Genomic DNA, 138,394 nt, shown 5'->3' on the forward strand with positions numbered 1-138,394 from the left:
GAAGCAACCTAGGTTAATTAGGCACGACGATCTTGCATTCATACCAGATCCAAGGGTCTATGGAAAATGTAGACCAGCGGCACTAAAGGACTTTGTCGCTTATAAACACCTACCAAGAGCTAAACCGCGTATTTTAGGAAAAAAGACACCTAGCATGGGGGCGCAAGGAAGAACAGAAAAAAAATCGACAACAAGTCCGAGAAAGCCACCACCAAAATCCACTCAAGAAATACTACAACAAACGCTGAATTGACGAGCTCTAGGCCCACAAAAACTGTTATCAACATTTACATCAAAAAAACCAGAAGAATGCCCGGGACAGGAGCAAACCAAACACGCAACGCCTCCCGGCAAAATCAGTACCACAGAGAACAATCAGCCCCAAGAAAAAAGCCAAAGCCGACCCCGCAACGATCGAATTCGACTGTGACACATCGATTTCACTCTCATCGGATACCGAGCTCGACCATAAAACCCCATCTCCAAGTAAACAACCCGCAGCCAAAAGAATTGATCTAAAGGCCACACCGGAAACAAACTCGCCGGAAATTCGGCGATCAACAAGATCAAGGACAAGCACTCTAGCCGGAAAATTCGGGAACGCCATCGCAATTGGACACATCTCTACCAACACAGAAACATCAGGCACGGTAGCAACCATCGAGTACACAAATACGGAGGATATTACACCAAAGGAATCTAACACATCCAATCTGATTGACAAATGCGACAAATAAACCACGATAAACGAAGAGGTCACGGCATACCTATCACCATCATTGGCAACATCAGAAGAAATAGTATGTACAGAAGTCCACATGAGTAGCGATACGCCTGAAAACGCCCGAGAAACAACCACAACCGTTACACCACCAAGAACCACAAGCTCGCGTTACATCCTAGACAAGCCGAAGATCACAGAGGACTCCTTCAGTAAAGACTTTGAGGACGCTATGAATTTCCTGCAATCGATCAGTCCAATTAGAGGAAATTCAATGACCTTTCAGAGAGAGAAAGAAGGAGAAACACAGAAGTCCACAAAATAGGCGGAGGATCTAGAAAAACCTTAAATTGCAAACTCAATTTCTCACAAGGAGGGAAATGTTATCCATACGGATATCGTAGTAAAACATCCCTTTATAAAAAATGTACAATTAGGTGCTAAAACTACCAGTTGGTAATGTTTACATATTATAAACCTAACTGATTACATAATACATATAGAAGTCTGAGGATTAAATAAGTATCTATCTATACCTAACAACATATGTATTAGTTATTATGAAACGCTGTATCTCAAATGCTTCGAGGTCAGCGTCAACCAGACTTAAACATAGACCGATGAATTTAAGTTGTGATCTTAATCTTTCTATTTCTTATTTCTCAGTCAGCGCTCAGCATAGACTTTGAACAACTATCTTATACCTCACCTAACGGCTGAGGGTATAACATGGCGCAGCCAGCACTCACAAAGAATCCATTGGGGATTACACCATTTTGGCAGAAAGCGTCCGCGGAACCGCCAATAGAGTGGGACAAATGGAACCAGCAGCTGTTTCTTGGCATCATCGCCAAAGATGGTATGAATTTGAACAAACTTCTACGTAACCCCCCAGCTGTTCGGAAACCCCAAGAACCAGGCTATGAGCTCAATATAGAAGGGGAAACAGACAAACAAATACGCGATCGAAACTTACGTAACCAAGAAAAACGTGTAGCATGGGAGAACCAATGTCAACATCTGGATAATCTCGGTCCCACCGTCGACGGCATACCATGGGAGGAAGCCGATATCAAATGCAGAAGTTACATATACTTGTGTTTGGGGACGGAGGGCCAAAGACGACTAACACAATATTATCCAAATCTTAAAATTCAAGATACCTCCACCAGAGAGTTTTGGACACTCCTTACACGACTGTTTGTTAAAGAACGCAACGTAACATTCGATCGGTACGAAGCTTTTACACGCAAACAGCGGAAAACAGAATCCCTGAAAGAATTCCACTGCGGACTTACGGAACTTGTGGTAAAAGGACATTTTAAATGCACGGCTTGCAACGATGGAGGTCTCGAGTCCGATATAGTCAGAGATCTATTTACGGCAAACATGTCAAACGACGAAGTTCAAAAAGACCTTCTCGCCGAAACAAAAACGCCCGCACAAGCATTGGACTACGCAATGAAACGCGAAAAAGGCCTCGAGAACCAAGTTTACATAAGAAAACAGGGAACTTCAAATAGTCATACCGGATTGCCAAATATAAAATCGAACCGGTAAACTTCGTCCAAAAGCGGGGTGGATCTAGATCTCAACAGCGAGGTGGACGCGGTAGAGGAGGACAAACGTCAAGAAACTATCCGGAAAAGGCTGGACAAAGGAAAGATTGTTTCAAATGCGGGAATGCATTTTCAGCAACTCATTTAGCACAATGTCCGGCGCGTGACAAAGTTTGCAACAAGTGCACCAAGAGGGGTCATTTCGCAAGACTTTGTAAATCTAGCAATGTAAACGCAATCCAAGAAGATAATCAACAACAACAAGACCTTCAAAACACCGATATGACAGCCTACGTCAATTATCTACAAGCGGGTGACGTTATCCCGGGGTGGAAACTAATCCATCCGGACGATACATCCACAAACTGGATAAATTTTGAACCAAGACGGGCAGAAGAACTATTTGACACAGATCTCAAAGGACATCTTATACGGGTGCGCTCGGAGAAAAACAACATCGTTTTTATTGCCGACACAGGATCACCAACATCGTTCGTAAACGAAAAAACAGCCAACCTTCTGGCTACAACAGTCAAGTCAGCAGTAAGAACAAGAATGAGGGATGACGACGAAGCTAACAAAATGGTCTGCAAAAATGGCTACAAAATCCCATCCCTTGGCAGACTGACTGCCCCAATCGAATCGGGAGGTTGGACAATTCAAACAGCGTCTTTCATTGTGGTGGACGACAGGCGCGCGAACATCTTGGGGCGAAATCTTCTCCCGCTAATTGGCATCCAGCTACACCAAGAAAAAAACCAGCTGGTAAGTCAGTACTACAAGTTAACAGTGTCGAAAATTCAGACACACAAATTGCAACGTGGGTCAGAACCACGTACCCGGGACTGTGTACACGAATCGGACGTTCAAAAAACCATATGGCCCATACACAATTTTTATCTGAATTCAAGGCCTTACAACAACGGGGGCGCCGAATTCCCATTCATATACAAGAGAAGGTGGAACATGAAATTAGATCATTAATTGACCAAGGCCACATCACTCGACTTGAAAAATGCAATGACAACCAATTCATAAGCCCTATTGTGATCACTGTTAAAAAAGATGGATCCAATAAATTAGCCATGGACTCTAAACAAATAAATAAGTCGATCCATAAAAATAAGTACCAGATGCCAAATATTGACGTTCTGTTAGACAATATAGCACAATCGGCACAGGAGGGTACAAATAAGCCAGGTACGACTTATTTCTCAACAATAGATCTACGCTACGCGTACAGTCAACTGCCATTGGACGAAACAACTCGTACGCAGTGTAACTTCAGCATAATTGGGGGAAAGGCCACGGGAACATATCAGTTCCAAACTGGCTTCTACGGGATAACGGATATGCCCGCAGAATTTCAGAAAGCCATCGATCTAACCCTCAACAATGAGAAAGACACTTTCGCATTTCTAGATGATATTTTAATAATATCACATGGCACAAAAGAGCAACATATTGAAAAATTGACCAAAGTTTTGAACAAATTAAATACGGAAAACATGGCTATTTCAATCGATAAGTGTAAATTCGGTTGTAGGGAAGTAGAATAGTTGGGATTTATCGTAAACGAACACGGCACCACACCTATGCATAAGAAGACGGATGCGATAATAAATCTACCTTATCCAAAAACATTCAAACGATTGAAAAGTTTCATGGGCTCTGTTCATCATCTAAACAAGTTCATTCCAAATTTAGCTCAATTATGCAACCCCCTAAGACCACTATTGTCTACAGCAAACAAATTTAATTTCCATTGGAGTGAAGAAAACGGAAAAGCATTCAAAAATATCCTAAATGCCGTAAAGAATATTACGGAAAACAGACACTTCGTAAGTGACAGAGACACTCGTATTGTTTGTGACGCCAGCCGCGAAGGAATAGGCGCGGCCCTTGAACAAAACACACCGGATGGTTGGGTCACCATAGCATATGCATCAAGGTTTCTGAATTCATGCGAACAGAAATACTCGGTAAACGAACTCGAACTTTTGGCCGCAGTATGGGCCATTGAGCACTTCAAGTATTATCTTTACGGTAGACGCTTTACCTTAATAACAGACCATCAAGCACTAGTTGGTGCCTTAAAGAGTAATAGGGGCAATAAAACCTACCAGAGTAGGTTAACTAGATGGATTGATCGACTCATTCCATTCGATTTCGATATACACCACCTGGCTGGTAGTAAAATGGGTCTTATTGACTACATCTCGCGACACCCGGTCGGAAAACCACAACCTCCGGTGTACTGGGACGAAAACTTCGTAGTAGCACTAATCGATGATTTCGTGAAATGCGTAGAATTCCAAGATAGCAGTAGTATTAACTCCGTTTGGAATAATGTCAAAACGATTAATTATCTAGGCACCAAAAAGCTCGACCGGAACGAAAATTTCACACGTTCAAATTCGGTTCAAACACAAACTGCGTTCACTCTTCGTAGTCAATTGCTTAAATTATGTCGCTCTCCATTTAACTCTATTTCAATTGATCCAAATTTCAAAAAAAAAAACATGAACAGACAACTGCAACAAGGCATGTCATTACCTCCTTTTCGTCGTATAACAAGAAAGTCCCACAATTCAGCTCAAACTCAACTCACTTTTTCTCCCATCAATTACGCATCTTTTAATGCCCTTCTATCGAAACCACCACCGCCAGAACTAACATTCAGGGACGTATCACACCAGGTCATACACTCGAAAGAAAGCTTTACCTTTAACAGAATTGAAAACGAAAAAACCGATTCAATTTGCCAGACGCTGGAATTAAAACAATCGCAGGACACAGAATGCCAAACCGGAAACACCCAATCAACACAACAGGACACGGAATGCCAAACAATTGCCACCATAGAAGAAGAAGACACCCCAATGTTCCGGAAAAACTTACGGAAAGTAATGGACGTCAACTTCCTAGCAGCCACTACCAAACGAGATAGAAATATATCACCGCTCTTAACTATGGTTAAACAGCAGAAATGGGACTCGATCAAGAGCTGCTACGGCCCTTACTTCTATAATGTAAGACATCGCCTATCAGTCAGGGAAAATATTCTGCTCTACGACGACCGCGTCGTCATACCAAAACAGCTAAGACCCACACTGATGGATGCATTACACCTCACACACCCAGGACAAGGAGGAATGCTAGAAGCGGCAAAACATGTGTGGTACCCGTACCTACATCGAGACATTGTGGCAACTGCCCAGAACTGCAAAAACTGCCGGGAAAAGGGTAAGAACTTTAAAGTTATCTCGGGTAAACAACACTACACAACATTGGACGCGGTGGTAGAACCAAATGAAGAAATCCAATTGGATTTTGCAGGACCCTTACCGGATGAAAACGATAAGGAAGTTTACATATTGGTGGGTGTCGACCGTTTCTCACGTTTCCCGTACGCAAAAGTTGTTACCAATAACAAAGCGGATACAATCATCCGTTTTATGCAAAACCACATAGTCAACCAAGGCGTACCCCGTGCAATCAGATGTGACCAAGCACAAAGTTTCAGGGCCAAAAAGTTCCTCATATATTGTAAAACTCATAATATAAAACTGATTTTCGCACCGGTGGACGACCATAGAGCTATAGGTATGGTCGAAAGGCTCAGACGAACATTAAAATCGCGATTAGCAATTATGAAAATTGATAAATCAAATCGTCCGTATAAATTGGCATCAGACGTGGCTGAATTAATAAAAACACTCCGTATTACACCTAACACTTCTACAAAAGTTACACCGTTTGAATCTCACTATGGTAGAAAAGCTAATACACCCCTAAGTAATCTCAGCACGTTGTCTAAATTGTCAAATCTTTCGTGGGAAAATACGAAACTGTCATGTTTAGACGAAAAAGTACTATCAAAACCAGCGCTGACGGCGGAAACAATGTGGAACAGAGAGGTAAACAGTGAAGACGAATTGGACCTAAAATACAAGCCGAAGCCCACACCAGATCCTCAATACGTGCCCGAACCGACTTTCAACCCGGCTCCACCAGCACAAATCAACGCGGAACGAAACGCGACCGCGGCTAATCAAAGCATAAACACAACCTCAGGAAAATGGCGAGCACACCACCAACCGGATGTAATCACACACACGGATGCAGTAACACTAGACAGTAGCAATGAGGAGTTCGACAGGAGACTACTCCAAAAATTCCCAATAGGTGCGCATCTATCTTTATCAAACAAACCTTATGAAGCCAGATCACTCCAGGAATCTTTTCTAAAAGAAAAATCTAACGATTTTGAAAATTTAAGGACACGTAACCCCATAAGACTCTTAACAAGACAAGAAAAAGAAAATTTACGAAGAGCCCCGTTAATATTCCTGAAGGATCGTTTTAAAGGTCCAGCACATACAATAAATCCTAAAACAGGACTACGTCTTGAACAAGTCGCTAGGAAAACGGGAACAATTGCCAGGAAAACTAAAAATCCGGGAACATTTGGGGCACAATTCAAAATTATTGAAAATGGCGCAATAATGAATTACTCCCCACATACTGCGTGGATAAGGGAAGACGGGAAGCAACCTAGGTTAATTAGGCACGACAATCTTGCATTCATACCAGATCCAAGGGTCTATGGAAAATGTAGACCAGCGGCACTAAAGGACTTTGTCGCTTATAAACACCTACCAAGAGCTAAACCGCGTATTTTAGGAAAAAAGACACCTAGCATGGGGGCGCAAGGAAGAACAGAAGAAAAATCGACAACAAGTCCGAGAAAGCCACCACCAAAATCCACTCAAGAAATACTACAACAAACGCTGAATCGACGAGCTCTAGGCCCACAAAAACTGTTATCAACATTTACATCAAAAAACCAGAAGAATGCCCGGGACAGGAGCAAACCAAACACGCAACGCCTCCCGGCAAAATCAGTACCACAGAGAACAATCAGCCCCAAGAAAAAAGCCAAAGCCGACCCCGCAACGATCGAATTCGACTGTGACACATCGATTTCACTCTCATCGGATACCGAGCTCGACCATAAAACCCCATCTCCAAGTAAACAACCCGCAGCCAAAAGAATTGATCTAAAGGCCATACCGGAAACAAACTCGCCGGAAATTCGGCGATCAACAAGATCAAGGACAAGCACTCTAGCCGGAAATTTCGGGAACGCCATCCCAATTGGACACATCTCTACCAACACAGAAACATCAGGCACGGTAGCAACCATCGAGTACACAAATACGGAGGATACTACACCAAAGGAATCTAACACCTCCAATCTGATTGACAAATGCGACAAACAAACCACGATAAACGAAGAGGTCACGGCATACCTATCACCATCATTGGCAACATCAGAAGAAATAGTATGTACAGAAGTCCACATGAGTAGCGATACGCCTGAAAACGCCCGAGAAACAACCACAACCGTTACACCACCAAGAACCACAAGCTCGCGTTACATCCTAGACAAGCCGAAGATCACAGAAGACTCCTTCAGTAAAGACTTTGAGGACGCTATGAATTTCTTGCAATCGATCAGTCCAATTAGAGGAAATTCAATGACCTTTCAGAGAGAGAGAAGGAGAAACACAGAAGTCCACAAAACAGGCGGAGGATCTAGAAAAACCTTAAATTGCAAACTCAATTTCTCACAAGGAGGGAAATGTTATCCATACGGATATCGTAGTAAAACATCCCTTTATAAACAATGTACAATTAGGTGCTAAAACTACCAGTTGGTAATGTTTACATATTATAAACCTAACTGATTACATAATACATATAGAAGTCTGAGGATTAAATAAGTATCTATCTATACCTAACAACATATGTATTAGTTATTATGAAACGCTGTATCTCAAATGCTTCGAGGTCAGCGTCAACCAGACTTAAACATAGACCGATGAATTTAAGTTGTGATCTTAATCTTTCCATTTTTTATTTCTCAGTCAGCGCTCAGCATAGACTTTGAACAACTATCTTATACCTCACCTAACGGCTGAGGGTATAACAGGTTCTTTAAAAACTGCGCAGGTAGAACACACTTTCATGAACCGTTGCGACCTATACAGATGAAAGAGAAACCCTGTACATGTATTACCTAAGGTCCAAGATACGACTAATGGCCTATTGGAAGGAAGAGATATTTTAAAACTAGGTAAATGTACAGTACATTGTTTCATTTTACCTAGAGACTTGCGTTGGCTATTAGTGGCAACACGTCAGATCCAATATGGTTTTCGAAAATCGACCTTTTTATTGATGCCACAGATGCCACTTAGCGACGAAACTAGCCGGCAAGATAAGTTCAGCGTAGTGGTGGAAAAGGGCCTAGGCGCTGTTTTTAGAACAATTACATCCCAAAGGCTGGAAAGCCATTTGCGTCCCGGTTTTTGAACGAAGCAGAGCAAAAATTCAGTATTAATGAGTTAGAATTGTTAGCGGTCGTATGGGCTTTGACTCATTATCCGAACCCGGGTCGAGATCCCGCTCAAAAGATTACGGGTTCGAATCCCTCTGAGGTCGACCTTTTATTATTAAATCTTGCGCGGTTTTTTTAGATAAACCGCTCAAAACCGTTCAAATCTTGCGCGGTTTTTGAGCGGTTTTTTTAGATAAACCGTTCAAAAACCGCTCAAACCGCTCATTTTGAAGCAAGATTTTGAGCGTAATTGTCTAAAAAAACCGCTCAAACCGCTCAAATCTTGCTTCAAATTAGGTGAAAAATCTCGACTCGGGAAGTTATTGCTTGAATCTCCATTCAAGATAATTAAAAATCACAAGGTTTTCTTAGCCTGCCTGTCGGAGGAATAAGATTAAGTTACGTGCGATACCAAGAAGGAATAGAACAGACCAGGGCTAGCATTTGTAGCAAACTCTATGAGCAAACTCTGTAAGCAAAGTAGCATCAATTTGATATTTGAATTGGTGGGAAATCATCAAGTCACAGATTTAGTGGAACGGTGCGTTCAAATGATCAGAGAAATGTTAACGGCTTTTTCCTTTTAAATGCTCGAATCAACGTTCAAATCAGTACTAAATGAAAATATGTAATATCAGGCGATGGGCTGTTCACTGTTCGAAGCGGGTTTCACTAGAAAGCCAAGCACCACTTGGCAAACGATAACTTGTGATGCGTCAGCTAAAACTTGTCATGCAAAATGTACTGTTTTCATTAGATCGGAACAAGAAGATGTTAACTACAAAAATATTGAAGGACTACGCGCTGCCAAATGAAAAAGCCCACAATGCGCGAAATTGAAAGAATTGAGCATCCCGTGGCCCCAAATAGAACGAACAACCCATTAAAAACTGATCAACCGCGGCACAGAGCACCGGTGTTGAATGCTCAGAAAAAAGATTACAGAAAAAAGGATTCTGTACCAACATTCTTGGAACCTGATCTAAACTACATTTTATGATTGGATAAATTAGATATATTACCAATGTAAAGTATTTAATATTAACCAATCATGATCCATCTAACTAACAACCCACTTATTTGTAAGTGCTGAAATTACTTGTAATTTCAGCACCAGAGAGATTTGAATTTAACTTAGAAATTAGTTGACTCTCCAAGAGAACTTCAGCAGCCGCAATAAACCAGTATACCCTAGATCTATTGAGCCTAGCAGAGACTAGTTAAACAACCTGAGACTAGACAGTATAAGAGTAAGATTAGGATCGGTATTAGACTAAGAAGTTGCACGAACCTATCCGGCCGAAAATAAGATAGCGTGACGAGCAGACGGTGTACCCTATCCGAAATTACTCTATGAGTTATACCCATCGGTCCTAACTCATCTGGTGCGACCATAAGTCTCGAACAAGACCTTAATAGCTTAGAATTAACCAATAATAGATTAGAATTTAGACAAAACATTTACAAAATGTTATACGACAATAATTTAATCGAAATGTCTCTACGACTCAATAGATCAGAGCCAATATTCCGAACGATAACAGAACTACCCGGAATTGGAAGAAGACCTCGAACCAGAGACGACATACGACAAAGCAGAAACTTACCATATAGTTATATGATAGTTCGGCAAAAGCCAGAACAAACTTTTGTATTTAGAATACTACTAGCAATGAATTTAGATTTTCATTTGCAAACATAAAATTTTGAAGTCAATCTTCAAAATCATTTCAGGCGCTAAACAAAATTATTAATATACAATAACGATTGATAAAAAGATCTCAGATCGTTTTCCTAAATTCTGCAGTAATATACAAAACATGTTTGAAAAATATTTATTGAAAAATCAAAATAAAAATTAGTAGCATGACAATAAACGGTTAGTAATTATAAATCATCCTGTTGTTCCAGCTTCATCGCCTAAACATAACAGCATTCATAAGCTCACTAATATCATAAAAATACTAAATCTATTCTTTACACAAATTTAAAACATTTTAAACTTAAAATCACTTAATTTTAAAATCAGATCATCAAGGCTTATCCTTGGATCTTAAATCATTTTCTATTTAATTAAATTTAAAACTTGATCATCAAGGCCTATCCTTGGATCAAAAAGAACAACTTTGTTCTCCCCCACCCACTTAACTAGTGTCTAACGACCTCAAACGTCGATTCACTATCCAACCCTTTCTAAAAACCCAGGACTAATAGAAATTTTTGAACAAAACTAATCATTCAAATTAGGATAAACAGTGAAGAACTTCGGTTATTCATCCTTCACTTGATCCCCCCTCTTACCAGACCCAGGATAAATCTTAAACTTAGTAAGTTTAAAATAGTATCTAACGAACTACTCGCGTTCTAATTATACCTGAACCTTGTGGATCGATTTACTATTCTCCAACCCTGAACACAATCACTACCCTTAAGTAAGATTAAGTAAGTTAACAACTTAGCTTATACTATCCACGAGAAAGTATAAAATCATTCTTCGGAATCGATATACTTTTCTCCCCAACCCTGAACAAATAGACCCAGGTTAGGCTAACAAAAAAATCGTAAGGACTAACAGTTTAAGCAAATAGAAATCATTTAACAACCTTTTGCATCCGTCATCCTAAACCTTATGTCATTTAAAAACCTAGGAAATAAACAAACAATCGTTTTACACAATTGTGAAATAGATAATAAAAAATACGACCTTGTAATCACACCTCATACACAAACAGTTGGATACATTAGAACAAAACGACAAACATTAAAGAGAAAAATAATAACTAAACAAAGACAAATAACACGAAAAAGATTTTCAAAAAATCGAAACGCATTTTCAGAATCAGAAACCAACAGTTTAGACGAACTTTATCAACTAAAAGAATCAATAGATAAAAATTGCCCAATTCACGATCAATTATATTTCTCTGACTCAGAAACAACTTCAAATTCATCAAAAAGAGGAAAAAGAAGAATAAAAAAGCAGTATAAACACAAACCAGTACATTTATACAATTGGAATCAACCAATTAGACACATTGATAATTACATATTAACAGTCATCGAACGAAAAAATGAGCTCAACGCACACCCCAGGTGAAGAAAGTCCAGATGATGATGATATTTTCCCCTTTATCGTAGATGCAACCACTGATAGAGGACAGCATATATTCTGCAAAAATTTACTCTTAAATTTGTTTGAACCCGGAATCAGTCCATGTAAAACAGAGTTCCCAGATGTAAAAATCAAAAGACAAATTATCGATCACTATCTAAAAGATATATGTAACCTAACACAACAATACGGAATCTACACAATAGAATTCAGCTCACCAAACCCGAATCACCGCAAATATGTAATTCAAACAGACGACCTTGATTTAGAATTTTCAAAAGTATTCTCAGAATATATAAAAAGCATACAATATCATAACTCACAAAGAGCAAACTCCATATTTACTAATGAAGTTTTTGCGATAATATATAGTTATATCTCGATATTAGAAAACGAAATCCAGATACCAAATGTCTCACCGACAGAAACATCTAAACATATAAGAGTACGACATGAAATCACACTACTCTCTAGTTTTCTAAATATAATTAAAGAAAATTTCACGAAAGATGAAGTTTCACAACATACAAAACACGACTTACAAAAAATCTTGGCATGGTTCATAATAGATTATTTCACACATAATATTGATTTAATTTCACAAGCAAGAAAAAATTTTAGACCCCAAAACTCAAACGATGATACTGCCATCACAGAACAATCAGACTATGTTTGGGACCCCGAATGGTCTCATCCCGCATCCATAAACTTCCCACAATCAATCTCAAGTCAAGCAATAAGTACGATATCTTATGTAAGAGATTATGTACGAGTAATACCATTAACCATTGATGCAACACCATTAAACTATAATACATTTTTACCCGATATGCAAAATAATAGTTTAAACTCTACAGTCATACACAATGAAAACCTCAATGGAACTAGGAATCTTACTCAACAAGATATCCAGACACCATCACACTTCATAAATGAAGAAATCGTACACACAACAACTACACAACAAAGTATTTCACCAATACGTCCAAACTTAACAACACCAAGAAATACAAATCCTTCACAAACACAGGTAACATTACAATCAACCGTTAAACCTTCGGTTGCCCCAAAATATTCACACATGGATTACCAAACATACAGACCCATTACAATACCGCCAAAAACACGCAAAACGTTCACTAGAAACAACTTTGCAGACCATAATTATAATTACACACATCCATCAAAAACAAATTATCAACCACGAAAAAATTTTATTAATTATACAAGATCTCGAAACTGGGATAACCCAATGGCACCACCTAATTCAGTAAATTTCCAAACAAATTTACATCCTCCACAGGATCGTAGTGAAAACTATCCATTTTTTCAACAAAATAAAAATAAAAAACAAACATCTTATCAAATGGATTACTTATCCTCAGATGATGATTTCTTACAACCAGATATATTTACACCCTATAATCAAGAATATCGTGGACAAGGAATACAGAAACCACATACATATAATAGAATTTTTTCTCCACAACCAATAGATACACAAAACCAACAACCAATTCAACAACAAAACCCAATTAATACACAATCTTTTCAACCAATTCAGCAACAAAACCCAATGATTGCAAACTCGTACCAACCAGCACAAATGCAAAATGAAATACCACTCCCATATTATCTTCAACAACACGAAATAACAAGAAATCAACTTTCAAATTTTTCTCAAATGCCAAATGCAGTAGAATCATTACAAATGACGATGAATCCATACCTTATGGGTGGATCATCAATAACATCAAATAAACCCTTAATGGTATTCACAGGAACAGACCCTGAATATTCTGTAGAAGACTATTTAAATGCAGTCACAGCAAATTTGATTTTAAATATAGGACATGAACCAATTAATACGCCACTACATCAAAACTGGATACATCGACGCACAGCGTTAATACAAACAACTCTAGATGGCGCAGCCCAAAAATGGTTTTCAGTATTGCCTATAGAAATAAAATCAAATTGGAAAAGGTTTACACAAGAATTTTCAAAAATGTTTGACTCCGAAAGAAACAAACAACAACAAAGAGTTTTATGTAATGAAATTCGGAGATTACCAAACGAAACCATCAAGCAATTAGCAGTACGAATCGAAACACTAGTTCGAAAAGCATATTCATTAAATACACATGACTATAAAAACACAAAGATGACAGAAATCTTAATGATGACCTTAACACCACAATTAAGGAAAATAGCAATAAAAAAGAGAGCATCCCATCCTTCGTCAATTCGAGAACCCGATTTAGATTTTCGAAAACTAGTAGACAAACTAGAACAAGCAGAAATCACAATGAAACTCGAAGAAACGGAAAATCTGAAATTACAATACGTTAACAGAATTTAAACAGCTTCCACAAATATAAACAATATACAGGAATCAGATACAGACCTCGTTGAAAAAATCACTGAAATACTCAATATTTACGAAAAACACCCAAACTTTAAAGGCAAACCATCTTTCAAAAAATGGTGTAATTATTGCCGACGATACGGACATAGTATTTCTGAATGTAGACAAAAACAGCAAGACAATCAAAATAAACCTCAAAAATATAAAGAACCAAATAAATCATTCTACCAATACATGAAAAAAGATCGAAATCTACCGAACAAAACAGTCTACAGCAACAACAGTTCAGGAAAACCACTCCCGAACAATACAAATTATACAAGAAATCAATCACCATATAACTCAAGTTATAGAGGAAGATCACCAGAACGAAGAAACACGCAAAATTCATCACAAAATCACTACAATAGACCAAATAGTCGAAATAACTATTCCAGATCAAATTCAAACACACAACGATTTGTTTCTAGATCTAATTCCCAATCAAGAAATAATTACTACCCAAACAATCAATCACGAAATTCATCATACAATAGGAATAGAAACTACTCCAATAATCGGAATAGAAGTTATTCAAACAACCGAAACCAGAATTACCCGAACAATCAATCAAGGAATAACTCATATAATAGATCAAACTATAACAGACCAAACAATAATTACCAAAACAGATCGCGAAATAATTCACAAAATCGACATTCAAGTTATAATAATCGTTATAGAAATTATTCCCAATCACCACACCGGAATAATAATAACTATAATAATTCTAATAATCGCCACAGAAGTAGTACACCTAAACATCAAAGACATATTAATCAAGTACAATCTAATCCAGAAACAACATCAGACCCTCCAGGTATTGATGACACAGTAACTGATACGTTACAACTCAATCAAATAAACTGTGGATCATCAGATTCAGAAAGCGATGCAGAAAACACTCTCTCCATCAATATGATAAAAGTCGAAAATGACTATGAACCCGTTATATATGAACAACCTTTTTCATCACACATATATGAGAATCAATCAGAACTCCTTCACAATTATTATATTGAACCCGTCCATTCCACACCGACGACACAAAAAACTAATGAAATTAACACTACAAATCAACCCAATGAGAACGAAAAAACAAAATGCTTGAATACAAATCACATCTATCAAAACAGACAAAAAGAACAACCCAAAGAAAAAATTTGGACAATACCATTTCTTTTAGAAAGTCCAAGAAGCAAAGAATTTCAACCACCAGATCTTGAAATTGATTTTTTAATTGATTCAGGAGCAGAATCAAATATAATAAACATTCCCACATGGAATGGAATAAAAACCTTACACCCAAAGCTAACACCTCTTGAAACCTCCAGCAAACTAGCAACAGCAAAAGGATCAACATTAATAAACTACGGAAAAATTCAATTATTTCTTCTCCCCACAAGAACAATGGAGCAAAACAAAATTTTAACCAAACCATTTAAACAAATATTCCATATCACTGATATTAAACACAATATCATTGGAATACCATTTATCTCTAAATATATACCAACAATCAACATCTTGAATTGTAAAATATTAATCAAAGATAAATATACAAAAACAAAAGACACATCCCTAACATTTTTTCAAAGATTAAAAAAACAACCACCATTCTTTTCAAAATTCTATCCAATATATAACCAACAAAGAAAACACTTGAAACCACTATCAGGAAACATATACAATTTTTCAATAAAGCAAGTTCACCAATATGATAAAAAACAAAACAAACAAAAATTTTATATGTCAGATTTTGAATTCAAACCTATTCATAAATTTTTCAAAATCACAATCTCATCAATAAAATATTTGAAAAACTCGAATTCAGATAATATTTCCTTACATGTATACAACAATACACCTTACCAAGTAACATTACCTTTAGGACTTTTAGGCTATTGCGAAACCAACGCTACAATATCACCAATACACGAAAAAGCATATCGTGTAAATAATATACTCCAATTACTAGATATTTGCCAATCCACAATTCTTAATGAAGAATTATCTATAAATAATATAATAAGTAACGAAAACAGAAATACGGATTATTTCACAAAAACCCCATATTTCAAACCTACATTCAACATAAGTAACTACACAGAGAGTCAACAGAAATTTTTAACAATGTTTAATTTCCAACATTCACAAATAACACAAGACGAATTTGAAAAACTAGCAAAACAGCTAATTAAATATTCATCAGTCTATGCAACATCCAAATTTGATGTTGGCAAAATCAGCTCATCACTACATCTCCCATTAAAACCAGACGCAGTTTTCAAAAAACAAAGAGCAAGTAAAGTACCAATTCACTTACACGATAAAGTGAACAGATTACTCGACATTTTAGAACAATACAACATTATATCACCAGTAAACAAAGAGGAACAACCAAAAGGCAACACATTTATCAACCCTGTTATCATTCTAGCCAAAGGAGAATCATTAAAAATTGTTCTCGATGCTAGATACCTCAACTCACTAATAGATGAATCAAAGTGTAATTGGCCCATTGAACCAATACAAGTTATTTTAACAAAAATAAACGGCAAATACTTTACAACCGCCGATATGAATAGTGCATACAATCAAATGCCACTAGATGAACAATCACGACGTTTAACACAATTTGTTATCGGAAACCAACAATATGAATTCAACCGCTTATTCTATGGAATATCCATAGGACCAGCAGCATTTTCAGCTTTTATGAGCAAAATTTTTCGACCACTAATACTCAAGAAAAATGCAATCACCTATTTAGACGATGTTTTTATGCAATCACAGACAAAAGAGGAAATGTTCAATGTTTTAGACCAATATCACCAAATACTTCAGAACGAAAATCTGAAGGCCGCCCCCGATAAATCACACTTCTTTTTGACAAAAGTTAAATTCTTAGGACATAATATAGAAAGAAAAACAATCACTCCATTGAAATCACGTATAGACGCTATTCAAAAACTCCAACCACCAACAAATAAAAAGAAAATCCAAGAATTCCTTGGAATGTTAAACTTTTTAAGCAAATATGTTTATAAAATGCAATTATATCTACGACCATTCTATAACATACTTAGACAACAAAATAATTTTGAATGGAATACAGAACATCAAGCACGATTTGAAGAAATTAAAAAACTTCTAACTGAACAAATTTCAAACACAATTCCAGATCCAAATCAACCATTTTATGCAATGTGCGATGCTTCGAACTTTGGCATCGGCGCAGCATTATTACAATCACATAATAGTACAAATAAAATGAACCTTATATCAGCAAATTCTCGATTATTCACTCAAGCAGAGCTACGACTCTCAACTCTAATGAGAGAATGTACAGCCATAATATATACACTAACAGAATATGAATTTCTGATACTTGGATCAAAACATCCCACAGTTCTATTCACAGACCATAAACCAATCATCTTTCTTTTTACACAAAAGTCTAATCCAAACCACCGAGTTTATAGATTTCAACTCATTTTAATGAAATTCCCAAACTTACATATAGTTTGGACCGCAGGAAAAAATCTTGCATTACCAGACACCTTAAGTCGAAATACGCCACCTGAATTACTTACACGTAAAACCACAGTCGAAATACCCAAAAACATAAAATTCTACCTTGCAGAAAATGAAACATCACCCCGATTGGAATGCAAATATGCAGTAAAAACTGACGTTGAACAATCACAAATAAATAATTAACAACATTTCCCACTTTATTTAGATTGTCAAAATAATCACTATGAAGTTGATCTACTTGGAACATCAACTTTTAAACCAATCCCATATTCACAATGGATAAAAAATAACACCCAACAAAAAAGAATAAAACAACACCCGCCTAAAAAAGACCATTTTCCACTAATTGAAAAAGAAAATTTAACTGATAAAATAAACTTATCAGGACCACAAACAAACGATTCAAAATACACAATAAATCAAGTTTTTGACCTCCATGACCCACTTGACACAATACCCTTATCTAAATTAGAAATTGAAAACATTTTTCTCCCCCCAACAGAAACAATTACAATTTCAACACTGAAACAATATCAAAACCTTGACCCAGTAATTCGACAACTGAAATCATGGCACAAATATAAAACTAAACCTATCAAAGCAGATTCAACTATTCTAGGAAACAAAACACTCCTCCGATATTTTCGAAAATTCAATAATACAACAATTAACGAAAACACAGACCTTCTAGAATACAAACTAAATGAATCTACAGTTCCCTGTCTCCCTTTAAGTATGATTCTTATAGCTTTTAATATTTCACATACACAAAATATTAAAGGACACTCTGGATCAGAAAAAACATATTCAAATTTTGTACAAAACTTTTATTTCCCAAATGCACCAATTTGGATAAAAGTACTATGCAATGACTGTATAGTATGTCAACTAAATAAACCTTACCCAAATCAAAAACAAATAGCACAAAAACAAGATTTTAAAGGACAAAGTTTGTACTTTAATCATCGTATCTCATTTGATACCAAAGGACCAATTTCACCCTCATCCGAAGGAAACTCCTGCATTATGGTAATTGTTGACGCATTTACACATTATGTAGCACTTAACCCAGTACCACATTGTAACGCTTATTACGCTTACACAACACTCTATGAACACTGGATAGCAAAATTCGGACTACCAGAAATTTTAGTTACAGACAACGGTACAGAATTCATAAATAATGAAATCATCACACTATGTCATTTATATAACATTAAACACAAACCACGTACATCTCACGCACCTTGGACAAACGGCTTAGTCGAAGGTATGAACCGTTCATTACAAGAATATCTCAGATGTATCATCAATGGAAATGATACAAGATATACCGAATGGTCAGCAGATGTAAAACTATTTCCCTTGGCATATAATTCACAAATCACGACAACTTTAGGAATGTCACCATGTGAAATGGTTTTTAACCAAAAGCCACGCAAACCAATAATGTTTACAGCAAACTCTCATAAAAACGCACAAGGTTATTGTCAACCAAATAAAGACTCAATTTGCTATAACCTACCATTACATACACACGATGAAGATCATTTTCATCACCCACAAATTCTTAAATTAGGCTCCGGTACACACACCGAATGGATTTTAAACAGAGATAAAAAACACAATGAAATTTACCAAAAGGTAACAAAAAAGTTGTTACCAAGGCAAAATATTAATGAACAAATAAATTCACGCTTTACACCAGCCTCCGATTTAAAAATTGGAACATTTGTTTTAATACCCAATTTTAATACTCAAAAAGGAATTTCAAAAAAGTTACAACCCCTTCGTAAAGGACCATACCAAATAATTGCAAAACCCACTGATGTCACATATAAAATCACTGACTCAGATAAAAAAGAAATCGTTCAACACCGAAATAACCTATTACCTTATTATCCAAAAGAATACGCACTCCGCGAACTAACTCAATTATATTCTTTTACAGGTTTAAAAGTTATTCAAAATGACCCACATACGGACAACATAACAAAGGAACAAAATGATATTCACCTCGGAAATCAAAATACAAAATCAAACACCACAAAAAACAATACAAAAAATCTCGATCAAAATACATCTCAAAAAGAAAGAAAAAATAGAAAAATGACAGAACAAATAATACCCCAAGAACAAATCGACAAATCAGAACATAGAGAGTCTTCACGACTTAGAAATCAACCACGTAAAAATTATAAAGTATTCACCCCACAATCTAAAATATTAAAGAAAGTTGAATTTCAAAAACAACCTTAATTCTACATTTAATAATCTTTGCACCTCTGAAACATTTTACACTTTCAATTTTCAAGATAACATGCTGACAAACACGCAGCGATTCTAGTTCAAAATTAGCCAATAGGATTCATCCAATCCGTCACCTTCTATAACTTTAACACAAAACAACTAGACGAAAAATATTAAACTCCAGGCATATCTATAACTATAACTCTACGACCTCCAGGTCAAAAATAAGCAAACCACTCCAACTTGACAACTAAAATAAATATCACCATAATATCATAACCCTCCCTTATCTAATAAACCAAAGATCAACAATATTTCCCCAACTCAGACCTGAAATATCCCCCAAACAAATATGTTAAATTAGCCTAAAGTAAAAGAACGACCATTTTATTTAGCCTAAAGTATAAAAATCTCAAAAATACCCCAGATCATTTGACAAATGAAAATAAAGACAAAGAAGACCTTCCGATCACCATAAAAGTTGCCCCCAACAATTGTTTACAAAACTCAACCCACTTGTCAAAAAACTAATAAATAATCCGACCACACTTGAAAATTGCCCCAAAAAACAAAAAATATTCGATCACGAAGCCATTTCTTAAATGCTCTTCTATCAAACAGTCACTAAAATTATCACAAACCTCAAACAATTTTTTACGATACTTGAAACTTTCATAATATTTCTTTTTGATATCCTTGAATCTTTTCTAATACTCTTAATCATTTTTTGTAATATTTTTTTAATTTTCTACACTATATTCGAACTATTTCTCCAACTTTCAAAAACCCTTGATTATATCCACAGGTACGATTTATAAAACTTATCTAAATGATACGAACTATTTTCAGTAGAACTGATATTTTTCTACTATTTGTAATTTTCATAACATTTCTATCATCCCTCATTTTGACCATATGCAAATGTATAAAGAAAGCAATCATCACATTCGCTCTAGCAACAATCCTCCTAATTCTTTTCTTAGAAGAATACTATAATAAACATTAACTTTTTCACTAAAAGAATAGACCAAAAAGCTATCAAAAATTGCTACCCAAAAGTCACAAAGTCAGTCTTCACCGACATCATCCCAAGATAACCCAACAACACCTTCAACTACCCATAATCCTCAAACATCTACACGAATATCCTTTCAAGATAACCCATACACTTTTGAAGAACGACACGCTCGTTTATCAGAACCACTAGAACCAGTTCAACGACAAGCACCTCTAAGCGAACCAACATATAACTTATACCCAACACTACCACAAGAATTAAGTAGAATAAGAAATCCTAGTCAAAACCAAAATACAGTCGAAATAAATAGACAAATTATACATCCTCGACGAAACAGAAATTTTCAAACTCCCCGAGTTCATTTTGACATACCTCAATCCCCATCACAAAACACTCCAGAAAACCCCATTGGTACATTACCAGAAACCCCTACGCTTCTTTCACAACGTAGCACCTCAAGCCTACCATCAGATTACTTAGGTTCAACACCAACATCTGAACAAATACGTGAAAATCCCTTTAACCCCCCAAACCAGGCATCACGACTACCATATTGGACAACACATTCATTTACACAAGGTGAATTAAATTTAGTCAATGATCCAATAGATATTTCTACGGATACAACAACATCCTCATCACTACCAGAAACATTATCACTACCATCAACACCATCAATAAGCCAGATTTCACCACCACCTTTTAACTTAAATTTTCCAAATAATCTCGACGCCAGATATCGAGAACAATCATCAACAAATATCCCTTTAAGACTAGATTGGAATACATTTACAGCCCCTCCGCCATTATTTGGACAACATCTAGAAAGTAATCGCCTTCACAACTGGGCACTTAATAGATTACAATACCGACAAGACATTCACGACGATATCCGTGATCACAATATCCAAATACTCCAACAAAACAGTTTACAATTAAAGTTTGAAATCACAGTTAAATTAAACAACATTACTCAACATCCCTACCCATTAAACCCACCAAACATAACAGCCCAATCACTACCACCACCATTTATAACCACTGAAGTAATATATAAATACGACAGATATACCAAAAAGACAATTGGTTACATCACATTTTATAACCCATACTCAGGATTATCATACACATGTATATTCTAAAATTATTAATTTTTCTCCAACTCCTTTTTCTAGTAATCTCAAATCAAAACATAAACCCTTCTCTCCGCACAGGACCCCAAGATTTATTAGTAACACATTACGATTGTGAAGAAAACGAACAAAAAACACTACACAAGTATGCAATAAATCAAGTATCACAGTGCGAAACAGAACCCCAAGCCATAGAAACTACAAATGTAATAGCAACACTTTATTCAAAAGCCCGAGCAACTACAGTTATAGGATATAAATTCACAGCAACATTTTCTGAAAAAAAAGTACATTGTTCACAAGTCTCAAACGGAAATAAAAACCGACTTGACCATGAATCATTCTACCAGAGTAATATAGAACGACTTTTACATCTCAATCCCGAAGATTGTAAAAACGAGTTACTCCGACTAAACATCACAAAAAATAAAAACACAGATAGAAATTTAGTATATTTCCAAGTTTTTTCAGATTCTGTACATCAAGCAGAACTTGAAAGATATCAAGGACATATAAAATTAGATGAAAAATACCCATACAACGGCGCACACGGACGATTAACCTATGATATGCACGATAAACACTGGATACCACACATTGGTATAAATGACCCATCAAACTGCAAAGCAGACACAAAAAATAAAGGATACCAAGAAATAATGTTTTTCGATTGGAAAATACAACTCGAAAAAATACAACTCACACGAGATTTATCAGACAACACAATGATTTATCAAGGAATTAGATTACCTTGTAAAAACGACCAAGGTTATTGCGACCCTACAACCAGAACACAAGCAACAATTGTTTGGTTCCCCGAAGACACATGTACAACATTTCAAGTAGCAAAAATACACGCTCGTATGATAAAATTTCACGAAAAATATTTTATACAATCAATACCATATGAACAAGTAAATCCATTACGAAAAATAAGTTCTAATTTTCGAAACATTCATAATATAGAAAATAAATTAACACGTTTTCAAATATATCAAGAAACAGAACTTGCATGTAACTACAGAAACCCACTTCACAAAACACAATACTCTGAAATATTAGTTGAATACGAAAATGGATTCGACATGACCACTGGAAAAATAAAAGTCGACCCATACGCCACAAGTCATCCCCTAAACGAAGGAACATCATATATACCAGTTAATTTTCAAAAGAATACAGGTCAACCTGGTGGACATTTAAAGCCCCAAGACGATCAAAGCACACGTTTACAAGAACTATCACTAATGAATAGTACATATTTTGGTAATATCCACTATGATATTCACTTAGATATGAAACTAGACTACACGATTAGCCGAATTTTTCAAGAAATGTCACTCTCCGATTTAGAAACATTACACCAACTATGCGAATTAGAAAGAACACAAATATTACAATCACTTGCACTAGCAGTATTAAAAATACCCTACGCAGGATATTTACTATCAGGAAATAGATCAAATTTTTTGGACTATGAAGGAAACATCTTATGGTTTTATACTTGTACTAAAAAAGTATCACCACTATACTTTTTTGAAGATAAACGATGCTATAAAAGAATCCCTATCTTTTATAAGAATAAAGTACATTTCGTTGACACACTTTCACGAAGAACCTATTTCTGGGATACCGCAGTTCCATGTGGATCAGAAAATAGCCACAACGTAGTACAACTAAACCCTGATGAAGATAAATATTACCTTCTCACCCCATATCCCACATTAATGCAATCACTCAAAAAATTTTCACCAGAAAGCATTCGCGCTATCGCTCGAAACCCAAATATAGACTTACAATCAATAGGAATATACTCAAAATCAGATATTCAACATCACATTAGAACACAACAATTCCAGGAATTATTAACACAAATGGACACAATACAAAGACAATCAATTGACCAAAACTTACGCAAACTTGCCGAAACCGCAGGATTTGCAGACATCTATACGCAAGACTATAGCGGATATTTTAAGGACATTAAAGATTATATATATCTAAACGGTGAAAAATACCGTCCCCAAGATATATCACCTATCAATATTTTTAGCTTTGTTACACTTAAGAATGAAATTCTTGATTTTCTAGGATGGCCCTACTACATCTTAGAAAAACTGACTATTTTATACGCAATGTTTAACTTTATTGGATTTCTTTTTTCACTCTTAAAAGGAATCTATAACACATGTGCTATACACACACAAGTCAATAGACAAGCAAGTGTAGCACGCATACTATTTGCAGGATTTTTTGGAATATTTTCTACATCTATAAACAAAATTCTTTTAGACGCACAAATAAAAGAATATAACACAAAAATAGCAACAAGACAGAACACATACGACGAAGAACATAACAATGCAGACACAACACCAACAGCACCACAGTTACCACCCCTACCACATAACCATCCATTATCCCTAGTCCCACGTAATTTTCGAAATTTAGCCATAACACATAATAATTTTAGACCAACCATATCACAAAGTCCCATCCAACATATAATGCCACACCACTCACAAGATGAAAATACTTATGAACAAATTATAGAACAACCCCATACCACCGATTTTCAGTCTCAAAATAATAATTTTTTTAGCCCACGATGAGCCGACAACTTGGATCCCTACACCGATCAAATTCCCACCCAACCAACCTCACCACTCCAATCCCAATAATACCACTTTTTGCTTTTCCGCCACCCGATTTCCCATCCAGTAATGTAACATCCGGCATGAATTCCGATACTAATTCACACATCTCAGTTTTATACTCCATCTCACAACTCAATAACCCGAATATTGAAACCCCCGATGAATTTGCCGACTCTGAACTATCTCCATCAAATAATTTTCACACCAATTCCTTAAATTTTTCCCAACCCCCTTTTCAACCCATACTACCAAATAACCCTGACCCAACCAACTCTACACCCTCTTATGCTTCCCAAGTCACTCCAACCTACTCCTCACTTCACTCAGAGCAATCATCTCATTCTCCAGACACCCCCCGAATCTCCCCAGAACTAGATAATTTCATTACCCTACAACAACAACCCTATCACCTTGACACCCCAACCATAAACCAAATCTCATCCACAATAGATTCATCCAACCCTCCTACCCCTACACCCTCTTCAATTTATACTGAATCATTAGCACCATCATCCACAACTACTGAATCTTCACTCAGCACTAATAGAGCTTACCGCACTTTTAAAAGGAAGTTCCCCAACCATCCTTTCCCAGCGAAACCAGGAACAGCCCGTGAATATATCAACCATCCACAACACACTAACACAAAAGAATTTTTAGCTATCACCTTACCCTCATTTCCACAATACACCTTAAACACCCCTCATGACACTAACGAGACAGGTAACTTTGTAGACGAATACGTTTTAATGCCTACCCTTCCTTGGACCTCATATTATCATTTTACAAATCCCCTTTGCTTACCTTTATCTAACACTCATATCGATATAGAACGAAATAAGGACATGCTATATCGACTCACTACAACACTAACACCTAGACAATTTACTTACATTGGATATAAAAAATCACTAAAAACACACACTGCACCCCGAGCTAATGAATATACACTAGAATATTACGATCATAACATCATCAGAACTAACCAAGATCAATTCTTAGACGACGATCGCTTCGCTAACCCACAAATCACCGAGAAATTTTCCATTAAAACACCATATGTATTTACACTAAATATCTTCGATCGCAAGTTTGACCACATTATTTCAGAAGCACTAACAGACACGCAAGCCTACGAAAGTTTTAAAGAACGCTTCCAAATATTTTCACTAACCTTTCATTTCCTTGCACCACATGAAAGAGATTTGCACTGCTCACACGATATTATGTTGCGCACTAAACAAACACACACATATACTTATTATCGTTTCATCCAAAATCACTTTGACCTACACACTCCCTCCAGACAACCACACCATCGTTTTCAATTCATCAATTCCAAATACACCTCACCATTCTTTCTTAACTTCACATATTGCATTAAAGATACTAACCTTCATGGTATTCTTCGAAATTATGATCCCATAACCCAAATGTATATCTTTTGTCCCATCACCAAGACCTTCAACGCAGAAGAATCCCGACCCTTCCTCATCCCACACGAGTTTGTACAACCTATAGAAATCCCCATTTTAGAATTCATCCATAACACTAAATTCAACCACAAATTATATAATCTAATCCAAAACACACCTTATGAATTTGCAGTTGGCACTGAAGAACTAACCACCATTAAGGCACTTCAATTGCTTTGGCCACTGCTTCAAACTAAAAATATCATCCGCATCTTAGCCAAATTACTAACAACTTCAGATCTCATCCACGACATCTTCCCGCACGGTTTCTTCCCCGACGACTAACAAGTAAGTATGAATTATACATATTACTAACTAATTTAAATATTAGAAACTCACCATTCTTTATCCATGTTTTCTTTAGAATTTTAGCCTTCATCCTAGATCATCTGAAAAATTCATAAAAGAAAAATAAAAAATAGCAAACTTCTTCAAAACTGTTTAAAACCCTATTAAATTTTTGCACCAACAATTAAATAAATATAATACCAATGCAGTAAATTAATTTATAAATTTTTCCCCCACAAGCAGTAAATCTAATAATGATGAAAATTTGTAACTTAATTTTCCCCAACAACTAGCAGTAAAGATAAAATTCTATGTAGTAAATTAATAAGAAGCAAATACAGTACTAACCTTTTGCTATTTTCATTCACTCGCACAAGAATTCTATCCAAACTCGCACAGCTCGCCCACGAAGAATTGTTTAAAATAATGAATTTCAGTTTCAAGCTTTCACACTCGATAACTCTAACACAAGATAACACGTTTCAAACTTTCCTTTAACCCGGTTGGAAAGGAATTATATACTAAACAAAACTAACCAATGCAGCTTACTAAACACCACAACACATAGCATAACAGCATGACTAAGAAAGGAAACCAACGGTACCCAAACCGGATTAATCCAGTTTAAAACTGGATAATTTATTCTTTTGAAGACTATTATAAAGTCTAAGAAAGAAATAATAAAACACAAAAAAGTCGAAAGACAAACCCATACCACAAACAATTTGATTTTTGAAAAAAGGACACAACCAACAAAACATAAGAAAAACCACAACAAACCCAACATAAAACGTTGTCACATAACAGGACCTCTCACAAAAACCGCATGCAATCATACTCCCACTCCTGGCCTAACCCACCAGGAAGGACGTCCTGAGCATGCTCTATAGCCGGCCTAACCCACCGCGCTACATCCACGCTTTGTGACCATACTCCTATTTTTAATAAGAGCTACTCAAGGGTGAGTAACTCTTCAAAATAACTGAACTAAAACAAAAAGCTTTTGTGAAAACAACTAACTAAAATCATAATTAAAAAATATTAAACTAATAAAAGTTTTATAAAATGTAAATTACATTATGCAATACATAGATCAGAATACCACACTAAGGACGAACATCCAAAGACAAAACGACCCTACTACACTCGAGAAAGAATGGCCAACTACAATCAATATGCCGCCCACAATCACAACTCAAAGGATTTAGAGTACGACTTGACTTCGCAGAAAAGGACTTCATTGAACTAGACCAATGACCACCTCGATGTTCAAGTATACGTACAGATCCGAGTAACCAGGCATCCCCTCCACGCACAATCTCCACGCCATTCCCAGACAAGGTCAAACACAAAGAAGTTCTCACCAATGAAACAGAAAAACCTGACATAGCCAACCATTCTGAAATCAGATTTGAGTTTGTTGCGAAAACCCAGTCGTTGTCTTGAGAAGACACAACGATTGAATCTGGGACTTCTCTAATAAGAAAATCCAGAAGAAATAAGATGTTCGCCAAATACCAACGTCCATCATCCATCTTTTGAATTGCAGAAAGACTATTCTAAAAAACTCTGTAAAACCCGGATGGGTGGAACCTGATCTAAACTACATTTTATGATTGGATAAATTAGATATTTTACCAATGTAAAGTATTTAATATTAACCAATCATGATCCATCTAACTAACAATCCACTTATTTGTAAGTGCTGAAATTACTTGTAATTTCAGCACCAGAGAGATTTGAATTTAACTTAGAAATTAGTTGAACTCTCCCGAGTACTTCAGCAGCCGCAATAAACCAGTATACCCTAGATCTATTGAGCCTAGCAGAGACTAGTTAAACAACCTGAGACTAGACAGTATAAGAGTAAGATTAGGATCGGTATTAGACTAAGAAGTTGCACGAACCTATCCGGCCGAAAATAAGATAGCGTGACGAGCAGACGGTGTACCCTATCCGAAATTACTCTATGAGTTATACCCATCGGTCCTAACTCATTCTGGTTAACATTCGGAAAATCAGGAACCGGTAAATTCAGAACCTTACTTTGAAGATCTCAAGGAAAAGTAGTCCGGAAAGCTGATCATACGGTTACCTTATTCTCGAGAAAGGTAATACATGAAACTGACCTATCGATAACTTAATATACACGGGAATCTAGAAGTTTTAGCTCATAAAAATGAATGGGAAGACAGGCGGAAAACAAAATTAGACCTTCAGAATTTAGCCGCGTTGAAAACAACAGCGGAATTGTCGCCACAGATAGTGAGCCAACAGAACATACGGTGATTTTGTACCCAAGGCACTGCAAAAAACCCAATCAATATCGACAGTTTGTCGGAGAGACTGATCTCCAGGGGCAACCCGACGGTGATCAGACCGATGACGGAAGTGGTATTGAAGGAGACCGGAGAAAGCGAGCGAAGAGCGTCGCAGCCAATTGCGGACCGGTCAACTGAAGTCGGTAGAACGATCGGACTAGACGCAGAACATAAGTTGGTGCAATCAAATACGGGTAAAATAATGCCTTATTCGAGTTCGGAAGACGGGAGTGTAGTGCGGATGGAGACTTTTACTGAGAACCACAAACACCTGAAGCAGAGGTGTTATTACCAAGGTCTGAGCAAATGAAAATAAAATTGAGTGCCAAGGTACAAAGTTCAGAGCAGTCAACAGGACAGGTCAAGTGAGAATACATCTAAAACTTTAGTAGCGAGACACAACACGCGACCACTAAGAGAAAGGAGGCCATAAAAAATTGTGGGGGAGGGAGATTTTTCATCAAGCGATATAAACGATATCAACGGAGAAAAACCAAGTAAATGAATTCACTCATCAGAGTTTGTCAGATGAGCGACGAATTGGTCTGAACAAAGCAGTAACAAACGGGGGTTTGCAGACGGATAGCAGACCAAGAGGGAAAGCAAGTGTTATTGCGGGGTACAGATTCGCAACGAAACCAATGACCAGTAGCCTGCCGATGAAATTACTCGGCCCGAAAAAGCAAAGTGACGTAGACACTTATTTTATCAGGGAAATGTGTCGGTTCTTTTGGTGCAACGTTTATCTACAGGATGATATTCAGGAGTTGGACGAAAAAGTATCTGCACAGTTTTTGGAGGTATTAGAAAAAATCATTCGTTTAGTTGAACATACGGAAAGATTGTCTTCCTTTAATGAATCTCACTAATGACAGCTTCAAAACACAAACCCTCTACCAAGGGCTAGAGGCTTAGATTCGATTTTTTTGCTTAAATGTATATATAGTTAAGTTTCTCCTGTAATAATTACGCAAATTTTGGTCAACCAATACATTTTTTTTCAAAAATCGAAGTACATGGAGTTCTGTTTTGATGGTGGTAATTTTGTTTTTCTAGTTTTACCGCAAAAAGTTTATGGTAGGGAGTACAGGCATTCGTTTTGTTTTCAGTTTTGTATTCGTTTTTAGATAAATTTCAAAATTTTTTTGTTCATTTACAAAACTCATAGATTTTCAAAAGTTAAAGCAACTCATAAAAAGTTTTTGAATACCAACTAGAACAATTCAATCAAAAGTCGGTTGACTTGGTGCAGTACGGAAATCTTGGAACAACTAATTCTTCAAACTATTTCATTTTATTTTATAGTATTTTATAAAAGCGCGACCTTCTCAAAAATTGTTTTTTTTTTCACATTTAAAACAAGATTATTTGCATTTTGATTTCCCCTTACTAGATTTATCGGTACATAAACAATTTTATTACTCGAAATACAAATATTTTGTATGTTCATATTTACACTTATATGTGTTAATACAGCTATAAATATATATTGAACATCATTTTTTGTCAGATTGTTACCCTTGCGACCTTGCTAACGGTTACAAGATTCTTTTGTAGTTTGTTCACCGGACGATTCAAATCGATGGTCTCCTCTAAATATGGGTTTTTGTTAACTATCAGCCAAATGTTGAGCCAGTCTGCATGTAATATGCCTGCTCTGCTCGAATTGTTTTCTATGTTAGTCGTTACCTAACCACTCCGATTTCAGAATATCCTTTTTTTTTAGCTTTTTCATACTTTATCCTGTGAATAAGTTTCTTTGCTTATTTTGTATCGGCTGAGCCGCCTCTTGTTGAGTCGTTGGATGAGCAAAAAAAGAGTTTTATCAGGAGATTTTGATATTTTAAAATGTTTTATCAAAACATTTTTTTTCGGCTCAGCGTTGGTATGCTCAGGTATTGTCGGCTTTGTTACGACTATTAAGTTTTAAATCGATGCTCAGGCATCAATCAGTTGTGTTAATTTGCATGTTTTCTCTGAAGTTACTTTCTTTTAGACAAAATCAAATAAATGACATGACAATTTTTTGTAGATCATCTTTTTGGACAGTTTTTAAGAAGTTTTCAGGAAGAAAATAACACGTTTTCTCTGATGCCTTTGTCTCATTTTCCGTTGGTTAAACTGCCATAGATTAGGTTTGTGTTGTATCACTAGTGATTCGAAGCTTGGCTTAGCCTCTGTGAATGGAAAAGTTTGTCAAAAGGTGGCTAGTTAAATGTCGAAATATACCTGAAGACAAAAGGCATACCACACCCATCACAAATGATCTACAAAAGTCGGAACACAAGTTTTTTTCTGGCTAAAAGGACTTGTAGTCAGAATTTTTGGTGCTAGAAAATTTTTGATTCAAACACAGATTTAAATCTCTTACTGATTTAGGACTGAAATTAATAGATCTTTGGTGCGAAAAAGTTTCAGTTACACGGCTGAAGTTTTGAGGGGCATTTGTTTGGAAGTTAGTTGTCTTTGATCTTCAAAATAGACCAACTTCAAACATATTGGATTCTACAATAGCATAAATAACTTCACTTTAGTTGGTATAACAACAGTTTAGTTATTATTCACAGCGTTGCGTTTTGTCACCAACAAACCATGTAACAGATTATCTTTTATACCAGTTTTCAGTTTGTTCAACTTTTGAATTATTCAACATTTTGCTGCTATTGACTTAACGTTTCATAAGTCTAATCCAAATAAAACATTTTTTTCTAAGATTATATTATAAAAATGACAAATATCTACAGTTTTCCTAGTTTTGTTATTCAAAAAATCTGTCAATTTTTGATTTTGAGTTCAAAAAACGAGGAGATTGAAAAAGTTTTGTTTTGGAAAACTTTCGGAACTATTTTAAGTTTTCGATCAACTTGTTGTTATTTCCAGGAAATTATTGATAAATGTAATCTGCGCTTTGCTATAGAAGTTCCATTATCTTATGACTTCGACCAAAATACAGCCTTGAAGAATATTCTAGAGTTTTTTTGCGACCATACCTTCTGGAAATTCGAAGCACTGACTCTAAACTTGTCAGAGCCTCCAAAACATGGTTTGAATTATTTGCCCGCCCATGGCGAAAATCTTTTCGGAGTGCATTTGAAAAAACTGATTTTGAAAAACTGGCTTGTTTCTGATCCTGGACAAATCATTTGGGTCGACAATTTTGCGAGAGAATTCGGAAATGAAAACACTGAAATTGAACTCGAAATTTCAGTCACGTTGGAACCACGTGAAACAATTCAATTGTACTGTGGAAAAAACGTGAAAAAATTAGTTCTAAGGGACATCAGTTTTGACAGGAGTCGAACGATATGTCTGAATTATTTGAAGTTGTTTTCGAAAATCCAGGTACTGGAATTGACCCATGGATTAGATTTGACTTTACTTAATTTCATTGCAAAGTCTTTGGCTCAAATTCGCGTCTTAAAAGTGTGGAGTTTTTGTCTTGAACTGGACCCTGATTGCAAAACATATTTGCCTTCGCTATGTACAGTCTCAGCTTTGAGTTTATACCCCAAAATGAGATCGAATAACGTCATTAGCGCTTCAAAACTTCTCAAATACACCTTTCGCCATTTAAAATCATTTACGTTTGTTACCTATGGTGAAAATAGCTCCTCCGATTTTGAGCCGGGCGTTGATTTTGACCAGATTTTACCTGCTGGGTGTCAGAAGTTGGAACTCAGCTATCCAGCTCTGACCAAGTTGTCTTTCTCCAAATGCGCTCAAATCGAACATCTGAAAATCCATTTCTTCACCAAAAACAATTATTCTTTATTGCCTGAAAAAGTTATTAAACAATTTGGATTTAACTTGAAATCTTTAAACCTTCAGTTTTGCGTCTATTTTCCCGAACAAGATTTATTGGATGCGATTTTGAGATTATTGAAAAAGCAACCAAACTTAGAAGAAGTGTCATTGCAACAAACGCGTGGTCCGAAATTGCCACATCAAGATAAATCCAGTGGACTAGACACGTGGCTGAAAGACAACTCTAAATTCATCTCAGAACACCGACTACACGAACTAAAGTTTTTTGATAGAGATGTTACTTTATAGCAAATATTATAATCAATCAAATTTAAAATAAATAGTACAAAAACTGCAGTCACTCTTGAGCTTATTGTAATTTTTCCCAAAACCACTAGTGTTTGTTATTTTTTCGAACATGGCGGACCATTTTGCGATATACCTAATGGGGCTAGATGCATTAATTTTTTGTTTCTTTTTCTGCCTTCGCAATCAAGCCAAAAATCTCGTTCGTTTTATATTTTTATCTACTACACAAAGACGGAAAAAATGGCTCGGCCTGTTTTTTTTTCGTAATTTGGACTCTATGCAAAAAACCTGCAATAACAATTTTTATATAGATGTGTATTTAATGAATTAGGGCGGATACGGCTACAGACTGAAAACAGATTTGTCGGGGGAATCCGCAACATTGGTATTTTTTGATCTTCTTTGCTGTTTTGGATTATCGAGTAGCTACAACACTGTATCGCTCAAATTGGCTCCAAAAACATCCGATTCTAAAGAATCCGCAACAATATTTGTGGAATCCGAAATTACTTTTGAAATCCACAAACAAAATTGTACTCATTTTTCTAAACATTACAGGATTACAATTTTCTGGAATCTGATTAAAATTGTGAAAGCCATCCGCAATTTGCGAAATCCGATCACATTTGTGGAATCTGAACTAGTTATATTCGCTCGTCGAGGATTCCGCGACGAATCAAAAACTTATCGTCGAGGATTCCGCGATTCACCAACTCAATTATCTCGACATACAACTGTACGACAAGAAATACATGGAATCCAATTAAATGCAATACGTGAAGATCTAACTAGTAATGACATAACACAACATGTTAAACACGATTTACAAAAAATCTTAGCATGGTTCATAATCGATTATTTTAGTCATAATATTCATCTTATTGCACAAACAAGAAAAAAATTTAGACCACAAAATGCAGATGACGAAACCGTATTAGCAGAACAAACAGATTATGTTTGGGACCCTGAATGGTCTCATGAATCATTTATTATTATACCAACAGATATATCAAATCAAGCAATTAGCACAATCTCTATTCACAAAGATTATGTTAGAGTATACCCACTTACAATTGACGCAACACCTTTGAACTATCATTTATTCTTGCCTGAAAGAACAGGAAATAATAGTTTAAATTCTACATTTATAAATCATGACAACATATATGGAACAAGAAATCTTACAACACAAGATATACAAACTCCATCACAATTCGTAAGCGAAGAATCTCATAATAATCATCTAATTGAACAAGCAAGAAAAATATTTCGACCACAAAGTACAGTTGACTAAACCGTACTAGCAGAACAATCAGACTTTGTATGGGACCCTGAATGGTCTTTTGAATTTTTTATCAATATACCAACAGATATATCAAGACACACAATTAGCACTATTTTTTTAATAAAGATTATGTTAGAGTATATCCACTTACAGTTGGCGCAACACCTTTAAACTACAACTGATTCTTCTCTGAAAGACCAGGAAATAACAGTTTAAATTCTACATTCATAAATAATGTTAATTTAAACGGAACAAGAAACCTTACACAACAAGATATACAAACTCTAACACATTTTGTACACGAAGAATCTAATTATACTCATCTAATTGAACAAGCAAGAAAAAATTTTCGACCACAAAATACGAAACTATACTAGCAGAACAATCAAACTATGTATGGGACCCTGAATGGTCTTTTGAATTATTTATCAATATACCAACAGATATATCACGTCAGGCAATTAGCACTATTTCTATTAAAAAATATTATGATACAGTGTATCCACTTACAGTTGACGCAACACCTTTAAACTATAATTCAACCTTGCCTGAAAGAACAGGAAATAATTGTTTAAATTCTACAATTATAAATCATGACAACTTAAATGGAACAAGAAATCTTACACAACAAGGTATACAAACTCATCACCTTTCGTAAGTGAAGAAATAGTTGAAGCAATAACAACAACAGAAGCACAACGAAGCATATCACCTATTCAACCCAATTTTACAACTCCAAAACCAAAAAACTCAACGCTACAACAAACAATTATACAATCCACAGTAAAATCCTAAAATTGCAACTATTTGTGAGCTGATTCCACTGAGCTTTTTGTAAGTGTAGGTCACTTTAAATTTTGATCATGTATAAATATTTGTCTCCGGGTTTTAGTGACCTACAAACACCATATTGCGCACCTATTTTATGAAAAGCTGTTTTTGTTTCATAGCTTAGATGTGTTTTTGAATCACACAGCACTTATGAAAAGGCTTCAAACATTTTGACATATCAAACAAAATTTCAGGGAGCCAGAGAATCTGGTAAAACAGCTTGAATTAATCAAATTTCGTACATCTTTAACCAGTCTGAAATAATTCCAAAAAAATGGAGCCAAACTAATTGATCCCATTAATCTTTTTTTTGACATGAATTAGACAAAAACATATCCAAAATTGACATAATTTTTCGAACTGATCCAGATCGAAAATTTATTTACGCGCAACTTGCTCAAGTTTTGATTGATATTTTGGGCCGGGCCGTTACGTAGTTAGCAGCATTTTAATCTCTTGCCGCTCCAATAGCTTAGAAGTGCGTCTTATAGATAACAAAGTAGTTGCATAAAACTTAAAAAATTGATCAATTGGTCGAGTTCAACTAAGCCGACTCATGTGTTTTATTAAGTTCAACTAAGCCAACTCATTCTTACAATGTTTGATTTGAGTATTTATGGCAGTAAAGGTCTAATCAGAACAGCTCAAGTATTTTTGGTTTTTTATGCAACTGAAATTTCTGTATAAGAGCAAATTCAATCTGTTAATCAAATTAGCGACTTTTGAAAGCTCTTTAAACAATCACAAGTAAAACAGATTACTGACTGTATTCACAAAACAAAACAAAAAAAAATCAATTATAGGATAGAAGTAAGTTCAACCAGAAACAAATGTCCCCTGTACTGGGGTTCAATCGGAAGAATATTCAAACCACAGTTATTTAGCTGTAACTATGTAACAAAAATTAAAGGAAAATATCATTGTTTTCTAGTTTTGCGGTGTGCGTTGGTTTATTGGGAGAAGCAAGCCAAGAATATTCACTATTTTGGTGATAATGAATGAGGACAACAATTTATCGCTTTTACCATCTGATAATGAAAAGTTAAAAAGTAATTAATCGTAATTTTCTCTAATTTTCTCTGACACTCAAAATTGTAAAGTTAATTGTTCTCGAAACCCAGACGGTTTTTCTGATTTCCTTCATTTAAAAAAAGGTAATATATTTTAAGTTATTGGAACACTGCACTCCATCTAACACTTTTTTATAAAAGTTGTTTTTACTTGAGAGTACAAATATGTGGAAAAACCACCTGAAGACAAATATAAACAAAACTTCTCTTGATGGGAACAACAAAAATTCGATTTGATTTGAATATCGCAAGATGTTACTTAGAACCAGCCAAGCATTTTTTGAACTGGATTTGAAAACTATTAAGCTGAAAGCAATTTTTTATATAGTTGTAGCAGTAACTCACCCAATAGTTGTTGCGTAGTTTTGATTGACTGGAAATGTCAAAAGTAACCCAACCCATTTTTGGGGCAAAAGTTTGTCTCCATTGTTTGTTTCCTGAATTTGCGAAAAACGCGTTTTGTCAGCATAACTCAAATCAGCACTACATCAGGCCCATGATTCTAGTTAAACACAAAAACTATATCTGCGGGAGTATTAGTTAAAATAAAAAGCGCATACCTCTGATTTTTTTTGTTTTTTTTTTCCATTTTCTCAGAAATAGTTAGTTAACTACCAAAAATAGTTTTTTAACTAACATCTCGGCCTGCTTATGGCAAATTTATAACCGTTCAAGTAGAAAATTTTTTGAATTCTAATTTTTTCTTTTTATCTATACCATTCTTGATATTTATAAATGTTGATAATTATTTATAATTAAAAATTTATTTATTTTTGAAGGTTGAATAGGAATTTTCAGCTTTTGATTTTGTATGCGTCAGAATGCGACCATTTGACATATTTTCATTCAAAAGCTTTTTATGAACATGTTTTTCGAATTATTTTGTGTCTTCATTTTTTACAGCCTGAATGATTGAAACTTAACTTAGACTTCCAATATATTGATTTTCATGAGGTCTGTTTTCAAAATTAATTCATATTTGATCGTTCATTATAGTTTTAACTAATATAGCATCACATCCAACTTAAACGAACAGCCTCCCTACAATCTGGTTTCACTATTAAGAGAAGAGTATGGGCACCAAAAAAGCTCAAAAAATTACGGGATAAAAAAAATGCTCAAAAAAAATAAAAAAAAATTAATTATTTTTAAATTCCCATTTTATTTTTTCACAGCTCAAAAAATGACATTTGTGTCATTTTACAAAAATTCTACGCGTTCAAATAGTTCACAATTGACACCACGCATCAAAATCGATACTAGTTTGAAGAAAAAAAACGTGTTTATGCAAATTTATGTTCGTAACTTTCACAGTAACTGGCTATCTTTGCTTATGTAAACATATGGTTATACAAAAATTATGTGGTTAAACCATTGCCATCGTTCCTTATGATGCTGTAAACACTCAGCTAGATAATTTTCAACAATTTTGCAGCTTTCAAAAAATTTTGGCCTTGGTTGTAAGATTTTTTTACTTTTGCGATCGCTACCCAATTTGTCCTTGTTTCTTTGCGACTTTTTGGCAACTTTTTTATGTTCACAAGCTGTTCATTTTGTTCAAATGTATCGTACTTTTGATCAAGAAAACTTTTTATTCGAAAAACCTAGCAAGAAGCACAGACGTTCCGACCATAGTCTCGAAAACACAAAAAAAAAAATTCAAATTGACGTCGTTTTTTTTCTGCGTGGTGTGATAAAAGAATTAAAAAAAAACTAGAACTTAAACCTCGTTTTTTCTTCGTGGTGTGATAAAAGAATCAAAACAAAATATAGAACTTATATCGATAACCATGGTAAAATAGATTAAAAAAATGACTAGAAAAACAAAAAAAAACATCCCAATTTGGTTAAAACTAATTTGTTCATAAATAAGCTATTTGTAAATGGCTTAAATTAAGCATAAAATAGACTGCTTGCTCGCTTTATTCGCTCGAAATTTAGAAAAAAAAATCAAACATTTTTACACTTATTTTTCAAAATACTGGGAAATTTTATATGATAATCGAATACCAAATATCAAAGTATTCATATATTATATTATCAATGACCTTTGTTTGTTTCATAAAAATACGCGATAGGTTTGGATTGCAGAAATATGCAGAAAAAAATTAAAAATTTCTAGTTTATTGTAGAAACTGCGGTAGAATTAGATTGGGGTGAGGTCTTATCCAACAAATTTTGTGTTTTAGCTTGAAAAAAAAGATGACTTGATTTTCAGAAAAACAATTTTACAGAATTAAAAACAATCAAATTTGCGTTAAAAAGATGCCAAATTTGACGAAGGGTTGTTAAAATCTAATTGGCTGCTCTCCCGTAGATAGCTGTTCCATTGTCAATCAAAACTTTTGTAACAATATCAAAATGCAATCGATGTACAATTTGAGAATTTGGTTTCAACGATCTCTCAAGTTAATCATCTGGATGCTCTGCGAATACTTCTTCGAAAATGATTTTAATATCTTATAAGCCCGAGTTTTCGCTCTGTAATGCCACAGCAACGGAATTGAATTTACAAGACACTCATTTAGAAATTGCATTTCAGTCTCGAGGTTAATTTATTGACACGTTTGCATTTCCAGAAATCTTCTGCGTTCGTTGTTGCAAATTATTTCAAGGCAAAAAGTTCATTTTTGATAGGCATGTCATGATTTAATTTGATAAAACCAACAGGCCAAGCGATGAGAGGTATAACAATGAAAAACGGTTTAATTATTGAGCAACAACCAATAGGAGCGATATAACATAGCGCAGGCCAGGCAGAGTCAGTTCTGATTATTTTTTTTGTGTGTTCTACGACAGGTATGTTTCCATGATACATTTATTTTATACGTTTATAGCATGACGTCACCCTCGTTTTCAGTTATATCATGTATGTTTTCATAACTTGCTTTTATAGCGTATATAATTTATTTGCTTTCATTCTCATCAGCAGTACCCAATTAACTGAAATTAATTGCAATTATAAAAATGGGAAAGCGGTCGGAATTGGTATCGATCCTTAGACATATTTGTTAAGGTTTAATATTAAACTAGCAGATGGCATCTTCTCTTTGTGTTAGTCTTCCGATTTCCGAAGAAAGCGAGTAATATATATACTCGAGGTGGTTTTTTTTTCAGATCTTTTTTTACAAATTTCTAGTCCCTCGGAGGTTTAATCTATCTTTTTATCTGGTTGCAGCCAGACGAGTGTGCACACTACTACAGTGACGTACCATGGTATGTCTTTCTTTTATAATCCCGCACTACAAAATCGTTTCAAACTGATTTGAGGCACCAATTGGTTTTAATAACTCCATACACGACTCTAAATGCAATACTGATTTTTATATATAGTTAGCATAAGTACATATTTTTTCCCAATATATAATATACCAAAAACTATCCTAGGCCAAACAAAGCGTAGTCGGAAAATCAAGGTTTTGCCCTGACGCGAGAAGTCTTGTCAGTTTTTTCGAACTAAAACATTTTCATTGTTCTGAATGGAACTCGAGATGACAACGAAATGTTTGAGAGAGTTCGAAGCTGCAACTACTGTCTGTATTCTGTTTTATAAACTTGGAAACACTTTTGTTTTGAGCTAATTATGAGAATTACAAAGTGATAAAAATCAATCTATAAGTACGTAACTTTTTGAAATAAATATTTACGAATCTATAAGTACCCAGTTTATTTGATACCTGGGTTGAGCTGTTTGACTCATGATTCGACTGAAACGGTCAATTAAATGTCATAATTTTGTCGCTAGTTAAGACATTTGAACTAAAGCTATACTTGAACAAAATCGAATCATAGGTCGAACAGGGTCGAATCATGAGTCGAACAGGGTCGAATTTGTTCGAATGATGAGTCGAGCAGGGTCGAATGCTGGGTCGAAGAGGGTCCAATCATCACTCGAACAGGGTCGAATGGTAAGTCGAACATGATCAAATCATGAGTCAAACAGGTTCGAATCATGAATCGCATAGGGTCGAATGATGATCAGAATTATATAAAAATTGAGTCATTGACTGTAAAAACCTGCAATTTGCAAAATTCATTCAAGTAATGTGTAATTTTAGTTCGCAGTAAGCTAGGCCAGCAAATTTGGACCGCCATGAGAAGGCCTACTTATTATGCCCAATCAAATATAAACTTTTTTGAGGCTGCAAGAAGTTGCAACCAAAAAATGCTAGGAAAAAATCAAACCGTACTATTCAGAACAGCAGTCATCAGTCAAAGGAACCTAGCAGTTACCTTGAAGCAAAAAACCGTATTTATTTTAAGTTAACTTTGCTCAGATTTTTGACCGCAAAACTTTGAAACAACATCGAACAAAATTTAACTGGGTTCTCATTCCTCCCCCAACCGCAAACTTTTACACTTTGCGGTGTAAAACATATTTGATCTTCATACTTAACTTTGCAAAACCACCCGTTACACCATAAAAAAACATGTTCATGCGAGGTGGGGGAAAGAAAGACAGCTAAAGACTGCTCATATTAGTGCAAAGCCCTGAATGTTTCGACTGCCACTAAATTAGTATATTAAGTTTGAAACAAAACGTATTTTATTAATTATTAAAAAGTTTGAGTGAAATTTTTTTGACTAAATATGATTTTGAGGCTTTTGTAAGTGCTAACAATAGAAGCGTTTAGTTGCCTCAATTCGTTTTGTAACGATTTTGAACTGTGGGAGAATTTTTTCTGAACACGCGGCATTAAACTTTCAGCATCAAATAAAATAACTAGCAATTTAATTTGACTAGTGCAAGTTTAACACCGTAGTGTGCGCACTAGTAGGGGTCCACAAGGATCCAGCGAGCAATCCGCCTTGTGAGCAAAAAATGGATAAAAAATTTGAATTTGGTCTGAACAAAAACTGACTAAATCGAGCATATATATTCCTCACTTTCTTCGAAAGTCAAAATTAACAAGACTGTTCCTTTCAAGGAGAAGCCTTGATTGTCTCTATATGATTGTTTAATTCAATATTTGTCTCGTTACCGACGATTATGAATAATCGGTTGTCTACTTACAGCTACGTAAAAATTTTTGAGGCAATAAAGAAAATATGACAACCTCCAACAACATATTCATTTCAATGGAAAGTTAATAGTCGATCAAACACACAAGCATTAGGTCATCCGCAGGGCCTAGCAGCTCGCGTGTGCATATTTGTTCTGAAAAAAATTTGATGACGCCACTAAAAAACTCAACTGACGCAAATTTCACTCAAACTGTTTCGATTTTGCGTTTTGACTTCTTTATGTACAGAAAAAACTTACACAAAACAGCTTTTCAATGACTATACAGTCAAAACATATGATTTATAGTAACCTTGGTTGGATTTTAAAAACTTCTTTGATATTTGATAACTGTTTTGACTTCCAACGGAAATAATGAAAAAATAGTGCTGTTTGATTTTTTCTTTTCCCCTGAAAAACTGCAATTTGATAGCAGTTGTTTAAAAATTTTTTCATATAAAATATAAACTGAATACAAAATTTTGAAAAAAAATATCCCCTTGCGATCCTTCGCAGAATTACTAGAATTAAATTTTTGTACAATTGTGATTTTCCGAGGTTGCAGTTTGGCGCAATAGGGACAAGCAGTGATTTTTTTCTTTTTATTTTAAAGAGTACAAACTTGAAATAGCTGTTTTCAATTGAACTTTTGTAAATTCCTGGATAAAAGTCATAAAAAAGTTTTTAAATGTTTTAAAAGTTTCATAGCAATTCACTTTTTAATGCAATTGATGAAAATCTGCTTTCAACCAGTTATTTTTATATCTATTTTAAGATGAGTTTGTGGACACAAATTAAACAGTTATATTTGCGTCTCCGCCTCCTAGTCGATGCTGCAAATAAACATCCTCACACAAACCGGTAAAAGAGAGAGCGAGTAAAAATTAAATATACTCTTTCTTGCAACATGCTTTTTTCTTTATGTGGCAGTCCCATTTACAGTCTCGAGCTAAAAATAAAATATTTTTTCTATGGTTCTTTTTGAAGACGCCCATTTGTTTTTCAAGTCAACTTCATATAGTTTAACATTAAAAAAAGAAAAGTCTTGCTCAATAAAATCCAAAAAAAAACTTCTCAAAAAATCTACTCACTCTACGTTTTCCGAGATAAAAGTGAAATTGAAAGTGAACAGCATATATCCCCATTACAAATACTTCATTACATATTTCCTTTTGAATATGATGCGGTGTTCTTTTCACATATTTTACTAAATTGTTTTCCTTCAGGAGTGAAAAATGTAAACAGCAACGTTGTTGCGCCTTTTTTGCCAAGGAATGAAAAAATTATATGAACACAAACATGCGCATGAATTCAGAGCGCGTATATAAATTATAATCATCCATAATTCACACACCTAAGTTGGTGGATGAAACAAACCAAGCATAGTTGCTACTTTGAGCTTACTTGACGTTTACTTTCCCCTATCAATTTTTTAGCAGGCAGATTTTTGCTGCATTTTGAATTAGGTTGCGGATATTACGTTTATGACGTGTTTCGGTTGTGCTCTATTTCATTTAATATTCCTAAACTGCCCCGAAGCAAACTTTGTTGTGATGTGCACTTGATTGTCCACGTGTTTACTCGTAATCGACTTACCATCTGACAGCCAAGCCGAATCAAAACAAAAGTGGAAAACAACTCCTTAGAATATTAAGCACTGAATTTCCTTCACATTGGGGCCAAAATTGATCTATCCTGCACAAATTTATAGAATATTTATTTTTTTTCTAAATTATGAGAACCTCTTGAATGAATACTACAAGAAAAAATAATTTTCTATGAGGAAAAAAAATTCTTTATTTCGAAAAAAATTAAAAACGTTATTGTTATTTAACTGTGTTGAAATCAAACATGAACAAGATGTGCTGCTCAAATAGGCGGTTCCAAATCATTTTTTCCTACTGCTGCTATGATTTTTTATGGGTAAGACGGCGGATTGTCATTTTTGATTCCCGCATAGATGAGTGAAGCTATTATTATCTTCAGAGCAAGGCGGATATTATTTCCACCATACAGCCTCGCCATCAGAGCAATTCTCCTAAAATACAAACAGTAGTTAGTTGCACAGTTAACATATTTGCTAAAAAGGATTCGCTTTGAGCTCTGAGTGAACTTAACTTTCAGTCAATTTCAAGCCATCACTTTCAGCTTTTAACTTACGTTCTTTAATTATTCCCAATTTTGCTCCAGTTTTTTTTCTAACGTATTTGTGAAACTGTTCTTCTTATTTTTCCATGCGTACTTGATTTTTCCCCGGGAACTTAACTCAGTTATATTTAACTACATTGTCTGCATTTTCATAAATTACTTTTTTCTAATTTGTTTGATATTAAGGTCTCCTTTTATCTGATTGGTATTGTTTTTAATAAAAACTTAATAAAACTCAGTGTGTCAGCCAGTTGTGAGCCGAAAGGTGGAGGGTAATAGAACCAAAAATTTACCTTCAAACAAACCCATACCTACACATCAAACAATCTGCCCCTCCCCCGTCAAACATTTCCTGTGCACGTTACTTATTTTAGGCGATTGATCGAACTTTATTGAAATTTTAATCTATATCTCAACATGTCAAAAAAACTGTTTTTTTTTGCAGTTTTGCAAGATTTGATTTTTTTCTTGCATTCTCAATGTTCAAATTTGTTATAGATAGGGCAGCAATTAAATAATGTATTGGGAAAAATATAAAGCACACCAGATACTATGATGATGTCCTTCTTTCAAAGAGGTCGCTTAAAATTTTTAGCATCAACAATTTCTCCAAGGACTTTCCGAAAAAATACAATACTTTTTTTAAATATTGAAGTCCCTTCAAATAACTCTATGATACTTAACAGCATCTTGCATTGTTATTTTTTTTTCATACTAGCTCTTTATGCAGTTGCTTGGTTTCTTTTTTTATTTCTAAAAACATAAAGTATCATTGAGTTTGAAATTTTCTCAGCACCTCTATGATACCTCCCAGATTGACTCCGTAGAGCAAATCGATTATGCTCTAGTATTAGTGCAGCAATGTTTAAAAAACAGAAAAGGCACATAGATTAATTATAGACAACGATGAGTCGGCTATGATCGTAGGCTCATAACTTAACTTATTGTTCCGACTTTTGTAGCGAAAGTAACGGAATATTTGTACTCGGGTAGTCTTTTTTTCCTTCAGACAAACTTGAAATTTTAAAATCGATTAGAAAATATCTAAAAGAATATTGGTCAAATGAAATCAAAAGTTCATTATTTTAGTCGATCTTAAAATTTTTTTCTCAAATCATATTTTCTTGAATTTTCAAAGCAAAACGATATGCAGCTACTCGTTAACCTAACAAATTTCCTGCAATAATGAATGAATTAGTGTTTGTTCAATGAAAAACAACTGGTTTATAAGACAGAAAAGCAATGCCAATCAACGGAGTACAGTTATTGAAGCCAATCAACAATTCAAAAATGGAACAAACAAACTTGAAGCCCGTTATATTATACACCTTTATTAATTTCTGTCACTGCAGTTTCCTCTAGATAACTTTTATTTATTTATTTTTAAGCAATTATTTCTTCGGCATTATTCGTTGCAAACACAGCTGGAAATGTTTGCATATTCATCCGCCATCGGTGAGTGAAGCTCTGATTATTTTTGATCTTAACTTATCGAGATAAGTTTTTAAATAAGAAAATCAATCATTAAGAATTAAGCGTAGAGTCCAAATTTGATTTAGACTGTGGAGGAAATTATGAGTAATCGCACCAGAACTAAACGGATAGCCAGTTTTTTACATCAATGTTGAATTCTAATTATAATAGAGCAGATGTGGATCTACCCTGGTTGACCAAAATGTGCAACCATACGTCGCACCATGCATGGTTCCATGGAAGCCATGAAAAATTGCCGACGTAATTTTTTGTTAAAACAACACGTTTTCCATGCATGGCGCGACGTATGGTTTCCCCTTTTTTTTGTATTATGGGGACTCCAAATTAAACAATTTTGATAATTTTATCAGGGCTGTTATCGGAAGTGATCTGTCACCATTGATGCTTGCAATGTATGGCTACTGTGGCATCATGCATGGAGCGACGTATGATTGACATGGAAAATATATATGGCGCGACGTATGGTTAACAGGGAACCATATATGGTCATTCTTGTGGGCTTCCCATAGCTGCTCTGAACGACCTCAAAAATATGAAAACTGAAAATTTTTTATCCGTCATTCAGAGCAAAAAATTGGATCCCAAGCAGAACAAACAACTACCTGATAAAGAAAAACAAAACTTTGTTAAAACTGTCTCAAAAAAAAAAACATTTCAAAAATACAAAAAAAAATAATTTAAGTAACAACAATATGATCAGTATATCAAACATGATGTCTGATTTGCACCGTAAAAAATTTTCATATCCTACCAATAGCTTGCATTTTGATGAAAAATTGTTTTATTACTAATTTAATCTGTCAAACAGCTATTTTGAATGTTTTTGAAACAAATCTATGTGCTACGCATGACTAGCCATTTTCCTTGCAAATCATGCATGGATGTGCATGGTTGCGCAATATCTGCTATGGGCAAGCAGGGTAGATTTTTTTCTGTGGCCTTACGAGAGCACAGTTCGACCTCTTAATGCAGATTTTTTTGAGCAAATTTTAAAATTTCCTCCACATTTTTGTAAGATCGACCAATTTAGTTTTCTCCCCGCAGTGACAAATATAGGCAAATATGTAGAGTCAAAAACATAAAAAATCAATTCAAATTAGATCAAATGTGCGGGGTGATGAAAACTTATTATCAAAAAGTTTACTTGAGCAACTAAGAAAATTGAAAAGAAATAGTTTTTAATGGGTTTTTGAGGTCTAAAATTTTATCAATATAATCGATTCCCATGTTGCTCTCAGACATCAAAATTAATTAAAAAATTGATTGTTTTCATCAAATTTAAGATCAATTACAACTCATTTAAAATCAGTTAAAATGGGTTTTTTTATCACTCTATTTTTGTTTCGGTTCGTGCAAAATTGTGCAAGAGTTTCTGCATTTATCATTAGAATTAAATCAAAATTTGCTTTTGAAATGTACATTGTTTGAATGTCACAAAAATTTTCATTTGTTTCGTCAGTGCATTTTTGGATTACTTTTTTTTCTCCGGGCAAAGTAATATGTGTTCTGAAGTGTACACCAGCTAATAATGTGACTAGTACAAGTTTTTCAGGTAACACCTTAACACTGCCTCATAGTTTTTATTCTATTTTTCAATACAAGTAATGAATCGATATCAAAATTGATTTGTTCGTAGTTTTCTTTCAAAGTTTTGTATAGTTTCTTGTCTAATTAAGCTGCATTTGCAATTAGCCCAAAATTTGATAGAAAAAGCTTGTATATTGTTAGAACTGACGTAAGTAATAAATTGGCAAACACATATGTTTTCATTCTCCTATTAAAATTAAGTCGGAAAACAGAATTTGCAAATTAATTTTCTCCAAAACAGTTTTTTTTAATTGTTTGAAATTCAACTCTCTTATCGAAAATATTCAATCAACCCTCAAACATATCTGTTGTTAACTTGTGTTATTTTGAAATTTCATTAAAAAAAACTCAAATAACAAAATTTCGTGGGAACAAAGAAGCTGATATAACCTTTAAACGGCAATTTTTTCATAAGAAACCACATTTTAACAAGAATAGCCGGTTATTGTGCAAGTAACACAGAAAGTTCCAAACCTTAACTAAAAGAGTACATTTTTTTTTCAAATTAGTGTCGTTTTTCTGTGTGATGTGATAAAATGATCTGAACCAAACACTTAACTTACGCATTTTGAAAAGCCATAGCAAAATGGGCAAATTGGACAATAGTTTTCACAGACAAAGAATTAAAAAAAAATAAAACCTGAAAAAAACTTCAACTTTTTAAGGTGTTTTTGCAAATTTTTTTTTGGTATTTTGAAGCATTTGATTCACAAAATGGCACTTAAAATTCCAAACACTATTTTATAAGAATTAAATTAAGTTTTCACGGCTTAAATTAAGCGAAACTAAGCTATTGCAAATCTGCTTGCTCGCTTTATTTGCTCAAAATGAAACCAAAAAACCAAAATATATAGTTACCTGTTTTCTCTATGCTGGAATAGATTTTAAATTTTTTTATTAAGTTCTTGGTTTATCTATTAAGTTGCTTTTCACAGAAAAAAAATCGAAAATCTTTTTTACATTGTGAGGCCAAACTCTGGCTTTTGGGAAATGTAAGCTGATTGAGCAACAAGACACTCCCTTTGTTCTTATTTTGTAATTTCAATTTCTTTGATCTTTCCTACAAAACATGATTAAAGACTTGTCTCTGGAATCCAGGAACGTACAGACACAAAAATCCAGTGCACAGTTTGGCCTCGTAATGTATAAAAAAGATTTTTTCCAAGCAATTAATGATTTTGCATGACTTCAGCTATGCTTACATTTCCTGCAGCTCAATTTTTTTCCGTTTCCTGCAACTCCCGTTTGCTAAAAAAGACGACGTAATTTTTTCAACAAGATCTTGTTTGACATATGTACTATGTATTGTTTTCAAAACAGTATTCTAGTCGAAACGCTCCCTGCTCTGTTATTTGCAGAGCCGCCTGGTTTTTCAGTTCATAGTTAGAATTGATACGTACAAAAGAAAGCAAAAAGTATTTTTGCTTTTGGAGTTTTTTTTGTGTACCATTTGTTTGGTTTCAGTGACAAAAAGAGGCACTCATAGTTTCCAAAAAATGCATTCAAAATGTTTTCCTGTTACTGCTCAAAAGACACAGAGTGCTTCGACCATTATACTACTATGAGTTATGCAAGAATCTCAAAAAGAAACAGAAAAAAAGCGATTTTTTTCGAGTTTCCAGTTGTTTTTTCTAAGTCAAGGACAATCGGTTTGGTTGAAACGGTAAGATTGAAATGTAATTGCATCCTAAAAAACATACAAATTGAACTAGATTTCAAATTGGGCTCAGTTTTAATTTCAGCAAGATCAGTCTCAACCATTTTTTCCTCGACACTGTAACTTTTTTTCTAGAATCTGAACTATGACTGATAGGGTTTAAAAATTATACCATGTTTCGCCTACTGCGACATTTCACTGAGGTAGTCACACTGCTCTACCCGCACTGGAGTTTCATGGATAATCATCGATTATATTGTCATTTTCTAGTCAGTATCCATAAAATTACAAAAATAATCGATTATAATCCATTAGAAATGGATTATAAACATAATGTTTTTTCGATTATAGTAATCGTTTATAATCCATCAAAAATGGATTCTATTTTTATATCATTATAGTATATTATAAACGATTATAATCGAATATAATGGATTTTTTTAAGAGGTTATTGGTGAAAGTTGCAAATTTTGCAAGCTATCTCATTTCCTGTTTATTGCATTGTGCAGGTAGGGTAGGTCGTCGGGGTAGGGGAGATGGTGGAGTTAAAATGTGGAGGGTTAAATTAGGGGGGTTTGCCTAAAAAATCGATTATATTGTCAAAATAATCAATTAAAATGGATTTTTAAATACTGAAAATAATCGATTATAATCCCCTAAAAATCCATTTTCATGATTGGATGGGATGGGTCATGAAAACCGTTTGTATGGGTTAAGTTTTTTTGCCGCTACAATTTATTATAATCAGGGGCGGATCTAGGATTTTTTCGAGGGGGGGGGGGCGGCGGATTTTCTGAGCTCTCTTCAAATTGATTTTCTGAGCTCTCTGTTTTCTGAGCTCTCTGTTTCTCAAAAACACTAAAAAAGACTCTGTTTTGGCCAGAATTTTGGCGCCGCAGCCAAGTTTTAAAAAAAAACAGGTCAAAAAGCCGTTTTTGGGCGCTTTTTGGAAAATTTTGACAAAAAAACGCGTTTTTTTTGGCGCGTGCTCCCCCTCAAAGTTAGTATATATTGGCGCCTTTAAAAAAATTTTGGGTTCGGTCGGCCAAAAATGGATTTCTTAAAAAGTACCAATGGGGGGACCCTTTGGGTCGGCAGGGGATCGAATTCCTGAGAGGGGGGCATCCGCCCCCCCTCCCTAAATCCGCCCCTGATTATAATCGATTATTTCCCATGAAATTCCAGTGCGGTAGAAAAAACTCACAATTCGTGAACATGAACAAATATACCTCAAGCCAAAGAGCCAAATATTCGATTTTTTTTTCAAGTTGGATTTAAAGGATTCAAGTCTATAGTGATCTCGTGATCTCTTATGGAGTTTTTTTGCAAGTATTTTTGTTTTATGGAACCCAATCGAATCAGAAGCATTATGTTTTGTGTTAGGTCGCAACAACAACACTGCCCTGTATGAGGGCGCCTTGGAGTTCTCTCCGGTTGTGAGAGGGGGCGTGCAGTCCTACTTGGGAAGTGGACTGACCTTTGACCTCTCTAGGGTCAGCGAGAGGGTGAAGATCAACATATGTGGGCAGATATTCGAGACCAGCTTCAACAACATCAAGTGAGTCAACGAAAAAAATGTTTCATGCATTTCTCAACTCGCATGGAAAAGAAAAATACTAAGCAGTGCGTCATAATAATGTAAGACGAATCTAAATAACAAGTTTCGTACAAATTCCACTGTTAGTATATACTGTAATAAATTTGAAAACTTATTCTTTTAGTGTTAATTATTTTGTTTATTTTGTCCGCCCGGCCTTCTTGGATTTATAAATATAAAAGTTGAAACAACGCGTTTTAAAAAAAATTTTTCTTATATGTTTTCTTGTTTTCTGATTGGTTGTCATCTTTTTGTAAGACAAGGATCCAGTTTTTTTGCAAGCCGTACCTGCTCAATGGTCTTTGATGTCGAGTCGTAATTCCAAAATTAAATGTTACTAAAATTTGAACTTGAAAGTCTTTTTTTGTGGTTTAGGAAGTACCCCAACACTCTTCTGGGTGATTTTGACAAGTGCAAGTACTACTTTGACTGGAATAGGAACGAGTTCTTCTTCGACCGGAACAGAGAGGCGTTCGACTGCATCTTCTTCTTCTACCAGAGTGGGGGCAGACTGCTCAAGCCTCAGAACATGGCACCAGAGGAGTTCCTCGACGAACTCAGGTTGTTGTTCGCATCATTGAAAATGGAGGAGAGTTTTGTATTTGGATGTGTTTTAGTTTTTTCCACACGATATCAGGTACCACAAATAATTATCGGACTGGGTCTAGTGATGTATCGCATTTGAAGCCTTTTCAGTCGTGATGCAAACGACTTTAGAAAAAATTTCAAAAATTCCAACAAAAACCCATGACTTATTATCATAACGCGATTTAAATTATGAAAAATTGAAATTTAGAGAGAGAACAAAAGTAAATTATTATGAACGAACGGAAGTAGCATACAAAAAGATTTTAAAATTGATTATATTGGAGTAAAGCGATCAAGTAACGTTCGTTCGTTTTTGAAAATTCGTCTTTCTGGCTAAAAACTTAATTTTACTCAGCGAAGCTTCTCTGGTTTTAAAAGTTTTCTACAAAACTTTATTAAAATTTATTGTGTTTTTGGTCGTGCTTCTTTTTTTGAAGATGATTTTTCTCGATTATGCTTAACTTATTAACTTTCTACGCATATGTATAGTTTTCTCATTACACTACATACAAAAAAAAACAATCCTATATTGAAGAAAATTCAAAACCCTATTTTTTTAGGTTTTATAAATGAGATCGGAACATTATGTGCTACATGTATAGCAACCGGCAATACCTGCCCTTGTTTTTATTAGCAATATTTTAAAATTAATTTCCCTTCTCATGAAACAAGCGGGAGGGAATAGTTCGTTACTAGAAACTAAACAAGCGACAATTGATATGCCAAATGAAATTCCAATACAATAAAAAAGTTTATATAGTTCTAATAAAATAAAAAAAGTTTATCTAATGAAGCTGAAAAGTTTCAATTTATGTGCTGTGTGTTGGGTAGATTCTACGAGATGGGGGAGGACGTGATCAACAAGTACATAGACACCCACTGTCCCCAGAGGAGACAAAAGGCGGAGGAGGAGCAGACAGCTGCAGCCGAGGAAGAGGAGATGAGAAGGAGGAGGGGGAGGGGGAGGGGTGAAGGGGGAGAGATTAGTGTGAGAGAGAGGGTGTGGAAGGTGTTCGACAAGCCAGACGAGAACACTCTCCCGTCCAGAATAGTCGCAGGTCCCCCCACTCACTCATTTTGCTCAATGATATCGTGAAATACTAGTTTTATGCTAGTTTTTTGTAAGATTGTAATTCGATATGCTATACTTTTGTGTTTCCGAAATTGATTTTGCCGCTCAGGTCGACTTGGTTTTGGTTGCCGCTGAAATTGCTAAATTCATTTCGATTTCAGTCCTGAGCAAAAATGAACTTTTGCAGCCCTAAAAACAGTTGTTCAGTTGATTCTATTTCTGTTCCTGTTTCTGTTTTAGGAGTGTCAGTGATCATGATAGTTCTGTCCATATTTGTACTGTGCATAGAGAGCCATTACTACTTCGTCCTGGTGCCCATAAACCAAACTGCCCTGGATCTGGCATACGCTAACTACCCTGGAAGCAGCACCTATTCCAAGAACTTCACAATCACCGACCAGGGTTGGCAAAAAATGTTTAAAAAAACATAGATAATCTATTAGATAGAATGCCACGATGACCCCAAAAATGATGCTCAGGAGCAAAAACAGTTTAGTATTAAAATAATGCGATCGTTATGCTCGCATTTTTCTTAAACTTTTATCGAAGGTGTTTTTTTTTCAATTTTTGTGATATTATAACAATTGAGCTCGGCAGCAAAAGGATTCGTAAAATGAACTGAGATAGAAAAAATGAATGGTTATTGTAAAATATACAAAACACACACACACACACACACACACACACATATATATATATATATATATATATATATATATATATATATATATATATATATATATATATATATTTTTTTTTTTTTGCACTATTTTGTCAACCCTGCAACTGGTATATTACGTGCACATGATGAAGTAGATTTAGGTGAGGATGGGCTGGATGCAATGTACCAGGATAAGGAGATCATCCCCGGAAAGCGGAGGAGGACAGATGCCAACCATCAGAGTCTACTAGTGGCAGAGAGTCTGGCCATGACCTGGTTCACAATCGAGTTCATAGTCAGGTACAAAGTCACGTCATTGTTCTTTTTTGATAACATTGAGTTCGTAAATTATAATGGCTCTTTTTCCAGTCCCCCATTTTGAAGGGCTCTTTGAATCCTTTGAAGGACTCTTTCAATATAAATCACTATACACTAGTGAACAAAATTAAGCGCAAATTCAAGATTTTACTCTGTGAAATGCCTGTTTTCAATGTACATTTTGGACATTTTCAATTCTTATTCAAGAAGGATTTCACAACGATGCAAAAATTAGTGCAGATGAGGAAAAATGGCATTTTCAGACCCGGATTACATTGGTAAGTCATTGAAACCAAACATTGATACTTTCATAGATGGCAGCTCTGATCATTTGGTCTCGGTCAATGTAAAAATTTTACTGAATTTCGAAGGAAATTTTGTCCAAAATGTACACTGAAAACAGGCATTTTACAAAGTAAAATATTAAAATTACGCTTAATTTTGTCCACTAGTGTATAAAAGTCTATTTAAAATGAACTTTTATGAGAAAAACTGCATGTGAAATAGGGTTATTGTTCCGACTTTCGATACGAAAGTAACGGAATGTTTGTGCTCGGGGTGGGTTTTTTTTTCTTTGGACAAATTTTGACTTTTTAACTAGCCATTTTTGACGGAATTTTTTTTATATCATTCGAAAAATATTGTTGTCCTGAGCTTAAATTTGAAAAGATATTTCACCTGTGATCATTTTTCTTAAAGTTACGGGGGTTTAAAGATTTAAAGAATATATTTCGCGCTATTAACGCGTAAGCGGAGATTTAATCCGTCTTTGAAATCGTTCCAAAATGGTTGAAAGAAACATATTTGCCATAATTGATATGTTACAATGAGCGAAATCTATTCTTTTGTGCTTTATATTGCGTGTGAGGGATGATTTCATAAAAAAAATTCAAATTTTAGAATTTTTTTTTCAATTTTATTTTATTACATTTAGCTTTTTTTGTTACTACTGCTCCATAAACCTTAAAAGGCAGTCGGAAAATTCAGGGCTTTGCCCTGATATGAGCTGTCTTGTTATTATTATTATCTAAACGTGGCAGCATGGACAAGTGAACAAATGTTTACATTATTTCCTTACATGCAATATACCATGTGAACAATTTTTTGAACAGTTTTACAATTTTGCAATTTTGCAACTTTGCAGTTTTACTAGCGGGGTAGGAGGCTGGAAAAAGCCTTTATAGCTTTGCCTAGTAATTGTTGAATTATGCCTCGTAGTTAAAAACGGAAAAATACAACATAACCCTCAGATATTGACCCTTCTTGTGATTCTTCTTAAACGTTGACAGTGAATCAACCCAATAATTTTACTTTTGGCGAACTGGTGTAGCAAGTGCTTATAATAGAACATCGACTAAAACAGTCACAAACGGAAGTCGTTCGACCGTTTCGGTTGAATTGCGACTCGAGCATCCCGCTGAAACACCTCAATCATGCTCGAGCACTTAAATAAGGCCGAGCACAATATTTATGGGCGAGACAATCGGAAAATATCTTGCTTGCATCGAGCAACGTCAAGCACGGTAACACAGTTTCGTTTGAGGACGGTCGAAACATAAAGTGAGAACCTCAACCCGGTTTTTGATATAGTAGATCGAAATGCGACTAAAGCAAAATCAACCCGGTTTTTGATATAGTAGATCGAAATGCGACTAAAGCAAAATCACAGTAATTTCTAAACCATAGGTGGCTCCCTTCTTTTATAATTTTTGGGTGGATTTTGACGGACTCTTTTTCTATCAGGAGTTTGATGCCCTGGCCAATTAAATGTCCCTCTGTTTGGTGAAAATATCGCGTCCGGACAATTCGGCCAAAGAATATTCAGCCGATTCAGCCAGAAGTAGGCAGATAATTCAACCAGAGACAATTCAGACAATAATAGTGACCGCCGCAGTCGCGCCAGCGTGTTGCGAGCTTGTCAGGAGGGTAGGATTCTATACGAAACTTAGAGCATACTAGCGACCTTAAACCGAGAAATATATCCAAGTCCAATTTTTTCTTTCGAATCTAGCGTTTTGTAAAATTGGCTGATTTGTCTCAGGCTGCATTTTCTGTATACTTTTGGCTGAATTGTCTGAATTTCAAATTGGCTGAGTTCTCTTCGGCCGTATTGTCTTTGCGCCGAAATTATGCAACAAATCCAAACTTTCACAGGCATCAAATTTCTCTATACGCGCATTTAGCGCCAACTTGTCCAAATTTTGGGCTCAACCTCTCTTGAGAATCCGAGATCAACCGGATTTTAGACTTCCATGCGTAGATTGGAGACACATGCTAAGAACTGCTTGTTTTGGATTCCGTAGACAAATACGTTTTTTCAGTTAGAGCAAATTGAAGCGAACTGTTGCTGGATTCCACTGTTTGTCAGTGAATTCCTCAACTAATGGTTTTTTTTTGACGAACTGGTTTTTAAAATGTTTCAGCATTTGTTATTTTATTCGTCGAGTTTGTTTCAAATCCAGCGACAAAAAACTGACTGCGTTTGTATCCGGAATCCAATGACAATAAATGATTCAGTTATAAAACCGAGCTTGGCGCCGTTATGTGACCCCTCATCTTTCGTGGACACTGTTTTGTGGTTCGTCATTGCCTTATAATCCATGAGCTGTTTTCGCTTAGGTGGCTTCAATGTTGAGCATAATTTTCATCTTTTTCAATTCAAAGTCGTGTACTTTTTTTTCATGATGTTTTTTTTAGATAACAAAATGAAAGAGATACGAGGAGCCTGTTTCAAGTTAAATGCAAATCTAGGGGCCATCTTTTAATGGTTTTGTAGCAAGAATCCTAGTCAGACAATTTGTTTGAATTTGAAAAATAGCTGTAAATATCGTTGATAATGTCTGCTGGATGACTTTAATCTAATTAATATAATTGAAACCAAACCAGGAATATTCAGTACTTCAGATACTTTGCCTCTCTTCAGGTTCCTGACTTGTCCCAACAAAGTGAAGTTCCTAAGGAGTGTGTTGAACATCTTCGACCTGTTGGCAGTGGTGCCCTTCTACCTCTTCCTCCTCATGGAGTATGGAGTAGTGGACAAAGTGGACAACAGTGTCAAGGCCAGACCCCTCTCCATGCTCAGAATATCCAGACTGGTCCGCATATTCCCCATCCTCAAACTGTCCAGACATTCCAAGGTATTTCACAACCAGCCACAGTATATACAAACAACCACAGTTTCGCGTGTATAATCAGGGGGAGTTTTTTAAAAAAGTAAATCTTTTAGACGACTCTTTTTAGGTGTTGGTTGGCATCAAAGACATAAGATGTCATAAAATAATACCAAATGGGGCGAGTGAAGCCGAATCCCTGATAGGAAGCGTACCCCTACCCGACTTAAATTCCAATACTGTATACGCATTACCTTTTGCAAAAAATGGTCTTAACTTCTGTCTAAAACAATAGCTGCTCGCTATTGTTTTAAACAGAAACTAAAACGAACTTTTGGAAAGTGAATCCGCTTGAAAACTAATACTATGTAGTCTCGAAATCATTTTTAAAAATTAACTTTTTAGTTCTGTTATTGTTGTTGTTTTTGAGAGTAGAACCTGCAGATTTTGGGCCACACATTCAAGTCAAGTCTGAATGAGTTGGGGCTGCTCATCTTCTTCTTCTCCATGTCAGTCGTTCTCTTCTCCAGTGCAGTCTACATAGCAGAACAGGACTACACCCCACAGGTCAAGCCAACCCCCGCCCCCCTACTCATCAGCCAGATTGCTAATATTGCAACCCAATCCCCCAATCAGTAAAAACACCCAATCCCTCTTGCATCGCAATCCCTGCCGGCTCCTTTTCTTTTTTCTCCGCACCTGCAAATCTTTACCAGCAAATTTGTTGATCGCATTCTCAGATTGTTACAAAAATTGGCTTACAGACTAATTAGGCCATGACAAACAAATTTGGCCTGCATAAACAACCTCGTAAAATCTCTCGTTTTACCAAAAAATTGATGCCTGTGTGAGGTGGGGGGAGGGGGAAGGGAAAAAAGCACCCCTTGCCAGCCACTGGTCACCACATCAGTCAGACAAATTATTCACAAATTTTTCTGCGCTTTACTTTTTTTACAACCCGCACTGACAAAATGGTTTATTATTAGTTTGAAATCAAAAACCACAAAATTAAGTCCATTTTAAACTCATTTGAACCGACTTTGTATTAAAGCAAAATTGATTGATTTAACTGAAATCTAAATTGATTCTAAACTAACTTTTTCTCGTGTTGCGGCATCAATTACTAGCCCGCACTGGAGTTTCATTGATAATAATCAGTTATAATGGATTTTTAGTGTCGAAAATGTTAGACAAATCGATTATAGTTGGCAGTTTCAAAACTTAAATCCAATTTTAAAAGAATATAATGCATTTTTTTCATACCAAAATAATCCATTATAATCCATTTTTCATCCATTATAATTTAAATTTTTCTTCACAAAACTCCATTTTTCGATAACTATAATCGATCATATTCGTCGGCTAAATGAACACTTGATATCACTTTGTAGAGTATTCTTCATCGGATTATCTGTCAAAGTGCAAAAGCAAAATCAATTGATAGCTAACAGCACCGGAGCTTCATGGAAAAGAATCGATTATAATGGATTATATCGTCAAAAAGCACAACCCATATAATCGATTTTCATGACTCTCCAACGATGAAAATGGATTTTTAGGATAATATAGTCGATGGTTCTCAATATTTTAAAATCCATTTTAATCGAAAATTTGACAAAATAATCGATTTGTTAGTCCACAAAAATCCATTAAATTTGACTTTTTTTGCAGAAAATAAATTGTTTACAGCTAATTGAACACTTGAAAGTTAGTACCCTGTCCATTCAACTGTGAAGATACTAAGGTCAGTAAATATTTCAATTCAGCCCCAGGACATCGTCGCGTGTCATTATTTACCAGGGAAGGGTCGAAATCGTCCGATTATTGCCAAATTTTTGTATAATCACCAGCGAGATGCTGTTTTGAATTAGAGATTCGATTTTTGGGATGATTTAACGGGAAATAAAAGTCATGTCAACAAACGATTGGCAGTAAAAGATAGGGAAATTTTGAACTACTGCAGACGGGACAAAAATCTACTAACATCTACTCATAAGAATCAAGTCCAGATTAAAAAGTACAATTCATATGGCAGATGGCAACCAATTGATAACAAAAAGGATGTTGATATTTTTTATATGGGAAATGATATCAGAGTAACTACTGACAAAAAAATATATACGGATGTTATTCAAAATGCTGCTGATTCCGACGATGTTCATTATCCAAAATCTTATTCTTTTTCGCGAACTCCGGGGAAAAGGAAAAGAAACGTGGCTTTTAAATCACCGGATAGTCATGAATCGCAAAATGATATACAAGAGCGGAAACTTGATAAACTATGCTGTTTGGTGGAAAAACTCATTGACAGCCATTCTCCACGTCCTAAGAAAATGTTTATCTGTGGCGATGTTGTTAGCGATGATCATATGGGCAGCAGCGAAAAAAAATGAACCTGAAAATTAAAAAGAGTTTTGAATATCAGAAAAACATCTTTTTTTTTCTGTGTTAAAGCTTTATTTCTGATTTTAAATGGATTTCTAATGGGTAACGACGGGGACATATTTTTCCTAAATATTCAATCACTGCGCAACCATCATGACCAATTAAAAGTTCTTGTTGCTTCACTAGAGTGGCAACCATATGTCGTTGCCTTATGCAAAACTTGGTTAAGTGACAATGATCCCTTGGAGCTTAATAACTTAGACGGCTACCAAAAAGGTATTTTTGTTAACCGGCAAAAAAGTAGGGGTGGGGGTTTAGCATTTTTCATGGAAGATCAAATTGACTTTTCGCACGAAATTTTATCGAATGAACTAGAGAATGTTGTCTTAACTTTAAGTCTAGGTAGTAAACAGAAATTAAACGTTTGTATGATGTATCGACCGCCATCAATCAATTCAAAGCATTTCTTAACGCAATTAGAGGATTTACTTTTGAATTTGAATTCAAAACAATGTCAGAACTCAATCATTGTGGGAGATATGAATTTAGATATTCTGGACCTGTCGCGCAAAACTCGATTAATTGAGGAACATAAGTTGATAATTAATTTTTTTGGATTCTTCATATCAAATAGTGAAGCAACAAGAGAAACTGAATCTAGTTCTATATCATCAGTAAATATGATTTGAGCGTAACTACTTTAAAAACTTCTTTAAGTGATCATTATGCGCTAGTTGCGTCTATTGGATCTTTTTTGGACGATAGTGACAATTCTAAAATAGGTCGAAACTAGAAAATTTTGAACAAAAATGAAAATGTTTTGAAATTCTTAATTGTTTTGCTTCAAAATTTCAATAATTGCAATTTGGAAACAATTGATGACATGTTGACCGACTTAACAAAATTATGTCTGGTTGTTTTTGACCGGTTTTGCCCCCAACAAACATTACTAAGGAAAAAACACAAGGACTGGATCACCAATGATATCATACAAATGTGTAAAAAGAGAGATCGTCTTCATGCCAAAATGATTAAGAAACCTTCACTTGAGAGCATTAATTGCTTCCGAATGTTTGGAAATAAGGTAAAAATGGCAATTAGGCGTGCTCAAAGAGACTATCATGATAAGAAAATTGTAAAATATACATTAACAAAACAAATGTTTCAAGCTTTTAATCTTTTTTGTGGAAAATTAAAACCAGCCCAAAAAGAGATTGAACCAAAATCACTTAATGATTTCTTCGTCAATATTGGTAAGCAACTGAGCAATTCTCTGTCACCTGCTGGTTCTGCTTCTCAAAATTTAGACGGAAACATATCAAGTTTTGTAATTTTCAAAACGGATGAACATGAAGTTTTCAAAGTAATAGGGGCCTTAAAAACTAAAACTTCAAGTGGTCATGATGATCTTTCAACTAAAATGATTAAATTTTGTTCACCAGTCATATCTGTTTTCCTGGCAAATAGTTTTAATATATGTATTGATAGTGCATATTTTCCAGATGCTTGTAAAATTGCAAAAATTTTCGCTTTTCTGAAAGAAGGAGACAGAGAAAATCCCAGTATTTATCGACCTAATAGTCTTATGACAGTTTTCAGTAAAATTTTTGAAAAATTAATATATTAAAGAATGCTTGTTTTCATTAACAAAAACAATATTATAATACCGGAACAGTTTGGTTTCCGCGAAAAACATTCTTGTGTCCATGCTATCCTACGAGTTACTGAACTCATGCGAAAAACGATTGAGACAAAAATATGGGCTTGGCACTTTTTATTGATCTAAGAAAAGCATTTCGTACAGTTAACCATTGCATTCTTCTGGAAAAATTATGCGCGTACGGCTTTCGAGGAAAATTCAACAAATTGATATTAAGTTATTTGACAAACCGACAACAATTTGTTGTTAATTCGAATGGTACTTCTAGGCAACAAGTAATATCGTACGGAGTTCCGCGGGGCTCTGTTCTTGGACCCCTTTTTTTCTTACTTTACATTAACGACATAAATAAAATGGTTTCGAAATCGGAATTAAGTCTTTTTGCGGACGACACTGCTATTCTTGCTTCTTTCCCAACGGCAAGGGTAAATGACTACTTTAAAAATGATTTACTGAAAACAGATGACTGGTGTGTGCGAAATAAATCGTCGATAAGCTCTATAAAATGTAAAATCTTACCATTCGGTAAACAATGTTTGGATATGACTTCTCACTTGCGGGTGAAAACATAGAATTTACGAATTGTTTCAAATACTTGGGTGTTATCATTGATAGTCAGCTCAAATTTACAGATCATGTTGAAACTGTGTGCAGAAAACTAGGCCGATTTAACAGAATTATGTATAAGCGCAGGGTAGCTTTTTCTCGAAAAATGCTGTTAAAGTTCTACCTAGCATATGTGGTACCTATAATTTCATATGGTCTGCTTGTCTATGGGAGTACTTGCAAAACAAAATTAGAAAAAATTTATATCTGCCAAAAAAGAATTCTTTTCATGAAATTTATTTAACTAAACTTTTTAAAGAAACCATTTTTCAATATTTAAAACGTTCACCTCTTGATTTTCTAAACGTCAGTAATTACAGTAATAAACGAAATACACGTTCTACTTCTTACGGAATGATTCCATTTTTTTGCTGTAGGACAAAAACTATGGAAAACTCTCTTTCATGCAAAATTATTAAATGTTTCAATTTTTTGATGTCAAATAAACTCCTACCCGATAAGATCGAAACGTACTCTCAAGAACAGCTATCAAAATTTTTAAAGGTTTTCAAAAAAAATTACATTTTAGACAATGAACAGCTGGTCGACAGTTTTTTCTGATTTGCTTACCCGTTGTCGTTTTTTAATTGTGATAGTTATCCCGGAGGGTAGCTACTTGTTAGGTTGAAAAGCCTGTTCTAGCTATCCTGATGCAGTAAGTGATTACGTATGTATTTCTTCACTGTATCGAATTATTGAATTGAATTGTAACTTTTGGATCAGAAATTTGCGCTTGTGATAAGTAAAATTTTATGAAATGTAATCAGTAGCATTTGCACTAAACAACTTGCAAAATGGAGTATAATCGTTTATTTTTGTAATTCAATGGACAATGGCTTTAAAGTGACAATATAATCATGATTTATTATCCATGAAACTCATTATCCATGAAACTCCCCTGCAGAATTTGTTTTTTATTCACTTCTAATCAGTTTCAATCATTTTTCATCAATTTATGGCAAAATTTGTTGCTACATTGCTAATTTGTTTTTGAGTTTTTCACATCCATTTGTTATTTGCAGATTTTTGATTGCGTTTATTCAGGGGTTGATATAGGATTTTCTCGAGGGTCGGCGGAGTTGCAGACAAATGTTTTGAATAGCATAACAAAATACCGTTTTTAGGGCATTTTTAGAAGATTTTGACCAAAAATTTCGTTTTTTGGCGCGTTCTCCCTTTCATAAGTAGTATATAAGGCGCTTTTAGAAAACTTTCGGGGTTGGTCAAAACATATCTTGGATATCATAAAATAATGCCAAAGGTGGCCCTCTAGTTGATAAGGGATCGAAACCGTGAGGAGGGCGGCGTCCCGCCACCATATCGGCACTTTTTGAGCACTTTTTTGGAGGTATGGAGCACTTCCTTCCATATAAAATTAGCAAAAACTAGAGATAAAAAACGACTTCCGACAAGCTTTTAATTTGGTCAGTCAAAAGAAAAGCAATGGAGGGACTTTGGATTGTGAGGGTGTCGATTTCCTAAGGGGGGTGGGTGCGTCCCCTTTGCCCCGCATCCACTCTGGATCAATTACATGATTGCAGGAAGGCGAGTGGAATGAGTTCAAGAGCATTCCGGCTGGCTTCTGGTGGGCCATAGTGACCATGAGCACAGTTGGCTATGGGGACATGATTCCACAGACAGTTACCGGCAAACTGGTCGGGTCGGCCTGTGCACTCGTCGGCATACTGACCCTCTCGCTCCCTGTGCCAATAATAGTGTCAAACTTCACTTACTACTACAAGAGTGAGGGCGCCAAGACGAATAGCAACGACGCCGACTTCGGAAACATAGCCGACACTATACAAAGGTATTCGATGATGGGTCCTACTGTAGCGCCGAGAAGGAAAAAATTGTCAAACGTGAGCGTGAAAACGAATGCAGGATCTCTTAATTCTACAACGATTTGAAACTCAAATATTTTTCCAAGTGTGTGCAAATAAGCATTGTCAAACTAATAATCTAATAATGCCATATATTTTTTGTTGTGAAATTATATTACCAAGAGCACTTGTTTTAAACAGCAGTCACTGGTATTATTTAGATAAGTGAAGCTTCAGGTAACTTTTTGGATTGAGTCTTAAATATAACAATCTCTCATGGTTTGAAAATGAAGTTTTTCTCAAATGCCAAGTTTTTCTCAAAAGCTCTAGGAAACAATTACATTGATTTTTTTTTCGAGAGTTTATGTTGAAATAGTATGTGAAAAGTAGTTGATAAGGTCGATGTTTTATCGTTAGAAAAATTTTCTCTTAAATTCTTATTTAAATCATAGGCCGACTGTTTCCTCAAAATTTCCTACAATGAATTTTTCAGGCAAAATTGGCACTTAACGTTTCCTTCGAAACAATTAGTTCGAAACATATATCACAATTTTTCGTTCCTGACAAAAAGAAAACATAATTGTTGGGAGAAAGCATTTGAGTTTTAATGAAAACATAAAATATATGCCGCATGGGAAATGTTTTACTAGCATGCCATTAGGAAATTTCGTTCTGGAGAGTCATCAGCGTATTTTGACTTGGGTTCAAAGTTTACTGTCAAAAAAAACTTGAAAACGTGAAACACTAATAATTTTTTTCATTATTTCAAGTTAGTGACATATCGACGAACGTTCAATGAACGCTCTCTTTGCTCTAAATCAGTGTCAAAAGCAAACAGGAGCTTATTTGGAGCTCAAATCAAGACTGGAAATTGAACCCTGGGTTCAGATTGCGCTGCAACTCAGGTATATCTCATAAATCTTAAACTATTGGTACAAAAAAATACTAGCGCAATGGAGTTCTTTAGATAATAATTGATATCATGGATTTTTATGGTCTGTCTCAAAAAACTAAAATAATTGATCCTAATGGATTAATAATCAATTATAAAGCAAATGAAAAGAAATCACTTTGTTGCCTTATAACGGAGATTTCACCTTATAACTGGAGTTTTCAATAGGTTGAAAGTAACTATTAAAAAATTTAACGCTGCAATGCTAAACACTTTTTTAGGCTACAGCTAAAAGATGAATTGCTTTTCACTTGTTTCTCTTTGACATACAATTACCGTAAGAATACGTATTAAATACCGTAAACGCGTGCCACTTCCATCTACCCCTCCCCCACACACTTTACGCCATACCCCCCCCCCCCCCCCCCGCAGACCGTACACCCCCCTCCCCCAACTTACGAGGGGGTAGATGGTGGGGTGTGAAGGCAGGTGGGATGGAGTAGGTGAGCGGTGGGTGCGGTGGGTGCGGTAGGTGGGGGTAGGCTAAGTGAGGGGCTAGGCGATGGGAGGGGGAAGGCGGGGGAGGGAGGTTTACGGGGGACTAGGCTTGGGGGTGGGTGAGGGTAGGTGGGGGGGGAGCACTAACTCAAGAAAACCCCTATTGTTTTTTTCTTTAAAATGGACACTAACAAAAATTGTACGTCCTAGCGCTGTTTGTTAAAAAATATGTTAACCAAATATTATAACCGCACCCGCCCGAACAATTGCGTAATTGATGTTTTTGTAATTGTATTTCATACTATTATACTTATGAGGCGCATACTTACAACGTAGTTAATCTATGTATTCTGACACCAATAATGTTTGCGATATTTATTACGCATAAAAACACTGCATTACATTCGTTTTCTACCAACAGGCACGAAACTTTTGTAACGCCGCTTTAGAAGGTATATATTAACTCTGAGCAGTGGCGGATTTAGTGGGGGGACGTATCCTTCCCCCTCAGGGTATCGAACCCCTCCTGATCCAAAATAGTGGGGACGTATCCTTCCCCCTCAGGGTATCGAACCCCTCCTGATCCAAAATGTGGCTCTTTTTCCTCCTCCCCCCCCCCCCCCCACCTCACACGACCATCAATTTTTATGGTGTAACGAGTAATTTTACAAGGTTAATTATGAACTCCGAATATATTTGGCACAGCCTAATTAGTCCGCATGTCAATTTTTATAACAATCGGACAACGTGAACAGTAACTCTACTAGTAAAAAATTACAGGTGGCGGGAAACGGAAAAAGAGCCCAAAATGTCCCCTCTTCGTACTTTTTTGAGATATCAATATATAGTGACGGACCCTAAAACTTTCTGCCTTCAGAGTCAAAATATACTAATAATAATAATTGTGGATTCTGCGATTCGCAGAGGATCTATGAAAGGCTATCTAGCCTGTCTAAGCATAGTCCGCTTCTCTTATTTCCCCACACACCAGACTGAGTTATTTTTTTGGGCGACTCCAGGCCATTTCAACGGCGCCTAATATATATTAATTTTGAGGGGGGAGCAAAACAGGGTCTTTTTAATGCTTTGGGAGAATTTCTTGAAAACCCGCCCCCCTCTCGAGAAAATCCTAGTTCCGCACCTGACTCTGAGAGCGATTTGCAAATTGGAGTTTTTCTATCATATTTTTCGAGAATTTTTTAGGGATGTTTTTTTTCACAAAGTTATATGCGGCACTGAAAATGATTTTCTTAAAATGGTCTTCATAATTATGTTTTCTAACACTGAATGAATGTTTGGTGAACCTACGAGAAAATTGACCGTAAATTTTGTCATTTTTTTTGAAAATCTTTCTCTCCCTCAAAAAGATACTAGACCCGCCACAGTTTGTTTGATTTAGGTTGCTATAAGAAAAGATGTGTCATGCGAGTGGAGAGACCATTGATTTTTAAAAATTCTTACCATCGCTCTCAGTAGTTTGGAAAGATAAACTCCAAAATTAAATCCTTGTGGAACGATAACTGTACATTTCTTCAACCAATAAACAAGTGAGAAACATTTCATTCGATCTGCCAAACACTTAAAGGTTGAAGAATCGAAGCGCTTCAAGTACAATTTTTTCGATGTAGTGCGATAAAAAAATTGTTTAATGTGCGCTCAAAACTTCTTTTTGAACAGAAGCGATTAATTTTTGAATTTGAGCAATTTACTAAGATGAATATGAAGACGAAAAGACGAAAAACGCTGAAACTTTCGAATAACTTTGAAAAAATGCTTAAAAGATAAATTTAATTGAAAGCGTTGACGATGGCTTTTTTAGCTGTTAATATTAACCCCCAATTTAACAACAACGGTTTGAAAAATAACCATTCCAATAATACGAAAGCAAACTTTTTCACATCAAACTCGAAAAAATCAATCAATAAGTTATGGTAGCTGTTCATTAAGCTATTCATATCCCCAAAACTGGATAGAGAAAAGCCAGTGACACATGCGCAGAAATTCTCGAGAAAGACATTTTGAAGAAAACAAACAATTTGAACATAGTGTCGGCTTTCTTGCAAATTGGTTTCCCGAACTGGAAAGCAGATGATGAAAAGCAAAAAGTTCAAAATCTTGAAAGTCTTTGAACACGAAGCAAAAAATCTACTTAGCAAAAATAATTTAATTTTTCGTTCATATATAAGTCAACCTTCTCTAAAACTCTTGATAAACAAGTGTTTTTTCTCCAGTTATTGCAAATTAATGGTTTTACTCTGGATTTTCTTGAAGAGACGTCAACTTGGGGTTCATTAAATTTTTTAGTCGATTTTACTTTAGTTTTTTCATTGGTTACTCTTAGCTCTTAAAGGCCAACTTATCTTAAACCCTACAGGATGGTCAACTACTTATAAAGAGAAGAATCCTTTATTCCCCGCAAGTCTAAAAAGAAGTGAACTCTTATTAAACAAGAACCAATTACCTTTCAATCCTAGTTAACGCTCAAAAGTTATACAAGGATCAACTGCTCGAAACTTTTTTAACCAATTCAAAATGTGCAAAACATGTACCCCCTTTTTTCCTATGTTTAGGTCCCTTAGTGGATTCTGCCTTTGCCAACTTTTGATTTTTATAATATCCAAAGAGTATTTGAACTCTTTTTTATTCAGATTTCAAGTGCTACCAGCAAAATTTGTGAACAGAGAATTGATTGATAGATACTCAAGCATTTATAACTGCCCAAGTTTTCTAGAAAATGAGCTGGCTCTGCAAAAAGAATTGATGCCAAGTGATTGAATTCAGTGGTAGCCAACTTAATTTTTAGCCAACAAGCCGAAAATCAGATTACCGTTCCAACAAGCCTAAACTTAACATTGTTATGCAACATAACAAGAAACTGTCATTGTTGTTATGCAATTGTTAAGTAATTCTGATGTAAAGATATGAAGATTTGTAGACATGGCGGTTTGATGATTATACACCTTGAATTCAGTGTTGCGTCCTTAACGCAAAATTTTTTTTAAACGAAAGTTTTATTTCATGCGAAACGTGACTAGCATGCACAAGGAGCAAAAACAGTAAGCCTAAGTGTCCCGATTTTTGAAGAAATTTGCAATTTTTATGCTTAAACTGTTCTTTCATTTAGTCAATTTTCGTCAATTGAAATATTAGTTTTCCACGAAAATTTTTGATAACCTAATGAAGATATAAACTCTCTAAGGTCAAATGTTAAAAGATATTTTGCTGTCAAAATTTTTTTGTGAAGTTCTCAGGGTCTGAAAATGGCCAATTTGGCCATGCTCTGAACTAACTCATGTGCGCTGTGAAGACTTTAATTATGATGGCAAAAGTCAAACGCAATTTATTTATGCGCGGCAAATTATCCCGCACAGACAAGCTAATCGTTCACATTAATCAATTGCACTCATGATGATTTGTCCAGAGTTTATGGTATTAAAATAAATTCTTCGCCAAGCAACAAGTATTTGATACCGATCAAGGGGTAGTCGGAACATTCAAGGCTTAGCCCTGATATACGAGCAAGCAGTCTTGTTTTTTTACTTTTCGATTACCAATCGCAGTTAAAACAAGGTAAAGTAACGTAGATAGTTCTTTTTAACTTACAGAATTCTTGTCAAGAAGCTTGACTGTGTTCATTAAATTTAAAACGGGGGGAGCTTGCAATGCGTGCCGCTAATTAGCATGCAGCTATTTAGCACAATTGGTGTTGAACAAGTTTTCTAAAGTTTGCAACTACAACTCAAACTGAGTGAGTAATTGTTCCGACTTTAGAAAAAAAAACGGAATATTTATGCTCGGTGTGGTTTTTGCCGATCGAAATAAAAGTTTCCAGAAATAATAGAAATAATAGTTTCCATTGAAGGTATCGATTTTCTGAGTTCATTTTTAAAACGATATTTTACCTTCAATTTTTTTTCTCAAGTTCTTGGGGTTTTAAAATTGCCTAATTGGACATGTTCTGGACTAAATTATGCGCGCTTTGAAGAGTCTATTCATGATGCTGAGAGCGTAACTCGAATTATCCCGCACAACAAAATCGTACCAAATTGAATTGAGGCTGGCTAATCGGTCGTATTCATTCCGTACGACTCCAAATTTTACACTTTCAATATTTTCTTTTCCCAAAACTATTCGATACGAAATAAGGGACAGTCGGAACGTTCCAGGGCTTTGCCCTGGTAAACGATCAGTTTTGTTATGTTTATTTCGCACGCTAACCTGCACGCATGCATGTCGCAACACCCCCGTTCTGATAGAAAGGACGGAGTTTGAAAAGATTTTGACAAAATCGACAGGCTGAAAAATTATATTGCCGATGCAGAAGAATAAAAGTATGAAAACAAACTCTGAAACTGAATCAGTTTAACTATCACGCGTAAAGTGGTCTTAGTTTTGTGAGAGCCCATCGATTTAAGTTTGTTCATCTCAGAGGGCGTCGACCGAATCACAGCCTTCAACTCAGACTATATGTTTGTAAGATCCTGAATTTCTCATAATTCATAACAAAATTGTTTCATCAAAATAGTCAATTTCTATTTAGATTTAAGTTTATCAGTTTTCTTTATCTGTAACATACAAAATACTATAAATTATACGAATGTACATTGCATGGTTTTGTGACATACCAAAGATTTTTGCGAGTTGAACTATCAGATGAACCGTACAACCCCCCTCCCCCTCCCCCCCATTTGGTTTAGTGAGGAAAAAATTCGAATTTTTCAGGAAATAATTTTGAGTATACCTTATGTTTATAAAAATTTAAATATTTTTTAAAGAAAAAATTGATTTTCAACACATTATTTTAGGTAATTAACGCGCATTCGAATGGCATTCCACATAAAAACTGTGGAAAAACGCGCACAACCAAATTTATTGAAATGCGGTTAAGCCGAATTGTACTGTTGATCCGAATTAACTGTTTTTTCTAAATCTTTGATTTTCGAAAACTATGAAATTGTTGCCTGAATTTATTAAAACTTTAAGAGAAGCCACCAAAAAAAGAAAACCAAGGCGTCATGAGTAAAAAACGTGTACTTTTAAATCAGCAGAAACTCTTTTGCCCAAACTTTTCATGCTATTCAAATCTCGTTTCAATAAGGTTCTATATGATATTCGTTTAGATTTCAAAAAATTATCTCGTCCGTCTAAAAAAAATTTTAAAAACGCAAAATTTTCTAAGACAATAATTATGCGCATAGACCATCGATGCATAAAGTTTCATCAGCGATATAAATTATTAATAAGGAAACACAAAACATGAGTGATTTGTGTTCCGTGCATCAAGCACACGGTACTCCAAGTCGAACAGGGAATAAAAATTGAAACATTTGACAATTAGAATTCTAAAATTAGACTTCGTGATTCATAATGTATTCATTTGATGTCCGGCTATTGACATCCGAATGAGTCACTACTTCGATTTATCTGGAGCAGTTAGAGGAACTGCTCTGTTCCAGGAGAAGTCGGGCGAACTCGACGTAGTCTATTTTGCCGTCCTTGTTGGCGTCGGCCGTCTGCACCAGTCGCTCCAACTCCGCTTCCGCCATCGGCTGGCCAAACTTAACCATAGCGTCCCTTGAAAAAGAAAACAAATCTAAGGCGGAGTGGTAACTAAGAATAACTCCGCCTGGTCGTAATCCAGAGAGCGATGGTTCGAGGCTGACTGGGCTCATTCGCCAAAAAGCTTGCCGCTATAATGTTTTTGGCACAAAGGGTCCTTTGTAGTTTAGGAAAAGCTCGGAAAAACCTGGTAGTCTATATAAATATATTTTATGCTTCTACAAGATTTCAATACTTTCACTAGTATTTGACAAAAGTTTCTTTTGCGGCTATTTAAATAAAAAAATATTCTGTTTTAATTTTGAATAATTTGAAACGAGAATTTGTGGTGAAAGATTCTCACTTGAGTTCGTCGATGGTGACATAGCCGTTGCCGTCCCCGTCCATTATCTCGAACGCGTATTTGAGGTCATTGAAGGCCCTCGTCATCTGCTGTTCATACTTGCGGAACAGAAACACGTACTCCCCAAACTCAACCTCCGAGTTCCCTTCAATACAAATAAAAACTACGTTTTGAAAAACAAGATCGGTAATTGACCCATCGTTTAATCTGATTTCAAAAAAAATGGATTTAAACCTAATGTTTTTGGTCAAATTGAGGGGTTTGAGGTTCTATATACTCATGATTGAATCAAACTGGTCAACCTATGTTCGATTTTTGACCCATTCTGAGGCGGTTAAACGAAGGCTTCAATCAATGCATGTAGTAGAAGCCAAATTATGGGTCTAGGAGGCTCCAATGAGGATTCAAAGAATGTCAACGATATTCAAACAGGGTCCATTCATAGATCCAAAAGAACTGATCAGGATTTAAAAAATAGTTTCAATATAAAACAGCACAATGTTCCGACGATTTTTTTCTAAAATAGTGTCGTTTTCATCCTATTAAAATGAGCTTGCTCGCTCGCTTTACTGGCTCGAAATTGAACTAAAAATTTTGAGGCCAGTTTTTCTCGACACTAAGGCAACAATTTTTCGAATCATGGCTGAAACGGCTTTACAATAATATATGAGAATTTTTAAACGGGTTCTCTCAACGATGAGAAAGTTTTTTGAAAACTTTCTAATGTCGTTCGCATCACGGCTGAAAGGGTTTTATATGATTTATCACTCGACTCATTCCGATGATTATTTGCGGTACCTGATTCTGCGTTGAAAGTAAAAAAAAATACACACCCGAATACAAAGCTTCTCCCCATTTTCAATGGTCGGAACACTAATGATATAGCAAAAAACAAGTGTTACAATGAGGAACCATAAGTTTTGCTGATTTTTTCCTGGAATCCCAAAAAAAATTTGATATGTAAGAGCTCTATGGTTAATAACATTATTTTTCAGAAAAATTTTTACAAACATCAATCTTTTGGTAATCTTTATAGTTGATAGTCTACTAATGTAAGCAAAATCATTGATTAATGCAAGATTTCAAAAATCAATTTTTTATCATCAATTTCCCAAGCTGAGGTGCTTGATTCAAGATCCAACGGAAAAGGTCGAACCGTGTCCGTTTAATTTTTTTGTAAGTATCTTTCAGTGACATTTTAAAACTGATTTGTCTGATACTAATTAAAAACGTTGCAATAAAGACTTGAAAATTTTTTTGATTTTAGAGAATTCATATTATGTGATAGTCAATTAAAATCAAGCAAAGACTATCGACATCCGGTACAGTTGAACAAAGTCGAACAAAGTCTGGTGAATATAGCCTCTTATGTAACCGAACAAAATTTGGGAGAAAGTTGTTCTCTAAAATTTTGAGTAAAACGTTTTTAGAATGTTTTCAAAACAAAAATTAGTGTTTTATTCAGTAAAACTGAAACTTTTTGGCTATCAAACAAAAATAAATTCATTTTATACTAAGTTTGAATAATTATACTTTTCTCAAATTTTGTTCGATCACAAGACAGGCTTAATTTAGTGTCGTTTTTATTAGAAACTGATTTGGTTGACGAGCAATCGTTTTTGGGTTAACATTTTAGACCCGAACTTGCAAAACAAATTCCACATAATAAATCTGCTGAAATTTTCAGCAAGTTTTGTCATCATCGGTTTTTTTGTGTCTTTAGCCAACTCAATTTGAAATAAAAACATGTTTAACATTTCAATCTTCATTGATCCGACTTTAGTAACGAAATTTACGGAATATTTGTATTCAAGGTGGATTTTTTATTCTTCAGACAAATTTCGACTTTTTAACAAGCAATTTTTGACAATATCATTCAAAGGTATCGTTTTCCTCAGATTAGGTTTTGAAAGAAATTTCACATGTGCTCTTTTTTGTATTTTTAATGGGGTTTAAAGATTGCCATTTTGGCCAATTTGGGACAATTTGGGCCAATTTCGCGCTATTAACGCACAAGCGGAGATTTAACCTGTCTCAGAAATGGTTCGAAATGTGTTGAAGGAAGCTTGTTTGTCATAAGCAATATGTTACTAGGAGCGAAATTTATCAGTTTGTACTTCACTTGGCGTGTGGGGGGATGATTTTCAAGAAAAATCCCAAGTTTTAATGTTTTTCCCTTTTATTTTATTACTTATAATTTATTCATGTCTTTTTTGCTCCATAGACCTTAAAAGACAGTCGGAATACGAGCAGTCTTGTTCGTTTTGTCCAAGTAAATTAAATCAGCATTATAGTTATTGAGCATAGACGAAACGCCGACTTGATTGATTGAATTGCAGTGTTTTTTTTTCTAAGAAATGAATTTGGAAAACTGTTGTTACCTTTTTCAGTTTCTTAGCAATGCATGTAGTAGAAAAGGAGTAATTTTTTGTCTTAAAGTCTAGTCAAAAATGGTTCAAATCTGAACAACTGTCATGTTATTTACCGGACACTAGTCAATTAATTACAGAATTCTCAGAAATAGCTTAAAATTGCAATCGTTATTGCTGGAGCGTAGCGATTAGCATGTGTGCCTATTAGCATGCAATTATTTAATTTAAATGGGTGTGCTTTCAAACAAAATAAAATTAGTCTAAATTTTAAATTTATTTCGAACACTTCTTGATATTTATAGGAGTTTATAGTGCTAGCTGTTCCAAACAGCAAAAGTGAATTAGAAAAAAGTTTAAGTAGCGAATCTTTAAGCTAAATTCTTTTACAGGGCCATGCTTATCGACACATATGCTAATAGGACGGTACTCAGTAATTACATACACCAATAGAAATGAACTTTAAGGCACAAACAATGCCTTTTTTATATTGCGATGATTGCTGTTTTAATTTAGAGAGCGTTCTTTAGTAGATACCATATAGATGTTGAGGAGATATTTTAGTTTTCATCTCCAATTTCCAGAATTTGCCAAGATAGTTTTAGAATGAAAGTTTTTTGCTTTATAGAAATTACTCCTTCATTTTTAGTCATGAACAAAAGAAACGAATTTTATATCCAATAAAAATCGTTAAAAGACATTCACAGCTTACGCTGTCTTTTTTTGAGCAGGTCATTGCGTTCATTGTTTATTTGAAAACAATAACTTTTTTGATTAATGTGAAAGTGCTTTTTGATATCCAGAAAATTTGTTTTTTTTTAAGGTAAGCACTGGTGAAGTGGTTACCTCTCTGGCTCTGCCTTTCAATAGGAAGGTCAGATGTTCGAGGACCTGCATGATCCATGCTCATTGCTTGAGGGTGAGGCAACATTACCCAGCCCAGAAAATAAAATATGAGAATTTTTAAACGGGTTCTCTCAACGATGAGAAAGTTTTTTGAAAACTTTCTAATGTCGTTCGCATCACGGCTGAAAGGGTTTTATATGATTTATCACTCGACTCATTCCGATGATTATTTGCGGTACCTGATTCTGCGTTGAAAGTAAAAAAAAATACACACCCGAATACAAAGCTTCTCCCCATTTTCAATGGTCGGAACACTAATGATATAGCAAAAAACAAGTGTTACAATGAGGAACCATAAGTTTTGCTGATTTTTTCCTGGAATCCCAAAAAAAATTTGATATGTAAGAGCTCTATGGTTAATAACATTATTTTTCAGAAAAATTTTTACAAACATCAATCTTTTGGTAATCTTTATAGTTGATAGTCTACTAATGTAAGCAAAATCATTGATTAATGCAAGATTTCAAAAATCAATTTTTTATCATCAATTTCCCAAGCTGAGGTGCTTGATTCAAGATCCAACGGAAAAGGTCGAACCGTGTCCGTTTAATTTTTTTGTAAGTATCTTTCAGTGACATTTTAAAACTGATTTGTCTGATACTAATTAAAAACGTTGCAATAAAGACTTGAAAATTTTTTTGATTTTAGAGAATTCATATTATGTGATAGTCAATTAAAATCAAGCAAAGACTATCGACATCCGGTACAGTTGAACAAAGTCGAACAAAGTCTGGTGAATATAGCCTCTTATGTAACCGAACAAAATTTGGGAGAAAGTTGTTCTCTAAAATTTTGAGTAAAACGTTTTTAGAATGTTTTCAAAACAAAAATTAGTGTTTTATTCAGTAAAACTGAAACTTTTTGGCTATCAAACAAAAATAAATTCATTTTATACTAAGTTTGAATAATTATACTTTTCTCAAATTTTGTTCGATCACAAGACAGGCTTAATTTAGTGTCGTTTTTATTAGAAACTGATTTGGTTGACGAGCAATCGTTTTTGGGTTAACATTTTAGACCCGAACTTGCAAAACAAATTCCACATAATAAATCTGCTGAAATTTTCAGCAAGTTTTGTCATCATCGGTTTTTTTGTGTCTTTAGCCAACTCAATTTGAAATAAAAACATGTTTAACATTTCAATCTTCATTGATCCGACTTTAGTAACGAAATTTACGGAATATTTGTATTCAAGGTGGATTTTTTATTCTTCAGACAAATTTCGACTTTTTAACAAGCAATTTTTGACAATATCATTCAAAGGTATCGTTTTCCTCAGATTAGGTTTTGAAAGAAATTTCACATGTGCTCTTTTTTGTATTTTTAATGGGGTTTAAAGATTGCCATTTTGGCCAATTTGGGACAATTTGGGCCAATTTCGCGCTATTAACGCACAAGCGGAGATTTAACCTGTCTCAGAAACGGTTCGAAATGTGTTGAAGGAAGCTTGTTTGTCATAAGCAATATGTTACTAGGAGCGAAATTTATCAGTTTGTACTTCACTTGGCGTGTGGGGGGATGATTTTCAAGAAAAATCCCAAGTTTTAATGTTTTTCCCTTTTATTTTATTACTTATAATTTATTCATGTCTTTTTTGCTCCATAGACCTTAAAAGACAGTCGGAATACGAGCAGTCTTGTTCGTTTTGTCCAAGTAAATTAAATCAGCATTATAGTTATTGAGCATAGACGAAACGCCGACTTGATTGATTGAATTGCAGTGTTTTTTTTTCTAAGAAATGAATTTGGAAAACTGTTGTTACCTTTTTCAGTTTCTTAGCAATGCATGTAGTAGAAAAGGAGTAATTTTTTGTCTTAAAGTCTAGTCAAAAATGGTTCAAATCTGAACAACTGTCATGTTATTTACCGGACACTAGTCAATTAATTACAGAATTCTCAGAAATAGCTTAAAATTGCAATCGTTATTGCTGGAGCGTAGCGATTAGCATGTGTGCCTATTAGCATGCAATTATTTAATTTAAATGGGTGTGCTTTCAAACAAAATAAAATTAGTCTAAATTTTAAATTTATTTCGAAAACTTCTTGATATTTATAGGAGTTTATAGTGCTAGCTGTTCCAAACAGCAAATGTGAATTAGAAAAAAGTTTAAGTAGCGAATCTTTAAGCTAAATTCTTTTACAGGGCCATGCTTATCGACACATATGCTAATAGGACGGTCCTCAGTAATTACATACACCAATAGAAATGAACTTTAAGGCACAAACAATGCCTTTTTTATATTGCGATGATTGCTGTTTTAATTTAGAGAGCGTTCTTTAGTAGATACCATATAGATGTTGAGGAGATATTTTAGTTTTAATCTCCAATTTCCAGAATTTGCCAAGATAGTTTTAGAATGAAACTTTTTTGCTTTATAGAAATTACTCCTTCATTTTTAGTCATGAACAAAAGAAACGAATTTTATATCCAATAAAAATCGTTAAAAGACATTCACAGCTTACGCTGTCTTTTTTTGAGCAGGTCATTGCGTTCATTGTTTATTTGAAAACAATAACTTTTTTGATTAATGTGAAAGTGCTTTTTGATATCCAGAAAATTTGTTTTTTTTTAAGGTAAGCACTGGTGAAGTGGTTACCTCTCTGGCTCTGCCTTTCAATAGGAAGGTCAGATGTTCGAGGACCTGCATGATCCATGCTCATTGCTTGAGGGTGAGGCAACATTACCCAGCCCAGAAAAACAACTACAAGACTATCAGTAGATCTTGAACTTCTAGATCTTAAACAGGGACACAACAGCGGTTCTCCGTGGAGAGCTGAACAGCTCGTATGTTGGCCCTTTCCCGAGCGAATAAACCAGATTAATCTTATTTGAGGTGGAGCAGGTTAAAAATAGGTACCATTTTTGTCGGCTTTCTTGAGCATGTTTGTGATCTTGTGTTTGTTGGGAGTGCATCCCAGATTGCACATGGCCTCGTAGAACTCCTCAACTGTGATGGATCCACTCTCGTCCACGTCACAGATCTTGAAGCTCTGGTAGACCTCCAGGAACCTGTCTTTGCCCAGCTCCGCCAGCATCTTCTGTGTCTCAAACACAGACACGTTCCATCGCTGCATGTCCGTCTCCAATACAGCCCACAACTTCATCTGAACAGGAAGAAAAAAGATGAAGCATTTTAAAAACAAATTGAACAAGCTTAGTCACAACATAATAATAATAATAATAGCAAAAAGAATACCTAAAAGCTGATTGAACATGAGTGAACATGATGCCAAGGGCAGATCCATGCCGAAAACAAATCAAGAAAATCCGTTGAATTGTTGAAGAAAACCGCCCTCTTGAACCATAAATTGGGGAGGGGTGCTTGGTTGATAGTTTAAAAGTTTCTTAATTTCTAATCAGCCAACAATAATACTCTTCGGAAATGATTGATTTGAAAATACACAAAAAATCCAGGATTCAAGCGACTATACAACTAATTAGTCACAATGAGTAAAACTAATAATAACTATAGCAACGAGATAGGAAATCAATTCTATCACGACTCACTTTTTCATTCTCAGTCTCTGGCTAAAACAAATAGCTATTTCAAAACATGCTTTTTGTTATATGCAGTAATATGCTCATTAATACATATTAACAAGACTGATTGCGTCAGATCGAAATCTTGATTGTTTTGACTGTCCTTGGATATGTCAGGAACAGTTTTTAATTAGAAAAAAAAACAAAGCTGAAAGTTTTCATGGTTTCTTAAATGTTATTCCGCTCATATTTTAGGAATAGTTCATGGCAAGCTCTCAGATAAGGACTATTAAGATAACCGCAATGATAAAAAAAGAAACGAGGAAGCTTCTATCCCTAAGAACATAGCGCTTGAACAGTTTCAGCCAGCAAATTTAATGAAACAAAAAACTGCAACCCTAATACAGGAAAACTTTTAATTTCCACCTGGCTTTTGACTACAAAAATCCGCAGAGAGAAATGAAACTGATTAACCTTGCAATACTAGTTCAAGTTGGCAACAATCTTTCAAGCGCAATTTTCCTTGCGATCTGCTGCCTATGCCTCATGTCAAGTAATTCATGAACAGCTGGCAAAAAGTACTACCCAACTTGAAAAAAAACCCTTAGAAGAGAGCGCGTGTAGTGACTGGAAACTGCTATTGTGCCAAAAAGAAAACCAAACGCTGAAATTTTGGCCTCTCATTTTTTAATACTTTAATAGGACGCACGGAAAATTATTGCTTCAACAACTGGCAAAACGACAGACAAATTGACTAGAAACGAACAAACTGATTGATAAATGATAAATGTCACCGGACTAGGAAAACTTTGTTCCACAGAAACCGTCTTACGTGGCAAGCAAGTCATCAATGTTTATCTCTCAACTTGGTTTTTGAAAAACTACTCACTACTCTTGTATTTGCACTTCATGCATCTGCAGCTTTTGACACTTCAGAAACAAGGTTCTGTTACATGTATTGAAAATTCGATGGTAGTCAACTTCATCAATTAAAACTGATTTAATTACATCTGAACGGCAAAAAAGTGTATCTGTTGCCAGTTTGAGCAGCTTAAGACAATTAACAGGCGGAGATTTATTATTTCAGTCAAGCTATTTATCATCTCAAAAGCTTGATAAACTCTACGCTGAATACATTAAAATGTATTCTAAAAATCTTTCAAATGTATATCTTTTTTTGAGAATACTATCGTCTTTTCAAGCTAACACTACTCCATATGACTAAAAAGTCAGTTAGAAAAATCAGGGTTTTCCTTGAGCGTTCTTCTTTGAACTTGTGTTTAAATGATCTTAGCTAAAATCACAATTGAAGAGCAAATATCAGCGACAGCCAGGCATTAATAATAATACTAATATTTTTCATCCCCTTTTTTAGATAGACAGTTGTTCAATACTTACATTTACCTTGGTATCAAATCATTTTTATACATCGTGAAACAGGTTTAGGTTAAATATTTGAAAAAGACATTATACTTTAAGATGAAATCAAATCGTTAAAAAGTAAAATGAAATAATTTGAATCATTCGTTTCCTTTCAATTGTTTTTTTAGAGCTTTTCCTTCAACCTTCTTGTCACTGAGTTTAGTAGTACTCATCATCATCGAATCCAGGTTGCAATTATATCCGAATTGTTTGATTGGGTTTTGCTTGGCAAAGTGCAGTGACAACATGCCAGCTGCTTCTTCTGATTGTGATTTTGTGTATTCAAGCTGAGAGTTTTTACAGTTCATAACCGACTCCAACTCTGTTGTCAAATATCATGTCACATTTCTATTTTCTGTTTATTACAGAAGATGATTATGTGAAAAATTTGTTGCATACACCAGCTAAATATGGTTGATTTTTGTGACTTATTCACATCAAACATCAGTTATTTTTGTGTTGAGCGCAAAACCACCAGGATGAAAAATGGAGAAATAAAATTAACCTCTCAATTTCATCCTGATTGTAATATAATTAGCAAATCATACAGCCATACACTTTAAGTTGATTTTTAGCAGATGCAAATGTGAACGAAAAGAAAATTGTAAAAGTTGTAAGACAAGAATAAGTAAACTTTATAATTAATTTGACAACATTTTTGTCATAACCAGCAATTTTTGTTTCATGTTTTGATAAGAAATAGAAAAGATTTGAATTAGAACCAAAACAAAATGAAATATCGAAGAAAAGGAAAAATTAAAGACAAATTACAAACTGTATAATTTTCAAAAAGATAAGTGGATTAGTTTCACTTCGGTTTTAACACCCTGCACCAATCCATGTTCACAATTTTAGTGAAGAAATGTTCATCTGGTTTTGGGGATGTAAAATTTTATGTAAGCAATCATAAAAATCATGCCGTTCAACTTTCAAAGTGTTCCTTCGGAAATTAATTTGTTTTAGTTAAGGGTTTAAATGCCAACGTATTGTGGATTTTAAAGTATCGAATTGATATTTTGGCCAAATTATGAGGAGCGAATCATAAGAGTCTCAAAGGCTGCCTACAGCCACCAACAATCATTTGTGTTGTTGAAAGAATATGGTGCCATGATTTTAAAAAGGCTACATGAAGCCACCAGCAAATGCTGGCATAAATCTGCGGCGGGTCGGGTCGAAAAACGTTGTTAGCCCATTTTATGATAAAGAAAACTGGTGAAAACTTTGCTCAATGTGTTGAAAAGAAATGAGGTGGTATTTCCCTCTTTGATGAATTCTTCTAGTTTTTATTTTGTAACTTGAAAACTACGAAGATATTAATTAATGTCATTGGTCCCTCTTTGGGCCCTAAGAGGAATCCGATGGTGCTAATTAACTTCGCAGAATAAAGTTTGATACAAATTTTCATTGGCTAGTTCTTTCATCAAACATTTCAGTCTTTTAGTTCTCGTTATTGTATGTAGGGTAATTTTACATTCCTTCAGTGTAATACTGACTTTTCAGTAATAAAACCGCCTGAAAATGAAATTATTTTTGACTCGTAAAGTTATATTACTTCATGCTCTTGGCCTTTTGCAATTTGCAAATAAATTGAGCTCGAAAAACTTTTTTGTCTCAGCCACTTGACTGTTTTTCGATCTCGCTCAGGAAACTAATCCGTGACTACGCATTTTTGGTATATTCTTCTGGTTGTCACAGAACCGTTTTTCATTGTAGTATAATTAGTTTTGAATATAAATTTTTTGTACAAAAGCAAGTTTTTTTGTTTGAAATTTTTTCATCACTAAGCTTTATGCTTTTCGCAATTGCTTGAATATAAAACACCAACAAAAACATGCAAGAAAGGATTGATTAGTGACATAAATTTCAAAATATGAAACACTCGTGTTTTTGTTTTTGACTAAGATTATCTTAATTCTACTGTTCAGTATACAAAATGTTAGGGAAACTGCCCAAACTCTAAGAGTTATAAAAGCTTTGATAAAAAGAATTACAAAAAGAGTTGTTCTAAATCAGAAAAAGAAATTCTATTTTGCTTCTACAATTTCACACGTTTGGCCTATTGGATCTTTGCTTATAATTACTTTTGATTCTCTTGGAATTTTTCAGTACGATAGGTATTGATTTTTCTTCATACTTACAATCTCAACTATACGCTATCATGCCTTTTTGTTCCAAAGACTTATCAATTCTAAACGCTGCTCCTACTTTGAAAATTACGCCTGCTGGAGATATTGAAATAACGCGGGATGATTTTGGTGCAAAAGTAGTATTTTTATCAAGATATACGTTTTGATAAAAAGTTGGATAGGGATATTTTTTGCTTCTGATAATACTGATAGGTACCGTTATATCTGGGTATTTTTAAAATGTAACTTAAATTTTGGAAATTTTATTGATTTAATGGTTTGAGAAGTGAAATCCAATTCTAAATTATTTAGATCGCTACCGTTCTGGGCTGAAATCGCTGCTTTAATATTTATTGGATAGTCAGTGCTAGTACCAAAAGTTGCGTCAGAACTAGTATAACCTATAAGTTTAAGCTTTTCTCCATTAACAACATCTGTGTTTGATCTAGATTTATTCAGCTGTAGAGGCTCTAGTTTACAATATTGTTCATAACTGTCAAAATTAAAAAGCAATCATGTTGCTCCAGTGTCTAGTAAAAACTGGGTTTCCAAACCGTTTTTTATTTTTGTGTCCGACTGGATGTTGGTATAAGTTAATATACAATTGTACTTTTGGTTCAGACGGAGACTGATCTAGTTTAAACTCACAAGTTTGCACTCCTTATCGGTATAGTGTCGTGGAATATCATCATCACTAAAGTTGTGGACCTGGTAAGGTGAATGATAATCGTTGTTTCTATTGGAAGTTTTTTTTCTATTCGACATGTCAACCAATTTTGCTCCTGACGATCGTTATATCTAAAGCAATGGCTTATTGTATGGCCTGATATGCAACACCAGTTGCAAAAAATTGGGTTGCTTTGTTTGTTTATATGCTCATGTGGTTTATAAGCTGCGTTTTTTATGATCCTTCATTGGTCCTGTTAACTCTTTAAGTTGATCCTTTATTCACTCTATTTCCAATTTATTATCTATGCTACTGGATGCTGTTCCGATAAACTCACTACTTATTACAAAACTTAAGTCTTTTGTAGCAATATGATCTTTTAATTGTTGCCAAGTTGCAGCTGGCTTCTCAATTAGAAATTGATGCGCCTTTTGTTCTAAACCTGGCGGGCTTAAGCCGCGTACAAAGAATTCCATTTTCTTTGCTGCTTTTTGATCATCATTAAAAGTTAGATTAGGCCATCCACAGTCGACTGCCGTGCTTAACCTATGTATGTTGCTTTTATTAAACTCATTAGGTTGTCTTTTTATGTTTTCTGCTTTTATTCCTCTTCTGTACTTATCCTTATCATCAGTGAATCTATCTACTAACTGATCTCATCTAACGTTCCAAGGTAAATCTTCTGCTAATCCTTGATACCATTGAGCGGCTGAACCTCCTAATATTGAACTAAATAAGGCTCTTTGTCTGTTATCATATGCGTCCTGGTCGCCACCTGCGTCTGCTGGTCAAGTGCCTAGGGAGAATGCTATCTTTTTCTCTACTATATCAAGAAAATCTCTTGCATCTTCATTTGGATCTAAGCCGGTAAACTTTTCGAGAGCTAAAACAGGTATGCTACTACGTTCGCCATTTTGTTTAATTTCATTTAATATTTTGTCAAAATGTATAAAGAATTGGATGTGTTGTGTATTGATCAATTGTATGGATTGAAATATTTTTATATAAGTTTCTGTGAGATTTGCTGGGTTCAATGAATACAAATTTTTATTGGATAGATCAATAGTGATATGGGGCCGGTTAAGCTTTTTTAAGATAGAAGCTATCTCTGGGGTATTGCTGCGAGAGAGAATAGTTAATTCATGAATATTTTTGTGTAGGTGTTTGGACAAAATTGTGATTTGATCCTTTTGGATGTTGGTGATATACCAAATAACTTTTGTGGATCTATTTTTTAATTTTAGTTTTAAATTAAATGCTGTTGTATTTACCTGATAAGAGTTGGTCATAGTAATTTACATGATTTTTAAGACATAAATATTTATCTAGGTGATGATAAACAATATATAGAATATCTAAATTTTTCTAATGAACTTGTTATTATTATGTTTGGGAAATTTAGAGTTTGTTGAGGAAAAATTTGTGTTTCTAAAATAATGATTAAATTTCTAGTAGTTTTTTGCTTGGGTATTTGATGATATTAAAAAAAATCAGAAGTGAAGCAATTAAATGTTCTTGCGGTATATAAATTATATTATTTGGTATTTTTATTTGCTGAAGAATTGTGTCAACTTCTGGAGAGTTTCGTTAAAAAAGACGTGTATTTCGTGTTTATTGTCATTAGGGTTCTTTGCTAGTATACTAATACGATCTTTTTCAGTGTTAGTGATATACCATATGATGTTAGAGACTTTGTTTCCGAGTTTGAGCTTTAAATTTAATGTGCTGTCGTCAAATTTAAAATGTGTTGACATTAATTTTTTCGGTGTTTGAGTAGTAGATGTTGGAGGTTAAGTGGGGGGGCCTGAAGAACCACATGTATTAAGATAGAGAATAGAGCATCCGGTCTTCAAGCTATGTATTAAGATTGGGGATACTTTTTTGTTTTACTTTTTTCGCAAAATTTTTGGCGCGCGTTATCTAATTGGGAACAATTAATTGTTAATGACGTGTAGAATTAAGATTTTGTAAATAGTTTTTTTGGTAGATGGTAAGTCAAAGGTAAGAGTTTTTGTGCAAAAACTTGGAATTTTTATCAAAAAAATTGAAAATTTTTTCGAAAAAATTCAAAACACGATAAGATTAGCTATTATTTAACCTAATTTATTAGATAATTTTATTTCTATCTACTTGAAAAAATGCTGCAAACTACTGAAGTTTCGACAAAATTTAAAGTTTTTGAGAACAAAATGCAAAAATTTCAAGTATTTGGAAAAAATTGCAAAAATTTCAAGTATTTGGAAAAAAAATTGCAAAAATTTCAAGTATTTAGAAAAAATTGCAGAAATCTCATAATTTTGGCTAATGTATTGTTGCTTTTGTTCTAATTTTAAACATACTTCTACGTATAGATTTTAAAAATAAGCTAAGACTGTATTTTAATTGGCATTATGTTGAGACAATGATACAAAATTTTGAATAAAAAAATGACTTTTTCAACAATTTTTTCTCAAAGTAATGAAATACAATGAAGTTTACCTTAATTTGAGCTAAATATTTGATTATACACTGCTCTAAACACCGAAAAGAAGGTTCATAGTAGCAGAATCAATATTGAAACTTCCGGAAAACAGTGAAACTAGTCGTAATTTTCGAGAAGGTAAAATGAAAATTAATCGAATTTACATTAAAATTTCCATTTCGAACCTTTTATTTTGGTTTTAAACTGTTTTTTTTTGTCCAGTTCAGGGATTGTTATTAGGAATCTCAATTCAATTGAGGAGCAGTTGAATCATGGAGTTTGATTTAGAAATTTCATAGAATATTGCTCTTAATGTTCATTTGAATTGAGATTCCTAATAATAATCCCTGAACTGGACCAAAAAAAAACAGTTTAAAACCAAAATAAAAGGTTCGAAATGGAAAATTTAATGTAAATTCGATTAATTTTCATTTTACTTTCTAATCAAATTTTCATTAAATTTTCCATTTCGAACCTTTTATTTTGGTTTTAAACTGTTTTTTTTTGTCCAGTTCAGGGATTATTATTAGGAATCTCAATTCAAATGAACATTAAGGGCATTATTCTATGAATTTTCTAAATCAAATTCCATGATTCAACTCCTCCTCATTTTTTTCTCATTGAATTACCCAAATTTGTACAAAAATTACAACTTGTGGGAAATTTTTTATGTTAAAAATTTGAAATTTCAGATTATTGATAAAAAATGAACGGTTTATTGTTAAATTTGTTCAAAATGGGATAAATGTTTCTTAAAATTTTATTCGATATTGGCTCAAATTCAACAAAAACTTTTTCATAACTGATGATTATCTCTCTGTTGCTTCTGCAACATAACTTTCAAGATTTTCCGTAGAGTTTTTCCATGTTTTAAAGTTATTCTTGCTTTCTGTTTAATAAATGTTTTCGCTAATGAACACACTTTTCTAGAAAATTTAGTCAAAACTGGATAATTTAGGAGGAAAATAGTATCAATTGAACGAACAATTTGCTGGCAGAGATGAAATTAGAACTGATACCGTATGATTATTGCAATAAAAAATGTTAATATCTTCCTCAAGGTTCCCCTGTTCAGTTGCTATTGTAAATTATTTAAGCAAAATTACACATTTCGGGATCAATAACTATCACTTTTCTTGCAAAATAGTTATTAAATCGTATTTTTTTCTTAATTTATGACGGAAATTTTCTCAAAATTATCCAGGTGAGAAAAAATTGGTGCTAGTTAAAGCATTCAAAAAGATATGTACAAAATGAGAATATAAAGGTGTTTTTTTACGATCTAAGAACAAATTAGGAGCAGCTCTATTAGTTATAATCTGAAAATCTCCGGAGGTACGCAAGAGAACCTAGTTCCTAACATCTAAAATATAAAAACTTCTGAAAGAGCGAGTCTCAGAAAATTGATTTAGCAAAGCAAATCAAGGTGCAAACTGGAACAATTGTGTAATTTTCCGATTTTTATTAAGAAAAAAACTCTATGTAGGAAAAATGTAGTAATGTATTGTATATAGTGTTGTATATTCTATGTAGTTTTGTGTATTGTATATAGCAAGGAAATGTAGATCTTGAAAGCAAGTTTTTGATTGATGCTTTATGTATCTTCTTCCAAAAGATGTCGAATTGGGTTTGCTTCACAGAAATTATCCTCAAAACATTTGATCTTTCATATAAAGTACCTTATATATCAAATGATAACAATTTTTTCTAATGATTTACGCATAAATATAAGACTTTGAAAAATTTTATGTCGGATTTTTTCTCAAGATATACTTTTTAAGCTAAATTTTAGTAAAATTATCTCAAAATTTCTAAGGGATAAATTGAGTTTCTATCTCATTTTAGCAGTTTCTGCTTCATCTACTATTTACCAAATGAATCCAATTTGGCAAATTTTTAGTTGAAAAATGAATTTTACATAGAAAAACGTATCGTTTCAACAAATGTTCAATAATCCGAAGCAGAGTTAACACCATAAATCCTTTACTAAAAGCCTTTAAAGGATTTTCTCAACCTCATAACTGTATAAAGCTGTTTTAAATCTGAGTTTCTATTTAGGCTAAATTTTTAGTTGGAATGATGTATATCATTATCTTGAAACTTTCAAAGTTTAGCAAAATATACATTTTTTCCAGGTCATTTATCAGTTTTTTTTCTGAAATCATCAAAAAAAAAAACAATAGAAAACATAATTCTTAATAATTCAAACCACATTATCTGCTTAAAAAGATTAAAAAGAAGCACTAAACAAGGAAAACTTTAAAACAGTAACTGCAAAAAACCTTTTAATTAGTTGATGTTTTCCAAATATCCAAGTTTTACAATTTTTAGGCGCATACTTAAACACTCATTAGCAAATGTTATGCACTCTACTACAAATTTATCACAACAAAGTCTCCGCAAGCTTGCAACCAAGGGAGTTTTTACTGTTGATTAAAAGTTTTCGGATCGAGTTCCATGGAAAGCTTCACGACGATTTGAACTCCATTTTTGCTGTCTTTAACATCAATCAAAACCTTTGAATAAAAAATAAATGACAGTTCAGGTAATGTAATGAAAACACTGTATAATTTCTGACTAGATTTGTTACAATTGCTGAGACCTTTCAGATTCAGTAAAAACTAATAATCATAGTAATTTCTATGTTTTTTTTTAAATTAAAAATTTTACCTTCTCCTGAAGTGTGTTTGGAGACTGCTGAGCACATAATTTAACATTATGCTGAAAAAACTTCTTCTTTAAATGATTAGCGAGTTCCTCGCTGCTATAAGTATAAAAATTACAGTTAGAACACTTCAAAACACCACATGTTCTACGATGTCTTGATGCATCTTTGTGAGTGTATTCCCTGCCACATTCAAGACATGCAACTCTTTCGTTTCTATTGAGTGACGGCATCTGAATAGTAATGAAAAATTAAATGGGAGATTTAAAATTAACCAAATTTTTAGATAAGGTGAGTTGAAAAGCCTCAAAAAAAAAATAAAAGTAAATAAAAACAGCAAACTTATTAACCAATTGTTTTTAGCGAGAAAGAAAATCAGAATGGATATGCTATTTAGCCTAGCTGAAATAAAATTGATCCAATCTAACCATGGAGTTTTTAAAAGTATCAACCAATCAAAATCGAGCATTAATTACAAGAAAACTTTTACATTTTCTGATATCAACCTATCAGAATTGAGCTTCAATAGTCATGTAATTTTCAACAAATTCAATGTCCACCAATCAGAATTGAGCTTCAAAAGTCATGTAATTTTCAACAAATTTAATGTCAACCTATCAGAATTGAGCTTCAAAAATCATAAAATTTTCAAGAAATTTAATGTCAACCAATCAGAGTTGAGCTCTTCTTCTAATGAATTTTTCAACAATTTCTTTAAAATTTGTAGGTTTTGAGGATAATTTCACAGACATTATTTTTGTTAATAACCAATCAGAATGAAGTAATCACAGATTTTAAAAAACTTTGTAGATCAGAACCAGACTATGTTTATGAAACTTCTTAATCAATAAATTTTATCGAATTTTTCCAACATAACCAAGATTTGAAGTTTGATACCCTAGTGGGATAAATGAGATTTCTTGTCTAGTTTATATTGTTTTTTTCGATATTCAATTCAAATTTTGAAATTTTGATCATAATTTTTTCGATTTGTGCTATTTCTAACCAGTGAAAAAAGAAATTACCAAAATATACGTTTTTATTGTTTTCTTTTTGGTATATTGCAGTATAAACAACCGGAAGTCTATTAAATTTGGATAAACGATCAAAAAAAATTCTGACAAATCTGGATTTTGTATTTGTACCAAATTCAAAACAGTAATCGAATTGATGTTCCTTATCTCCAATTTTTGTTTCATAGGCTCTTCCATTTTTTTGTTTTTTACTGATTGACCACTCAATCTGAGTTAACTCTTCTAAATAAAAACATTGTTGATAAATCTGACAGTACTCTTCTTTTTTGTAATCTCTTCTCCATCTTTTTAACAAAACTATTGAATTTTCTGTGTTTCTATACAAGTTAAAACTAATACAATCTCCATCAACTTCATCCTTCCACCACTCTTGTAGTTTTTTGTAGTAGCTCAATTTTAAAATGTGATAAATGTTCAATTCAGACCTTGAAAACGCTTTTGATGGAAACATTTTTCTTACTGAATTATATGAAGAAACTTAAAAAACTCGATTTGTTTTATCATTTTTAAAGTATTTTGTAGTAACAATCACCGTAAATATTTTTTAGTTATTTAGAGTCTAATTAGTTTCAAGGAAATTCATGTAGCCAATAAAAACCCCAAATTAAGGCAGAAAAAAATTGAAAACAACCAAGGAAATTCAAAAAATCTAAAAAAATAATAATAATGTTTTCAACTAAATATACATTCTTGTTTTTAAATTTCTTAAATTGAGGCAAAATTTAACTAAATTTTGGTGAAAAAAATTTTTAAATAAATTTATCTGTAATTTCATAAACAAATACTGGAAAATCATTTCATAATTGGTTAGTGTTTTATGTCAATTTCGATTAAATTGTATAATTTGTCTGACTTTTCCTCAGATGTTATAGCTCTAAATTTACATTTTAGTGAGAAAAAATAGTTTTGAACCAATAATACCTCAATTACCAAACATGCAAAACATTACAAAGCTTTACTGATGTTTACAATTATCAACAAACATAAACTCATTCAAAGTATGGTTGACAAACGCAACTTGCTTCAAGTCTTCATTTTCCTTTGCAGTGAAGAGTCGAATCTGAATATAGGGTGGCTTGCTCACGTTGTACTTCTTGATTGTGACACACACCCTCCTCATGTTGTACGTTGCTATTTCATATACTCTATTACAGATGTCGAGCTCCTGATCCATAGTTGATTCTCTGCCAGATTTGGCTTCATATATAGGTACGAGTCCAAGATTTTCAGCATCGTGAATAACAGTATTCCGTATTGCGGATATTGCTTCGCCTTCTTTTTCACTAAGCTAGACTTGTTGAGACGTTTCAAATTGTCCCAAATCATTTATTTTTAATAGTTGAAAGCACGGTTCCAAGCATATTTTCCCCTTGTAGGATTTTTGGAACCAAACAAATCTCCCATTTTTTTTTGATTTTTGAAAATTCAATATAGTTGGGACTATCAACTTTTCTCGAGTACATTTTGAAGAACACACTGATCAGATGAGGAGAAATGAGAGAAATGAATTTGAGATTAAATGAAAATGGAAGTAAGCAGTATGAGTCATCGCCATTTCCATATACGGAAGTAGTACCAAATATGGAACGATTTCCCTATATGGAAGCTGCGTTGGCGTTACTACTACTATATAACTCCACCATTTTCTGCAAAAATCATTTTTCCCAATGGCAGCTGCTATGTGTCAAGCTCTTCCCAGCTTTTATTCAGATTATAATAGTAAATCATTGTTTATTTCTGGTTCCAACAATTTTTACGAAAAATACATAGTAACCCAAGATTATTGCGTCTCTACTCACGATTCTTTCTGTTCCTTGGGAAATTGCAAATTTCATATAATTTTAATTGGAACATCCCTTAGCCAAATTCTTCAGCGATTAGACAAATATCAATACATATATCAAGAAATTGATTGTCTTTACACTTTGTACAAGCACAGATTCTTTCCGGGTATTGTCACATCAAGTGGGAAAGTCTTCAATCAGCTTAGTTGTGGAGTTAAGCATAATTTACGATGGAAAGGAGCAGAAAAAACACCAAGCGTATCAAGGAAACGACTTGTTCGCAAAAAGTTCAAAAAACATTATCTAAAATCTAATCAAAAACTTGCATCTACGCAAACTCTTGGCTCAGCATTTTTAGACAGAATTCGAAAAGTACAAAACTCAAAATATGAATCTGATAAATGATTGTTTTGTTGATGGTTATGGTTCTGTAAATAGTGAGCGTGTCAATTTTTCTATTAATTTTTGATTATTTCTTCAAAAAAATCTAGTCAACTGCTTTTCAACGAATAAATGTATGTTACTTTTTTACAAGATGCAAAAAAAAATCAATCATTTTATATCAAATATGCGTATTTTATAGAAAGATTGTTGCAGAACGCAACTTTTTCATATTTTAATAAATATGTACATTTGCAAAACCCATCTTTTTTCTTATTGCTTGGAAATTATCAGTATTGATGACTTTGAATGCTTTTCCTTCTCTTAATTCACTGTTTCTTTGATGTTTTTGATTTACTTACGTGCAAAAGTAAATTTTTCACAGATTAAACTTAAAACAAAGAAATTCTTAAATACTAATTTTTAGCATTGCAAGAAAATCTTCTTTCAGTTTTCTTTAAAATGCGAAAATATTTAATGAAAGTTTTCTGAACTTGCAAGATTTTCTTTGATTTTTTTAACAAGTATGCAAAAAATATTATGAAAATTTTTGCATGGTGCAAAATTATTTAAAGTTTTTAACATGTGTGCAAAAATTGTAGTGATTTCTTATCTTGTGTGTGAAAATGTTGTGAAGTTTCTCACGAATATCGAAATTGATTCAAGTTTTTTATCATCTTACGATAACATTTTTTTAAAAAATATTTACTAATCCTAAGCAATTTTTTAAACAAAGTTTTCAATGATCTTATTTCTTTGTTCCTATCTCTTTAAAAAAATTACTTGATGCAAAAAAATTAAATTACAAAACACAAGACAATAACCAATTTATTTACAAATCAAAGAGCTGTCGAGCAGCTGATGAATTTTTCAAGTTCTCAATGGAGAGCAAAGCTGGTCTTGCCTCCATCACTGCTGGCTCGCTGACTGGAGTTCTTGGCTCAGAGAACCCCTCATCCTCTTCGATGGTAATTGGGTTGTTCACAGATCCCTCTTCCCAAGGGAAGAGGAAATCGTCGAATGGTTGAGCCACATATCTAGAGTCAGGAATTTCGGGGTAGTTCATTCCCACATGCTCGGCCACTTCCTCCATCATTTGCATGGTTCCAAGTTGGTTTTCTGTGATGGGAACTTGCATCATATGATGCTCGCTGAAATCCCTTCGCATCACTTCCACCATGTGCCAGACTTGGATTGGGATGTCCATTCGTGCTAGAAAAACTCCACAAACTTTTTCTCGCACTTGGATTTGTACTAAATCAGCTGAAAATTCCACCGAGAACATAAAGTTGCTGTTTTGCACTGAGAAGATCATTTTGAGCAATAAGATGACTAAAAGAGCAAAAGCAAGAAAAAACTGAGAGGAGGGGGAACCTTACAAAAAATAAGTTTAAATTAGGATGTTTAGAGCTGAGAGAGGAGGTAGTTGATGGTAGTTAAGTTGAAAATAAAATGACTTTTAGTTAAGAGAGAGGGGCACCTTCAACTGGAATGTGTGGGTTTAACCAATCAGAATGGATTTTCCTTATTTGGATTGTAGTCGTGTCCAATCACATTTCAGTTTCCTTTTATGGATTTCTTATAGAAAACTCGGGTCCAGTCGGAAACAAAGCTCCATTTTGATTATTGTCGTTTCCAATCACAAAAATGTTCATTTTTGTTCAAGTTGTTGTATCCAATCAGACAAAAGTTTACCTTTTAAGGACTTAAATCTTCCAAATAAGTAAAAATATACACAAAAGCAATCGCAAAAACAAATGACCAAAAGTTGTTTATGTAAAAATAAGAAATTTTGCCGATATAAGTAACAAAAGAAGGAAAACTAATAAAAGTAGCATTTCTGCAATTTTTTCATTTCTAATCAGGAACTTGCGCCCACTCAGACTCTTGAATCAGCTTTTTTGGAAAGGATTCGAAAAGTTCAAAACTCAAAGTATGAGACTGATTTGTTGAAAATTGTTGATTGTTTCATTGATGGTTATGGTACTGTAAATAGTAGCGTATCAATTTTTCTATTAATAGTTGAATATTTGTTTATAAAAATCTTGTCAAAATTATTTTTATTTAAATCAAAAGTTTTTTCAACGATTAAATATGTAATTTTCAACACGTATGCAAAAATTAACTCAGAGTTTTTTTCGCAAGATGCTAATTTTGGTTTGATTTTTTCATCACGTCTGCAAAAATTTAATTAAACTTTTTTACAAGATGCAAAAATTGTTATGGTTTTTTCAACAAGTGTGCAAAAATTTGCAACAAATTTTTGTGTTAGATGCAAGTTTTTTCGTGATTGTTTTGAAAACAAATGCAAAAAATCAACTTCTTTTTTCTTATGCATATGCAAAAATTGCAAAATTTTTTTGTAAAAAAACTTGTTAAATTAATGCTAAAAATTTTTCATAATTGCTGACTTTGAGTGCTATTCCATATCTTAATACATTGTTTTTCCAGTATTTTTGATCAATATACCTGCAAAAAGGAGATTTTTTTATGATCAAAATTAAAACAAAGATTTTCATTTTCTTTAATTATTACCAGTGCAAGAAAATCCTCTTTCAGTTTTCTTCAAAATGCGAAAATATTTAATGAAATTTTTCTTAATTTGCGAGATTTTCTTTGATTTTTTTAACAAGTAGGCAAAAAAAAATTATGAAAATTTTTGCATGGTGCAAAAATTAATGTAAAATTTTAACATGCTTGCAAAAATTGGATTGATATTTTTTGCCATCTTTCTAACAAAATTTTATAAAACAGTTTACCAGATGCTCAATTAGTTTCATTTTTAACAAAGTTTTACCATTGAAATTTCTTAGTAAACTTTTCTATGATCTCTTTGTTCCTATCTCTTGAAAATAAATTTACAAAGAAATTAAATTACAAAGCACAAGACAGTAACCAATTTATTTACATTTCAAAGAGCTGTCGAGCAGCTGAGTTCTCAAAATTTCGCAAGTTCTCAATGGAGCGCAAAGCTGGTCTTGCCTCCATCACTGGTGGTTCGCTGACTGGAGTTCTTGGCTCTGAGAACCCCTCATCATCTTCGATTGTAATTGGGTTGTCCACAGATCGCTCTTCCCAAGGAAAGAGGAAATCGTCGAATGGTTGAGCCACATATCTAGAGTCAGGAATTTCGGGATAGTTCATTCCCACATGCTCGGCCACTTCCTCCATCATTTGCATTTCTCTAAGTTGATTCTCTGTAGGGGGTTCTTGCGTTATGTGATGTTCGTTGAAATCCCTTCGCATCACATCCACCATATGCCAGACTTGGATTGGGATGTCCATTCGTGCCAGAAAAACACCACAAACTTTTTCTCGCACTTGGAGTTGTACTAAATCAGCCGAAAATTCCACCGAGAACATATGGTTGTTGTTTTGTACTGAGAAGATCATGTTGAGCAATAAGTTGAGTAAATGAGTAAAAACAAGATTTACAGTTGAGAGGGAGAAGCTTGCCGGTAGTTAAGTTGAAATTATTGTATTTAGAGCTGAGAGAGGAGGTAGTTGACGGTAGTTAAGTTGTAAATAAAATGATTTTTAGTTAAGAGAGAAGGGCACCTTCAACTGGAATGTGTGGGTTTAACCAATCAGAGTGGATTTTCCTTATTTGGATTGTAGTCGTGTCCAATCATATTTTAGTTTCCTTTTGTGGAATTCTTATAGAAAACTCGTGTCCAATTGAAAACAAAGCTCCATTTTACACATTGTCGTTTCAATCACAAAAATGTTCATTTTTGTTCAAGTTGTTGTATCCAATTAGAGGAACCTTTCAAGGACTTAAGTCTTCTAAATAAGCAAAAAATGTACACAAAAGCAATCGCAAAATTAAATGACAAAAAGTTGTTTGCTGTAAAAATAAGAAATATTGCCGATATAAGTAACAAAAGAAGAAAAATTAATAAAAGTAGCATCTCTGCAAGTCTTCTCATCAAGTTAATTGAATTTTTTATATATAATTGATGAAAAATTGCTGATTTTTCAGCAGATATTCAAGTTCTTTGATTTTGATGTAGATTTGAGACGATAACTCAAAGTTGATGAATTTTTCAAAGCAAATCTCTGGAAATCTGATACCAAACCTGATCATGCAAGATTTTGAACTTTGAAAGTCCTCAAAAAATGGAGGAATAAAGAACTTTGCTGGGGAGTTTTGACAAATTTGGGAGTTGGATATGGAATAAAAAGAGTCTTTGAAATATTATCGTACGACTTTTTTATTAACTTCAAATTTTCTAAAATGAATAAATTTTCTTTTCTAGTCAAGTGTAACTCAGCAGTAAGTTTATAGCTTTGATACGCAATATGTGGATCAAAAATAAACTCTTTTATTGTGTAAATTTCCCTAAAGAGACCTTTATTTAGTCGAATAACTCTATTTTGGACAATATAAACGTTCAAAAAATTGTGAAAAAAAAAGAATCTACATCTATTTCATCAATACGGAAATCACACGGAATATTTTCTTTTTTCTTGTAGAGTAATTCGAGGAAGTTCAAAAGCTTTTTAATTGACATTCTTCAAAAATGAAAATTTTGGATCTAAAGTTATGTCTAGAAACAGCTTAGTTCTGATTGGTTGAGAATTTTTCTGGAAAATTCTAGAATTTTCCGAAAATTCTAGAATTTTCCAAGGAATAACGTGGTGATGACCTCATTACCATAAAAAAAAATTGCATGGGTGATACGTCACTTCTAAATATAGAATGACCTCATTACCATAAAAGGAAAATTGCGTAGGCGGTGACGTCACTTCTTTTCAAAGACTTGCGTAGGCGTCATTGATAGTATAAATACACTTATTTTATTGGGTTAAATCATTCATTTTGTTTGCCAATCAGAAACAGTCAATTGAATTTTACTTCAAATTTTACATTTCGTTTCTTCACGAAAAGAAAAAAGTAAGTATTTTCATTCAATTGGTACTTTAAGTTTTTGTTTTGGAACATTTCAAAAGTTCCAATTTTTTTAAATAATGACTGCCCTTAACCGAAACGAGAAAGTAAAGTGTGGAGACTCTGGAAATATGTATACTCGTCAAAACACAGCTCGACACCGGAAAAATTGTTCTAAAGGAGTTATTTCTTGCCCTGATTGTAAGTATTTTACTTATAATCAACAAGAAATGAGCTATCATATGGCTAAGAAGCATGCTCAACCAAATTTGAAGCAGTCGACGGTTTGTCCTTCTTGTGAACAAGAATTCCCAAGTTACTACTCTCTCCAACAACATCGGAGAAAAGAACATGGAGCAAAACAACGGAAACCTAGTGATACGGTGGCCGACTTGAACAAGATTGTGGAGGAAGAAGGGGAAGATGGTGGAAAACTAAAGGAGGAACTTAGTGCTTGTCAACATTTTCTGGTGGATACGGAGATGGAAAATGGGAGGCATAAGGTATTTAACTTCCAAATGCCCAAGTTAGATACTAAAACAATTAACGAGAAACTTGAAGAAGTCTCAACAAGCTCGATTCTGCAGCCAAAATCAACATTGCTCTGGGTTTTATTCTTCAAAATATTGAGATTGGTGAATATCGATATTTCTACGCCCATGAAAACAATACTTTGTTTGAAAAATTCCACTTACTTTGTACGAAAGCGGATTTGATAACAATCCAAGGAAAAGTAGAAAAATTTGATATTGTGGAGCAATGTACCCAAGAACGCCAAAACACAAAATGGAGATTCAAGTTAATTACTAACGTCACAATTGTCGCTGCTTTGCTGAAAAACTCTGTCTTACCCGAATCCCTTATTACGACATACGCAAGTGAATTGTCTTTTATCTAACAAAGACAAGGAACCTTACAAAGATCATTTGTGTCTTTTCCGCGCATTGGCCATGTACATGAACGGACATAATGATCTCGACTCTCACAGTTCTAGATACTTTACAGATTTTATATCAAAATCTGTTTATGATCCTAAAAGTTTTCGTGGAGTTTCTGTAGAAGACTTACCTGTTGTCGAGGAAATTGTTCAAAGGAACATCTTTATATACGATTTCGGTATCCAAGAAGGAGAATATGTAGGAGAACTAGCTCGACGAAGTATTTGACAAAACAGTCAAATTACTGAGATTTAACAATCATATCATTCATACAAATGATACTGATTCTTTCTTCAAGTGTTTCCGGTGTCCTTGTTGTGATACTTTCTTCAAAAGATCTGAGTTTCTCAACAAACATCTCGTGAGATGCAAGGACCGAGTGAAACAAATTTACCCAAAGAACGTCTATGAGCTTCGCGAAACCTTGTTTGAAAAGCTAGAAGGATTCAACCTTCCAGTTTCTGAAGATAACAAACTTTTTAAAAAAACTAGCAATTTTCGATTTTGATTCGATTTGTGTTCCCACAGAGGAACTAAAAGAGACGCAAACTACTACCTGGATTGGAAAACACGTTCAAATTTTAGTCTCTATATCATCGAATCTGAATGATGAACCCTTCTTTTTTCTTTTTGTACAACAAGGATCCACAGAACTTGATTATTGATTTTGTAAGCAAGCTCGAGCTGTTGGCTGAGAAAAGTAAGCTGGAGATGAGAACAAAACTTCAAGTTATTGAAGTAGCTGTCAATGAAAGAATGAAAAAGATCTTTGATCAGCTGAACGAACGTGGTAAAATTTATTCAAGTAAAAAAATTGAGTACGAAGACGAATGCATTGAAGATTCGGAAGAAGCAGATAAGTGGAGAAGAAGCGAATTCAGAAAAATCAACTCATTGATTTCAAACAACATCTGTTGAAATATGTAAACACTTTACCTGTTTTTGGATTTAAAAGCGGTAGATATGATTTAAATTTGATCAAGTCCTACCTAAACCCCTATTTGATTCGCGATAAAGAACAAAAAACATCCGTCATCAAAAAAGCAAATGACTTTGTATCTTTCAAGTTCGGAGATGTACAATTTCTCGACATAATGAAGTTTTTGGGAGGGGCAACTACTCTGGACTCCTTTCTAAAAGCCTATAAAGCTAGCGAAACGAAAGGATTCTTTCCCTATGAGTGGTTTGATAACCCAGACAAACTTGACTTTCCTGAATTGCCACCGTATGAAGCCTTTTTCAAAAAACTTAGAAACAACAATCCTCTAGACAAAGACTTCATTGATTATGATAAGCTTAGAAAAACTGGGTTTGACGAACAACAGGCACTGAAAAAGCTTCAAATCAAGACTGTTTCTTCATCTGGTTGGATAATTACAATTACTTACAAGAGACTTGGAAGAAAAATGGAATGACAGTGTTCAAAGACTTTTTGAAGTGGTACAACAACAAGGATGTAGTTCCAACCCTGGAGGCAATGCAAAAAATGATTCAGTTTTATCATAACAAGGGGATAGTTATGTTAAAACTTGGATGCACACTTCCAAATCTAGCAAACATTTGTCTACACAAATCTACAAATTACAAGTTTTATCCATTTTGCGAAAGTGATAAAGACTTGTGTGAAAAAATTAGAGAGGACATGACTGGTGGACCTTCCATTGTTTTCACTCGAAAAGCTGTAGTTGATGAAACATACATCAGAAATTCATCAAATGTTTGTAAATCAATCGTTGGAATTGATGCAAACCAGCTTTACCCGTTCTCAATGTGTCAAGATATGCCAACAGGACTGTACACGAGATGGGAGTTTGACACTGAAATGCAAAATTTCAAGGCTAAACATAATCGAACTCGCAACTTTGAGAAAATGGTCATGTCTTTCTATCAAGAATCAAGACCAGAATGTAAAATTGAGAGCTTTTTTACATCGTGAAAACAGAAAAAAATCGACTGTTTTAATGTTGATGGCTACTGCGATCACAGTAAAACACTATTCGAAGCAATGAAATGTTACTACCACTTCTGTTCCTGTCAAGAAGCTCGTCCATCCTTAACAGAACAGGATATTGAGCGAGGAAACAAGAAGAGAGAAATGGATGATATGCGACGAGAATACATTAAAGAGAAAGGGTACAAAGTGGAAGAAATGTGGGAGTGTGACTGGTGGGAAAGTTTCAAAACCGATGATAAGATCAAAAATCACGTCAGAACCCACTTTCTCTATAAAAGACCTATTTCTACAGACTCACTTCTAGCAAAAACAAAAGATGGATAGCTTTTTGGCAATGTTCAGTGCGACTTAGTTGTTCCAGATGAGCTAAAATCAAAATTTGCGAGTTTTCCTCCAATTTTCAAAAATACTGAGGTCGGAAGAGATGATATTGGAGATTACATGAAAAACTTTGCGATCGAGAACGAAATCTTAAAGCATCCTCAGAGAATGCTGATATCTAGTTTCAAGCTGGAAAATGGAACAGTTATAACTCCTCTCTTCAACTTTTATATGGAACTTGGATTACAGTGCACCAAAATTTACCCTTTTTTTTGAATATTCTCCTCGGAAGTGTTTCAATAATTTCGTTCAATCGGTGGTTGATGCAAGAACAGAAGGAGATGAAAACCTTTTGTCAGGAGTTGTAGCAGAAACGATGAAACTTTTGGGTAATTCCTCGTATGGATATCAGATCATGGATAGATCGAGACATACAATCACAAAATATCTCAACGATGAAAAAACTCATAAGGCAACCAAAGAACCACTGTTTAAGAGACTTAACACAGTTGAGAAGGACTTATATGAGGTGGAGTTATTGAAGTCAACCATTGAGCACAGAGAACCCATCATTTTTGGTTTTTTCATACTTCAGTATGCAAAACTGAGAATGTTGGAACTCTACTATAACTTCTTTGACAAGTTCTGTGATGTGAATAAGTTTGAAGAGTTGGAGATGGATACAGACTCACTTTACTGGGAACTTGCCGAAGAAAATTTATACGACTGTATCAAACCAGATAAGAGAGCTGCTTGGGAAAAAATTAGGGAAAATGACTGTAGAGACTCTTTCAAGGCGGATGCAAAATCTAATTTCTTCCCACGAACGTGTTGCAGTACGCATAAAAAGCATGATAAGCGGGAACCGGGACTTTTTAAAGAAGAATTCAAATGTACACAAATGCTATGTTTGTGTAGCAAGACATATTGCTGCTATGACAACAAGTCAGATAAGTTCAAATTTAGCAGTAAAGGATGAAAAAAACGGGTTCTAGAAGATTCTGGAGACGGTCCCATGTCAAAATACAGGAGAGTGCTTGATGAAGCAATTAATCTTACATCTACTAACAGAGGATTCAGAACTATAAATTATATGGTGGCCACATTTGAACAGACAAAGAAAGGACTAAGCTATTTTTATCCAAAAAGATAAGTACAAGATGATGGAATTCATACAAAACCACTGAACTTATAAGAACTGATCTGGTCAAGTAAATTTATTCATGATATTGTCTTATATTGGTTTTATGATGTTAAAATGTAAAATGTTGCGGTAAACTTGTTATACAATGCAGTGATTTATATACTTTTTTTTGTAATTTAATTTTTTTTATCAAAAAATTTGATTTTTTTCGAAGTCTCTGTAGGTTTCAGCATTGTTTCAATTAGATAGAAAGTTAGATTATCGTTTCAATTAGATAGAAAGTAAGATTATTTAATAAATTAGGTCAAATAATAGCTAACCTTATCTTGTTTTGTAGTTTTTTGAAAATTTTTTTCATAAAAATTCCAAGTTTTTACCCAAAAACTCTTACCATTAACTACCATGCACCAAAAAACTACCATCACACTGAAACCTTACCATCGGTATTCCCTATCTTAATAAATTGTAGACTCTATACCCAATCTTAATACATAGCTTGAAGACCGGATGCTCTATTCCCTATCTTAATACATGTGGGTCTTCAGGGTCCTCCCCCACTTAACCTCCAACATCTACTACTTGTTTGTTTTCTTTTTCTTGAGCTAAGTTGTTTTATTTGATTAGTGTGTTTTAGGGTAATTAAAATTTTTTAGGTTTTGTTGATTATTACCAAAGGTTATTAATAATGAAATAAGAATTATTTCTTAGGATTTTCAATTTTTTGTTCAGTGAAACCTTAGCTGAAACCTAAACCTTTATTTATGTAAAAATTTTCGATGCCTTTGTTATGATTATATTCATATAATCATTTGCCTTGTTAGGTTATTACTGGCTCAAAACTTAAATTTTTTTTTAAATTTTTTTTTTAAATTTCTGGACTGAACCTATAATCTGAAACCTGAAACTATGGTAGCTGAAGTTATTTTTTTTGTATTAAAGTTGTCTAAAAGCTATAGTATACTTTTTTTATGCTATGTCATGCAAAAAATTATCATGTTAAAACTTGATCGCACGGCTAAGCTCCAAGGGGATGTAAATTTATTTTTCGTGCCTCAGAGACCTATTTTTGATATAAACACAAAAAGACAAAATAACTTGGGATCAAAGTTATAATAGAAAAAATGGTGTTTTCGCTAATAGGTGAACATGTCCCAAGCCCTCAAGCAAAGTTACAACTTCATCGCACGGCTAAACTCTAAGGGGATGTAAATTTATTTTCGTTCCTCAGAGACATATTTTTGAAATAAACGCAAAAATACAAATAACTTGAAAACAAAACATCTAATAGAAAAAATGTTATTTGCATGAGTTTAAGAAAAGTTGAGCATAATCCTCGAGAATTGATGAAGGATTAGAATAAATAGCAACAAGCGTGGGTGGTTTGAGATATTGTGATGAAGAATTCAATTAATCATACAAATAAGGGTCTCTTAGATTTCAAAAATGACCACTTAACCCCTCAAAAAAAGGAATGAATATATATTTAATAAGTTTTTGAGCACTTTAGTTGAATACAGGGTTTAGTTAATTTTAGTGAGGATAACTTTAAACTGAAGTCTCGGCATGTATTTAGTGGGTTACTGGACAAAAAGGGTATATCCTGCTAGCGGACTTAGGCCGCGAATCGTTGTTTCAGAAATTTTACTTACTATTTTTATAATAGATAATAGTTAAGTTCATGAGCTTATGTCAGTTAGAAAGCCGTATAATAGACCTCGAGATGGAGAAATATCGTGGGCGACTGTTAGCGCAGGGGGATACTTATCGCAATTACGATGCTAGGAATGTCTGCCAAAGAGAAGACAATAACATTGTGATTCTATCGAAAGACACCCATTGTCTGTTGGCTTTTTGAGGTTGAAAACTACTCTGACAAATACTCACAGATACTAATATTAAAAAATTTTTGAATTTTAAAAGCTGTATCGAGTTTGTTGGGAAAGGAATTTTTTAAGGAGTAGCTCTCTGTTGCGGTCGTACCAGTTTTACTAAGCGCTCATTGCTGGTTGATTGCTTAGTAATTTATCCTAAGTTATAAGTCTCACATCAAATCGTCAAGTTTCTTGACAATAGTTATAGTTTAAAAATTTAGTTAGAAAAGAGCAAGAATTTATATAATGGATAGTTGAGTACAAATGATTTACGCAATTAATGAAACACTGTCTTTAGTACCAATGGGGATGGGGTCAAAACATAGTTTTTACATTTAAAATAACACTTCGTTTGCCTGTAGTCCGCGTCTAGATTGCTGATTAATTTGTCCGCCTAATGCTTCTCATAGTAGTGGGTCATCAGTTCTTTTAGATCCGTGCTGCTGCTTTTTTCGGGAACTTATAAAAAATCTAAGATTGTATCTTAATAAGTTTGTAAAATAAAAAGAAACAAAGGAAACAAATTAAAAAATTAATCTGGAAAAAGTTAACTCGACTGAGCGAGTTGAAATGAGAGTGGAACAAAAAATTATCAAGAGTTTAGACAGGTCCAATCTTGATGCAAGAATGCTTCAAAGTACCTTTGTCTAATTCTAATCTTAATGGACTTTGTTTCATTGGATATCTTTCATCTTTCAGTTGTTTGGAAAGTTTTCAGTAGTCTCATCTTTGAAGTTTTTAATATTAAAAGCCGTTATTCATTCCGTCTGTGATTTGCAGGTGTTTTATAAATTTTTTGTGTCTTTCTATGGCTCCAAAGACCGGGTGCTTATCGCTCTAATGTCTGATTTTCAAAGCAGATTTTTTTAACCGGTCAGCCTTTATGGCGAAAAACTTTTTTTCTTTGATATCCGACAAAATAGTCTGTGGAAAAATATCGAATATACTGAAAGGAATTCAGCCTTGAAAAAATGAAAAAAAAATTGGACCAGTACTTAAAGGACTTTAAATAGAACAAAATACTTTTATCTCCGTGTAGTATTTGCAATACTACAATACTCATGAATACAATCAAAACAAAATTGATTGCGTGAGGTCAAAATCTTGATTTTTTTATTGTCCTTGTAGATGTCTGGAATAGTGTTTGATTAGGAAAAAAACAAAGCTGAAATTTTCCAAGATCTCTAAATTCTTCTTCCGCGCATATTTCAGGATACGTTCATTGCAGCTCTAAAATTGGGACTCTTAAGATTCCAGCAATGACAAAAAAAAAGAAATGAGGAGCCTTCTATCCCTAATGAAACAAAAATTGCAATCCTGATTTAGGAAAAATTTTACTTTCAGCTCGGTTTTTGACAACAATAAACCTGAAAGAAATGAAATTGATCAACTTTGCAAAACTAGTGTAAGCTGCAAGCATTCTTTTAAACATAATTTACCCTTGCGATCTTCTGTCTCTGCCTCATTTCGAACAACTGATGAGCAGTCTGCAAAAGTACTACTCAACTTGAAAAATGCACTCTTAGAAGAGAGCGTATGTAGTGACTGGAAACTGTTGTTGTGCCAAAAAGAAAACCAAACACTGAAATTTTAGACTCTTTTCTGCTCGGGGTGGGTTTTTTTGAGACGTTTGTGCTCGGGTGGGTTTTTTTTCTTCAGACAAAATTCGACTTTTTAACTAGCCTTTTTTGACGGATTTTTTTTTATCATTCGAAAAGAATTGTTATCTTGAGCTCAAATTTGAAAATATATTTCACCTGTGATCACTTTTCGTAAAGTTACGGGGGTTTAAAAATTGCCATTTTGGCCAATTTGGGTAATTTAGCGCGCGATGTAATTCGCGCTATTAACACGTAAGCGGAGAGCAGTTAATCCGTCTTAGAAATGGTTCAAAATTGGTTAAAAGAAGCTTATTTGACATAAATGGTTTGTTACAATGAGCGAAATCTATCCTTTTGTACTTTGTGGCGTGTGGGGGGATGGTTTTCATAAAAAATTTCAAATTTTAGAAGAAAAATTTTTTTTTTGATTTTGTTTTATTTCATTGAATTTTTTAATGTTATTACTGCTCCATAAACCTTAAAAGGCAGTCGAAACATTCAGGGCTTCGCCCTGATACGAGCAGTCTTGTTTAGTTTTACTATCTGCGCAAAGCATGCCTTTTGTATAACTCACTTAATTCGACGCTGAAACCTTTACCTAAAACTCTATGTGAGTAAAAAATTTCATCAAAAATAAAAAAGATAAAATAACTGAGAGTGAACACATGTCGCGGTAGATTTTTACAAATACAACTAGCTGCACAAAAGTGAGGCGTACGTAAAAATTTGTTTATACTGGTTTATACGTAAATAAATGTTGTATTGTTTAATAATTTTGACATTGTTTTTGTGCGTTTCTTGAAAAGTAATTTATTCATGGTACAATTTTTTCATATCTGTGCATACTATTTTGTTAGACAGCATCGTTTTCCCTGGTTACCAGCTGAATCAAGGAAACTGAATTGCTGAATTGACTTTTCAAATAACATTTACAATCTTTTGCGTATATAGCCTGAAACGTATTGATGATCTGATATCATATATACTATAATTCACTTGTGATTATCTAAGCAAAATCACTGGTATTTGAAATTGCCAAATTTGCCGATTTGGGATAACTGACCCGCTGAAGAAATTGTGCTTTTAATGCGGAAGCGGAGTTTTAACCCTTCTTTGAACGCTGCATTGTCTTTTTTTCGACTGTTGAAGAAAGTGACGGAATATTTGTACTCGAGGTGGTACCCATTTGTACCCATTTGCAATTCTTAATAAGTTAACGCGTAGTTTCTTCCGTCCATTTATGGAGTAGTTGGAGATTCAATCCGTCTAGGAATCGTTTCAAATTTAATTTAGGCACGCTACTTGGTCTATTTAATGCTCTGAGAGTGTTGTTTTTTTTGAAGAAAAAATAGAAAAAGTTTCAATTTAGTGAAAAAGGGATCCGAATTTCAAAATGAAAACTACTCCAAAGACGTTAAAACGCATTGTAATTTTCAAAGCGTCGCCATGATAGAAGTTGTCTTTTGTAAACTTGTGTTTAAAGGATTTAAGCTAAAATCAATGTTGCATGGAAAGTATCGTTTGTTTCAGCTTTCCTACAAGTCAGACAATTCCCAAAACTGAAGGAGTGTGATTATTGATCAATTAGTTTGTCTCTTTTATACTAAAGCCATTTTGTTTTTCATTTCAATAAAATTGAAAAACTAGAAATTTAAGAAGTAAGAAGTGACATTTTATCCTCTGCTAATTGCGAGCTATATCCTAATTTCTTTTAACGCAGAGCATATGTGAAGAAGTATTACCGACCCAGAAAATTTTCCGAAAAGATGTGAAGCAAAAGTTGTTCAAATAAAAAGCTACTTGGCACCAAGTTAATCACTTTGTATTTGATTTCACGTGAAGGTGGAAGATTTCACGTTCACTTAAATTTCTATAACCTCATTAGTTTTGGAATTATTTCAGATTTTTTAACCAGATCTGCTTTTGACATTTCAAAGGCATTCGGAATATTAGTGCGCCATCGTGGTGCAATCAGTCTTGATTATATTATTCCTAAGTTTGTCTAAATTTTAATTGAAAATAAAAAAATGTTTAAATTTTTCACTCGCAAGGCTTAACTCCTCACGAAAGGAAGAGATTAAAAAGATTCTTTGTTTCCGAATTTGTGAAAAAACATGTGATCAAATTATAATCTTATTTGATCCTCGAACTTATCTTTGAAGTCCACTGACTAGACAATGGGGAATTTGGTGGCTTAGAATGAGAGAAGAAGAAAAAAAGCTCCAAGATCTTCCTAAGCTTCTAACACATCCCCTTTTGATGATTCGACCACCTAGCCGTCCAAATAACCCCCCTTTGATAAAATAATTGATATAAATTTTTGGTTGGCCAACTTTAAAAGTTGTCTAATGGCGCCTTTCGACAAAAATAAATACTAATTAACGCAAAACAGTCTTTTTTGTAAAATTTTTTCAAAAAAAACCCAAAAACATCATTTAGGCGCTTTTTTATGCAACTATTTGTTCAGAATAGGGTTTAAATGATGTTTTTGATGGAACTCAGAAAATTAGTTTGGTCTACCTAACAAAATTTGAAACAATTTTTTGAAAACCCTCCCATCCAAATCAAAAAATCGTTCCCCTGCAAAGAATCACTGCTGTTAAAATTGGAAATATTTTTAACAAGCATTCAGCCATAATAAAAAAAAATCACGTGAGCTTTGTTCGAACAGTTGAAAAAAAACAGAAATTTTTAACAAAATTATCCAATGCCGGATCTCAAGTGGGCTAAAACAATCAGTACGAATGTTACTGACGAGAGCTTGATAAAAACATGAGTGCTGTTAATAGTTGTCAATTAAAAAAATCAAACTGATTTCCTCATTTATATTAACCCTAACATTGAAGTGAATGAATATCATTTTTTCCTCTTTTTTTTCTGTGAGTAACAAAATTAAACTAAAAAAATTGGCGACTGGAAATCACAGAATAGGTTGTATCTTCATAAAATTTGCATTTTTAGAGGATAATAAACCAAAAAGTTTCTTCTTACCTTCTCAATAGCCGAAGTATTTCCGGGTTTCATGGTTGATTTTTTTAATCTATGTTGAAAAAAATGTGATATTTTCTGTCAGTTTGCTTGTCAACTTCACTTGCTTGTCTACTACAAGTCACAGAGTGTATTATAACCAGTTTGTAATAAAATATAAAAGAACAGAAACTGTTTATAGCCAGATGCAATTCCAATTCATGACCGGTGGGGACTTTGTTCAGCCTATGGATTATGGAGGGTATTAACCCGCAGGTGTGATCAAAACACTTTGTTCACAAGTAGGGGATGAACCGAAATGGCTGATGGTTTCCGTCGAAAAAACTAACACGACAAATTTAAGACGTTGACATTCTTTGAAAAACGAAACAACAAACAAGCTGGTTGGTATGATATTTATCTGCCATTTTGGAGACAATATATCTATAAAAAATAATGGAAAAGTAAGGGAAAAAATATGAATTCAAAAAAGGACAACCTTACTAGGAAACAGAAGTGTAGGAGTACAAGCAGCTTAAGCAGTTTTATATTCTGAAAAGCATTTGATCTACGGTCGAGCAGTTTTTTATTTAACAGACGAGAATTTAACTAAATAAGAACATTGAAGGCTTTAGATTACATTCGCCTAAAAACTGCGTACACGATGTTTGTATAATCGCCGCCCTTTTTTATTCTGCTAAAAATATAAAAACACTATCGCCTACGTGTTGGCGAGTTTTCGATCGTTGAGCCTTGCTGTTCAGACTATTGAAAGGAATTTGTATTCGGGTGAATTTCAGTTTTTTCTTTGTTTTTTTTTGTTTTCCTAGCAAAATCAGGTACCACGAGTAATCATCGGAATGGGTTCAGTGATATATCATAATAAAGCCTTTTCAGTCGTGATTCGAATGAGAGGGCTTCAAAAATCTATGTCTGACTATCCTTGTTTTTTTTGAGTTAGAGTCGAAATTTAAAATCAATTTCCAAATCAAGTTTTTATATAAAAAAAGAAGATCTCGAAAAACATATTTATTCAATTGAAGAAAAATATATCAAAAGTATTTTCTCAACATGCTCTAAAACAAAGAGAAAAATTAATATTGGCAAGCGACTTGTTGATTTAAAGGCACAAAAACCAACAGTTTTTGATGCCAAATATGATTTGATTGACAATAATTGTGCTACCAAAAAACATATTAACCATAGTCTCATTGAGTTTCATGACTTCAAATTCACTGTTTCAGACTTTCGACCGATTTCAATTTACTCCTAATAAGTTGTCGGCTAATTGAACTGGCCCTTTGACTTCTCTTGCTCACACTTGTGGATCTCCTTCTCTGCGATATGGACTTCGACTTACTGCGTCTTCGGCCTACGAACAGACCCGCTTTGGACTCTCGTCTCGTCCCAGTGGATGATCGCCGTCTTCGTCTCTCGGGCAGAACAACTCCTTTCTCTTCGGCTTCGTGGACCGAATAGTTCTCGTCTAAAGCGAGCACTTTAACGAGCAGTTTCTTCTCGTTGTCGAACTTCTCTTGCTGCACCGCCTTCTCATTTTCTGAAATGCAATTAAGTTAAGTTAAAACAATTTATGACGACTTAAGACAATTTAGAAGGGAAAGGACCAATATACGAGCTGTTCAGCTCCTCGTACACAGCCGCTGATATTTCCTTGGTTAAGATCTACGTGCACTTTTTTCGTTTTTTTTAGGGCTGCGTAATGTTGCCTCACCTTCAAGCAGCGAGCAGGAATCATAATGGGTATCGACAACCACTTGACCGATTGTTTTTAAAATTTTTGAAGCAACTTTTTTTGAAAGAAAACAAGAGTAGGAGGAGCAAGTAACACGTTAGGTGCCGAATACAGACGCTCTGGCAAAAGAATGATTTTTTTAAAATTCTTTTTTCTCGATTTTTTCTAAAAGTTTTTAGTAACTTTTTTTGAATTTCTGGGGAGAAGATTTTACGTGTCATTTAGCTGCTTCAACAAAGTGAAATGTTTTAAATGTTATACCACCAAGCAGAGTCACTTTGAACTAAAATTTACGAGGCATTACGAGGCCAAAATGTGAGTTTGTGAATTGTAACCGGATTCCGAAACAAGCATAAGTCACATTTGTCACGGAATCCGCTTCATTGCTATTTTTCTTTGATCTTCTCTGCTGTTTTGGATTCCACGGACAAATAGCTAAAATGTTGCTGAAAAAATACATATATATTTTTTTAAAAATGGCAAAAATGGGACCTTTTCATTTCTATCTTCCTTTTATTCCCTACTTCAAAAGTTAAACTACAAAAGGGTTTTTAACGTCTCGTATTGTCCTAATGAGAACTCGTCGATTGCCTTAACTGAATTTGGTTGATATAACTCGCCTCATCTTATAGCCCGAAATTATTCTAAGTTTAGAATTAGCTGTTTTTAGAAGACTAAACATTTGAGGACCGATTAGCTCGCCTTAGTTCAATTTGCATGTAGTAATTCGAATTAGTAATACGGGATAATTCGCCACGCATAAGAAAACTACGTTACCTTTTCAGCATCCTAAAAAAAACTTTTCACGTATAAATCAGTCCAGAGGCAATTTAGCAATTTTCAAACCCCCAGAAATTTGAAAAATTTATTTCGAAGGTAAAATACCTTTTTACAATTGAAATCAAGGAGTTAATACAGGGTCATACATTTTTTTGATAAAAACTATTAAGTTAATCGCCACAACTTGACTAAATGAAAAAACACCCCAATTTATTCGAAAATCTTATAAAAAATGTGCAAAACTGGAAAAAAAAATTTATTTGAGCTCAAGACAACGGTATTTTTCAAATGGTAACGAGAAATTTTGTTAACACTTATTTGCAAATTCAAAACTTGGCTGAATAAAAAAACCACCCCAAGCACATTTATTCCGTCACTTTCTTCGAAATCAAATAATTACTCATAGTCAAATGAAACATCCGACGATGAATAACCAAATGGTGGCCATTACCCAGATTGGCCTTCTCCCTCTCTTTGTCAGCTGCACTCTTCTTCTTCACCAGATTGTCACACACCCACTGCTTCCTCAGATTGGGGGATAACTTCAACACCGACACCTAGGGATACACATACATATCGCAGACCGACTCCAGTACCCCCCCCCCTGGATTTATTACCGAGAGCTGAAACCGGCTTAGGACCAAATTCTAGAACCCCGACAAACAATTAATTCATCATTTTGGACCACACATTGGCACATAGAATGATGGCACATAGACTGCGTTGTGAGATTTTATTAAATTTTTCCTGTCAATAAGATAATCAGCGATCAATAAAAAAATACTTTGTGATCCAAATGATTAGTAACAGTTTTAAAGAAGTCTATCAATCTTGAAACTGTTTGTGGTCACACAAAATCAGCACCTTCTCTCCTTTTTAAAATATCCGTCCTTCGGATAACTACCCGGGTCGAGGTCCCAGACTCATGTCCATACTTTGAGAGGCGCGCCGCATCCGGATTTAGACCCAAATTGCATAGTCGCGCCGAGAATTTGAGTCTGGAAAGTCTGGACATGAGTCGCGCCGTTATAACTAATGCATCATAACTAAGACAACTAAATGCGTCATTTGGATAATTGTGAGATGGTTCTCCCTACCTCCCCCTTGGAGTCCCCGACCAGCGCCACTGGGTCCTTGTGACTCAGCAGTACTCTGGTAGTGTGGCTCCTCTTCCCCACCACCGCCTGAGTCTTGACAGGGTGGGATCTGGACTCGGCCAGGTTGTAGAACAGAATGTGTCTGTCGTGAGTGACAGCCGTGAAACACGTGGACGAGTACGAAGTCCACACTGAAACACAACTTCAAGTAATTCAAACATCATACGGGAAAAAGAGAAGCCGGTAGCTGTGCAAGCGACACAGATTGTTCCGACCACAGTGAACTTTTCCCATTAAAATGAAAAACGAAAACTATGATTGATTTCTTGAAGTTTTTTTTTATTTTTCGCTCTAAATTAGTCAACAAAACATTTAATAATAATTCATTTTTTTTTGATAATGACTGAAAAGAGTTTTTGTGAAATTTCTGAAGCTAAACATTCTGCCGCTTTTGATTGCACCTGACTTCCTGATTTAAGTGTAAAAAAATTACTTTCGGTACTGAAATTCTTTTTTTATCCCGTTTGATTCAAAAAAAAAAAATTTTTAACCTTAAGTAGCGTTTTCAATTGAGTTGATAGCTAAATACACCAAGTGAGAACTATCTTTGTGCCCCCCCCCCCTGCAGTCTAAACTCACCCGCGTCCCTGGCGGAAGTGGTCATGTGGATGGTGATGGAGGGGAGGGGACAGAGTCTGATAGTGTGCAGTTTCCACACCTTCACACTCCAGTCTCCCCCCACTGTGAGGAGGATGTGGGCGTCGAAGGGGTTGAAACTCATGCCATCCACTGAGGAGACATGTGCCTTCCATTTGCCACTGTTGATGCGGTTGCGGTGTCTGCAACACAACAACACAACAACACAACAGAGCTTTTTTCGTTTTCCACACCCTCATAGAATTACATAAAATCTGTTCAAAAATTGTTCACACGGCATTTTACAAGTAAGAATTGTTGTGAAAAGTTCACGCTGACACGTTTTGATGCAGTTTATCACATTGAATCCCTCTCAGAGGGGGCTTATTTTCAAAAAAAAATTAAAAATGTAGATAACTTTTTTTTTGATAGGTCGACAAAATTGATTTTTCAAGCTGTCTTAAAACACTATAAAGAACCTATTTTGTGAAAATTTTCTGCTCCGAAGACCAAAAACGCCGTTCCTTGTTCTCTGTGGAAAATTTTGGTTCAAAAATGCTTATTTTTTAGCACGCAATCCCCCTCAATAATGTTTCGCCCATGCTTTTAGAAAAATTTTAAAATGGGTAGGCTGAAAGTGAATATATTGAATCATTAGCAAAAGAGGACCCTATAAATGGTGAAGGGGTCGGCCTTTTGAAACATGAACCTTCTCTCCCCTAACAAATCCCCGACCCTCCCCAAAAAACATCAATTCAGCTATCTAAATCAGACCCTGCATTGGAGTGAAATTTTTCTCCCAGGAAAAAATCCGATCACAACTATTTTTGTAACATTGGAAACCCAAAAAAAAACAATTACTTTTCTTGTTGTTCCGACTAGAGGTGCGGGCCAACCGGCTTAGCCGCCGCCACCGGAGTTCAAAGAAACACTCCGCCGCCACGAAATAAACACGGCGCCAGCATCGGCTGAATCATTTCGTGAGTAATACAGTAAAGAGCCAGCTACTATATTGCGTCAGCTACTATTCTAATGAATTAGCCAACGTTGGAATTCCTTAACTATGAGTAACTACAATCACAACTATCAGGCACTATTTTCAAACACTTATTTTTGTTCATGAAAATTATGCGCTGGTCTCTAGTTCCGACCCTTGAAAATGGAGAGGAATTTTGTCTTCTGATGGTTTTAGTTTTTTTTTCTTTTTTTGTTTTCATCGAAAAACCACGTACCGCAAAGAAGGTAAAACGGGTTGAGCCTTGTGACATATCTTATTAAAACCCTTTCAATCGTGGTTCCAACGAACTTAATTTTTTTTTAATTGTTCATGTGTTGAGAAAACTCAATTGACGTTTTTGAGATTTAGTCTATCATCGAGTGAATATCGCGATCGAGTTATGTTCGTTATATGAAAATTCGACATTTAGGCTCACATAACAGGAAAAAAAGTTCCTTTAAAACTTTATTAAGCGCTTCCTTGGCCATAAAATGTTTTTTTTTAAAAAAGAAACAAAATTATGCTGAAAACATTTCTCTGACATTTTAAGAACATTATTGTCTTTTATTGATTTTTTGAAGGCAACTGATCATGATTATGACTAATTGGCTACTTTTCTACGCTTTTGTGAAGAGAATGATGGAAAATGATTCTCTCATCACAATATGGACAAAAAAATCGACACTAAAATGAAGACAAAAACGAAAACATTCTGTGCTACTTGCTCAGCAACCGACTATGATTGGTCAAATTTGAAAATCAGTGATAAATTTTGGTTGGAAAATGAGCTGCAAAAGATTATTTAAATAAAAAATTGTTTGCTTCAACGTGCTCAAATGAACTTCAAATTACCATTTTTTTGTATGTACAAATACGTATACCGCAAATGTAGTAATTTCATATCAATTCATAATAAACTATTTTCATTTACTAACCTAGCATTACACATGTAGATCCACCCCTGCTCTGTCGCCACTAGGAAGTTCCCGCTGTGTTTCGCCTTAGCCCCTTCCTCGTCCCCCGCACTGGAAGAGGCCTCGTGTCTCTTAGCCGGGTTGTTCTGGTCGGGAATGGGCTGGAACTCGATGGCCTTGGCCTTGTCGTGTAACACTTCATAATCTGTCGGATCCTCTCCCGTTAGGGATGGTCGGATTCCAAAGTCAGACTTAGCTTAACACAAAGGTTGTATCATGATTATTTTTCGAACGCCCTAAAACACGCCAAAAAAGGGAGCGCGATCCAAATAAAAAACAAGGTCCGTCAACCAAAAATGGATCGACATGGGATCAAATCCCTGCCGAAAATGGACAATTCATTAGGCCAGCAGCGGGTCAAATCCCTCAGAAAAAAAACAATCCCCTCCTACCCAACCCCACCCCCTATATCCCCCCCTGCTTTTGGTTGAAACCGTTCAAAAGGGCGACCAATTAATAAAAATTTCAGCGAGAGAGCAGTAAAAAACCTGATCAATTAAAAAAGAAAATCGACAAAACCTTCAAACACTCCTAGATCCCTCCCCCCCCCCCCTCCCCCCGCTGAACAGTCACCTCTAGTGGTGGAGTAGTTAGACTTGAGCTGTAAGAGATCAGTGTTGACCAGTTGGTTCAAAGTGGTCACACTCCACAACACAATCCTGCCGTCACTCCCGACTGAGATGACATTGGGCTGCTCCACCTCCAGATTGGCAGTCTCGTTCCAGGCCATGTCCCACACCGGCCCAATGTGTCTGCCCTCCGTCTCGTAGTCCGTCATTATCCTCGTCTTCCGGGCTAGAAGTAAGCTCCGTTAATCCATGCTCAACAATGAAGTTAGGGCTTGTTTCCATTTTCTCAACCCCACAAACCCCCCCCCTCCCACCCCTCCATTGTTGTAAAATTACAAAAGTAAGTGTAGAAGATTTGATCATGCATGTGAAAATCTTGTAACAATTTGTTCACTTACTCACGCGGACACGTTTCCTTATCCCGCACTGATGTTTCAAAGATATAATAATCGATTATATTATGTTTCATTGTCAGTCTCCACAACAGTAAAAAAAATGATTATGATCGATTAAAAACGGATTATTATCTATTTTTTTGATAATTCAATATAATCCATTTTAATCGATATAATCAACTGTAATGGATTATTTAAATTTTTTTCTAAGGTTAGTCTAAAATTTTTAACAAAGCAGTTTTTTTTTTCACAAACTGGCAGTGGCTTTTGATTTACCGCAACTTTAAAAAAAAAATTGCAAAACGAGATTTTGTTATCTTGTTTTCATTTTTTTCTGTTCACAGTTTTTTAATGATTCAATTTTTCTAGTTTCTTCTGATTTTTTCTAACTTTTTCTACTCCCAAATTACGTGCTTTATTCTCTCCTTGTCCCCTATCCCATGTTAAGCCCCCCTTTCAGCCCCCCCCCCCCCCCCCTCCCCCCAGTTTTTTATCCCCCCAGTTTGCCACCCAGTTTGCCCCAATCCCCAAGATTTTAGCCCCCCCCCCCCCACCGTTTACCCCTCCCCTCGCGTTAACCACATCCCACCTGCGAAGGAGGTAAAACCTTGGTGGGATAAACTGGGGGAGGGAATAAATAAGAATCGTGAGGGGGAGGGAGAGAGTGAAGAATGGAGTTCGGGGAGGGGGGAATGGGTGAAAGGGGTTATGGGGGTCTGGAATGATGTTTGGTAGTTGAGGGTATTTAGGAGTGTGTGGGGGTGGTGGTAGGTTGTGTGGAATGAGGTGTGTTAATGGAGGATGAAAGGGGGATTGGGTGCGTGCAATGTGTGGGGAAGGGCGAGGGTGTACATATGCGGATGAACATGGTCGTCCGGGTTTTAGTTTGGCAGAACGCGCTGCAAAAAGTAGGCTCTTTTTCACTCTCCCACCTTTCAAAATATCAATTTTTGTGCTTTTCTTACGGCTAAAACTATAACACTATAACGGCTAAATGCTGATGTTACGATGTGCAATATGAAGAATAAATGTGCTCACAATTATTGGTGTGTTCGCCATGCCAAATTTCATTGTATTATGTCAACGTTAAATAAGCTTTTCACAAATAAATTTGAAAGAGGCAAAATAGGAAAAGAGCCAAAAAGTAGAGTAATAATTTCGTATTTGCAAAAATTAACCAAGTTTCGTGGATTTTATGAACAAAAAAATTAATCAAACGTTAATAAAAAATGGATTATTATGGATTATAAGGGTTTAAAATGAAATTTTTTAAAATTAAAAATAATCGATTAAAATCACTTTAAAATCCATTTTCATGATTGGAGTGTTCATGAAAATCGATTAATTGGGATAAGTTTTTTGCCGATACTATCCATTATAATCGTTGATTTTTCATGAAATGGTAGTTCGGGATAGCTTACAACATCACAAGCAATTTTATATAGACTTGCTTAAAAAGAGTTTCAGAAAATGTTAAAGGGGAGTGTAAGAGAGCGAAATTAGTAACAAGACTGCTCGTATCAAGGCAAATCCCTAAATGTTCCGACTGCCTTTTAAGGTTTATGGAGCAGCAGTAATAAAAAAAGAAAATTAAATGAAATAAAATAAAATGAAAATTTTTTTTTCAAAATTTGAAATTTTTTATGAAAATCATCCCCCCACATGCCATATAAAGTACAAAAAGATAAATTTCGTTCCTTGTAACAAATCAATTATGGCAAAGAAGCTTCGTTCAACCAATTTGGAACGATTTATAAAGCGGATTAATTCTCCGCTTACGCGTTAATAGTGCGAATTATATCGCGCGTTAATTGTCCCAAATTGGTCAAAATGGCCAAAATGGCAATCTTTAAACCCTCATAACTTTACGAAAAATGATCATAGGTGAAATATCTTTTCAAATTTAAGCTCAGGGCAACATTACCTTTTGAATGATTTAAAAAAATTCTGTCAACAATGGCTAGTTAAAAAGTCGAAATTTGTCTGAAGAAAAAAAAAATTCACCCCGAGCGCAAATATTCCGTTACTTTCGTATCGAAAGTCGGAACAATAATAGTCAACATTTATTCTTTTCAGGCTTGTAATTGAAAAATACAAAATTCTTGTAGAATATACAACTTAGTTCGAAACATGAGAGAACTTCATTGGAACGTATGATCAGTTTCCATTAGTATCTGATTTTTTCAAAGGAACCGAAACACTATGGGAAATGATTGAAAGTTTATAAACATGGCAAATTGATGGATTGAGAAGAGAAATGAAAGCGAGGAAACAGAAACAAAAATACAGATTTGTTTTTCGAAATTCTCGAAGCGTTCGAATTTTTAAGAAAAAATAAACAGATGGCCTTAAAGCTCTTTGAATTTCAAGAACAATTTATGATTGACCTTTTTTTGATAAATTAACCCAATTTGAGATCACGCGATCAATAAGTAAAGCTTCGCTGGGAAATTTGAAATTTAGATTCCACTTTCGAAACTAGATGTCAATCACGTTTTTCGTGACCTTGCCACGTTCGCTGCCACGATAGTGGAATTTGCCTTCCTTTAAACAAATAAAATGAACTGAGCTTAAAAAAAAGAACTCAGAAGTCAAACCGCGAAGAAGTAAATTTGAGCCTGAAAAAAAAACCGTCAAAACCTGTATATAAACTACGTTCCTGATTATTAAAAACAAACAACCGTTATAAAACAAAAAAGCATGTTGTCTAGCTACAGGGGCGGATTTAGGGGGGGGGGGGAACGTGGGATGGCGGACTCCTTCCTTCCCCTCAGGGATTTGACCCCCTGCCAACCCAAAGGGTCCCCCCTTTGGTACTTTTTAAGAAATCCAATTTTGGCTGACGTACCCTAAAACTTTTCTAAAGGCGCCTTTGGCGCCGATATATACTAACTTTGAGGGGGAGCGCGCGCCAAAAAACGCGATTTTTTTGTCAAAGTTTTCCAAAAAATGCCCAAAAACGGCTTTTTTGACCTGTTTTTTTTTTAAATTTGCCTGCGGCGCAGAAAAATTGGCCAAAGCAGGTTTTTTTCTACTGCTTTAGGAGAGCTCAGGAAATCAATTTGGTCGACCTCGAGAAAATCCCAGATCTGCCCCTGTCTAGCTACCCACCTTTGTTCAATTTCATCAATTGAATTTAAACTTACTTTGTACAGAGAAGCAATAGAAAGTGGTACATTTATTTAAAACATGAATTCGCTCTTGGAGTAAAAGTATAGTTTGTTTTTTTTTCGTCCGGCCTTGGGATTGTTTTGGTTTGCCTTAAGCATTGAAGAAGGCAGAGCAGGGAGAGGCGAAAGATAGCTCTTCAATCTTAACCAAAAAAGGCGTATCGTAAAATATCTCATACAATTGGCAGAAAATATTATTAGCCAATTAGAATTCAGTATTCAAAAACTTTGACTCGATTCGGCCAGAGCTTTTAACGATTTGAGATTTCGATCAGCTATTCTCCATTTTCCGCCATTCTGTTCTTCTAGCATGAGGAAAAGAATCAAATAAATGACCTTCATTGAATCACAGTGGGCCTCGATCCACCAGCCTCTGGGCTGAGAGACGGAGGCACTAACTTGTTTTTTACCTGCGATCCAATAAGGAAGGGAAGTTAATTGATTGACTGACCCAGATCGCATATTCCGACCACTCCGTCGTAGCAGCTGAAGGCCAGCAGTTGTGGGTGTGAGGGGAGGGGACTAAATCGGACTCGCAACACCCCACTCCTTGTCACACACTCAAACTCCGGCTCCAGCAGGTTCTTGAAGCTAGAAAATAAGCAAAAAAATGTGAAAATTGCTTTAAAAACCTTATTTTTTGAAAATTTGGTTTACCGCAGACTAACATCAGAAAAAATCCAAATAGCATTTTAAAACGTTCACAAAAATCTTGCTTTCAAAAATCATTATTTTTGCCTTTTGAAGGCTATTCAGAAAACAGCAATTCGAATCGAACACTTGTTGAAAACATGATTTTACTTGACATTTAGCCATTATCTAGTCCTAATTTCCCTTTCAAATAGGTATGCTGCCGTATACAGGAAAAAAATGATTTTCATTTTTGGCGCATTCATAAAATTTTGATGAGTGTAAAAAAACACCTGCGTTGTAAGAATTGGATGGCAAAAATACACGTAAGCCATCCAGCTATAAAACATGCTTCCGTGATTTGGAAATGGTTTTAATTTAAGGACAATTTTCCAATTGAGAAAAAATAGAAAAAATGGCGATTTCTAATTCAAGCTTATTACATAACGATAGTGCACGACCTTTGCTCAGTCAAGCTCGGAAAAGGTTCCGAACAAAGAAGGTTAACTTCGAAAACACAAGCGGTGGCAGCGAAAGTTCCGACAACGAAGCACTTCTTCCCAAGCGCGACTCGGCATTCAGCAAACTTATTCCGACTAGCGTTCGGAAGAAGTATTTCACTCGTGGGTTGTCGTTTAGCCACTGCGAAGCGGCGCCCTATGGGAGTAAAATCTACCTGGCGAGGAGGAAAAAGGCGGACCCGTGGTACATAATTCTGTTGGAGGTTATTGCAGTTATCTTAACAGTAATGTTTGCCCTGTACTGCTTTTACTACCTGGAAACTGTCATTTTTCACGTGGAGAGATTCTATGCACACGTTGGACATGCACACTCTCAACATCAAATTGGACAGAGGTAAAAAAAAGTTTTAACAGCCACAAATAACTGTATAATAATCATGACAGATTGTGAGGACGCTATTAGACCTGATGGTCTGAAAGTCTGTTCTCAAATATGTCAGGCAAAAAAATTAAATAAGCCTTATGAGCGCGTAGAAAGATATGTAGATGCTCGAAATAAATGTAAAAATAAATCGAAAGAAAAGCGTACGTGCTCTCAATATCGATTTGCTCATGCGCACTGAAAACATCTGAAATAAAAGTAAGACTTTTACTTCGTAAATTTGAACCAGTTTCCAAAACTGCTTATAAAAGTAAATACATTTTTTTTTTCATTTTCGATGCAAATTCTGGCCCACAAGAATTTATAACAAGACTGCTCGTATCAGGGCGAAACCCTGAATGTTCCGACTGCCTTTTAAGGTTTATGGAGCAGTAATAACATTAAAAAATTAAATGTAAGAAAATAAAATGTAAAAAAATTTTTTTTCCAAAATTTGAAATTTTTTATGAAAATCCTCCCCCCACACGCCATACAAAGTACAAAAGGATAGATTTTGCTCCTTGCAGCAAATCAATTATGGCAAATAAGCTTCGTTCAACAAATTTGGAACGATTTCTAAGACGGATTAAATCTCCGCTTACGCGTTAAGAGTGCGAAATAAATCGCGCGTTAATTGTCCCGAATTGGCCAAAATGGCAATCTTTAAACCCCCACAAAAAATGATCACAGGTGAAATATCTTTTCAAATTTACGCTCAGGACTACAATGGCTTTCGAATGATATAAAAAAAAATCAGTCAAAAATGGCTAGTTAAAAAGTCGAAATTTGTCTGAAGAAAAAAAAAACCCACCCCGAGCACAAATATTCCGTTACTTTCGTATCGAAAGTCGGAACAATAATTTTATTTGTATTGGGTGGCTCTTTAGAATGGTGTTCAAACATTCAACTTGCGATCTGCTAGTACGAAAGGTACAGAACAGATTTTAATTCTTTTGAGGCATTTTTTGATTTACTATCTTACAAATTTATTTGTCCTGTTCTTGAAAACTCCCGATGACCGCTATTCGGCAGCTGGTATCAGATCATGGCATTTACAAATCTTGATTGTTTTGACTGCACTCAAAAGCCAATTAAAATTTTTTGTTAAAAATGTTAATAAAACAATTCAAAAAAATATTTAAACAAAAACTATGTTTTTTTTAAACCATATTTTAACTGATAAATAAGCTTTGAAAAAAAACTTTGAATTTTTTCCTTCAATTTATCCTTCACGCGCTATCCCGTAAATAGAAAAAGTACGTTTAGCTTCTTGTATACTAATAGTAAGACCGAATACCTTTCCTCAATTCAATAAGGATTGCATTAATTCACTGCTTACGCTTGTTATAAGAACGCAATATATCGCGCGGTAGCTATCCCAAATTGGTCATATTAGCAATATTCAAACCCCAAAATTTTACAGAAATGACCACATGTGAAGTTTTTTTCTACATTTGAGCTCCTGATAACATTATGTTTCCGATTAATTAAGGTTTTTGACAAAACCGCAGTAGATAAAAGGTCGATAATTGACTAGAGAAAAAAATCACCCCAACCATACATACTCCGCTTTTTCTTCAAAAATCAGAAGTGTTATTTCCTACCAAAGTAAATATACAAGATTCAGGGGCGGATCTAGGATTTTCTCGAGGGGGGGGGGGGCGAATTTTTGTCGACCTTTTTTTTTTTTAGGTCGACCGAATTGATTTTTCGAGCTCTCCTTAAGCCTGTTTAGTCCCTATTTTGGTAAAATTTTTTGCGCCGCAGGCAAAATTTTGAAAAAACAGTCCAAAAAAGGCATTTTTAGGTACTTTTTGGAAAATTTTGACGAAAAAATCGCGTTTTTTCGGGCGCGCTCCCCCCTTAAATTTAGTATATATTGGCGCCCAAGGCGCCTTTAGAAAAATTTTAGGGTTGGTCGGCCAAAACTGGATTTCTTAAAAGTACCAAAGGGGGGACCTTTTGGGTCGGCAGGGGGTCGAATCCCTGAGGAAGGAAGGAATCCCCCCCCCCCCTAAATCCGCCCCTGACAAGATTGCTTGTATCAAAACACAGCCCTGAATGATCCCACAGTCGTTTAGAACCTATTAGCGTTTTCAAAAACTGATAAGAAACTGATAACTTTAAGTTTTTCTAAATTTTTTAAAATTTTTTCTCACCACTGTTTAAATACTCAATTTCGAAAAATATAAATGGCCTTTTACGCTCAAGTAGCACGAAAAACCACTGGGATCACAAAAATTCCGTCATTTTCTTTGAAATTCGGAACAAAAATGGCACTTACACTCACCAGCGGATTTTTGGTTTACTAAATTTTTTAACCGGATCTTTTAGCACCTCGCAAAATTTGACAGAAATTGTGACAATCGGTCTCCAAAAATAGCAAAAATGTATCTATCTTGAAAACCATCAAGAGGCCAAAAACCCGTTTTGCGCGCTTTTTTCGAAATTTCCTCACGAGAAATTAGGCTCCATTCCTCAATGTTATCTTATTATCTCTAAGGTGCCAATAGAAAAAAACTATTGATGTCGTGTAATAGCAAAAGAGGAAACCCTTTGGAGAGTCAAGGTGTCGAACTACTGAGGATTCCCCCCCCCCCCCCCCCGATTGAATCCCAAAAACATTTTAGATATCTTCACGGAGCAGGGACGAGTCAGAACCACTCGAAGGCGGCCGAGTATTTCAAGATGGCGGCGGAGGGGGGACATGCCCACGCCAAGTACAACCTGGCAGTTGGACACCTGAAGGGACACCACAGCATGCTTGAGCCAGGGGAGCCCCGGGCTATTCTGGAGGACGCCGTTGAGGAGGGGGTTCCTCAGGCGAAGAAGGTGCTGGACAAGTTCTGCAACCGAGGGGGGAAGTGCTAGCCGAAATGTTCAATTAGCAGAAATTAATCTACTAGTAGTTAACATTCGAGGAATAATCTAAACAGATAACAGAACGGGTCTTTTCTGATATGCTGCCAAAGTGATCCTTTCGGGTTCATGAAAACTCGACCATAGTTTCTTGACATTCGCTAAGTGAAGAATCACAATCAAAAGAAATTCTGAAAATTAGCTTTAAATTTAAGCCCAAACTCCAACATAAAATTGGGCCGTTGAACAGAAAATACCTGTTGCGTTATCAGTGGGAAGTTTTTAACTTATAGTTAACCTGACAGTTAAGAAAGGTCTTTTAAAGAAACATCTCTACTTCTCTTCCAAAAAAGTCGAGCTTTCCCTTGAAATAATCTTTCATTTGATGGTCTTGGTAGATTATAAGTTATACGTTTCCTTGTGGTCTTTCATTAGATATAAATTAAACAGTGTTATTATTTAAATACAATTATAACTTCATTGAGTTTTAGAAATTGACGTGATATTATCAAAAAAATTAACCTGTCTGTATCTTTGAATTTAAATTTATCTCAAAACTCTATGAAGCAAGATTGAATAGCTTAAAATGTACAAAAAGTCAAATTTGAGGATGTTTTTAGCGATATATGAGGCAACGTACGATTTATTTCCTACGGCCCTCCCAGAATCCGACGCAGTTTCCAAACTTTTTCGCTTTACTTACGGCTCCCATGTTTTACCTGACCGACCCTACAGCTTTCTATAGGTAGCTATAGGCTATTTTACGACACCCATTTTTGAGTGACCAGCCTTATTTTGGCGCCAATTTAAATTGTTCTTGAGGAGCTAGCACTTGAAGAAGAATTTTTTGTCAAAATCTTCTAAAAACTACCCAAAAACGGCTTTTTGGACAGCTTTTTTAAATTTTGTCTATGGTGCTGGAAGTCTAAATATGGTCTTTCAACTGTTTTTTGTGCTTTTCGATAAAAAAAAAATTGACACACTTGGAAAAATTATAAAGCCATCAACACTCCCCGCCCCCACCCCCACCCCTGGATAAAATGCTAGAAGTGTTCCTGCTCCTGCCGCACCTGTAGACGAGTGCCTTGCCCTGACTGGAGTGGCCGAACTGGAGTGACCCTAACCCCACTGCGAACAGGTCATTGTACTTCTCCCCCATCGAGATAGAGGTCACCTGAAGATGCTCCCTCTTCAGCGCCTGTGCCTCGCTGTCACACTGCAACAGACAACTAAGAGGTACAAATATGACAGATGGGTGCATAAAATATAGATAAATCCCTGATGAAAAATTAATGCGATTCAAAACTATCGGAGAAAAGTTTTGCAATTGTTTTTGTGCATTTTTGAGAGTTTCATGAAATTGGTGGGACCCATCTTTCATACTTGCTTTTTATAGAGACACAACTATCATACTTAAAGCAACTAAGACATTACATTTATATAAGTTCATCCATTGTGATATTTATCCATGTTATCTTGTTAATCATTTTTGGTCCTCGAATTGGATCATAGACATACCCCCTCACAATTAAAAAAAATGTCGTAACTTAAATGGGCTAGACAATAATTTAATTTCAGCTGTAATGCTGAGGGTGACTCTTATTTTCGCTTCGTTCAACTGGTTAAAAGGCTATTCTCATACAAAAAAATCAAATGCCAGAAAAGATTGAACCAATTCGAAGCGTTAAAAACGGACCACAACTCATCTCATTGAAACTTGTTCTGAAGTTATATTTATATTCAACTTTGGTAGCACATTTTAATAGACTCCAAATTGTTACTTTTGCTGCCATGGAGACCCCCTTTTTTGTTTTTTACCTGGAAGGTCCACAATGGACAGAAGCTTCCATCTGGCTTGTGTCGGTCGGACATGTCGTTCCAGTACTTGAAGTCCTCGGCGATGTCTCCGAAGTTGTTCTGGTTCAACATCCTCCCCATCTGCTTCAACACATGGCCACTCAGCTGCACTCCTAGAGCATACACTTTTCCCGTTTTTTCCGCCCTTAATTACTTTTTTCGGGTCTTGTCTGTTATACGGCCCAAAAAGTTTATCCTTGCCATTTCGAAAGTTTGATCATGTTGCTCGAATTTGTTTGGTTGTAATTACTACCAGCGAAACGAAACCCCATCGTTTTTAATGAACACAAGCTCATTTAACAGTTGGGTGATTGATCAGGCCCCAAAGGTTTCTGCTGCTGTGTAGAGCAAATTCTGCTGCTGCTTCATAGAAACAGTTCTGCTTTTTTATGTTCTTTAAAAATTCTCGTTTATACGCTTTTCGAAGACAAAATCAATAAGAAAAGCGAGCAGAGCACTTTCAGAAAGCAAAACAGAAAAAAATTGGAGTCGCAGAAAGATTCATTTTTTGTGTTTCTGGGAAATAGATCAATTTTGTTAAGAATTTATTCGGGTAGAGCATACATACGTAAATGGTATTTTCGAGAAATAGATTTGCAGAAGCGATCGAGAATCGAGATTTCGAGAATGATCCTATAACATGTTTAATTATAGTATTTTGATATTAGGTAACCTCGCATGACTGTCAAGGTCAACGTTGCAGTTAGCGTAAAAGATACGTACGGTCAGTGGCTTGCTTTGGGACTTAGAATTAAAGTTGATTCTCTTAGGTTGTTATTGATCAGTTTACTATGAAGTAGTGCGCGTGCATACTTCCATATGACGCAGTCAAATACGGATCTGGCCTACCGCGGCCTTCATGTTTTCTAGTACGGTCCGTCCCAGGAACTTCAAGTCTCTCGGAGGATTGGATCCAAACATTTCGATTGGTTTTCATTGCAAAAGAAGAGATTGATAAAGGAAATCTACTGGAAGACAACTCGTTACCAGACAATCCTTATCAGACACTTGAAAAGGCACCAGGGACCGAAGATCAACAGGCGAGAACGGAACGGGAGATGAGAAATAACACGGCAATAACGGCATGGCGAGATGAGCAACACCCAAGAGCAGACGATGAGCGAAAGACATTTAACGGTGTTACCCGGGGTGAAGTAGATAAGCCACTGAAATCAAAGCTGTTCTTGTCATTGGGCAAACAAGGGTAAAATTACTTGAACCAAAAACATCCATACCGAAAAGTTGTAGACATTATTTCCATCAAATTTTGTAAATTATCTGAATAAACTTTCCTGAAAGTATGAAGCAGTGCCTTGGAGCATTGCGCGATCTTACCCGGGGTGCGATTTTGGGGACCGAGAGCAATCAATGGAACGCGATGTTTTCATCTTCAAAATGAATAACGCAACTGTAAAGAAGCAACTGTGAATGGAAACGTTAAGTCCCGGAAATGCTTTGCAGTTTTCCGTAGCCAGAGAAAGAAATGAACTCATGTATAAAAAATAGTTAGAGGAGGATTGCCGAAATTTGGGAAGATTAGTTTTAACAACGGTCTTCCAAATATTTTCACCTCAAACAAGACAGGAAAAAGTGAGAGCTACGTCAAACGGTAATCGGTCGATGGAGTTAATAGTCAAGTATTGGACAAGTGCCAGAATTGTGGAAACCCACTGAAAACAATTCACAGCGAATATTGTAAAGCAAGGATTAAAGTCTGCAACATGTGTAGTAGTCGAGGGCATTTCGCGAAGTTTTGTAAGAAAACTTCGGTCAGTCAACTGGATGGAACGAACGAACTTCCGCAATATGAGACTAAATTGGAAAAACAACACAATGACGATGTTCGATGAGACCAAATTGGCGATGAGACCGAATTGAAAGAACAAGACAATGAGTTCGGAGTATTCGTAATCAAGACAATGATGCATTAAGAAGTGCAGGAGAATCGGAAAATACTGAAAATTGGAATGAGACAAAGCCAATGGCGGTCAGAGTTACAAATCGATCGTGCGAGCCCGGTTTCATTCGTTTCACAGACGAAATTACAGGAATTGAATTCAAGAAAAAGTTTCGTAGACATTCGAATGGCTCCGAAAGTGACTAGGAACATCTTCTACATTGCAATTGATGACGTCATCAAGGCAATCGGTAGCATCTGTGAGGACATTGAATTAAAAGGTTCGACAGCCCGAGTGCATAATTCAACATCACAGAGAGAGTTCAATGGGATATCTTAGAGAACAAAATTTTGCCTGCCTCGGGTATTAACAAAAATGAAGCTCAAGATATGTCAACGAAGTAGGAGGTGACACTGCAGAAGAGATGGCAATGGATTATTCATCGGTTCATTGTGAGTATATTGAAAATATACTAATAGAACTTCAAAAACTGGTTGAAAGAAAAGAGGTATTAAAATTGCGAAGTCAGAGCACACTTTCACGAACCGTTACGACCGGTACAAGTAAAGCGAAAAAGAGTGCCCATACACGAGTTACCAAAAGTCGAAGAAACAAAAAACGGTTTACTACAAGAAGGCCATAATGCAAAACTGGATAAAAGTAACGAAGACGGTTTCAATTTACATACGGTTTTAACGGCGGAACGAGATGGTTCGCTTAAATTGGCATCAAATTCTAAATTGATTGATATAATGATATGTCGGGATCGGTATCAAATTTAAAAAAAATATGAACGAGTTAGACAATATAATAGACAATTTGGCGTTGACCATCAGTGGGAATACATCAGACCCAATCTGGTTCTCAAATATCGATCTCAAGTACGCTTACTCACAAATGGCGTTAAGTGGTGAATTGGTCGACAAAGTAATTTCAGCTAAATAGGGGGAAGCGTGCGTCACTGACACGTATCGTTTTAAGACGGGGTTTTATGGATTAGTGGATTTGCCTAATGAGTTTGAAGCGTAATGGTTTCGATGGTTGGCGACCTGCCAGGGGTATATGTGTACCTGCATGATATTTTAACCGCAATCCGGGGGTCCATTGGCAAGTGCTCAAAAAGTTTTGCTGGTATTGGATGACGTTAAAGCAGCAGTAAATTGGAGTAAGTGCACTATTTTTGCCAAAAATATTGAATGATTGGGATTCATATTATCGAATAAGAATATAAAACCGGGGGAAAGTAAAGCGAAATTCATTGAAAAAATGAAAAAACCGAAAATGAAAAAAAAAACACATATAAGTTACTTTAATAGATCGATCAACCAATATGTCGTTTATCTCAAACTTAGCAGCTACAACAGAGCCTTTTCGAGACTTAATGAAGATTTATTAGAATTTCCAATGGTGTAAAAACATGGTGAGCCGTTAGAAACGATGAAAAACACAGTAAGTGATTTTGTACTAAATCATCATTTTGACGTGAGAAAAGATACAAGAGTGAAGTGTGATGCGACTAAGAAGGGTCTAGGGGCTGCCATAAAAAAAATTGACACACTTGGAAAAATTATAAAGCCATCAACACTCCCCGCCCCCACCCCCACCCCTGGATAAAATGCTAGAAGTGTTCCTGCTCCTGCCGCACCTGTAGACGAGTGCCTTGCCCTGACTGGAGTGGCCGAACTGGAGTGACCCTAACCCCACTGCGAACAGGTCATTGTACTTCTCCCCCATCGAGATAGAGGTCACCTGAAGATGCTCCCTCTTCAGCACTTGTGCCTCGCTGTCACACTGCAACAGACAACTAAGAGGTACAAATATGACAGATGGGTGCATAAAATATAGATAAATCCCTGATGAAAAATTAATGCGATTCAAAACTATCGGAGAAAAGTTTTGCAATTGTTTTTGTGCATTTTTGAGAGTTTCATGAAATTGGTGGGACCCATCTTTCATACTTGCTTTTTATAGAGACACAACTATCATACTTAAAGCAACTAAGACATTACATTTATATAAGTTCATCCATTGTGATATTTATCCATGTTATCTTGTTAATCATTTTTGGTCCTCGAATTGGATCATAGACATACCCCCTCACAATTAAAAAAAATGTCGTAACTTAAATGGGCTAGACAATAATTTAATTTCAGCTGTAATGCTGAGGGTGACTCTTATTTTCGCTTCGTTCAACTGGTTAAAAGGCTATTCTCATACAAAAAAAATCAAATGCCAGAAAAGATTGAACCAATTCGAAGCGTTAAAAAGTAATTTCAGCTAAATAGGGGGAAGCGTGCGTCACTGACACGTATCGTTTTAAGACGGGGTTTTATGGATTAGGGGATTTGCCTAATGAGTTTGAAGCGTAATGGTTTCGATGGTTGGCGACCTGCCAGGGGTATATGTGTACCTGCATGATATTTTAACCGCAATCCGGGGGTCCATTGGCAAGTGCTCAAAAAGTTTTGCTGGTATTGGATGACGTTAAAGCAGCAGTAAATTGGAGTAAGTGCACTATTTTTGCCAAAAATATTGAATGATTGGGATTCATATTATCGAATAAGAATATAAAACCGGGGGAAAGTAAAGCGAAATTCATTGAAAAAATGAAAAAACCGAAAAAGAAAAAAAAACACATATAAGTTACTTTAATAGATCGATCAACCAATATGTCGTTTATCTCAAACTTAGCAGCTACAACAGAGCCTTTTCGAGACTTAATGAAGATTTATTAGAATTTCCAATGGTGTAAAAACATGGTGAGCCGTTAGAAACGATGAAAAACACAGTAAGTGATTTTGTACTAAATCATCATTTTGACGTGAGAAAAGATACAAGAGTGAAGTGTGATGCGACTAAGAAGGGTCTAGGGGCTGCCATAAAGCAACTACATCCGGAGGGCTGCTAACCTTTTCATACGCCTCCGTTTTGCGCTTGAAGCAGAGTTGAAATATAATATCATTGAAGGCGGAAGCATTGTAGGGGCAAACATCACTAGAACGTATCGTTTTGAGACACGTACAAAAATATTGCTAGTGATCGTGTGGGCAGTGACTCTTCATCAGAACTATTTGTTTGGGGCTCCATTCAAGATAAACACAGACCACAATGCGTTATTATTGTGTTTGTCACATAAAAAGATTTCCAAAACGACGCAAACATGATTGGGTGGGTCGATGGGTCGATAGATTACTACCAATTGTTTATGAAAATGAGCCTTTCTCAGGTAAGAATATGGGGTTGGTTCACTTTTTATCCCATCATGCGATTGGTGCAGCTGCGAAAACAACGCAATTAGACAAAAAGTTTGCTGTAGCACAATTTAATGGAATCAGTCGGCTTATTGCCCCTTTGGCATAGTATATCTCAAAGTGACGCCATGTACAGAAGAAAATATGAACAAGAATTGCGTAATCAAAAAGATTGTGCAGCGGAGAAAGTCATCGACGCGTTCAAGAATAGTCAATTCATCAGAGTTTTTGTACAAAAATATCGCCGTACAGAGAGCTGCAAGATTGTAAATTCATAAATCCATTAGAAATTACTAAAAATTTAAAGTTTTCAAAAAACTTGGACCAGGACGCCATAGAATTACTGACAATAAAAGTTCATGAAACGATTGGATTGCAAGTTATACCGGTGGAAGTTTTTTACTCAATCTTTTCTGATTGATCGGGGTTTTTTGATGTCAAATTTATATCTATAATGACAAAAGCGGATGCGATCTTGAGTTGCACTGTAGCAGCATTACTGAATAAAAAAAATGCCGCTATAAAAAATTTTGGGCCATACTTTAGCCATTATGTGTCAGAATTTCATACCTCCAATGGGATTTTGTTCATGGAAGATAAAATTGTCGCTCCAACTCAATTATGGGCACCGATTATATCGTCGTTGCACAAAGACCATGCAAGCATGTTCAGGATGTGGGATGTAGCCAGCAATTACTTTGAAACGACAAATCCAGATCACGCGAATTGAGCGGAGTGCAATTAATCAGGTCAGAATTTAAAACAGGAAAGACCAAGTACGGATATCACGAGTTTATAACCGACGGGAAAACCAAACCAGGAAATAAAAAAGAGTTTTTTTGTGCCCGTTGCCTCAAACCTGGGTGCAAGTAAATTGCTGTTCTGTGGTAATTAGTTCTTTAGTTACTGAGTGCACAACAGCGGCGGTTATAAATGAGGTCTCGGAAAACTACATAACGCTGCATGCATAACAACGGGTAATTAGAACGGATAAAGGTTCAGGATTTGTAGCTAAATCAATTAGTGAGTTTTGTACGCAAAACAAAATGAGACTGATTTTTGCACCGGTAGTAGTTCACCGGGCCAAGGGCCTATTGGATGTTGTGTTTGCATTTTTGGGGAAACGCTTGTGGCCTGTTCGTGTCCAAAAACTAAGCCAGGATTGAAAGAAGTACTCAATGATCGCTTGTATAACATAAGAACAAGGACACATCAGTCAATGGTTTGCACCTTGTTCGAAGCAAAATTCGGTAGAAAACCAAACACGATCAGGCATTTGGTAACACGTAAAGCTTCGGTTAAAAAATTGTCATGATTAAGTGCTTTGTTTTCATTAGAACGAAACAAGAAGATCCCAGCCAAGATATTGCAAGACTACGTAAGACTGGATGATGAGTCAAGCATGGGCGTGTTTGATCGAAATGAACACCCGTTGGCTTTGGGCATGGCGACCCCGTTAGCTTCAGGAAGAGCAAGTGTAGATGGAGCACAACATAGGACATCAATGTTGCATGTTGAAAAAAATGAATAAAATGAATTTAATCAAAAACTTAATGTGAATGATTCAAAGAAAAAGTAGTTAGAGAAACCAATTATACAGTTACTCTGCTCTCGGGAAAAATTTTGCATTTACCTGACCTCTCAATAAGTTTAGGTAACCAGTCAGAAACCAGTTCGAAAAGATTACAGAATAAGTCGAGCGGATAAGAAAAATTGGATGCCAGGAAAACGGCCGCGCTGAAAGAAACATTGAAAAATGAGCCCGAGGTTCACAGAACTGAAAAGTACACGAGGCAACGCAGATAACCCGATCAACATCGACAAGTCTAGTATCTAGACCGGCAATCACAGAGGGTGCGGCGGGTGCCAAGAAAGACGATCGATTGGCATCAGAGAGGACCGTGGTTCGCTCAAATGAAGTGCCTGGAACAAGATTTTAAAGGCTAAACATACTGTACTTCATCCGAAAAGAGGGAAAAAATGCCTTACTCAAGCTCGGAAGATGGGAGTGTGGTGCGGATGGAGACTACCACTCAGACTAGTCCATAAAGTCTAGTTGTCTTGTCATCAGCAGGATAGTCAGATGGTGACGACGCCAATGAAGATGGGGACCCGGGATCAAACTAAAAGGTTACCAGGAGCCACACACCACAGAAGGGGACACATCATCGCCAAAAGCAATGCAGACGACGGAGATGAAAGAAGAAGGCTCAAGTACACCATCATCGAGAATGGCAAGCGAACACCAAGGGTGTCGGCGGAAATGAAAGCGAAGACGATTGTGACGAGACACAATACGCGTCCACTAAGTTCTTGGGGTAACGGTTTTTTTACCAGTGCAATTGCTATGGCGACAGAACCCGTAAACGCCGTCAGGCAACAGAAACATCAGATGAGGAGCCCGAGAAACCGTCAGGAGCACTACCGGGTGTCGTGTTGAGAACAGTCAGTAGGACAAGAGGAGGCAATACCAGTGTGAGGGATCGATCAGACAAGAAACCGACAAGTACCAATTACCCGAAGAAAATACCAAGACCAAAAAAGAGAAGCGCGGAGGATACCTAATTTGATAGAAAAATTTGTCGGTTTTTTTTGGGGACAAGACTATAAGCCCGACGATATAACAGGGCTAGACGAAGATGGATGAGTTGAGACAGATAGTGAAGCACGAGGTGGGAGAGTGCCTTCAGTTACAGACCCCAGAACGGAGTTATAGATGGATTTCCGCAGCAACCCTTGTACCAAGGGTAAGAAACAAGAAATAGAGACAGCAGAAAGAACCCAACTTTGGGCAAGCTGGTAGATAATGCCCAGGCTGATATACAACGAACATGAGAGGCAATTGATTGGGCAGAAAGAGAGTTGTTAGAAAAAATAGGGAAAGAATTGGTAGGTAGTATCGGTGCAGATATTACGGCGATTTAAAATCAACACGCCAGTCAATCAAGTAGAGGCCCTGGGGTTGACGCAACATAGTGCGCCTTTGGCTATTCAGGAGCAAAGCCAATCAAAAGACAGTGTAGCGCAACCAGAGGCCAATAAATCGACAACAGCAGTAGAAGGGACGCCGATGGCGTGGCGGGAACAGGGTTGTTACAGGAAACCGCATAAATAGTAGACATCGGATTTTAGCGGCCCATTTGCGACAGATGATCTAGAAATAGCAGACGAGATATCTGCTATAAGTATGACCGAGGATGATCAAAGGCAAACGCTGGAAGAACTAGAGAATTTGTGACAAGGAGCTCCCAGCGGCCGAGGCGTAAAATAGTGGGTTTATTATTGCCTACAGGATTAACGCGACAAACTGATAAACTAGTATTTTTTTTATTTTTAATGAGACTAGATGCAGTATAGTTGATTGGCATCGTAATTATTATTGAATTAATCGAATGGAGATTGTGGTGTAATGTTCATACTATGATGCTAGAACATGTTTATTTATACTATTTTTATGTTACGTCAAGGTCAACGTCAACGTCAATGATTGTCAAGGTCAACGTTACAGTTAGCCTAAAGATACGTACAGTCAGCGGCTGGCGTTGGGACTTAGAATTAAAGTTGATTCTCTTACGTTGTTATTCACCAGTTTACTATGAAGTAGTGCGCGTGCATACTTGCACACTGGTGATTGAGTTTCAGAAAAGAATTTTGAGCCGTACAACAGAAAAGATTTTTTTTTTCCATATCTGATTCGTGAGCTTATACATTTATAACAATCGGACAATATGAATAAAAATATAATAGGGGTGTGTACCTCTAAAGGTAGAGCGTCTGCTTTTCATGTGGAAGGTCTGAGGTTCGATCCCGCTTGGTAGAGTTTGCCTGTTGAACTAAGCGAGTATTTAGTATCTCGTGTGCTCGAACCTGGTGAGCTACATCCCCCATAACAATAATAGAGCAGCGAGATATTTGTAATAAATAAGTCTGGTATTTGTTGAAAAATGCTGTAAGCGTATACTTAAAATTATATCAGTTTCAGTTAATTTGAACAGTCAGCGCTGATTTATGTGGTATTCGTTATGTGTGGTGCTGGTAAAAAACAGTCCTGGTATCTGCTAACAACTACGCAAAAATCAGCGCTGACTTTAAAAATGAACATGTTTTAGTCTGTAAGCAGGTGTACACCTCTAAAGGTAGAGCGTCTGCTTTTCATGTGGAAGGTCTGAGGTTCGATCCCGCTTGGTTGAATTTGCCTGTTGAACTAAGCGAGCGATTTAGTCTAGCATGTGCGCTACCTTTAGGCTGTTTTTCATAATTTTTCATAATTAGGCTGTTTTACCTGAAAAGAGCCCATATTCGCAAGTGAGATATAAAAAATCGCGGCATGTTACCTCGCTGCTGAGCTGCCGTGATATTGTTTTCTTTCTCCTCTCCATCCGAGTCATTGCCCTCCCCCTCATTACTGCCCCCTCCTCCTCCCCCTCCCCCCTCCCCTTGGGCGGAACCCCCTCCCTCCCCTGTAAGATTAGTCAGCGAGGCCTTTCTAGCCATTATGGCGTCCTCGGCATCTTCCACTTTGAAGCGACCTGTGCTGCCCTAAACGGATACTTTCGGAGATACAAACTGGCTTTTTTTACTTGATACCTGTTCCCCGCAGGTCTTTATGTCCCCAAAGTAATCAATTTTTTATTTCCCCGAAATTTTTTTTTTTTCACAGCTCGTTCAATTGTTCTTATTTTGATTGATTATCTGAGATTTTTTCAACTTTAGGGTAATATCTTTTCTTGTTTGACATGTTTTGAGGAGCGTGAATAGTCTTCGAATCGGACTTAAATATCGATCTTGGAATTCTAAACTCATTTTGAGTCAAAAACATTCACATCGCTTATAATAAAATCACTTTGCCAAATCATTTTAGCAGGATTGTTTAAAACTATTTAATTGTCAAGATATTCAAATTAATCTTATGGTTCCTACTTATTCCTTAGCCAAAGTTTTCTATTGGTAAGAATATGCACCTTAAGGCCAGAAAAACCTTTTATAAATTGGACTGAGGAAATTTGGTTGGATACATTTTTTTGCAAGTAATCAGAAGTTTTTTTCACCGCTAGCTAATCTAATTAAATTGAATATTGGGGGAAAATGTAGAAGTGGTGACACCAAATTTCGCACAATAAGCAGAAATTATTCTAGACATATAATTAAACTTTCTGCACGATAAAAAAAAGCAAAATTTTGCAAGAATCTTGCTTGATATTTCCAAGACTTTCCATTCGGAGTTGCAGTTGAAAAAAAAATGTGCTCGTTTATTGCATGTTTTGAATTAGTTCAAAATAAATTGCAATATATGCATTCCATAAATTGCAAGTTTTTACCCTGATGTTTTCACCCACTATTGTGTTTTTATATCCCGACCTTCTTGTCCTGCTGGATGAGCATGTGTTTGTGTCTGAGGTCCTCCTCGTAGGCATCGTACATCACACTCTGCTCCGCCTGGTCCCCGAAGCAGACTAGTTTGGGCGCCTCCTTCAGAGTCCCCACGTCACGTGGCCAGAAGATCTCCGTCTGCACACACACACACATACAAAAGGGGTTTACTTAACCCTAAATTACCCAGTGTTGCTTTAAAGCAACAAGCAAAAGAATTAAAGTACCGGTGAATTCCCATAGGTTCCATTATTCATAAGTTCCAAAATAAAAAATCAGTCGCATAAGTTCCAAAATTTATTTTCTTGAATTCTGATTGGTTGAAATTTGAGCCAACGAATTTATGGATTGATTGTTTACTGTTCAACCAGCATAGGCTCAAGCTGGATAATAGTGACCGCCGCAGCCGCGCCAACGTGTTGCGAGGTTGCCAACTGAGGGTAAGGACTCCATACGAAATTTAGAGCCTGTTGTCGCCGCCAAGTGGCGACGCGCTCGTAGCGCGCCCACCGGCGACCTTAAACCGAGACTCGGCTAATTTAGTCTTTTGACCAATTGAAAAGATTTGGAGCCTATGGGATTGATTTTTTATTTTGGAACCTATGAATACGCACCAAAATACCATCACGCTGGAGCTGTTTAGCAATCCAATGACAAGTTATTTCAACCAATCAGATTCATCGCCGCAGTTTGAGCTGTGAAACAAACAACATACAGCTATTGAGTTAATACAGCGGACGTCTTAAGATCAAAGTTGTCCTAAATTGAGAGTTACGTAGCAATATTTAGACAACCGCGTATTCAGACTCGTCAGTATTTAGAAAAATACTGTATTAACCAATCAGAATCGAGACAAGGAAGAAATGAATAATTAACGATTATTTATTTAGTAAATTTGCTTTCTCATCTCGATTCTGATTGGTTAATGTGGTAATTGTCTGCTTACTGACGAGTATGAATACGCGGTTGTCTAAATACAGACCGCACTTGGAAAGGGCTCAAATTTGGCATCAAAATTGAGCAAAAAATAAAACACGCGTTATAAAATTAGTTCGATTTATTGCACCTCATGAAAGATATTGTCCATGTAGACCAGATTTACTTTTGCCATTGATTTAGTTTTTCCTAATTTGAGTTTTATGGTCATATGTGTTTCTTGCTTTAACGCAACATTGGGTATCTTATCCTTAATTCAGTTTTTTTCAGTTAAAATTTATGGACCTGGTGGTTGATTGGTTAGATGGATCTTTCAATAAGATCTGTCAACAGGATTTACTGCCAAATATTGAGAAAGGTTCTAAAGCTTTGTGGATTCATGATTTGTTTTGGAAATGCGTTATTAAAAACGTTGAAGACGACCAAAAAATTTTAGTTTCGTGGGTATCAGATGGAAAAGAGAACCTGTTATCTCTGGCTGACTTGTTTGCCACCAGTTTAGAAAACATTATCTTTTGGCGATACGATAGGCTATGGAAAGGGACGATTCGCCAAAAACAAAACATCAGTTTGAAAGGAAGCGATATACGTATTCGACATGAAATGCGCAAAACAAAGGTACAGAACTTAGTAATGTAGTACGATGATAGTGATGGGATCTCGAACACTTCTGATTCCGATTCGGCAGTTTCAGCTTGTTGTTCAGAAAATGACTACCCGTCCGATGAAGACTTTCCTTTGGCAGCGATTGCTAGCACGCCAAATTCAAAAAACCAAGAGAAAGGAAAAATCAAACTTTGCGGAAACACTCAGAGAATCTTATGCTATATCCAGAGTTTTTGAAGTAGATATTGAAATTCGTGAAAAAGATGCTTTTGACTATTTCTGCGATTATTTCAATGAAGATTTTATGAATATAACTTGCGATCAGACCAATCTTTACATCAGACAAGAAAACCCAAACTCCACGTTCTATTTTGACTTCTCATTTTACCAAAACTTAACTGCAGCGTCTCTTTTCATGTCACTTTTTGATCTTACTTGTTGCAGACTTTTTTGGCCGGCAAGGAGGCGTCTGTCAATTATAGCCGACTGTCTCTTCAGAAATGACCTCGATTTCGTGAAGTCTCATCTTCACTTTGTTGATAATTCTCAGCAATCAGAAAATTCGTCACGGGGCTTCACATTCATGCCGCTAATTCATCACTTCAATTCGGTGTGCTCAACTCTCTCCAAACAAAAAGCTTTCTATTGACGAACAAATAGTACCAACAAAGACAAGAAAGACCAATTTACGTCAATATAACCCAAAGAAGCCAAACAAATGGGGTTTCAAGATTTTCATGATAACAGATCCAACAGCGTCAGTTTATAAGATCGAGTTACATCTGTGCAAGGACAGCGAAAACATTGTGCAACTTGCAGCACCTGGCAGCGTGGCTCTGAGGTTGACAGAGGTTGTACCAAAGCACAAAAATCACAAATTTTATTTGATAACTGGTTTTTGTCTTTGGATTTATTGTAAGTTCTGCGGCGCATTCAGTCACTAGAATTTCCTACAGATGAGCAATTGAAACGAGGAGGCAAGGGCAATTTGGTCGAAAAACAATGCTTTGTTGATAATCAGGTTGTTTCTGCGGTAAAGTTGTTTGATAACCGTGGTGTGCATCTGATATCAAACTTTGTAGGAAATAAATTCGATTCGGCGATACGAAAGAAAATCTCGTTAATTTAATTTTATAAGCTGCCCGGCTGCTATCAAGGAGTATAAAGCGTTCATGGGAGGCATAGATGTATTTGATAGCTATATTGCACTTTATCGTACCAAGCTGAAGTCTACTAAAAAGTACTATCTAAAAATCTACTTTCATACGCTTAACATGATGGTGATAAACTGTTGGCACTCAAGTACGCCCAGAAAATCTTTAAGGAAACTCGGGGATTTCGAGTACCAAATTGCTCAGACTTTGTATCGCTTTCAAACGAGGCTCAAACTATCTCGGTTATCTAGAGTTTCAGCTAATATTCTCGAGAAAAAAAGAAGGGTCCAATTGCGGTCATACCACCCGATGATGTACGCAGGGATGGAGCAGACCATCTTCCTCGCACAAGTAGCCGCTGTCGTGCAAAAATCCAGGATGCTCTGGAATAGTTAAAAAACACTGCCAGAAGTGTAATGTGACCCTTTGCGTTTCTGAAAAGGACTGTTTCTATAATTTTCATTCAAATTAAAAGAAATTTAAACAGTCTGAACAACTTTTTTCATAATTTTCTGAGACTCTTTGTTCTAGTTGTTCTAGGTTAGGTTGCCCAACGTTGCTTTAATGCAACATACAAATTTTGAAGGAACAAAAATTTAAAACATAATAACCATGATTCGAACGCTTTTTTAGACCCTTATGAGTTTTTATAAACAAGTATGTTAATTTTTAAAACAATGTTTTATTAGCTTGGGTAATTTAGGGCCAACACACCCCTTTTTGTGAAATGATATTTTAAGTATAATTTAAAATACTTGGAGTAGGAACATTTTTTATATCGCATTCAAGTGAGACAATACATTCAATTAGTTTATACATTGAGTGGGCGGTATTAAAAGAGGGTCATATAAATTTAACAAAAACTTGCAAGACGGTTAAATAACAGAAATTGTGAATGCAAAATTTATAAAATTTGTTTTTCACAGATTTCGGCGCTGAATATTCTTCTTCAGTGTCCTGACCTAGGACAAGCCTGACGCGCTTAAGGCTTTAGCAACAAAAATCGCCTGTGAGGAGGTGGGGGTTGTGTGCGGGAAGGACAAAGGATGGTAGGCTCAAATGAAACAAAAAGATCTGATTCAATTAAGACTCACCAACAATTGTAAGAACACCTTGAAAACAATCAGCATATTTTAATTTTTCCTACAATTGTGCGATTTAAAATGTGCGATCTAAATTTTCATATCTCGTGTTGACAAAAACTGCTTTTCATACAGTTCCATGCAAGGTTTAAAATAAATATCATACATTTTACGGACTCTTTTATTCATTAAAAAAACCCGAATAGGTTTCATAGATAAAAATTGATTATAAGGTAAAATATTGTCCATGCATTTTTTCAATATATTCCACAATTGTGGTAAATTTAGACAAAGAAACCGATCGCCAAAGTAATCGATTGATTCCGTGAAAACACAATCCATTAAAATTCATTACAATTCAAGTACAACTTATGGCTCTTTTCCACTACCCACCCCCCCCCCCCCACCATTCCCGACCTTCATACCTCTCCACCTAGTATACGACAGGGACGAGGAACGTTAATTGGAGCAGGAAAAGTAAGTAAAGGAAAGAAAAAATTGAGAAACTTAAAAGGGCTCTTTTCCAGTCCCCCCTTTCAAAATACCGAGTTTTATATTTGTTTTACGTGTTATTACGGCTAAATGCGTGAAGTTAAGCTGTAAAGTATGAAGAACAAATCTATTCACAGTTGTCGATTTGTTCACCACGCCAAATTTCATTGCATTATGAGAACGTTAAATAGACTTTTCAAAATTGAATTTGAAGGGGGGAACTGGAAAAGAGCCCTAAAAAGTATACACAGAAACATTGTGAAGAGCAAAAGATGATAACAATAAGGTACAATTTGCTGAGCCAAATGATATCTCGCTTTATCTAATGCAAAGTGTGTCGAGGCAACTGTCAGGCTTTGAATGGATTTTTTGGATTTCCATGATTTTTTGGAGTTCCATGAAAACGGAACATTTATGCTTGGTGTGATTTTTTTTAAATGAAATTTCGATGATCGAAATTATAGTTTTTGACAGGAAAATTTCATACCCCACCAAAAATATTGCCCTACATCTTCAGTGGGGTATAAATAACTTTTGAACTTCGTGTCATACCATTTTTTCACGTTTTTCTTTGTTCACCAGAAAATTCAAAGGTGATGGCCTTGGTTTTGCTCATTAACAATGCTTATATGAGGTCGTTGAGGGGGGGGGGGGGGCTTCCTTGTAACAAAGGCTAAAAGGGGTGTTGGCTAATTGGGAAACAGCCGCTAGTAGTGAGTACCTGAGTGTGTTTGTGTATGATGCTGAACTGGTCCTTCTTGTAGGGCCACGCCTCCTCTTTGATGTAGTCTATCTGGCCCAGAATGGGGTGTGTCCTCCTTCTAGTTGCTACACACACCCACACAACCACACATAAGCTATTCTTCACTCACTTCTTTTTGTTCCGACTTTCGATACGAAAGTAACGGAATATTTGTGCTCGGGGTGGGTTTTTTTTTTCTTCAGACAAATTCGACTTTTAACTAGCCATTTTTGACGTGAATATTTTTACAGGATATTTCACCTGTGATCATTTTTCGTAAAGTTATGGGGTTTAAAGATTGTCATTTTGGTCAATTTGGGACAATTAAATTATATTTCGCGCTATTAACGCGCAAGCGGAGAGTTAATCCGTCTTAGAAATCGTTCCAAATTGGTTTAACGAAGCTTAGTTGCCATAATTGATTTGTTACAAGTAGCGAAATCTATCCTTTTGTACTTTATATGGTGTGTGGGGGGATGATTTTCATTTAAAAATTTCAAATTTTTGAAAAAAAATTTTCATTTTGCCTTATTACTTCTAATTTTTTAATGTTATTACTGCTCCATAAACCTTAATAGGCAGTCGGAACATTCAAGGCTTCGCCTGATACAAGCAGTCTTGTTATATTTTATTAATAATTCTATATTTATATTTATCCCTTCAATTTGAGCTCTTTCCAGTTTCCCAGCCCCTCGTAAAAAGTACAAAATAGAATTGTGAAAAGTTATTCTTACGGCATTTTGCATGTAATTTTTTTTCGAAAATTCTTTTAAAAAGTCTATTTAAAATAGCTTTTAATTGTTCTAAACTGTAAAAGCTATTTGAAATATACTTTTCTTAAAAAGTTTCGAAAAGTATATTTACATGCAAATTGCCGTACGAACAATTTTCAACAATCATGATTTGTAATTTTACGATAGTGGGAAACTGGGAAAAAAGGCACTACTTTTAATCTGTCTTTTTTGATTTTTTCATGCTTCTATTTATCTATACTTATTTGTCTCTTTCCAGCTCTCCCCATTCAATTTATTTTTGAAAGCTTATTTAATGTTGTCATAATGCAATGAAATTTGGTGTGGTGAACAAATCGACAACTGTGAACAGATTTGTTCTTCATACTTTACAGCGTAACATCACGCATTTAGCCGTAATTACACGAATAACAAACATAAAACTCGGTATTTTGAAAGAGGGGAAACTGGAAAAGAGTCCCTTATTTTTACCCCTGTAATTTGAGCTCTTTGACGAGGCGTTTGATGATAGCAAACTAAGAGATTCCAGACCTGGTTTGAGATCAAAGAACCCTTCTGAGCTCAAAATTCAAAAAACGATACAAATTTCACAGGTGGGAACAGAGAACAATCTCAGTAATGACTCATAGTGAAGAGTAGCCTCTACTTTCCTTTACTTGATTCGTCCACCTCAGGTTTCGCTTGATCCGGGTGAGTGGTGCTCCCCACACTGCTCGTATCAATCGCCATCTCAATTAACAATCATAACCAAATGATTGAAAAGTTATAACTAACAATGTGCACATGCGTTTATCCGCTCAATATGCCTACTCGCACTTTCACAAGTAAAACACAGAAATTTGGGCTCTTTGCTACTCCCCCACCTCAGATAACATTCAAATTTTTGATGTAACTATGGTTTTACAAGATTAAGTCAGGAGACAAAATTTTGGCTCTTTTTCCTTCCCCCCCCCCCCCCCCACCTCAGACGAGCTACAATTTTTTAGTGTAACGAGTGGTTTTAACGAGGTTGAGGTTGATTATGAAGACCAAATATGTTTGTCATGGCCTAATTAGTCTATATGTCAATTTTTATAACAATCGTACAATGTGGTCAACAAACTTACTTGTAAAATTTTGCAGGTGGGGGGGGAAAAGGAAAAAGAGCCAAAATTTTTTTGTCATTGGATAATTGGAAGCCAGGAAATAAATTAATTACTTGTAAAAATTTGCAAGCGTTTGTAACAGAAAAAAAGAGCCGAAATATGAAGTCTCCGCTCGTTTCAAGTCTCCTCCTCGATGTTTTGCTGATATACGTGGGATAAAAATCCATTTAGGATCTATACCACTCACCCAACCCTAATTTGAAAATCAATTTTGAAAAATCATCTGATCATTATCATAAGTTATCGAAGTTTGGCTTAGTGA

At 35.3% G+C, this 138,394-nt stretch overlaps 4 protein-coding genes across 5 annotated transcripts; 2 read left to right on the top strand and 2 right to left on the bottom strand.

The window, feature by feature from the left end:
• Positions 1–42,919: 42,919 nt before the first annotated feature.
• On the top strand, positions 42,920–62,024 carry LOC134843713 (shaker-related potassium channel tsha2-like). The gene is made up of 10 exons (XM_063859952.1): positions 42,920–43,481; positions 44,540–44,731; positions 49,398–49,572; positions 49,987–50,172; positions 51,031–51,257; positions 51,512–51,673; positions 52,088–52,232; positions 55,174–55,387; positions 55,796–55,927; positions 61,553–62,024. Exons 2-10 carry the CDS (start codon positions 44,707–44,709, stop codon positions 61,916–61,918), a joined length of 1,632 nt encoding a protein of 543 aa, XP_063716022.1. The 5' UTR covers positions 42,920–43,481; positions 44,540–44,706; the 3' UTR covers positions 61,919–62,024.
• Positions 62,025–68,311: 6,287 nt separating this feature from the next.
• Positions 68,312–104,525, bottom strand: LOC134844565 (squidulin-like). Of its 2 annotated transcripts, XM_063861301.1 has the most exons (5): positions 104,130–104,521; positions 75,906–75,926; positions 75,256–75,502; positions 69,124–69,268; positions 68,312–68,795 (listed from the first exon to the last, which is right to left on the bottom strand). In XM_063861301.1, exons 1-5 carry the CDS (start codon positions 104,160–104,162, stop codon positions 68,642–68,644), a joined length of 600 nt encoding a protein of 199 aa, XP_063717371.1. In that variant the 5' UTR covers positions 104,163–104,521; the 3' UTR covers positions 68,312–68,641. The 2 variants fall into 2 exon arrangements, with proteins under 2 accessions (XP_063717371.1, XP_063717372.1); XM_063861302.1 differs by lacking the exon at positions 75,906–75,926 and having other exon boundaries at positions 104,130–104,525.
• A 675-nt stretch (positions 104,526–105,200) lies between these two features.
• LOC134843712 (dynein axonemal intermediate chain 1-like) lies at positions 105,201–121,020 on the bottom strand. The gene is made up of 9 exons (XM_063859951.1): positions 120,666–121,020; positions 119,918–120,063; positions 114,928–115,067; positions 110,916–111,137; positions 110,304–110,538; positions 108,375–108,574; positions 107,736–107,926; positions 107,090–107,195; positions 105,201–105,663 (listed from the first exon to the last, which is right to left on the bottom strand). Exons 1-9 carry the CDS (start codon positions 120,783–120,785, stop codon positions 105,338–105,340), a joined length of 1,686 nt encoding a protein of 561 aa, XP_063716021.1. The 5' UTR covers positions 120,786–121,020; the 3' UTR covers positions 105,201–105,337.
• On the top strand, positions 115,396–119,356 carry LOC134844388 (secretory immunoglobulin A-binding protein EsiB-like). Its single transcript, XM_063861045.1, has 2 exons — positions 115,396–115,961; positions 118,619–119,356. The coding sequence occupies exons 1-2, from the start codon at positions 115,522–115,524 to the stop codon at positions 118,857–118,859; spliced, it is 681 nt and encodes a 226-aa protein (XP_063717115.1). The 5' UTR covers positions 115,396–115,521; the 3' UTR covers positions 118,860–119,356.
• Positions 121,021–138,394: the final 17,374 nt, after the last annotated feature.

This window comes from Symsagittifera roscoffensis, chromosome 4 (genome assembly GCF_963678635.1).
Source record: "Symsagittifera roscoffensis chromosome 4, txSymRosc1.1, whole genome shotgun sequence".
In the NCBI taxonomy this organism is placed as follows: Eukaryota; Metazoa; Xenacoelomorpha; order Acoela; family Convolutidae; genus Symsagittifera; species Symsagittifera roscoffensis.

What these genes read in the sequence shown, in the direction of transcription:
- LOC134843712 (XM_063859951.1), bottom strand. Translation starts at nt 120,785, where the DNA reads ATGGGGAGGATGTTGAACCAGAACAACTTCGGAGACATCGCCGAGGAC. An exon ending in GGTCGGAATATGCGATCTGG is followed by an intron (nt 111,138 to 114,927) that starts GTCAGTCAATCA and finishes GCTTACTTCTAG; the next exon opens with CCCGGAAGACGAGGATAATG. An exon ending in CACTTCCGCCAGGGACGCGG is followed by an intron (nt 107,927 to 108,374) that starts GTGAGTTTAGAC and finishes GTTGTGTTTCAG; the next exon opens with TGTGGACTTCGTACTCGTCC.
- LOC134844565 (XM_063861301.1), bottom strand. Translation starts at nt 104,162, where the DNA reads ATGAAACCCGGAAATACTTCGGCTATTGAGAAG. An exon ending in CAAGAAAGCCGACAAAAATG is followed by an intron (nt 69,269 to 75,255) that starts GTACCTATTTTT and finishes TTTGTATTGAAG; the next exon opens with GGAACTCGGAGGTTGAGTTT. An exon ending in GTCACCATCGACGAACTCAA is followed by an intron (nt 68,796 to 69,123) that starts GTGAGAATCTTT and finishes TTCTTTTTCAAG; the next exon opens with GGACGCTATGGTTAAGTTTG.
- LOC134843713 (XM_063859952.1), top strand. Translation starts at nt 44,707, where the DNA reads ATGTTTGCATATTCATCCGCCATCG. An exon ending in CCCGTCCAGAATAGTCGCAG is followed by an intron (nt 51,258 to 51,511) that starts GTCCCCCCACTC and finishes TTTCTGTTTTAG; the next exon opens with GAGTGTCAGTGATCATGATA. An exon ending in AACTGTCCAGACATTCCAAG is followed by an intron (nt 55,388 to 55,795) that starts GTATTTCACAAC and finishes TTTTGAGAGTAG; the next exon opens with AACCTGCAGATTTTGGGCCA.
- LOC134844388 (XM_063861045.1), top strand. Translation starts at nt 115,522, where the DNA reads ATGGCGATTTCTAATTCAAGCTTATTACATAACGATAGTGCACGACCT. An exon ending in CAACATCAAATTGGACAGAG is followed by an intron (nt 115,962 to 118,618) that starts GTAAAAAAAAGT and finishes AAAACATTTTAG; the next exon opens with ATATCTTCACGGAGCAGGGA.